Here is a 144179-nt window from a genome sequence, read left to right as displayed (position 1 = left end):
CCCAGCAGTCTACACAACAATGAAATAGCCCCACAGCCTGAGTCCGCTAGCATGGGCCAGCCACGTGTGTCTAGCTGCTCTGTAGACATACCCAAAGTGGGATATGAATTTGTGATGCAGGGTGTTTAATCTTAAAATAGAACAATCCACTCTGAGCAATGTGAGATGGGGAGGATTTCTCAGGGCCCGTCAATTTGGGGTTGAACTGGCAGTAGCATAGTTACCGAAGTGCAATCCCCAGAGCAGGAACTCTGCAGCCCTGTCATGCTGGCTTGCCCTGGTGCAGCTTGCCCTGGTTACCACCTAATTTCACTGCACTGGGAGGTCGCACTGGTGTAGCTACATCAGAATAGAAATCCTGGGTTCCAGCTAAACTGGAACTCTAACCTGGGCACTGCTCTTTGCAGGTTTGGTCCTGACTCTGCCAGCTTCTGTTGCCTGTGCTGGGGTTAAGTGGGTGTCTACTCTATGTACTCCGAGTCATCCTCACTAGTGAGCTGGATACACCAATTGTTTGCACACAGAAAATGCACTAGTAAACCTGGCTGGATGAATGCTTTCTGGCAGCATGAAAAACCTGTTTGCTCTCACTAGCTCTGCAATGGCATTGCTTACAATAAAGATGCATCTATTTCTGAACAGTTTGTACTTTATTAACAGCACAATAGAGCTATGCGCACAGAGGGCAAGACGCTTGCTGCCAGTGCATCACTGTAATGGGGCAGCCACCCTGCTCTGGCTCGGAAAGGGTTAAAAGCCAGCCCTTGGAGAGGCCTGGGGCTGAAAGCAGCTGAGGGAGGCTGATTGGGTTGGCAGCTGCAGGTGTGGCCACACCCAATTAGGGTCCAGCTGGCCCTGATAAAAGGGCTGGGAGCCAGCCAGGGGGGTGTCTTGCTTTCTGGTGGAGTAGGAAGGACCTAGCTGCTGCCTAGAGAAGGGGATCGCAAACAGATCAGAGCTCTGGCCAGGCAAGTCCCCAGGCTGAGGCCAGGATAAAAGGGCCTGTGGAGGTACTGGGGCTGCAGTGGTGTAGCCAGGCTAGGAAAAGGCAGCAGGTCCAAACCCCCTTGCTAATGATGAGCAGCCATTGTAGACTACAGTTAGCCCCAGAGAAAAGGGGCTAGATGAAGACTGGCAGTTGGTCACTGAGGCAAGGTGGGCTTCAGGGAATTGGGGTTCTCTGGGGAGGACCCCTGAGTGTGGGGTACTGCTGGGGGCAGTGCCTGAGCAAAGGGGCCCTGGGGCCCAGGAGGGATGTGGGGCCTGAACTAAAGTGTGGTGGAGAAAAGGAGAAGCAGGCGGCAGCAAGGGAGACATTATCCAGCAGGTGGAAACGCTAATTCCCAGACCCACCAGTGGGAGGTGCTGTGCTGGTGGGTGTGCACTGTGCTACAATCACATATTACAGTGTATGGAATCGGAATAGGTTTGCGGGGAGGGGATTTTTCCCCTCGTGGAGTGGGAACAGATATAAAGGTGTGCTGGTGTCCTGGTCGGTTTTTCATGCTTGGAAGCGAATGGTTTTGCTGTGAAACATCCTGTGTGTGCTTTCTGTTCCACTGTCTTTGGGTCGCAAATGCAGCTCTTGGGGATTAGTTGCCATGTGTCCTGCTCCTCTCAGTCTACCTCCTCTCTTCCAGCAAGAGCCAGACAAAACTTTTCAGCTGAAACTTGTTTAGCTGCAAGTGCAGACTCAGATTGACTGAAACATTAAATTCATGTTGAACTTTCCAAAGCATTTAGACTTTCGAATATTTGGGGGCTTATTCTAACTGAAACATGTCTCAAATTTTCAGTTCAGAGTGACTTTTCATTTAGACACTCACTTCAATGTTTTGTTTTCTTTAATTAAATTTCAAATTAAGGATTTGGGGGCCAAACAAACCCTTTTGTTCAACCTGAAATGGAATTCTTTCGAGCGGGCCAGCGAACCAAAAAATCAGTTATTTGCACCATTCTACATCTAGCAGCAGTTCACGCCATTGCGTCCCTCATAGGTCACTTTGACTTGGTTGCTTCACACAAGGTCAGAGAACACTGTTACCTTTGTTCCTTTCCTTTTTGGCCCTGATAGTGACCAGATGCTCTGCCAGGGTCACTGGTTCTCTCCCCACCATGGTCGCTGAAACAAACGAAGAGCACTTGCTTGGTGTGAGTAAGACTCTTTGTTTCCAGGGAACTTATCAGTGTTTACCCAAAATTTTATAAAGGGGGGGGGGTGGCGGGGAATGGGTAAAAATGGAAAACAAAGGGCAGTGGGGAGAGAGAGGGGTGCCTGGTGCTTGTAATGTAGCAGCTGAGGGAGCCTTCTATTCCCTGTGGGCCTGTTGCCACAGTAATCAGGGTCTTGACTATCTCACTCCCCCCTGCAGAGCACCAGCAACCAGCTGGAAATTACCCTCCTCTGCACAGTTGCCCTGCACCTTCTGGAGGTGACTCTGCACGGGGGGGAAGTGGGGAATGAGCTGCCACCTCTCCTTCCAGAGCAGGAAGCTGGCTCCAGGGAGTTCCACCACTTCCGCAAATGTGGGTGAAAATCTGTAAACACCCCCCCCCCCCCGGCCCCCAGTAAGGGCTTTTTAAAAACCTGGGAAACTTTCAGGGAATTCTTTTTTTTTAAGGGCCATAGGTATTGGGGATGGGTGTAGGGGTTAGATCCTGCAATAGACAAGAGTCTTGTCACTCAGATCTACCCAGATGCTACAGTATAAACGTATAGATGGCCGCATAATTACTCAGGCATCACCAGTCTGGTACCCTTTTCAGAACAGTGGGTACATTTGGATTTTTAACCAGACCAATAAAGGCAGGGGTGTGAACGGGGCTGTTGCACGACACAGAGGAATAATATTTAGTGAAGGATGTTAAATCTGTTTCAGGCAGCCACGATCCCAGAGGATGATTCATCAGAAAGATCCCGACGTGGCAGAGAAGGGAGCTGTTTCTGAGGTCTGGAGGCCAGCTGGGGATGGACGCAGTGACGCTCTTCTCCATGGTGATCTGCTCCAAGCTGCTGGCTGAGTGGTGTAGACATGTGTCAGACCTATGGTGGGCTTGGCAAAGAGAATGCTGCTTCTCTGAAAGGGCACCTCTGGCCGGAAAGCCAGGTGTGTCAGAATGAACAGGGTTCCCTGGTACAAGCCATCACCCCACGAACACCCGCTGGTGCTGTACCCAATGCATTGCCTCATGATTTAGGTTGTTACTGGTTTTGCTGTGTGATCTGTCACACCGTGTGTTTGCAGGGTGGATTTGATTTAAATCACTAGTCAGGAAGATTTCTACATAAAAGTGCATTCTTATTGGTTGGTATAACCTTAATAATATTCTTCACAACTCAGAGATGTAGGCTTTCATTTTTAGAAGGTACACACTATACATTTTTAAAGGGATTTATTTTGAAAACTTTTCAGATTAGTTTTAAAGCTATATCAGAAAATGAATGGTTATTTCATTTACCAAAGGCAATTGAAGCAGATATTTATGGAGTCATTGGGACGTGAACTATCTCCAATTCAACAGGTTAATCATTAATATTTGGAAGATTTTCTAGCCATGCTGTATTAGGAGGAGAACATCACCAGACAGACATTTAAATTGTTTTATTTAACTAAAACAATGTTGCGTATTCTGGATTTTTTTTCTTCAACAGCAAACATAAGATTTTCACAAAACAAGCATATGAATTTTTGAATTTAGTTAAACTGTCAAGTTTTTTAAAATCAGGTTTGTTTTAGTTAAAATTGTTTTCAACTAAAATAGTTAAATGAAATATTTAAAAAAAAAACAACAAAAAAAATACCAAAAATTAAATTGACTATGTCCGCCAGGTCAACATGAGAAACTTAAAATATCGGCTTTAGCAGCTAACTCAGTCATCTTCACCTTCATTTTCCTGTTTGTTCATAATCCGGAAAAGAGAAACAAGTTTTCCTGCTTTTTCAGGTCCAAAACAATTTCTCAAATTGGAATTAATTAGTCCAAAGGAAGAAAATATCGCTACTGCACCGACAGAAGAAGCTACTGCTGTTAAAGTGAGATTATCCTGTCAACAGTCTCTGAATCCAAGTGCTTAGTGACTTCCACCAGTTCACTCGTGTGACTTTCTTTAAAACATCATCAGCAAACATATTTCTTGAAGGGTTCACCCTGAGCTCTGAAGTTTATTATAGTTGGCATTATGGAGGGATGATTGCTGGATGTCCATGTCCTAGCCAACTCCTCTTCTGCAGCCATTAAGGTTTGACCCTGGTACCGAGTCTTGAGACTACTTGCAAGAAAATGAGCTGGAGATAGTGCTTGTCCCATTCGATTGTTTAGTGCTTGTAATTTAACGCTGTCATTGCATATTTCTCTTTTTAAGATCTCACTCATTTCCTTCCAAATTTCAACAGCGTCAGCAATAAAACAGTTTTCAGAGTAGCAGCCGTGTTAGTCTGTATTCGCAAAAAGAAAAGGAGTACTTGTGGCACCTTAGAGACTAACCAATTTATTTGAGCATAAACTTTCGTGAGCTACAGCTGATGAAGTGAGCTGTAGCTCACAAAAGCTTATGCTCAAATAATTTGGTTAGTCTCTAAGGAGCAATGAAACAGCGATTTCCCTGCGTTCTGTTCAAGGCTACGGAAATAGGCTTTAGGCAGCGTGTGTTCAACATTTCTCTTAAGCCTAGTGCTGAGAACGTTGGCTGTGACAGGGTCATCTATTTTTTCCACTGTTTTGTTCACAAACTGTCATCAGATTAGGCCACTTCTTGGTATAGTGCTCAAAACGGTCCACTACTGAGTTCCATCACACATCTTGTGGGGGAGTTCGCTTGGTTCCTCTCTCTTTTTTCAGAGCAGCTGCTGCAAAGTGGTTGTTACAGAAGTATTTTGCAATTTTAACAACATTAGCCTTTATTTCTGGAGCACTCAAGTCTTTGGCTTGGAGGTGCATGAAATGAGCCCTGCAACCGTATGTTGTTAGCTTGAGACTCTCTTCTAAATAATTTCTTCTCATCTTGGATACATTTGCAGCATTGTCTGTGACCAAGCTGCGTACTAGACATTTGAATTTTTTCCCCCACAGTTTGTTATAGCTTTTACTTCTACTTCTTGTAAGATTTCCTGATGTATCAATTGTTTCTGTAAGGAAGACATTCCCTTCTTCTGTTGTCACACAAGCACATGCAACAGGATCATTGTGGATGTTGCTCCACCCATCAAGACTCAGGTTAACAATTTCACCCTCTAGACTTTTTGCACACTACTCAATTTCTCTTTCATGTACTTTATCCAGCAATTTGCCTGCAACATCTGCTCTGTTGGGTGGACTGTATCCTGGTCTTAATGACTGAACCATGTTAATGAAGTGTGGGTTCTCAATCATACGGAAATGAGAGTTTGTTGCATAAAGAAGCCAGGCAACTTTTTCATCAATTACCTTTTTTGTAATCTGCTGGTTCTTATCACACTTATCTAAGGTTGTTTCTGGATGATGGAGATTTTTTTTTTTCCTTTTTGCTGCAGGTGGTATACTGTGGCAATGTGACATACATGATGTGACTGAAACACTATCATTAGCAGATAACTCTGAAACTGTAGAAAATGATGGTGATTTGGAAGGTAGATAGTCTTCAGAATCCTGTATGTTGAGGATGGATTCTCCTAAACAAAATAAGCCAATGCAGTTATTTATTACCATACTGCTCATTTAGTATTACTCATTGCATTCACTGACACTCAGTACTACTTTAAAGGTGAAATTGTAAAAGGCCGATCTGTCTATTTCAGCTCTTTATTTTTTTATCACAACTGCATCTGAAATGATAGTACGATAGAGTAACAACTATATTTTTTTGCTCAAACATGAGAATTCAAGAACAATCCAGAAGGAAGACAGGCAGTCTTCAAGAAAGAAGTATGAAATAAAAAAGTTTACCAACCTGAAGATCCTACATGTTCCTTTCATCATCTTCCACGCAGCTTCCTCCTGAGAAGGAACACTTCTCATGATGTTTCATTCGGTCAACCAGGCCTTGCATTTCTTTGTTGCGCTGTTTGCATTTTGCATGCATGCCTGTCTTACCCACAGGTAGAGGAACTTCATTAAAATATTTCCAAACTGGGTCTCTTTTATGGCCTCCTGCCATTGTAGGTTTTTGCCTTCTAGGAGAGAATGGTATGGTAGATCTCAAATCAATGAAGGTTACACTCCAAAAGACCTCAAGACTTCTGGAATATGCTGCTCAAACAGTTTCACTGCCTGTCCCTCCCTTCTCACATTTATCTCCAGACTTCTGCTCCTTGTCCAAATCTATTCTGCCCCCAACAATCTTCTATTCATTGAACTTTTTGAGACTTTTCTCACTTTTAGAGAGAGGTAAGAGATTGACTCTGTGTATGCAAATTTGCAGAGGGACAATAGGATTGAGGTCTCTTATTTCTCACCTTTATATATTTAAAATATTTTTGCTGTTAACAAGCATGTTATCTCTGGAGACACAAATTCACAGTTTGAGAACTGCAAAATTAAGCATCACTGAAAGCTTCAAGACTGAGCACTGAGTCCCAGTACATAGATAGAAGATTAACCTAAAGCTATACAGTAGCCCCTGCAATCCCATAAGATTGGGTCCCTAATCCATGAACTATTGGAACTCATTTACAAAAGTTTTCTTAAACGTTACATGAATATATTGTCTCATACTTTAGAATTTATAATCTGTGTTCCATGATGAGAGATCTTTGAGCTTTTATGTATCTTAATTAAAACAATCTTTAGGTAGTTGTGTGTTCCTCAAAAAGCATTTGATCAAAAAAATCAGTTTTAAAAAAAAAAAAAGTCTGATTTTTATCCGCCCTGGTAGTTTGATCGTCCTATTTCTCTGTTCTGGGCCTGCTAAATGTGCAGTCAATGCCTGTATTTCGGTCTGGCAGACCATAGCGTTGGCAAACAAGCTCCTTATACATCTGTGGTTCATACTGCGGCACCAAAGTTCATATAATACCCGCTCAGCAGTGTAACGTTCTGCTGCCTTGGGTGCCTGCTGGCACGGGATCCTGCGAAGTCGCCTTCGACCTCATAAGACCATGATTGCATGGAGTTTATTTCATCTGTTAAGGGCTTTAACTCAACCGGTTTAGCAGGTGCTAAAGTACAATTGTTCCTTCTTGACTGGAGTCTTAAGAGACAGTAATTAGGTGGGGCTAGCTGATCCAGCATGCCTTGTCGACACGGGAAATTGCACCATTATAACTTAAGGTGTGAATTTAAACTGATACGGCCAAATGGCACAAACTCTTGTGTTGACACTCTTATTTGGGTTGAAAATGGCTTTTTTTTTTTTTTTTTTTAAGCTTAAGTCGCGTGGGAACAGGGTTAGGTTAAACTGAAATAAGAATACTTGCATTATATCAGTTTCCCATGTAGGCAAGGCCCCAAGTGGGTTAGAGAAAGAAGAAGCTGTGAGGTTATGACTCTAAATCCCCATTGAATGACGCAAAGCCTAAGGGGCTGAGGATGTGGCCACTGAGTACACTGAGACTTTTTGGAATTCTTTGCCAGATCTTTGCTTCCATGTTTCAGCCTGCATTTTCTCCAGGGATGATGATGTTGCGATAATATTAAAGTACTACTTAAGTAATTAGGGTTAGAGCTGGCTGTGAACTAAGTTAATTGTATACTGTAATTTGTTGTCTTCTATTTGCCAGTAGTTTTCTTATTAGTGAATTTGACACGTATATTCTAATGTTAACAGCTTAACCTCCCTGGTTGAACATTTTATGTATTTCAATTTAGGTGCCTTTTGGGGGTTTCATGTCTATCTCTGATTCCGGGCACCTTTTGCCTTGAGTTAGACAAATGATTAGCATAATAACCCCAGCTGCTAATCCACTGGCAATCCCAACAGAACATAGCCTCAAGAGGATAGAAAGGAGAGCTGAAATACAGGGTACATTCCTTTCTGTGAGCCAATTATACTGGACCGGTATGAGATACTAATATTATCTTTGGAAAATTGACCCGTCTGCTCTATTGAAGTTGGAAGGATAATTGCCAGGAGTAAGTGGTCATGCATGGTGCATAATGCTGAACTTCCAGGGACTTACATGCAAGCTCCTGGTGCTCCACACATTCAGGGCCAGATTTTCAAGGGTATTTAGACACCTAAAGATGCAGAGAGAGGTGCCTAATGGGATTTTGAAAAGCACCTAAGTGGGTTAGGCACCCAATTCCCATGGAGTGAACCTACTTAGGCACTTTTTTGAATCCTTCTAGGCAGCTATCTGAATCTTTGTGTACCCAAATACTTGTTCAGATCTGGTCCTTGCTGGGTTGACTTTCCAATGTGGTGAGCACACAGTAGCTCCCATTGCGTGCACTTTTGAAAATCAGCCTACTTTCTTAGGAACCTCATTTTAGGAACCCCCTTTTTAAATCCTAGCCTAATTTTAAGTTCCTATTTTTCTTGATTTGGAGGAATATACGGATCTTCACAGCAAAGACTCAAGGACATCACAGAAGAAAGATGCACTAAAATAATTCTTAGGACATTTATGGAATCTGAGCTACTATTGTAAAGAGGGTTGAATGTAAATGGTTCATTGTCCTGGCAGAAGTTTCAGGGCAACATTTACCTTGTGGGGGCATGTAGCCCTCAAATTTAGCTACAGGTAACATTATACACTGTAACAAGGAGTCCAGTGGCACCGGACTCCTTGTTTTTGTGGATATTCTACACTGTAACATGGAAGGGAATGCCTCATCTCCTTAATCCTTTTTGTACATGTATAGAGCGAGAGACAATCTTGTCCTCACAGTCATGCTTCTAGCCCTTAGTCTGGGTATCTCAGTGGTGAGCAGATCTACACAGAAGCCATAGTGTCTTGTTTTATAGCACATTTCAGGAACATAGGAATTGTCAGACTGGATCAGACCCAGTGTCCATCTAGTTCTGTATCCTGTCTCTGATGTTGACTAGAACCAGATGCTTCAGAAGAAGGTGTAAGAGCCCTGTAGGAGGCAGATGTAGGCTAATCTGCCCCTCACTAAAGGTCTCATCCTGGTCTGAAATAGTTGGAGATCAACTTAAGCCCTGAAGTATAAAGTTTGAAATACCTTCCAAAAGTTTTATTTTCCTTAATTATGATAACTTTGGATGTTTTTGATGTCCATGCAAATCAAATCTTCAATTCTTGACCTCAATGACTTCCTGTGGCTGAGAGTTCCAGAGTCTAATTACATGTTGCATGAAAAAGTATTTCCTTTGATTGGTTTTGAATATTCTGATGTCTCCTTGTTCTTGTGCTATGAATTGGAAAAGGAAGCTGCTGATCAACTTTCTCTGTTGCCTTCATTATCTAATATACTCTTATGTTCCTTCTGATTAGTTTCTTTAAGATAAACAATCCAATCTCTCTTCGTATGAGAGCTTTTCCAGGCTCTTGATCATTCTCATGGCTCATCTCTGAGGGCTTGTCTACATAGGGATGCTCAGGAAAATTAATCTAAATTAACTAAAAGTATTAAAGTGGTTGAAACTGCATTCAATGTCAGTGTGGACACTTTCGTTCAGAATTAGAATAGCTTTAATTCAGTTTAGTTTAATTCACTTCCAAATTAAACTAAACTGATTTAAGGCTACCTTAATTCTGAATGGGTGTGTCCACACAGAGGTTTAAAGCAGTTTAACTAAACCATTTTTAATCTACATTAGCTGAAAGTGTGAATTTACTTTCCTGAGTGTCCCTATGGAGTTATACCCTGAGCTGCCTCTAGTTTCTGCAATGTCCCTTTAGAGATGGGATGACCAGGACTGCACACAGTATTCCGGAAGAAACCGCCCCACTAACTGGTATAAAGGCAATACACTATCCTTTGTCTCATTGACCATGTCATTTGATCCTCTTTTTAGCATTTTTTGACCACAGTTGCATGATGACCAGAGGTTTTCACTCACCTGTCTACAGCAATTCCTAGAACCCTTCCTAGAATATCAGGGTTGGAAGGGACCTCAGGAGGTCATCTAGTCCAACCCCCTGCTCAAAGCAGGACCAAGCCCCAATTTTTGCCCCAGATCCCTAAATGGCCCCCTCAAGGATTGAACTCACAACCCTGGGTTTAGCAGGCCAATGCTCAAACCACTGAGCTATCCCTTCCTAGAGTAGATACACTTAATTTAGGCCCCTGTAAAGTGTAAGAGCAATATGCATTCATTCATATATTATCCATTTCATGGACGTTATTTCAGCCCTGGTGCATGTGGGGATTTCTGCATCAGGGTAATGATGTGGTTTCCAAGTCCATGTCCTGTCCATGTAAAGTGTGTGTGATGCATAGCTAGTGTTGTCTCTCAATGACAGGGGTTTATGTAATGTGGGGAGTAGAGATCTGCACTGCAGCAAAATAAGCTGTAAGACATCATAGGTTTCTAATTCTGGACATATCCAGAGCCGGTGAAGGAAGTCCTCTAAGAGTTAAAGTTAGGATCCATTGCTTTTTGGGAGACAGGAGGCGCTCCATGTTTGTTGGAGAATCCTCACAAAGCTTTCTCTGCTTGACCTCAGTCATGGACATATCTGGTTTCCTTTCTCTTTTTCCCAGCTTAGCTCGGTTTCTACCACCTAGGACTGCCTTACTCTGGCTGTTCTTCTGGCGCCCAGTCCTGCAGTCCTTTCTGCGGAAGAACTCCCATGGAAGCCGGTTGAAACTTTGTTTTGGGGAAGGACTCCTGGGTTTGATGCTCTGTAGCCTGTAGTCTACAGATCTCTGAGTCTTCAATTGCTGCTCAGTGATTTGATTTATTGTTATCTATTTTCTCTCTGAGCTCCTTTGGGCCCTGCCCAGTGCTGGATGGGGTGTGGAGCAGCCTACCTCCTCCCCACACTGCGAGGGGAGCTCCAAGAGGAATTCTGCCTTGGGGAGTCCCTCTTGGAGCCGCCTGGCACACAAAAGGAACATGCCCATGGCTACAGCCCTTTGCGGGGATACAGCTCCCTGCCTCCACACGGCCGGCCCCACGCTGGGGTGGAAGAAGGGTATGTGGAGCCAGGCTGTGCACACCCTGGGGGAATGTAGGCTTCCAGCTCAGCTTAGCTCTGGGGAGCTGCAAATCCAGTGCTTTGCCGGTAGGGTGGGAGTTTTGGTGGGGGGGGGGAGTGAATTTGCATTAATTCCTCCAGCAGCTGCTTCTCCTGCTGTTTGACAATGTACCAATGAAGTGTGTGGGAACTGGCACCACCCCAGCTCTGAGTGCAACAAGTGCCTACTCGCTTTCCACCCACCCATCTGCTGTGCTAACAGCCACCCAATCTGATAGGCAAATACCACTAAGCGTGTAACGGATACTGAACTGGACAACAGCACCAGCTACACTTACTCTGTCAGCACAAGATGGCTCCCTGCCTTACAGGGGTAAAGGGCTGCACAAAGGGTGTGATGTAGGGGTGGAAAGCTGCCCCATCAGAATGGTGGAGTCCTACTCTCGTTCTGCCCTGCAGTCAGACCTCCTGAGGTGCAGGGCAGATGAGAATCAGGATCTATAACCACCTAGCTCGCCAGAGTCTCCCCTCACTTACGCTGGTGTAAATCAGGAGAAACTCCATGGGCGCCATTGGGGTTAATGCTGGTCTAAGTGAGAGGAGATTCGGGTGCAGCACTTGCAGCAGGTCCAAGTTCTCCTGTGGTTTGTCGTGCTTGGTACTGCTTGCTCAGTATTGCCCCAGAAAGAAGAGCACTCCTCAGTATACATGATGAAGTGTTTCATTTGCAGCTCATCCCAGACTGGACCATTCAGTTTGGCTTCATTTTCCTTTGGCCCTATGTGGGAGAACTTGGAACACAAACAACAGCACCCTCAAGGCACCATGTAATTTAATAACATAAGGAGACTTGGTTGGGCCTTGTCCCTGTGTAGATGAATCCTAACCGTCCAAACCCCTAGACAGTTCTAGCTCCAAAAGACCCAGATTACGTGCTTCTCTACAGAGCCCCTAACTTGCAAGCAGGACCAGGAAAACCCCATAGAATTTACAGTGACTGTTTACAATTTTAACAGCTCTTAATATACCACAAAGCTCTCTCTCTTCCCTTTCAAGGTGCTCCAGTCAACTGGTGTTAGAGACATGAATTGTCTTTCAGAAAGGAAAGGCTCCAGAGGCAAATGACAAGATCAAAGAGATGGAATTCAGGCCATATGAACAAAGGCTGGAGGCACTGGGTATATTTAGTTTGGAAAAGAGGAGATTAAGGGGTGACATGATAGTGGTCTTCAACTATTTGAAAGGCTGCCATAAAACAGATGGAGAAAAGTTGCTCTCCCTTGCCACAGAGGGCAGGACAAGGGGCAATGGGTTAAAACTACCACATAGCAGCTTTAGATTAAATCTCAGGAAAAACTTCCTAACTGTAAGAACAGTAGGACAATGGAACAGACACCTAGGGAAGCCATGGAAGCTACTTCACTGGAGTTTTCAAAAGGAGGCTGGTTAGCCATCTGTCATGGATGGATTAGACACAACGAATCCTGGATCCTGGCAGGGGGTTAGACTAGATGACCCTCCCTTCCAAATGGTGCTTAAGTTTTGCCAGGGCTGAGCCCCACTGCACCTCTGGGCTTGGCAGTTCATAGCCCCGGCACCTCTGGGCTTGCTGCATCTGTTATGAATGTAAAAAAAATTACTTGAGTTCTAGCACCTAATCTTTGAGCCCTGGCAACTCTTTCATTACAAATTAAGCACTGTCTCTAACCCCATGATTCTAATGTTTAATTACACAGCCTATCATCCCCAAATTATAACCATGCTTCCTTACTCTCTGTTCTGCAACCTCGAGACCACTGATGTACCTGAGAGGCCCTTGCTTTCCAGGTTAACAATCATGATTTACATATGGCATATCCAGCCACACTCATCCAGAAAAACCTCCCAGCAGTTCACAAACTAATTTACACGTAGCAGACCTGAGTCTCCTCGCAGGAGTAACTCCACTGATGACAAAGGAATAACAAGCAATGTACAAACAATGGAAGCGAGTAGAATCAGACCTTGATATATAACAACAGGAGTCGCTTTATCGTGACTGAAGTGCAGCCTCTGCTGGAGTGGCGTGTGGTGACTATTCAGCAGTGTACAGAAGTTTGGTGTAACATGAAGAACACTGTGTCCAGCTGAAACCACAGGGGGAATTTTTGACTGAATTCAGTTACCCCAAAGTGTGCTTAACATTCCACCAACCAAACATTGTTATTCTGGCAACACAGTGCCTCCTAACAGCACAGTTAGGTACTGATTCTGTATTCACTCAAAGGGAAGAGCTCTTCCTACCCTTCGTTTGTCTAGACTGGGGGTTCTCAACCTGGGGATCACAAGGCAATTGGGATGGGGCAGGTCACAAGGCATTCAAAACTTATTACAGTCTAAAGCAAAGAAAATTTTGCTCCCCTGCTCTGCACACATCTTTACCTCTCAAAGTCAAGTATTCTGTCAGCCTCTCAAAACACACATTTGTTAATTATATAGCTGATCAATATCATTATCATGATCATTATCATGGATACTTTCTTTTATAGAAGAGTAAAACATGTAAAGAGTTAATGAAAATCTTTTGGTTTTGAACAAGAGGTCCCCAACCTGAAAAGGTTGAGAGAAACTGGCTAAGACTCAACTTTGTGCTTTTGTTTTAACTTGACTTAATTGACAGGCAGTTGACTCAACAGAACTAACACCACTATGAATGCGAGTCTAGACACTTTGCAAATGTTTGTTACATCACACAAGTGATTGATTTACTAGAATACATTTTTTCAGGACACCTACATCTGTGGCATTTTTAATCTAGAACTTGCCATCATATTAGTCAAGTTGAGCTAATTGGCAATCAGTTAACTCAAGTTTAAAAGAGGACCACAGACTTCCAGCTATAGAGCGTACAGCAGCACAGCTGTACAGATGCAGCTACGCTGCTGTAAGATCTCTTGTGTGCTGGTGGGAAATAGTTCTCCCATTGACATAATTAAACTACCCCAGCCAGCACTGGTAGCTATGTTGGTAGGAGAAGCTCCCCCACTGACAGCATTGTGCACACTACCACTTATGCTGGCAAAATTTGTCACTAAGGGTGTGTGTTTTCAGACCCCTAAGTGACATAAGTTTTGCCTACATAAGTGGTAGTGTAGACTGGCCTAGTCTAGCAATACCTTTAGAGACAGGCCCTCAGCTAGTGTAAATCAACATAGTTCCACTCAAGTCAATGGGCAGATCCTCACCTGGTGTGAACTGGCATAGCTGTCTATTAGAGTTAATGGGATGACACCGATTTACCGCAGTTAAGGATCTGGCTGTGAATCTTCAACAGTATTTCTGCAGTGCTCTGCAGTTTTTCTGTAGATCTCCTGTCTAGGTACTGCCCATTACTGTCTCCCTTGTCTTTACTTAGCTGGCAGAAGGAGATTAATTTTTCTTCCTTGCAAAACTCTCAAGACTTTTGTGATTGAAGGGTGTTGTAAGGAGTAATTAATTACTTGCAAAAGGCACTGGGATTCCTGGATAAAAGACGGTGCAATAAGTGTACTGTTTTTGTTATGATTACTCCCTTGAAACCACATTACTGGGTAAAGCCTCTGTCACCAAGACTCGTTGGACTTGTTTTCTCTAACTTGCCTGTGACTCCCTTTTTAAAAATCCTAATCCAGCCCATAAAGCCTCACATCTGTGTGGAGGTGCTGCACATCAGATCGTGAAGCTCCGAGTGGCACGTAGCCTAGACAGAACAGAAGGGCTCCTCAGCCAGCACCCAGAGGTACGTGCTGCGTTCCCTGTCTGACTGTTGGTGGCTGGTAGCTCAGGACAGGTGCAGGTACACAGAGCAGCGATCTTCAGCCATGCCGTGATCAAGGGGGCCCTGGCTGGCTAGGTGTTTCCTGAGATTTAACTGGCTTCCACGGTTGAGAACTGGTGGTTTGTGCCAGTTCCTCCTCTCTTGCACATCCCTGAGAAGTGATGTTTGGATGGTGGTAGAGGAGGGGAGACCAGCCATTTTATTATGTTGCTGGATCCAAAGGCCCCTACCTCCCAACCCTCACTGACCTGTCCTCAGCCCCCCGGGGAAGTACCGCATTGGTGCAAATGCGGAGCTTCCTCTTCCTCTTGAGGTGCTTCTATGTATGGTTGGGGGGGCCCTTGGGAGAGGACTCGGTATTGCCCTGCTCTCCTAGTCCCCATCACTGCAGAGGCCAGCCGGGGAACCAGGCAAGAAGGAGAAGGGCGGGGGAAGCCCAGATCAGTGGGCTCTTAAAGAAAGAGTCTTTGGGGAGAAAAATTGGCTACTGGAGAGAACTTCAGCATCACGGCTGCTGGCCCCATCATATCCTGGGATCCCAGAACTTTGTCATCCTGGTCCTGAGAGATGTCCTGGCCAGGCCAGAGAGCAGGACCCAGATGCCAGTTCCTACTCTCCTGGCTTCAGCTGGATCCCAGATACACCCTGAGGTAAAATAGGATGGGACGTTAACAACAGCAACCGCTCCAGTCCAGCTCAACTGACTTCTCTTCTCTCCCAAAGGACAGTTGTTACCATCTTTGACTCCATATAGAGATGGTCAAACAAGGGGGTTTTCCTTCTAAAATGCTCTCCAGCTAAGGGCAAGGGAACAAGAGATGTTGCTAAAATGAAAACCTGACTTACTACTCTACATTTCCAATGCTGTAACTGTTTTCCCTTCTTTTCTTTATCCTGAACAAAAGGTTAAAAGGATGTTTACTGGTGTGTTTGCCATCGTGCCGAGCAGGCTGAGGTCTCTGTATGCCCAGTCCTGGACCTTGTTTAACAGTGTTTAAAGTTGGACAGTGACTGGATTATGTTAACACCTTTATTCCATCTAAATTGATATAACAGCGCTTGAAGCATTGTTAGAGGGGTGGAGCGGGGAAGAGTTGTTAAGGGAAGGCAGGAACGTAAGTAGACAGATGTAAATCTTGTGCTCTTAGTATGGCGTGTGTGAGAGTCAGTTGGGAAGAGGCAAGATAGCATTGCAGCTGGCTTGTCAAGGGAGGAAACCAGAGGACGATGTGAGGTCGTGTCCGTTGCGGCTCGGTGCCTCTTTCCTGTGTGTTGAGTATTTCAGAGCAGAGTGCTGGGGTGTGGTGTCTGTTGTCGTTGCGGGACACAGAAGGTGTGGGGAGACAGGTTGTATCAGAACCGAGAACAGAAGAGTGCACACGCACTGTTTGCTTTGTGTGGCCCTTTAACGAAGTGTGATTGTCTCTTCCATTCTTTAAGAACAGTCCTGTGGCACCTTGAACTCTAATGGAATTATTTCTATGGTCGCTAAGCAACTGCTTCTGAAGCACCTTTTAACTAAGGATTTCCCAGTCACCCAAGCAGTTTTAAGGGTCACACAAGGAGGTTGCTGCAAAGCTAGGAATAGACTTCCCCCCCCTCCCCCACGCCCTGCTGTCTCGCTCTTTGTTTAGCAACCGGACCAGTCTGGGGTTTACCAGACACACCAGTCGGGGTGGCATATCACCCAAGTGTCCTGAGCTGGTACTGTGGGTCTAGCAAAGCCTGAGCAGCACACCAGAGTCTGGGCTTTAAGCGGAGTTGTGGCACAAACAGAACTTATAAGGTGGATGTGATGAAATGGTCAAGGTCTGCTGGCTTTGCTGCACCAGCTTCTAAGCTTACAGAGCCAGTGGTCCGTTGACCTGTACTGATAAACTGCACAGGACGTATACTGCACCACTCCAGGCCAGCAGATTCATATGAGATATGAATGAACACATGCCTTTTGTAGGAACTAACACTGTGTGTACTCTCTGTGTGTGTGCTGTGTGTTTAAACACAGACTGCTACACAGCTCCATAATCAGATTCCCATCCTGCCAGGAGAAGTGCGTTGGCAACTTTCTGCACACAAACAAAACCCCACTGTCTTCCACGAGGATCTCTGCGGCACACCTCTGTCTGCCTGGTTCTCCTTGCAGGACTGAGAGCATAGTGAAGTGTAAGTGTGTGTGTGAATCCATTGTAGGATTACCATAACTGGTCGGGTACATAGCTGTGTGAACGAAGGGGAGGTGCAATGAATGTGCGCTATACCTTTTAAATTTAAGGAGACTCCCTGTGTCTAGGGCTGGTCAAAAAGTTTCCATCAGAACATTTTTTTCCACTGGCAAATACAAATTCGTCAAAATCCACAAGAATGTGTCTGTTTCAATGAAATTTCATTTGAACAAAATTCAACAATTTTCAATAACATTGACCTTATTGGATATTTCTATTTTAGTTGATATTACATTTTTATATTGCAAACCTAAAATACTAAACCCAAAATGAAATAAAAAGAGAAATTAAAACAAAATCTTGTTTTTCTCAAAATGACACATTTTGACTGACCCCAAGTTAATTTTTTTCCAAACTTCGTTTTTGAAATTTGATATTTTGTTCTGAGATTTGGAACAAAAGCAAACTTTGAGAGGGTGGAATTTCCCATGAAATGGAAAATCCAGTTCCTGACTAGCATTCTTGCTGAGGACAGTGTTGAGTTTATTCACAATGATTGTTAGAGTGACACATGTGGCCTGGACTATATGACACCCCACGGGTACTAGCACTGGTCAGGGCAGTTCCACCAGAACCAGCAGTGGAGCAAATGCTAGTGAAGGGGCCAGTGTTTTAATCACCATACTGTCGTGGGGTTAACTTGTTTTCACTGGTGCTGCCACCATTGGGATGGATCTGCTTTGGTTGCAGCAACAATTGGAAATCTTGAATGGCATGTGAGGGGAGGGGAGAGAAGCTGATGTAGATTCTGGAACGGTGTGTGCTCTCTAGCTGAGATTACATTTGTTCTTTGCTTGTTTTCCTTAACTCCAAATAAGTTATCCAGACTGAAGGTATTTGTTTTGCTTGTTGTGCATGGAAAATGCAAGAAAGAAACCTCACGATGAGGATGGGAATTAAAAAAAGTTGATATCAAAGCAGCACTTAGGAAGTGTCCTGGTTTACAAGCTGAAAGAAAAAGATGAAATGACAAAGTGAAATGTCCCCTTATGGAAATGTCCCAGTTCAACAGAAAAGAAGAAGAGTTGTAAATCACTGATAACTGACTCGAGGGCCTGAGCCCGTAAACATGCTTGTGAGTAACTTTACTCACACAAGTAGGCCTCAGTAACCCAAAGTTACTCCGTGCACAAGTGTTTGTAGAATAAGGCCCCAGGACCACTATTAGAATTAGGGCTGGTTGAAAACTTTCCATGGAAACTTTTTTTTTGGACAGCAAGTGACTCTCTTTTCTGGGTAAAATGGAAACTTTCAGTACATTTTTTTTGGTGGGGGGTTGTCAAAAACCTGCAAAAAAATTTCTTGAGAAATAATTTCTCAACCACCTCTAATCACGCCTCACCTTATTTGAGAAGAAGTGCTGGGTTTTTTCTTTTCAAATTAGCCTGTCCAACTTGGTGATTTATTCTTGGTTCATATTGTAGATCAGCAAGCCACTTCATCTCCTTTTTCCTGTCTTTTGAAAGTAGAGCTCTACAATGAATATAATGTCAAAAGTGTTATTGATTTATATTGTGGCTGTTCTGTGATCAGGTCTCTATATACATCTTATTCTTCCTAAACTCTTTCATCTCTGTAATAATTTTTTTGAAAGAATGGGGGCAGGGGTCTCAGTTTCAGATTTTGCCCTGGTCCCCCCACAACTTTTGGGTGGCTGTGACCCAGGGACCCCTTCGATGAAGCATACATCAACCTAAGGTGGCGTCTATACCGTGCAATGTTGACAGGAGGCACTTTCCCACCGACTTACCTTCCGCCTCCCTGAGGGGCGGAGTACTGAAGTCGATGGGAGAGCACTCTGCTATCGATTTATTGTGTCTTCACCAGACCCGCTAAATTGACACCACTGTATCCATTGCAGTGGTTCAGATTTAACATGCCTGTGTAGACAAGCCCTAATTCTTTGTTATACTTATCCTACATTCCTCACCTTAAAACCCTACATAATATGTGGTTTCTACTATATTAAGCATTTCAAACACCTATGATTTTGCAATATCTTGTACAACTAATAAACTTGACAGTACAAAATTAAAATTATCATTACCACAATGACATTGATAACTACCAAAGCTTTGAATGACAATCCGCATCATGCATATTATCCCACTTTGTACACTTATTCCCACCAGGAAGGACTAGTTAACTCCCTAATTTCCTGTGCCTGGCTATTAAGTTTTTAAGACCCAGGCTCAAGGGAAGAACAGGATGCCCAAACGTGGGTATTGCTTTTAATGCGTTCTCTTGTCATCTGAATTCAGCCTGTAATTCAGCTACATTACAAAAAATGGGTGTGGGATGCAAAGTCTTTCCATTTATCACTGCGGTGAACTTTGGTGTGAAGCAAAATATTGGCCAGTCAAAATATCAGTCTTTGGATCCACACCGAAAATGATTATTTCCAGCCATCACACAATATTTACCATTTCCAGCATGAGCAGTTTTTACTTCACTAGCTCCCCAGCATCTCAACCTGCGCAGTTTGGAGATAGCTCCCCCAGAGTGAACCCACATGCCAGCAACTCTGTCTACAAGATATTACACTCACTATGCCCAAATAAATTTGTTGGTCTCTAAGGTGCCACAAGGACTCCTCATTGTTTCTGTTGATACAGACTAACACAGCTACCACTGTGAAACCTGTCAGACATGCGGGTGCCTCCTAGGTGCAAACAGGACGAGTTTAGGGCTTTCCAGACCTTGTCATTATTTTGCAACAGGAGGAGAAACAAACTTTTTTCAAACCTTATGTGTTGCAGTGTCTTCCAGTACTCCTACTGGCTGTACTTTTACCAGGGTTTGAATGACCTGCTGTTTTGCAGTTACTGGGATGAATTGCGTGAGTGGGATAAGGAGGTCTGTATCCTTTTCACAATTAACCCCCTGCTATTGGACCCCGCGAGGTTTTTTTGTTTTACATTAATTAATATGATCTTTGCCATACCAAGTTTTTAATTTCTTTGTGATGATAAAAGAGCAATTTACCTTGTTCTGTATCTGTGAGAGTGACTTTGATTCTGCCTCGTGCATCCTCTCCAGAAACAGAACATGTTACGGCCCGTGCTATTGCCCTACTTTGATTATCTTTATTGGTTTGGTTGACTGTTGCATTCATTTTACGCTGTACTTCCTTCAACAAATGAACTAGATCACGTATCTATTCAAAAGCTGATACATTTCCAAACTCTTAATTAACGAGTGCTTTGCCTTGCTCATTCATTGGGCTTAATACATTGGCAGCCAGTTTGTGTTGGAATGCTCCGTTGTGTTCCCAAAGGGTCTTCATATCTGTTTGTGTTCATACTACTGCCCTGGCTCCAAACTACATCCCTGGCGGATAGACTCCATGAGCTTCGCCTTTGACTTGATTCGGCTGCCTTTACTTCTTTTATTAACAAAGTCTTTCCAATAGTCCTTTATCATTTTGCCGTACAACTGGCTGAGCTCTGGCAGACACAATTCATGTTTTTGCTTGTTCTTAGGCCACTTGCAGAATTGCATGTGATAAGCAGTGGCATTGTTTATTTCACACCACTGACTTGGGCTTCTGGCTGTCACTTCAATGACAGAGGCTTCCTCGTATTCCTAAACTCAGATTATTTCTGCATTTTATTGTGTTTCCTTCTCCATGCACCGCAGCGGTAGACTTGCAAGATTAAACAGCTTCTCGGAACACTGTCCACCAGCCTAAAAAGCAAACGCAATTTCTGGTGCTCCCTGGGTGGGAGCCTTCAAATACTTTTAACTTGATAGCATGTAGCCATTGAGTCTGGCTTTTAGATCCTGCTTCTACTCGGACTGGATAAACTGCAGGGCTGGCTATTTACATTATAAAGTAGGGGCCTCCCCACCTTGGTGCCAGATATGGGGGGTTTTCTGGGGTTAACGGCATCATTACTCTGTTGTTTTCCTTGCTCACTTCCCCACATCTGGAATGAGCTTTTACTTTAACCACATGTACCACTGAGTTACCTAGTTTAGTTTTAGTTTCCATACATGGGGCCAAAGGGCTTGATAGCATAAAGGCTTGTGATCTGCACTGCAAAATAAATTCATACTCCACCGAAGCAGGTCTGTTGTCAAGGCCTCACAGACCCACTGCGAGTTTGAACGTATCACACCAGCCAGTGCTTGTCCATTATTACAGAGTGATAATGCCGCTGCACAGCTGCCAATTCAGTGGACTGGGCTGAGTGTGTACCCAGCCTGTCCCACACAGGTTCAGCCCGAGTTGAGGGAGCCCAAGCTGCAAAATCCAGTGACTGGGGTCCCTCTTTGGTGATAGATGTATACTGTCAGACCCTCGGAATTTAAGTTATATACTGCACTGTAGATAAAAGGGTTAGAGGGACTTTCTCCAAGATACTTGTGTAGAGGACAGTCCTGCTGGCAAAGGTGAGGGTTGTTTAACAGGACAGACTTCAATTTGGTGCTGTCAGGATCCTTTCCCACTCTGAACTCTAGGGTACAGATGTGGGGACCCACATGAAAGACTCCCCTAAGCTTATTCTTACCAGCTTAAGTTAAAAACTTCCCCAAACTTCCAAACTTTGCCTTGGACTTCAACCGTACGCTGCCACCACCAAGCATCTTACACAAAGACCAGGGAAAGAGCTCACTTGGAGACATCTTCCCCCAAAATATCCCCCCAAGCCCTACACACCCACTTTCCTGGGGAGGCTTGAAAATAATATCCTAACCAATTGGTTACAAAATCATCAAAGACCCAAACCCCTGGATCTTGGAACAATGGAAAAAATCAGGTTCTTAAAAGAAGGATTTTAATTAAAGAAAAGGTAAAAGAATCACCTCTGTAAAATCAGGATGGAAAATACTTTACAGGGTATTCAGATTCAAAACACAGAGGATTCCCCTCTGGGCAAAACCTTAAAGTTTACAGAAAACAGGAATAAACCTCCCTCTTAACCCAGGAAAATTCACATAAAACAAAAGATAAACTAATCCGCCTTGCCTGGCTCACCTATACTGGTTGCAATATTGGAGACTTGGATTCGGATGGGTTTAAGAAAATGGATTTCTGTCTGGCCTCTCTCAGTCCCAAGAGAGAACCAACACGTAAACAGAGAGCACAAACAAAAGCTTCCCCATCCCCCGTCCCCGTCCCCCCGCAAGATTTGAAAGTATCTTGTTCCCTTATTGGTCCTTTGGGTCAGGTGCCAGCCAGGTTAAGCTTCTTAACCCTTTACAGGTAACAGGATGTTGCCTCTGGCCAGGAGGGATTTTATAGCACTGTATACAGAAAGGTGGTTACCCTTCCCTTTATATTTATGACAGGTGCTCTTTGGTGTTCTGTGCTAATCTCAGACTAGACCCTGTACCACCTTTATGGTTGTATGCGTTCCACCCCCACCAGAGATCTGAAATGTGTCAGGGCCCACCAAGCAGCCAATACATGGTTTTTTACAGGACTTTTTAACTCCATTCGGTACCCTGGAAGCACAAGCACGGATTTCTCTGTCACGATAGTCCCGAGATACTTACCGCAGCAGGAATGGCCAAGTGTGTCCCTGGTTGCTATAAACAGTCCCAAAGGTTTTGCATCATTTGGAGCGCTAGGGCCTGGCACATGTGCTAAAGCCTTTTTTTAAATTACACACTGCCTGGATATTCCGGGGTGTGTGTGTGGGGGGTCTCTTCCCACTGTACCTTTTTCTGCCACAGCTGGTAGAGCGTGGGGTGTAGCAGTGACTGCAGTCAGGGATGAAATCCCTGTCATGCCCAGCAGCGATCAGTGCTGTTCCTGAAGCAGGGAGGGGCAGCTCCAAAATCACCTTAACCTGTTGTTTGTCTGGAGCTTGCGTGCCGGATTGCAGGGGTTAGACCCAGGAGGACGGAAACCTCCTACTGCACTAGATGGGCCTTTCTTTCAGGTTTAGCTTCAGTCCAGCTTCCAACAAAATCCCAAACAGGGCTTCCCGTACTTTTAAATGGCTTGTCCCTCAGCAGTGTGCACCAGAATATCAGCTACATATTGCACAACGTTTTCTTAATAGATTTAACCCTAAACCATTAGTTGTTGGGGTTTTTTCCCCTTTCAATCTAGGGCGTTTCACTCTCTTACACAGTTTCAGTACAATTATTCCCCTTTGCGCTTACAAAACACCACCCCTGCAGATTTTTTACTCCCTAATAACACTTACTTTACAGCACAATTAATCATAACTTTTGGGTAATATTTTTAATGGATGATCACCCTTGTTGTTGTTCTTTATATACTGATCTTTCTTGGTGCTGTGTTGGTTTCTGCTCCCAAAGCACACAGCAGTCTGAAAAAGAAAACACAGATTGTGGCTCCTCTATGGAGCCTTTATAGGGTGTTAATTAAGTAGCGTGTTTTGTTTAGATTTCATTTACTGCCTATTACATGGGGAAATGCACATTCCTTCCACAGTTGAACTTCCGCTTTTGATTTGCTATAGCATTGTATTAGCTGTATCAATTTTCATATGAAGTGTAACTGTTTGTCTGGCGCTTACAGAGTTTGCCTGTACCCTCATTAAAGTGACAGTCTGATTACTCAGAGCCACCTCAAAGCTCAGTGTTCCTAACATTGCTTCTCTTGTGCACCTCCTCCAAGCGGTTTCCCCAGAGATGCACTGTCTTTTTAATTTTTTCATTCTTCTCCTGCAGCTTATAGCTGCTATTTCATTACTGAAAAAGGATCCGGAGTCTCTCCCCACTTTCCTGGTTCTGGCTGGCCCACCACAGCCACGCCTACATCCTTTGCTGCTTCTTTAACAAGATAGTGAACTTTATAAAAGCACTGAAGTACCTAAAGAGTTCAGTGCTAAATAGCAAAACTTACTGTGTTGGGCAAAAAGTGGCTGTCAGTTTTGCACCTTTGAATGAAAGATTCAAATAGATTTTTAGTGCCATTTGTAAAAAGCCAATTAATTTTAAAATAAGGGTTTTACAAACCAGGACTGTGTTAGTCTTAAAACCTTAAAACCTTACACAATTACACAAACATATTTACATTTTCCAAAAATCATTTTTGCTTAACATCCCTTGCACTGCTCTGATTATTTGTACACAACTGTACCCAGATTACATTCCCTTCTTGTACATTCAGAGGCAGTCAAGTTCCAGTAGAAACCCCTTATTTCCTGTTTGTGATTTTGACTAAATCGTCTATAGTCAAATGATTCAAATCAGATTCTCTCTCTGCCTGCAGCAGTTCTTTATAATTGATTATTTACAGTCCTTTGGGACAAGGGTCCATTTTCCTTCAGAATGGCTGTAAAGGCACCTGGGGACAAAAACAGTGATGGTAGCTATGGTGTTGAAACAATTTTTATAGTGGGGGTGCTGAAAGCCATTGAACAAAACTGTAAACCCTGTACATGATGGAAACCACTTCAAGCCAGGGGTTGCTGCTGCACCCTGAGTTCCAGCACCCCTGGGTGCTGGTAGCCACAACCAGCCCCCGTTGTATAATTTGTTTCACTACCAGGGTTCCACCTGGTGTGACTGTAATGCCGTAATTGGGTTTTATTATCAAACCAAGCATTCTCTTCTTACAACATTTCCATAACCCCCTACTGTTTAATTCCCTCTGAACTCTGCAGTGTTAATGTGCACAAACGCTCCTTTTAACTCTGCACTCTCTGTCCTTCAATCACTTATCTCCCAGAGTAACCCCTTCATCTGCCAGTTTCTCTCGGAGGCACGGAGCTTATTTTTGTGCGTTTTTGCACTCCTCCTTCAAGGTGGTGCACTTTGCCTGGAAAGACTTAACCACCAAATACAATCCCTGTAACGCAGTAAACTTCTGTATTTTCTTTACCTAGGGATTGTTTAAGAAGGCAGTATTGATATTTGTCTCCATGGGCACCCACAGAGCATTTGGTTTTAAAATTTCAGTGGCCGTGTTCTGACAATAATGTATCTGTTTACATCATTCAACAGATCTTTGCTGTGCTCTGCCAGGAATTCATTTATGGTATTCAGTGGATCTCTGCCGCCCTCTACCAACATTCTTTTACATGGGTATCCAAAGTACCTCCTGTGGTCTCCTTAAGTTACTGAATTTCTCTTTAGGAGAGAAAAGGAGGACTTGTGGCACCTTAGAGACTAACTATGTATTTGAGCATAAGCTTTCGTGAGCTGCAGCTCCACTGTATGCATCCGATGAAGTGAGCTGTAGCTTATGAAAGCTTATGCTCAAATACATTTGTTAGTCTCTAAGGTGCCACAAGTCCTCCTGTTCTTTTTGCGAATACAGACTAACACGGCTGCTACTCTGAAACCTATCTTTAGGAGAGAATTCTATGCTGGCCCCAGAGGACAGTCACTCCCCCTTCACCCTGGGGGGGTTTCAGAGCAACTGAAATTAATGTCTGGGGTCCCATGTGGGTTGCCAAAATGTTGGAATTGTTATTATTTGAAATTATTAATATGGGAATCTACCAAATATTAATTTAACCATAAATTCCTTTATTAAATCCAAAGGCCAAATGGTATTTATACAAAAAGAAAAGGAGTACTTGTGGCACCTTAGAGACTAACCAATTTGTTTGGTTTTATTTACTCCTTTTCTTTTTGCGAATACAGACTAACATGGCTGTTACTCTGAAACCGGTATTTATACAGTTACTGTAAAGGTGCCTAAAGCCTAACAAATAAGTAATTTACTCCAGTACACCCTTGTTATAATGAACCTCTCAGAATCCAAGCCATTTGTTCATTATAGCGAGGGGTTTGGTGGGGGGTGGGAGACGTGACAGCTCCTCCTGCCCCCCGCTGCAGCCACAGGTCTGGCAGGGCTTGAGGGGGGATCCAGGGACCTGCTTTGTTATATCTGAAAGTTCATTATTATGAAGGGCGCTATAGTGAGGGTGTACTGTATATCCAAACAGTAATAAAACACTTATAAGCATTTGATCAAGATACTTACAAATGGGCTAAACCCAGGGATGCTCAAACCCCTATTGGTTGGCTCCAACATGGTCAGGCAGGTATTCACAATGAACCCTTTAAGAGTTTACTTTGTGTACCCTATAACAAACCAGTGATGTCCTTGCCAATGACTGGCTTCAGCTAAAAACTAATTGGAGACCGTTCACCCTTACTTCCAGTCTTAGTCCAGATAGGCCTTTCCTACTTATTTGTTCCCCTCCTTCCTGGTGACCAGCAGCTTTTTCGTGGCCCCTAGGTTCACAGAGGAGAAAACATTGGTCTGTGGGGTGGGAAGGGCGATGTTGGGTCCTTTTAAGAGAGATTCTTTTTTGTCTTATTGAACACCATCTGCAATTACCCGTGTCAGTCAGAGGTCTTCTTTTTTTAGAAACTTTCCCTTTAATTATTCTTAGTTATTCTTTGACCCAGATGTCCTCCCTACTTCAGTCCTTTTGGCCTTATAACTCATTATTTTCAAGGCAAGTTTCCCCATGCTAAGGGCAGGTGGTAGCGAGGGGCCTCACAACCCTGGGTGTCTCAGGAAGCAACACATTGGTCCTGCCTGGACATAAGGGAGAGGCTCGTGGAAAGGAACTGACCCTGGAAGGAGCTGGAGGGAGTTGCAGAGGTGGCTTTTGTGTTCAAGCCAACCAAGGAAAATGCTCTTCTCTTGGGGGATGCACTTCTGCCCACTTGCTACATGGTCCAGTCCACAAAAGCAAAGGAGACACCCAGGTCACCTTGGCCCAGAGTGCCTCATCCACCTGAAGGAATCCGAGTTTCCATTGCTTGAGACCATCTCATCCGCTGGAGCAGCATTTCTTCAACAAGCTGGAGTGACAGACCTGGGCAGTACATCCCCTCTCATGCACACAGGGGGGGATGGAGATGTCACTGGTGCACTCAGGTGTGAATCACCAGGCTCTCTATATGACTGCAGAGGAATCTGTCTCAGGAACTGTGCAGCCCCCATGACAAGCACAAGGCTATGCCAGAACAGCATGTAATGCAGAATACATGGTAGTCAATGCTCCGTGTCAGGCTAACAAAAACATGAAGACTCTGAAAATGAGCAGAACTGGATATAGTTGTGGAAATCACTGGAAGAATATAAATTTCCTTTTGTAAAACTGATAAACTGATGTAGCTTTGGAAATCTTAGCCAGGGAGAGAGAAGCAATAGGATGCCTTCCAGTCACTGTAAAGAACAAAGGGACCTCCCTACCATTACAGCTCATTGTGACTGAAGCAAATGAGCCTGAATTTGTTGACAGCTTATTTTGGATCGGAGTACTGTGCCCTGGGTCACCCTTTACCCTGTCCCAAGCAAGTGGGAAGTGCCTATAGAGTCAGACTCCAAACAGTCCTAGCCAGGAGAGCATACCCAATGGGCTTCTTAGACCACAAGCTCTGTAGAGCAGAGATTGTCTTTGTTCTGCTTGTGCAGTCCCAGCACCTTGGAGTCCTGGGTTGCCAAGGTGCTACTGCAATATAAATAATGCTCAGTTATGAAATGTTCCCATTGGGTGTAGCCGGTGTCACAGCAGCATTTCAGAGAGCAATGGAGTAGGCTGTTGTGGGATTAAATTGTTTCCTCTTTGGGTTGCATTCATATCAACACCAACATCATTAACAGGATGACAGTGGAGCAGGGTGGAACCCTCAAAGGATGCAGACACTATGCAAAACATATGGTTTTGGAGCTCAAGAAGGGGAAGACTGTCTCCTCCACAAATCAAGTCGCTTATTTAGGAACGAGCATCCCTGCAGAGGGGATGCGTTCCTTCAAAACATGCAACATTGATCTGCACACTCCCGTCCCCACCCAAATGTTTCAGAACTGAGGTCTTTCTCTGTCGATGTTAAACTATTACAGCTGTACAGCAACTGGAATTTTTGTTGTGAGGCAGATTTGCTATTTCAAAATTTGTTCTGGTTCTGAATTGGAGGAAAGTGCAAAGAACTAACTTCCTACAAAACAACTTTGAAAAAAATTGATTTCGGTTCCATATTGTTTCCATTCTGACTTTTTATATTAAATTATAACTAATGATATAGCACTTCAGAACTTTACATTTTTGTCAAATGGCTTTCACTGCAATTGACGCACTCTTGGAGAATGTGCGGACTGGGACAAATTGGTATTGCCCAACAGAAGTGACGCACTCTTGGAGAATGTGCGGACTGGGACAAATTGGTATTGCCCAACAGAAGAGCATTCCGTTGGGTGACTTTCAACCAAGCCTATGCAAGATTACACAACATTAACTCCAACTCTATCAGTGTCAACTGGCCCATTCTCAAGAAAAATTTGTGAAGTGGGGTGGGCCCAAGGGAGTAAATGAAGCTTTTGAAGATGCAAAAGCAAAACTATAAAGAGCTCCAAGGCATTGGTGTATTTCAGTTTCGACTTTCCACTCCCCTTAGCACGAGGCCTCTCAGGTAGAGGTGGGAAATGCCCAGGCTGTTGGAGAGAAGTTTCTCTCTGAGAGAAGCATAAGGCATTGTTTTATGAGTCCTTTTTCATGAGCGTCTTCCCACTGAGTGACTTCAGGTAGATTGCAGGTTAAAGCTAGGTGGGAAACTGTTTCCCATCCTATGAATTTTCAAGACTGCAAAAGTTTTTCTCCATTCTGGATCAGGACAAAAAGGTGAAACCTTGAAAATCTGTTTGAACCAAAAAAACAAACAAACAAACAAAAAATGCAGTTCAAGTCAATCCAAAATTTTTTGTTTTCAACCACTTAAAAAAATTATTCTAATTTGCTTAAATTTCTAAACTTAGTCACTTTGAACCAGAAGTTCATTCTAAAAATGAGAGAGGCTTTTTCAAAAAGTTGGAGTTGAGAAATTTGGTGAAATTGGCCCTTTCCTGAGGAAAGTTTTTGTTTTGGCAAATCAATCTATTTTGGCAAAAAATCAACTGAAAAATTCCCAACCGACTCTAGTTGCAGGAGGGTAAGTCTTGGGGTTCTCTCACCACACCCTTTACTGTAATGCAGCTGAGATTTTCGATGTGAAAGAGGAGTAGCTGGAAGGAGTATTTCTCACCTCTACTTCTGAATCCCCTTCAATCTCCTTCATTCCCCTACTCTCTCAAGTTTCAGAGAAGCAGCCGTGTAAGTCTGTATTCACAAAAAGAAAAGGAGTACTTGTGGCACCTTAGAGACTAACCAATTTATTTGAGCATAAACTTTCGTGAGCTACAGCTCACTTCATCGGATGCATTCAGTGGAAAATCTCCCTCCCAAGTATCTTTTCCCCCTTGCAAATCTGTTAAACTTGCACTAGGAAGGGAGGAGGAGAGAGCACGGGAGGGGGTGCTATAGCACATGCTTCTCCTGCACTTATTTTGAGCAGCAGATAAAACTTATTACATAATGATGAGTTTGTACAGTATGCAAAATGAGCAGGGATGAGATGTGCTCCAGCACTGCCCATCAGAGCACTAAGTCCAACAGAGAGCTGCGTTCATTTTCCAAGCTTGATTATTCTGAGCAGAGGGGCTGAGAGCTCGAGTTTTCCCAGCTTGGTGTGAGGCTGCATCTCAGTGAAGTGAGCGGACTCTTTCTGGTGGGAAAGGAAGTTTGGCATTTGGAAAGCAAGCAAGAGAGCCCTCTGTCCCCACATCTGCAAATATGTGAAGGGCAAACCTCAGTGTATCTGTAAAACTTGAGAACTGCAGCCTCTGTTGACCCTAGTGGTTTGGTGGTCTTTTATTCGGAACCCGGTCCTTGTTTAAACCTCTCAACCCCACTCAGATGAGACTTTCCGAAAAAATTCTTCTCCTGAAGATAGTGCACCTCTCTTTAAAACTCACAGGTGCATTTGCTCAACAAAAAAGGCATACGCTGTTGTGCACTTCATTTGTGCATGCAGTTACCACGATTGCACGGGCGGATTGGGGAACGGCACATGCAAAAGGCTTGCACAGGCTTTCCAGGATTTTAGTGCTGAGGGCCTGGACCTCCTGAAAGACGTGGGATGGAAGAGAGGTCCATGTGTCCAGAAGGTTGGAGGGAGGTAGCAGGCACCCCACAGAAGACACCCCACAGGATATAAATGGGGTTTGCATGGGGTGAAGGTCCACGTGGCCTTGTGGTGTCCTCAGGTCATGCCCTCAACTAAACCTGTCCAGCCCCATTGCCTTCAAATTATGTACTCATCAGCACCCACGCATTCCCGGCAAGACTAATGGGGTTGAGCCGGTGCTGCTGAGGAAATAATGTGAAAAAAAGGGGTTGTATGCCAGTGTCACTGAGGAAATAATCTAGGTGGCGGAATCTTCATTCCAAGTGATGATGCCAGAGAGGGAAAGACTCAGGTTGATGTTTGGAAGCAGGGCTGGTGCATGGTAAAGACAGCTTATCTGATAGGGTGTTGGTGAGGCTGGGTAAAGCTGGAACTGCCCAGTGAAAGAGGAGAACTGCTGACTCTCAGGCAGAGAATCTGCACTGCCCTTGTCACCAGTAGACATCTATGTTGTGGGGTAACCGCTCCTGCCTGGCAGAAATCCTAGCCCCTCCAGTGCAGTGCCCCCAGGAGCATAATACCTTGGTGTCCCAGGTAGGCTAGCTGCAATATTTTGCCTCCTGTGTGCAGTGATTTGTCCCTTTCATGGGTGGTGATCTTGGTCTGGAGTTATCTCCTCCCGTCTGCCCCCCAGAGTATAGAATCATCAGGGTTGGAAGAGACCTCAGGAGGTCATCTAGTCCAACCCCCTGCTCAAAGCAGGACCAAGCCCCAATTTTTGCCCCAGATCCTTAAGTGGCCCCCTCAAGGATTGAACTCACAACCCTGGGTTTAGCAGGCCCATGCTCAAACCACTGAGCTATCCCCCCCATTATTGATTTGCTTTGCGCCAGCTATGAGCCACTGACCTGGCCGTTCCAGAGGAGAGGGCAGGGATGTCTGCCAGGGACCTACAAAGCTTCAGACAAACCTTCCTATAAAAGGATTAAAATGTGACTCACCTCCAGCTCCTCTCTCGCTTGTCACACACGTACAGGCTGTGTCAAAATCTTGCTGCTTTCTTCTCCATGGCCTTTCTCAGACCTGGCCTTTCCCCGGGCGCTCTTTTGCTCGCGCTCTCTCTCTCTCTCTCTCATCCAACTCCCATCACCTCTCTCACTCTGGGCCTCCAGCACCCACCTTGCCCCTCTCTGGTCCATTCAAACACTGCTGCTAGATTCATCCTCCTTTCTGGCTGTTCTGATGATCACACCCCTCCCATCCTTGAATCCCTCTACTGGCTCTCCCTGTTTGGCCGCCTCCAATTTGAGATGCTTGTCTTCACCTTCACCACTTGGCCCCTCCTTCTGCTTTCATATCGTGCCATGCTGCTAGCCTCGTCCGCCTGTTCGTCAGCTTCTCACATGAATGCCCTCCATGCCGCCTGCCTCGCCGCCCCGCACGCAAGGGACAGCCTGCCGGAATGCATCTGCAAGGTCTGTACCCCTCTATGCTGCTCCTCACGTGGCCCACTTCAGCTGGGGATCTTTTAAGACATCAGCCAGTCTGTGATGGCTGCACTGAGGAGCGCGTGGGGAGAGAGTTAGCACCTACTCTGCTGTGTCTAATGAATGCAAATGTGTGTGTACAGATATAAACTGTGGTGTAGCTATTGGCCTAAGTCCCTCCACCCCGCCACCTTCTGCTGTCCCTCATCTTAGACTGTAAGCATCTTTGGGCAGGGACTTTATTGTCCCCTATGTTTGTACAGTGCCTAGCATGACGGGGCCACGATCTTGTCTGGAGCTCTGTGTGCTATTGTAATAACTTTTTGGCATATCAGTTCCTAGTGAATTTTCAATCCTTGTGATTGCAGGCTGTAAGGCTGTAGGCTGCATTCTAGCTGATGGGCACGAGGGAGCCGTACGGACCCACCACACTCTATTCCAGAACTCCTCCCCTTAGGACAGTGCAGCATGTGACATTCTTTATGGCTGGCCAGCTTGGCGGGCAGGTGCAGTGGGGTATAGCCAATATCCCATCTTCTCATCCCTTCCCAGTCTCTCCCTGACTCCTCGGAGGAGGCCGTAGCCCCTGGGGTTTGTGCCTAAGTGGGAGCTGACCCTGTGCTCCAAGGAGTGCCTGGCTTGTGATCAGCCAGCCCTTGCATGGCGAGACGTAAGTGATGGAGGCTCCTTGTGGATTCTCTCCCTCCACCTCTCCCCCAGGTTCAGTTCCTGGCTCTGCTACAAATCCCTCCGTGGCTTTGGCAAGCCACTACCTCTGTGTCCGTTCTTCCATCTGTGAACAGGGGATGGCAACATTCCTCCCACCCTATATTAGTTTTTCGCTTATTTCGATGGTAAGCTCTTTGGGGCTGGGACTGTCTCTTGCTATGTGGTTACACAGTGCCTACCACAATGGGACCCTGATCGCAGTGGGGGGGGGGGGGGGGGGCTGTGGGTGATACTCTTGTATAGCTGCTGCAGAAAAGAGTCAAGGAGATTGGCTCATGGGTTGGGTGTTTTGCACAGAGCTGAAACAAAGCATGAAAAATTGGATTTAATTATCCACGCTGTGTTACGCTTGCATTCAAATGACTTTATGAAATCTAGCACATTACACATCTTACTGGTACATCTGACTGCACAATACTTACTGCGTAAGAAAATCCAGTGGCAACAGCTGCTTTAATCTGGAACGAAAGAATAAAATCTAAACAGAGAGGATTACTTCATGCATTTATACATTGCCCCTAATCTTGGTAACTGGGCTCCCTTCACCTCACTTCGATCAAGGGAATGCAACACTTTCCCCCCAAGCAGGGAGCATACTCTCCCATCAGTGACAAACTACTTTCCTGGCATGGATCGGAGTCAGGGGATTACCAGCCAGGAGACTAATTGTGCGTGCTTTTTGAATAATCTGATAATTGCCTCTCAGGACATGCACGGTTGTGTTTGAAACTTGCCAGATGAAGATATCCAGACATAATGACTTTGCTTTACATGGGAACAAAGTTTTACTGTAAAATTAGAATAGTAATTGCTGGAGAGATTCCATCCCTTATTTTTTTGCAAAAAGCTGGAGCCAAGACAGGCATTTTGTGCTGTCCCCCAAGAGACTGATGAGTGGGAGCTCTCCTCTTTTAAATCAGACTTCCAAAGCAGACAGGGGCAGTTTAGGATAAGGTAGATTTCTGCAGGGAGGAAAGGCCCTGGATGAGGCCCTGCTGCTGAGAACAGTTGTTGGTATCTCCTGCAAGTTTGTTCCTGGGGACGGAAGGATTCCCACTGAAGGTGGCGGGGAATAGGCCAAGAAGTAGTCTCTGAAATATCTAGGTTCTACCTTAATGAGGACTTTGTATCTCGGAGTTGGCAGCCTGTGAAATTGGCAATGCAACCATTATGTTCTTTGTCACCTACCCTACCCAACAGGCAGGCAGTCACGGGTTGAGTTATCATGAAGTGTTGAGTGACTCAGCAGTATGGAGAAGACCAGCCTTGAGGTGATAAGGACATGGACTACAGCTTTCAAAAGTAAGGGCCTACAGTTATGTTCCTTCACCCATCTCTAGACCTCTAAGCAAGTGACCTCATTTTCACAAGTGCTGGGCACCCGGTCACACATTTACGTACCTAAATGTAGCCGTCAGAGCCCTAGGGGGTAGATTTTCAAAAGCACCTAAGAATTTAGTAGCACAAGCCTTTTGGAAATCTCCCCCAGATGTGACCAAACACAAGGCTGGTCCAGTGGTTTGGGAACTAACATGGGAATCAGGTTTGATTTCTAGTTCTGCGACAGCTTTTTCTGTGTGACCTTAGTCAAGTCACTTAGTCTCTCTGTGCCTCAGTTCCCCATCCATACAATGAGGATAACAGCACTGCCCTGCCTCACAGCGGTGTTGTGAGAATAAATACATTAAAGATTGTGAAAAGGTCAGGTACTACTTTGGTGGGGGCCATGAAGATATTTTTCAGCTCAAGTTTATCCTACTCCAGTGTCCCCCTCCCGCTGCCTGGTGTCCATGGCTATTTCTGGCCTGGTTTCTGATTTGGTGGTAAATTTAAATTTATGCCCATCATATTGTATAGGACATCTGACATACCCCAGATTTTGCTATACTGATCGATTTGTATTACAACATAGATTTCAATGGTTTGGGCTGTGGTATTTCAAGGAACAATTCCTGTTACACGAGAGAGTTTAACTAATTCCTTACCTTGCCCTTTCACACAATTGACTCCTCTTCAGCCTTGTTATTTGGCTTGGGAAAGGTTCATTACTTCAGATTGTTAAAAGAGTACTTGCTCCTGTAATTAAATGGGTGTCTTGGGTTTAAGCTCACTGTCACAGAATGTAAAAGAAAGCACAAGCTAGTCATGATTAAAGGCAGGATATCCCTGTAGCTATCCCTCAGTAAAACCCATCCGAACACTCTTAGGCATACTAAATTGTGCCGGGGCTGAGTGGAGCTGGTCTAGGCCTCCACCTTCAACACAAAGAGCAGAGGAGCAGGTTGTCCAGGTTGTCTCTCCTTACTCAGATGGTGCAAAATAGCTGGAATTTGGTCTTAACTGCTAGCTGTGAATTCCCCTAGCATAGGAGTGCTCTGAGCTGATGTAAGATGGTATAGCTGGCTCTTGAACATTGTGCGAAGGGGGTGGAATGTGCCTGCATTATGCCAGGTCATACCTGGCATATAGTCCCATAGAGTCAGCGCTGGGTTACTTTCTTCATCCCCGTCCCACACCAAGCATATCTGTTTGCAGTACAGAATCTGGACCTATATCTTAATAAATAAGCCAACTTTCAATGATAAGGGAGGTAGAATAATAATAACAAGGGCAATGATATAAGGAGAAGAATTAATCTTCTATAATATTTATTCACCCAGCAATCCTGATCCCAGGTTTTATTTTTAGCAGAGTCCTCTCCCTTCCTTTGCTCATTCAAGAAAATGCAACCTGGTGGGTGGGGATTTTAATTGTAGCCCAGAATCTCATCTACTTCAAATACCCCCACCTAAGAGGCTATGCTAGCATCTGCAGAGGGGTTTGGTTGCAGACCTTTTGCTGATTGATATGTGGAGGTTATTACACACTGAGGAATCCAACTTCACTTCATTTTCTTGGTTCAGTTTCCATGGTTCACTTTCCAAACTAGCTCCTTAGTAGAATATGTCTCATCAACTACCACTAGTAATACTGTAATCTCAGGCCAGACCATTATTAATGTAATAATGGACCAAGCCCCTCTGCAGAGGATGAGAGAAAAGCCAATGATGAGTTATTCTCTGATTCAGCATTCAAAGCATATCCAGAGTATCCGTTTAGATTCTCTGAGGAAATGAATCCCATAAAGGATAGTAATGTAGTTCTCATAGAAGAAAACAGCCACGGAGCTAACCAGTCAGATTCCTGAACCAGCAAAGGGAGTCAGATGTAAAGTTTTTTGAAATAGGGGGGCAAATCAAGGACTTGCAAGTCAGGTTCCTGAAGAATGGCAAAGTAGAGGAAGACCCAAGAGTTAAGATGGTAGCTGGGACTTAGAAGACAAGTTCACTTATCTGCTCTGTCACAAACTTCCTGTGTGACCTTGGCCAAGTCTCTTAGACTCTCTGTCCCTCAGTTCCCCCTCCGTACAACAGAGATAATAGCACTGCCCTACTTCACAGGGTGTTGTGAGGATAATTATATTAAAAAATGTGAGGGGCTCAGAGACTATGGTGATGGAGACCAGATAAGCACTTTTGCTGGATAGATGGCCAGTTCAACATAAGAAGATTATTTCTACTGTTTTCCCCATAAGGTAGGATGAGCTTGATGAGCTCCTGGACTTGATGAGCTTGCAGGGGGATGAAATTTCACAGGCAGTAGTGAATTCTCTAGAGTTTTAACCCTGCAATTGACAGCATGCAGGCATACTGTCACCCACTGTACTATTAAAGTCAAGGGAGCTCCATATGCACACAGCAATTCACCCACATGCTGTTAACTGCAGGGCTGAGGGATGGGTTTATTGTATATTTGCAATATTTTGACACCGGAACCCTCCTATTATTTTCCAATCTGGCCAATATCACCTTCATTTTAAAACCTGATAAGAATTTCAAATACAGTGTGTGGGTCCTATTGTTCCAGATTTTATTTCTTAATCTAGGTGTATAAATACTTTCCAAGGTTGTAGCTTCACGCTTGAAGCCTCTTCTGTCACCTGATCAAACTGAGTTTGACAAGGAAAGGCGTTAAGTAATAAATAATAGATGATTGCTCTGTGCAATGAAAGCCTTTGACAGGGTGGAGTGGGAATCTTTCTTTTTCTTTTTTCTTTCTGAGACCATTGCTTTAATTTATGGCATGATTTTAAATATGTATTCTAGGCAGGGCCATCCCTAGCAATTCTGGGGCCCTACGCAGCCTCTGTGGGGGAGAAAAGGAGGGGCTGGCCCCAGGCCTCTCTGGGGAGGGCAGTGGCTTGGGGGGCAGGAGAGAACCACCCCCCCAGCACTCACCAGCGGCGTGGTTGGGACCAGGTCCCTGCACTTCCCACCGCCGGTGAGTGCAGGCCTGGACCTGCTGTACTCCTCAGGGGAGTGGGGGCAGGGCTGGGGCAGAGCAGGGGTGGGAAGAGGTGGGGCTGGGGGGGGACGGGGCGGGAAGAGCTGGAGCAGGGGCTGGAGCAGCACACAACTGCGCAGGGCACCAGGAAATTTGGTATGGGTACTTTGCGTATGGGTAAGGATGGCCCTGATTCTAGGTCTTGTCTCCATCCCCAAAACTTCAGTGCTTTCTGACAAGGTGTTCCCTAACTATTTCACTCCGGAAGGGGGCAAAAGTCAGGCTGTGGCTTTATCTGCAGCTGTAGAAACCTCTCACTGAATGAGAGTCTAGTTATGTCTCTAGACCTGGGGGATGTGTGAGAAAGTTGCCTTTTACTTAGATTGTAAACTCTTTGGGGGCAGGGATCATATTTGTTCTGTGTTTGTACCGTGCCTAGTACAGTGAGATCCTCATCCATGATTGGGGCTCATAGGCACTACTGCAGTCCAAATATTCAATAATAATATTTGCAGACATATTTTGTTGTTTAACCAAACATCCCTGAGGTGACTGATTTTACTGGATATTTTGGTTCTTTCTCTGGGTTTTCTCAGAATTCCTCCCTCCCGCCCCAGTCACGTTGACTCTTCTCCCACAAGGGAAAAGGGATTTTCCCCTTTTAAGTTGAAAAGGACTATCCAGTACCACAGTGTCAGGATTCCAAATAAAGTTTCTGATCTGTGTGGGAGTAACTTCCCCTTCTCAGGTACAATTGTTAGGGGTGACTTTTCAAGGTGGTTGCAACTCGCTGGCTAATTATTTGAGACGTTTTGTCTCTTTTCAAATGACAGTTGTGTACTGTGAGACAGGTCCTCAGGTGGGCCATAGCATCTTTAGTGAGGAAGGGCGCTAGCCGAGTACTTAGGGGACCTGGGTTCAAACCCTTTCACATCAGACTTCTTGTGTGACCTAGACCAAGTCACTTGGTCTCTCAGTTCCCCAGTATAAACACTTACCTCACAGGGTTATTGTGATTAATACATTAACGAGTGTGAGGCACTCAGATACTACAGGGAAGAGGGGCCAAATAAGAAATATCTAAGACAGGAGTGGGGAGCAGTGCAAAGGTGGCTTCTACTCACCTTTGTGGTTCCGCACTCCTGAGGCTGATAGGTGTAATCACTGCAAAACGGACCAGCCTCAAGGTTGCTCATTTGTACACGACTGCCCTTGCTATCGCACGGCTGCCCTGGGCTGATGCAGGATGAGGGGAGACTCAGGAAGGAACCCTCAGATAGATGGCACGGCTGGCGTCACAGCGGCTTTCAGAGGATTGGATAAAGTGGCCTGCCTGGGGGCCAGGGCATATGTTGCTGGTCATGATATATGGAGCACCACACAGGAGTCTGCCTGGCCTGTCTGACTCAGACAGGGAGGTGGGACTGGCAGAACCTGCCCTTCAACTGTCTCTCTGAGCTGGGCAGTTGGGAATTATCTGGGACTCCTGACAAGAATTATACTCCCGCCTGAGGGCTAAAATGGGCAATAAAATAGCACTGGTGGCACTTTTATCAGCTCTGCCCACAGCTCACGGTCCACCCGCTCGAGATGCCGGAGTGAGACGCCATTCACAGCAGCTTGCGGAGCTGTTCAGAGTGCGGCGACGTGCGCTGTACTCAGACAGGGAGTGCATGTTCATGGCTACACTCCTTTCACTGCAGTGCGAGGAGCACCCTGGGCCATGTCCGCTGATCGGTGGGTGGCCCTGTAGACTTACGCAGCTACCACTCTGACACCTATAGGCTCTGTGTCCCCCTTTAGACTGATTCGCATCCCTGAGGGCACTAGAAGGGAAGGCAGTTTGGTCTGGCCCCTGAGCAAGGGGGTGAGGCTCCTTTTACCTTCCCAATCTCTTGTGTCCCAACTACAATCTGGCCCTTACGTGAGCAGTATTTGTGGCTGGCGCCTCTGTAGAGACTGAGTGTTCAGCATTCTCCATGGATTGTACCCCCAGAGCCTGGATTCCCTCCCAGCCCTAGGGTATAGAAGGCAATTATTTTGCTCTCTGGGCACCTCCTGTAATGTCTAACAGCGAGGCCAGCAAGTTCCCGCTACAAGTTCCCTGCTTTAGCTGAGTTTAGCTGAAAGCATTCTGCTGCATCCAGGACTGCCTGATATTCGTTTCAGCTTGGAGGATGGGGTGTCCACAGCTTTGGATAGGACATAAACAGAGAGTGATCGTAGAACAAGGCGAATGTTACAAAGGCTGGGAAACCATACAAAAGCATATTTTGTTTCGTTTTTAAATTACTAAAATAGAGACTTGGTGTAGGAAATGAGCATTTCCTGTCTGCCCTTTGGGTCCAGAGTAAGCGCCTTACAAAGTGCATGTCAGCTCGAAAGCTCCTGAAAGGAAAGATACAGTATGTGCGCCTGGAGCCTCCTTTATGCCTCCTCTGAGTGCAGAAATGCCCAATGCACCCATGTAGCCATCCTCCTGGCTAAGCACAGTGTTGTTGCTATTCCGTCAGAAGGTGGGGTGTGTGAAGGTAACTGCCCAGATCTCCAGCTCAGGTAAAGCAGCGTAACTCCATTGAAGTCAATGGAGCTGAGCCAATTTACCTGCGCAGACAATCTGGCTCAGGGATCATTATTATAGTTATGACAAAGTCTGATTTTTTTTTCTCCCCCCTTCTTAGGCTGACCCAGCTGGACACAAGAATGAAGCTTCTGGAACCATGGAAGGTAGCCCTTATTGTTCTGGCAGTCGTGTTCTTTCTGGCACTAGTCATCGGTCTGCTTGTCTATTTTTTGCTCTTTGGTAAGTGTGACAGTCTTGGTGAATTGTACGTGCTGGGAGTTTACTCTTGTGATCTTTGTGTGTTGTACAAAGGATGGAATTCACCCCAGGATGTAAGCCCACTTAGGACCTTTTAATCCCATGCTAAGGGTGTAATTAGCACTTTCCTAAAAACACCTCTTAAAAACCAGCCATTTGTCGAAAGTAGGGATTTAAAATCTCTGTCCATTCTATTTCTGTCTCCTCCGCTGGGGTCCAGGTAGAGCGGTTGATGGACAGTTATCACAGTAAGTCCGAGGTCTACTAGCATCCAGCCACTGCAGGATTATGTTCCTATTTTAGTGCTTTATGTAATGATGTCCCTGACTGGGTTGTCTTCAAGGACTGAACCTAGGATGTCTGGATCCAAAAGCAAAAGCCCCTACTGCTTCAGCTAAAGGAGCAACATTTAGTTGAAAGGAGATTGCAAATTCATAAACTTTGCACGTGGCCCATCCTGTCCAGAGTGGCGGATAAAGCTGGCTGGGAAAGCCTCCAGTCACTCTGTAGCTCTGGTTCTGTGATGCACAGTGCCTTCTGCTGTCTTGCTTCAGAGTTGGAAATCAATGTAGGCTCGGATGCAATACCCTGGGTCGAATCCGCTCTGTGGACCAGAGCCTTGCGCAGGGAAGTCCAAGGTGGTGTAGCCAGCTCTATGCTGCCTGTACTGCTCCCTCTTGGGGATAGGGACATCCCAGAGCAGGGCATGGAGCAGAGGGGAAGGGTTGTGCTGGGACGGAACGGGTATGTGGCTTGTGTGTCTTGTATGCTGCCAATCCCTGGCTGACAGAGTGGTCCCTAAGGGCTCTATTGCAGCTGGCCTACCTTCGAGCAGCTTAAAGGCTCCTTCAGGTTAACACTGAAGACAAAAGCGAGTCTCTGGTTGCCCAAGGATTGGAGGAGCTAAAGGTGGCTTAGAGCCCCCTTTGCCCACAGCACTGAGCAAAGCTCAGCTGCAAATCGAGTCCATGTAACTCCACTGATGTGGAATAAGTGAGATTAGAACCAGAAACCCAGAGTCCTGTTCTGCCTGCCTGGGAGCCATGACATCTGCTATCTAGCTCTGCCATGCTACCTATCTCCAAATGGTAACCTAGGCATTGACCGTTGCTTCTCTCTGCCTCTATAGATCAGGATATGTACTTTTACAATGGGACCTTTAAAATCACTAATGTCCAGTACAACCGTGAGTTTGACAAGCACACCTCAAAAGAATACAGAGACCTGAGCACAAGCATCGAGATGCTGGTAAGTCAGAATTGTTCTTTCTCCCACCGAGAATGTCCCTGAGAGTCCTGGGTTACGTGACTGGAATGAGATGCTGTTCTACTCCAGGCCATAGTGTCCAGGCTCCATCCAAAGGGAAGGATAGTCTTGGGGGTAAAGAAGAGGGCTAAGAATCAGGAAATTTGCATTCAGTTCCTGGTTCTGGAATTCATCTGGTGTGTGACCCAAGTCACTCAATTCCTTCATGCCTTAGTTTCCCAGTGGAAGCAATGAGAATGATAATTCCTCCTTCACAGGGTTAATTCATTAAGGCTTATAAAGCAGGCTAAGATAATCCAATAGAAAGGACGGCATTCTGTCTGTCTGAGGCCTTTTTCTGGCCCCATTTCAGGCGTATTTAAGTGCCTCACAATCTTTAATGTGTGTATTCTTACAACAGCTACTACCACTTCGTTTCCAGCAAGCCTGGGACATGCTGGAACAGCGCTTTGGGAACTTAGGGCCTGATCCAAAGCCCGTTGGAATCAGTGTGGCTCTTTCCACTGGCTTCACTGAGTTTTGGCTCAAGCCCAACACTGGTGCTGTGTGAATACTTAGACGGTGCAGTCCCGATCAGTGTCTCACTATTGAATCTCAGTGCCAGAAACCAGGGGGGCATGAAATGCTAGCCAATTGGCCAAATATGTTCTCTGCAGCTGCTGGGGTGAGTACGCGGTTGAGAATATGGGAACAGAAGCAACACGTGGACACTCTCCTGTTGAGCAGAAAGCACATAATTCATAGCTCAGGGCAGCCGTCCCCTAACTCACTAACCAGCCGGGGGGGGGGGGGGGGGGCCCTGATTGATGGGAACACTGCGCTCGCTCTCCCCTGTACTCTGTCATGTGTTCGAACGAGGTTAAGCTGAGTACAGTGAACCTCGTCAGCTCTGTGAATGGGCTGTGGCTGCACCATGCCAGTTGGATGGTTCTTTGAAAGCAAGACTCTTAGGTCGGATGAAGGACATTCATCTATGGCAGAGGTGGGCAAACTACGGCCCGCGGGCCACATCCGGCCCCCGGAACCCTCCTGCCCGGCCCCTGAGCTCCGGGCCCGGGAGGCTCGCCCCCGGCCCCTCTCCCGCTGCTCCCCCTCCCCCACGGCCTCAGCTCACTGCACCACCGGCGCCATGCTCTGGGCTCCATCGGCGGCCTGACCCGGTGCTCTGTGCTGCACCGTGGCGGGGCTGGCTCCAGCCGGGCGGTGCGGCTGCCTGTCCGGGCGCTCCGGGCAGCGCGGTAAGGGGGCAGGGAGCAGGGGGGTTGGATAGAGGGCAGGGGAGTTCGGGGGGGGGTGTGGATAGAGGTCGGGGCGGTCAGAGGGCGGGAAACAGCGGGGTTGAATGTGGGCAGGGGTCCCGGCGGGGCATTCAGGAAGAAGGGGGGGGTTGGATGGGGCAGCAGGGGGCACACAGGGGCAGGGGTTCCGGGGGCAGGCAGGGGACAGGGAAAAGGGGTGGTTGGATGGGACAGAGGTCCCAGGGGGGCAGTCAGGAATGAGAGGAAGGGTTTGATGGGGCGGGGGTCCAGAGGCTGTGACTGCACCGTGCCAGTTGGATGGTTCTTTGAAAGCAAGACTCTTGGGTCAAATGAAGGATATTCAGGGAGCGGGTGGATGGGGCAGGAGTCCCAGGGGGGCCCGTCAGGGGAGAGCGGGGGTTGGATGGGGCAGGAGTTCCACGGGGGCCCGTCAGGGGAGAGTGGGGGTTGGATGGGGCGGGAGTCCTGGGGGGTCTGTCAGGGGGTGAGAAGCAGGGGGATCAGATAGGGATTGGGGGCCAGGCCACGCCTGGCTGTTTGGGGAGGCACAGCCTCCCCTAACCGGCCCTCCATACCATCTCGGAAATCTGATGTGGCCCTCAGGCCAAAAAGTTTGCCCGCCCCTGATCTATGGGCTTTGATAGAGTTAGGAGCCTGAGCACTGTAGTCTTGTATTCTGGATGCTCTCCAAAAAGAATGCCTTAGCTGAGAGTGCGCTGCTGTTACACCCGATTGTATTGTTTCACAAACATTTTCTCTCCTTTTAACAGGTGACCAATACATTTCGAGCCTCCATTTTCAATAAGAAGTACATCAGGTCCCATGTCGTCAACCTGCGGTATGTAAAATGAAATGCCGCTTTCTTCCTCAGCAGGTCTGTTTCCTACTTGAGGTTCACTCGGATGAACCTTTCTCCCAGTCTGGGGTAGCAGGAGGGCAGGGGAAACACATCCTGTTGCCATCAACCAGGACTTTTCAGCAGCAAGATGCCGGCCTGGAGGCTATTCCACGGCTTGCAGTCACTGGGGGTATGGCTGCCCCCTGCCCGTTCTGCTGTCACTTACCCCTGTGCAAAATGGGTGTGAAAGGCTGCCATGCTGAGCTGGTATAAGTGTCTGCACAGGGGACAGGGCAGGGGGAGTCAGAGGAAGGCCCAGTGCCTCTGTCTTTCCCACAACAGTGTCTTTATGGTCACTGACCCCCAAGAAGCCAAGATTGAGCACTTAAGGTATCTGCTTGACCCAAGAGGAGCAGAGAGCTCTAGTGGGACCTGACCCAGTTCAAGGTCTCCAGATTGCTCTGCAAAGTGGCCCAGAGTAACAGGATCTTTCTCTTCTCGATGTCCCAGGAGTGGGTTCAGTGAACCTTATATCAGATGCTCATAAGTGGAGAGGTGCATGCAGGGTGATAGAGCAGGGCAAAAACAAGAAAAGCCCATGCAGGTTTGAATAACTTACCCAGAGGCAGCGTCACGGGAGAGGCAGGCTGCAGACTATGGCTGCTCTATAGCACAGATGACACTGTGTGGTACTGATATGAGCACTGGGGGAATAGCGTGTCCAGGCGCTTCATTACCACACGGGTACTGACAATTGGGAGGGAGTTCAGTGCTGAGCTAGAGAAGTGGTGAAGTTGCTGGAGGGGGGTTGGCTTTCAAGGAAAGTAGGAAAGAGTTAAATACATGGAGCTTCATTCAGTGCCGACTAATGGCTGGGGAGCGTATCCAGGGCATGGTCACTAAGGAAGGAGGGGAACCACAGAGTGCTGTGGAGCAATGGGTGAAACTTGGAAAGGGTGAATTTAGGCTGCAAGGGAAGTGATGGAAGTTCCATCCTTCAGCACACTTAATCCAGATGCCTCAGTCAGAGCTGTCGGGCACAAACCTCTTCTGGTTACTGCTCCGTGGTTCCAATGGCCATATGTCACCCTGTGACCATGATCCACATGGTCGTGTGCTGAGCTCACCCTCACCACCACCCTCAGATGTTGCTCTCCTTAACATCATCCTTTGCCCCTGTCTTTTTCTTTGCTCTTGGCAAGATTCCCACTGACCTCCCCAATCACTCTGACAGGATGAGCTCAGTCAAAATCCCCTGCTAGCTGCTTAGATCCTTCCCATCCCCCTGTCTTCTATTGTGTGTCAGTCCCCAAGTAAGGCCCAGAGGACCTAATGAAAACTAAAGCCATGTAGAAAGAGAGGACAAGTAGCAAACGTGCTCGCTCACCTCGGTCTTTAATGTCATGTCGGTTTGCAGCCCAGACACCAGCGGAGTGGTGGTGGAGCTTGTGCTGATGTTTGAATTCGCCTCAAACGATAACAGAAAGGCCTTCTCGGAAAGAATCAAGAGCATTTTGCTTAGGCGGCTGCAGACAAACACCGAGGGCTTGGAAATTGACCCCTCGACTTTTCAACTCTCAGGCAAGTTTCTTGAGCTTTCCCTTTTCTCCTTGATTTTGCTGCTCGGGCCATCCCTTTCCTCTGTGCAATGTGATTTGTTTTATAGCGCTGATGTGAGTCCCTGCTGTTTCCTTCTTCCCTCTTCCCAAAACAGCCCTGTCACCCTCATCAGCTGACAACCTGGAAGGGTACTATAAAGCTATAACAAGGATACAAACATGGGCCAGATCTCCAGCTGATGCAACTTTACCTTATGCCACTGAAGTCAGTGGGCCAGATTCTAAGTAGACATAAATCAGTGTGACCCAACTGAAGTAAGTGGGTCTACACTGATTTACAGCAGCAAAAACTCTGGCTCCAGGTTCCTTTGTTTTCAGAGCATTTTGCTTCTGCTTTGAAATTTTCTAAACCAATGGTGCAGGAAATTCTGGAAGAGTGTTCCTGTTGGTTCACTTTATGTCTCCTGTTTTGCAGCTTCCTTTCTGGACTTCGCAAAAAGAAAAGGAGTACTTGTGGCACCTTAGAGACTAACCAATTTATTTGAGCATGAGCTTTCGTGAGCTACAGCTCACTTCATCGGATGCATCACGAAAGCTCATGCTCAAATAAATTGGTTAGGCTCTAAGGTGCCAGAAGTACTCCTTTTCTTTTTGCGAAGACAGACTAACACGGCTGTTACTCTGAAACCTTTCTGGACTTATTTTCCCCCACAGTTAGCCCCAGAATCCAACTCCATATTGAATGAAGATTGTTTTTGTGTCCTTCGTCTCCTGCCACAGAAAAAAATGAATTTTGGTGTGGACTCAAATGAATAAAAGGTCACTTCTCCACTCTGTGGTCAGGTGCCCAAATATAAAGCTGTCACACTATTAAAAAGATGCAAAACTGGCAGTATTCCACAAAAGGGCCCCTATTTTTCTGTCCTCACTGTTATCATCTGACAGAACTGGGCAAGAAACTGTTTTCTCATCTAATGAATATTTTTTGAGAGTTCAAAACATTTTCCTATCTTGAATCAGGATGAAGAGTCAAACTCAGATTTTGGTAAACAAACAAAAAGAGTTGGATTTGGGTCAATTGAAATATTTGGTTTCAGTTTTGATTCCCCCCCCCTCTTTTTTTAGTCTAATTAGTTTACTTTTTGAAACACTTATTTTGAACCCGAAAACCAGAATTTTTCGTTTTTAGAAAATGTTGAAGCAAAAGCTTTTGACAATTTTGACCCTTTTTTCCAGAAGTGTTCACAGTGGGAGAGTTGCCAGAACTGACCCTGTCCCACAAAGCTTTGTTTTTGACAAACTGGCATTTTTCATCTAAAAATATTTCATCAAAAAATTTCCTGCCTGCTTTATTGACAGTCCCCTACCAAATGAGTTTTGTAGCCTAGTTCTTGATCTCAGTGGACCATAATATTCCCCATGGGGGTCCGATTGATTGCTTATCAGAAGGCAGCAAATGTTGCAGTTGGACCATTTTGTACTCTCTGAGAAGATTCCTTTATTTTAGGGAAAAGCTGGAAAATAGGATTAATCTGAGAAGCTGGTTTTTTAAATACTTTTCAGAGAATATTCTTAAGGCAGATACATTGTGAAGCAAGATCTTCCATTGGTTTTAGAAGTAATGGTGTTATAATTTTGACAGAACAAATGTTTCAGATCTGTCACTTTAAGGATCTCAATTTCCCACTCTTCTTGCTCCCTCTGTTGTGTTGCTGAAGGCTGAGGACACTTCCAAAAAACACATTAGGCTCTTGTCTTGGCATGTGAATCAGGCTGAGCTTTATTTATTCTTTCTTCCTGTGGGGGAGGAACCGCCCCCTGTTCAGGGTGAATGCCTGGGTGGAAAGAAGACGTAAATACCTGTGCCATTATGAAGTGCCGCCATTCCCCGTACTCCCAGCCAGCCCCATGCTTGGAGCCACCCAATCCCTCCGTCCTGTGATAAAGCAATACACATCTAAGCATGTCTCCTCGGAACAGGAATCAAGGGTTTTAGAAGAATACTTTAATCCCTAATGGGCTAGAGTCACCCACCCCACTTCATCACCACATTATTTTAGACTATCCCTTGCAGATAGGTACAGGCCGTACGGGTATGTGGAAACATCAGGAGTAACCATGACAATGCAGGAGCACTGGGTCAGACTCCGTGCTTGCTGGATCTTGGGGTCTTCCCAGGCCAAGATAACAGCCAGCCACCATTCTGTTGTAATGGATGGAATGCCTCCAAGGAATGGAGTTGGACACAGTTAACGTGGTTTCCTCATGGCCCTCCTGGAAGAGAAGAAGCATTTGCATGCGGAGCAGAGAAGCCAGTGACTCCACTGGGCCAGCATGTGAGATTTGCTCCTCCTTCCCCCCCACCCCTCCCGCAATGAGTTGGAGTGTAGTTCTCCTCCTCACTGGACAGTAACACTCCCATATGGGTGTCTGATTGCTTACAATGAGAATTATGCTCCTTTTATACTGAGAGGTGAGGTGTTGGCAAGGGTGTTTAAATAACTAATTGTGCTGACATGTTGCATGCAACCAGATAAGTTTTTTTAATGATCCAATTACAGGCAATGGTTACTTTTTAAATGGCAACACTGAGACATAATCTGATCAGCTTTATAGCTGTGAAGTACAGTGGCTATCTTTCAATTGCTTTTCTTGGTTATCCTGGCCTCAACATAAACAATGTCAGGATAATTACACTAGTCACATTGTGTAACTTGTAGGACCACAGGAATTGCTGCCCTGGATCAGGTCAGGAATCCATCTAGCCCAGTATCGTGTTTCCAACAGTGGCAAATATCAGATGCTCTAGAGGAAGAATTACTGTAACAAAGCATTATGGAATAATCTGCCTGTATGGGAAATTTCCCCTTATGCCAGGCAGTTAGTGGTTAGTTAATCTCTTGAATCAGAGGAGATTATGTCCCTTATGTATGTTTCCTATCTAATATACCTCTGCATGGTCTCATTATACATATAAATGGCTCTAACCCTCTTTGGAATCCTGCTAAACTCCTGGATTCAGTGGTATCATGTGGCAATGAGTTCCACAGATTAATTGTGCATTATATGTGTGTGTGGTGGGGGAATTCTTGTATCAGTTTTAAATTTGCCACCTTTAATGTAATTGATTGCCCTTTTGTTCTAGTATTATGAGGGAGAGCAAATAGGGGTGTCCATTCATTAGATTAGCATGTAAACTTTCTAGAAGAAAGATCAGTAGCTGATTACAACTTGGATCCAGCAAATGATGATGTCAGTGACTTCCAGCCTTATCTTGTCTAAACTAATCCATTTAGGGTTTTATACCATGCTTATCCTTACAATGTGTTTGCAGTTGGTTGCATTTACAGGGTTACTTTAGACCAGCACTTACAGACACTCCATCCAAGATCGCTCTTCAAGCCAAGTGACTATCTGAGGGCTTGTACTTTGGGGAACCCCACAGTAGCCTAATCAAGTCCCAAATAGACTTACTAACTGTGAAATCCCCACAAATAATAAGGCATGCTCATTGGTCTCCTATTACAATACTCCCGGCAGCGCTCCAAAACAATCATCACTTATGTCCCGCAAGGACTTTAAGGAAATCCACCCTGACCAACTGGGACAGTAAGTGTGAGCTGTTCTGACTGTCTGCTGTGTGTTTCATTTCAGGGATGAAGAAGGAAAATGGAGAACACCTTTTCAACAACTGTAAGTACAAGCCGTTTATTAATGGTCCTTAGAGACATGTCATGGTGGGGTTCCATGCTTTCTGGGTTTCAGTGATTTCTACATGACGTGTGCTCAGTCTACAAGCAGAAAGGCGATTCTTCTGACTGACTGTGCTATAAAATCTGCAGGTCAGCCTGGCACCCGGAAAGGGGATTACACAGCTGAAATTCAGGTAACAATTCTGTTGAGGATGCATGAGGCAGAAGAGAAATCAGCTCACTTTCTTGTAGCTGGGTTGGCACTGTAGGGCTCGTAGGACTAGGTGCTTGGACAGAGGGGTGATGTGGGGGCCATATAAGTACCTAGGCATTGTCTACATGGGGACTTACCTCCATTTCAGCCACAGGGGATGACCTGTGTTGTTTAGGAAGAAGTAGGGACAAGCTTTCCACGGTGACAAGCTTGCATCTCCTGGTGGCTGTGGGCTCCTGAGAGGTCTCCCCTAAGAGAAGGCAGGTGACTTTAGTGCTGATGAAAGAGAGAAAGTGTCCTGCTTCTTGCCTCTTGGACATGTAGAAGAGTCAGGAGGCCTTCTTGGTCCTTGCTGCTCCTCCCAGCTGCCATTGCTGCTCTTTCGCCTGGTCGTTTAGATGTGTTAGGGGGTGGCCTTCATGCCAGAATGTTGGCTAGCTCCTTTCCTCTTCTCCTGGGCCTCAGAGGGGGTCTGGAGAGATGGCCCTTTGCTCCTCCCAACCTCTGACTGTAGGGCTTCCCCAGCATCCACTCAACGGGCCTACCCCCATGCTTAACGTTAAGTGTGAGAGTAAGTCTGTAAGTCTTCCCCTTAATCTCTCTGGACCTAGATTCCCTATAAAATATGTATAATAATAATACTGTTTGTCTCCCAGTCTGTCTACCTCGTCTGTTTAGACCCTAAGGTCTGTGGGGCAGGGACTCTTTCTGTGTTTGTACAGGGCCTGGCACAATGGGGCCCTGATCTCTGCTAAACATAAGCCAAAATTACTCCCTGGCATATATTTTCAGTGCCTCCCAGCCCTAGATCCATTCTTCAGTGTTCCAGTCAAACCGTAGTGTTTAAAAACAGGATCCAAGCACATTCTAGTGTGACAGGATCGGGCCAGATGGCTACAGAAGAGTGATAGAAGGCAGATATATTAGCCCCAGGTTAAGTAGGTCCCTTTTCCCTGGGTAAGGTAACAGGGAAGGTTCCAGAACAATCAGGAACTTTCTGGAAACAATTAAGACAGACAGGCTGATTAGAACACCTGCAGCCAATCAAGAAGCTGCTAGAATCAATTAAAGCAGGCTTACCTAGGGAGGTGGTGGAATCTCCTTCCTTAGAAGTTTTTAAGGTCAGGCTTGACAAAGCCCTGGCTGGGATGATTTAGTTGGGGATTGGTCCTGCTTTGAGCAGGGGGTTTGACTAGATGACCTCCTGAGGTCCCTTCCAACCCTGATATTCTATGATTCTATGATAATCAGGGCACCTGGGTTTAAAAAGGAGCTCACTTCAGTTTGTGGTGTGTGTGTGAGGAGCTGGGAGCAAGAGACACTAGGAGCTGAGAGTGAGAAGGCATACTGCTGGAGGACTGAGGGGTACAAGCATTATCGGACACCAGGAGGAAGGTCCTATAGTGAGGATAAAGAAGGTGTTGGGAGGAGGCCATGGGGAAGTAGCCCAGGGAGTTGTAGCTGTCGCACAGCTGTTCCAGGAGGCACTCTAGACAGCTGCAGTCCACAGGGCCCTGGGCTGGAACCCGGAGTAGAGGGCGGGCCCGGGTTCCCCCCAAATCCTCCCAGCTCCTGGTCAGACACAGGAGGAATTGACCTGGACTGTGGGTTCACGAAAATGGCCAAACTGAGGGCTGCCGTGAATCTCCGAGGTGAGCAAATCCGCCAATAAGCGCAAGACCCACCAAGGTAGAGGAGGAACTTTGTCACACTAGCCATTAATAATCACACGAGGGACAGGGAGATTGATTTTCTTCTGGCGACACATGTAACCGATATTATTTGTACCTGCTGACTCAAGAAGTGAAGGATTTATTTGCAGGAATCCCTAGCTAGGAAATGTACGGTATACATTGCATCAATAGGGCCTGATCTAAAACTCACTGAAGTCAACGGAAAGACTTCCACTGACTTTGCATCAAGCCCATAGCCTTTGGACTTGATTGTCTTTATGCCATATTATTATTCAGCATTGTAGTTAGACTATTGGTGCATCTCTTTGTAGTTAGGTGGGGTGTTGCAATTTCAGTAACTATGGTTGAAGTAGTTCCCAGCTGTTCACAATTCATGGACTTGACAGTGTCATTTTTCGCAGTTCTATACTAGGTTTTATTCTCCATTGTGCATAGTTACTAGCTCGGGGACTCTGCAGTAATGGAAAAGAACGGACGTACCTGCCATACAGGTTTTCAGGACACAGTGCCTGCAGACAGATCCCATTCGCAGCACCGTGTCTCATGTACGTGCTGGGATGCAGGTCCTGGTCCTGAGCTGTTGAGCTAGCTAACAGATATGGTATGTAAGAGCCGTGATGGCTCATAATTCCCCACCCATCCCAGTGACGGTGGGAGAGTCCTTTATTCTGCTGCTTTGATTGCTTGGTTCATCCCTCCTCCCTGCTGCCGCCTGGGGAAACGCTCCTCTGTGCTGGAAGCCTGCCACTCTGCTTGTTTGTTCCTAAAACTTTGTTGGGGGAGGGGGAGGGAAGTATTTTTGTTTTGCTCATACAAATATGTGGAGGTGTAGGCCACCTGCTGGTGAGGTGCCATCATGAACACTCCCCTGAGAGGCATGGACCTACCTGCCTGGAGCTATCTGTCCCCACAGGGATCTATCTTTTGCAGAGGTTAGCCTTTGGAGAACATGCCTCTGTCCGGCGATCTAGCTACCGTACCGTGCTGCTGTGTGTGACCAAGGTGAGAACTTTCAAGGTGGCTATCCTACCACTGCTGGATCCATTGCCGTCCCTGAAGTGGAGTGGAGGCAGCCCCTGTTGCTCCAGCTGCTGGTTCCTCTCTGACTCTGGTCTTGAAGGAGTTCCACTGATTAGCTACAACTGGCTGCAGTAGATGCACGTCCACCTTGCTCCCCACAACAACTCTACCTTGTTTAGTGGTTTGACAATAGGTACCAGCTGGGTCAGTCCACTGGACAGGCATTCCCAGCCCTTGGGACTTGCATGTTCGTGCTGACTGAGGCTGATGACAGCACCACCACAGATGTCCTGAGAATTTTCAGCTCCTCCTTGGAGCCTTTGCTTCCGCCCGGCTTTGTATGGCACTGTACTGCCTGGACAGGTTTTATATTCTGACTTTGAGAGCTGTTCCCCATATTGCTGAGCAAGAAATGATTTTCCCATCCCATGAAAATGGTGTGGGATTTCCTGTTCTGCACTGGAATGAAACCAAGGCTTCTTGAACCTTTTCAGAAACAAATGAGAGGGGCAGCACCCCAGAATAGCCAACAGCCTGGTGGTCCAGGCACTCCCTTGGGATGTGGGTTCAAGACCCTGATCTATATCTGGCAGAGCACAGACTAGAACCCGAGTCACCCACATCCCAGCTGACTGCCCTATTCAGGGGTGCCAGAACTGGGGCAGCCAGGGGGGGTCATGGCCCCATCACTTTTAAAAGTGGGAAGACATAGCCCTCCCACTTTTTACTGTCCATAAGGGTGAGGAATGGGAGAGAGGAGGCAGAAAGGAGTGAGCGGAAGGCGGGATCTTGGGGGAAGGGGTGGGGGCCACAGTTTGGATGCCAGTGCCCCCCAACACACACTTTTAGGGAGTTTCTGCTGCTCCTGGCTCTAAACATCATGCCCCTGGTTATTCTGGGGTGGTGATGGGGTTCGTGTCTCACACCCATAGAAATTCCATCCTGGACCTGAGACAACACCCTGATGAACGTTTTGGTTTTAACAAATCAGGATTTTCCAAAGAAAAAGAAATTTCACTGAAAAATTCCCAGCCAGCTCCAGTTCCAAATGCAGACTGGACTGCGCCTCTCCTGAGCAGATATGGCTGCCTCGAAAAGGACCAGACAGCTCTGAGATTGGTTCACAAATGTCGACATGGTCTCCTCCCTGCAGGGGGAGTTGCCCACAGTTCTGAGTCCCAGGTAGATGCTGATAAGAGCTTCTGGATACTGAGCACTTCTGCAGATCAGAAGGGCCCGAGGCTTTGAAGTCCTGCTTGCCACGGTGCATACCCTGTTGGTGGTTGACACAGCTCCTCCCTGGTTTGTAATTACTGCCAGCAAAGCGCTGAGCATCCCACTTCTCACCCGGTATACAACCAGCCTCCAGGAGCAACTGACTGAAGCCTCCGATTGCCCCAGGCCCATTCCTGCTCCCGGTGGTAGAGGTGCAGCCCCCAAGTGACAGCGGTAGGCCTCGATGTCTTCTTTCAGGCAGAGCACTCTGGTTTCGTGAAGGGCTTTGTGCTCACCCTGGACTGATAATGCGTCTCCCTGATGCTAGTGCCGCATTTGCTCTCGGTTCCGTGAGAACTCTCAGTCAAGCCTTGAGCAGTGACTCCGAGGACAGAGTGACCAACCTTGGCCCCGCCGCCCCAGTTCAGCTTGGGCTGGCAGCTTTTACATAACCGGTGCTGATGCGTGCTCTGGAGATGTCAGCATTCCACCCTGGGCATTGACCCGCAGCATAGCGTACCTGACTGAGGTCTGGGGGACAATGGGAAAGGTGATGTTCAGGGGGCACACTTAGACATAGAGGATGTGGGACCAAATATAGCTTCACTGGGGAGGAAGAGAAAGCCAGGCCTTTACACAGGTCACAGAGAAAAGGCTGAGGTCATAGCTTTTATTTGGGGATCACCCAGACCCCTGTTGCTGCTGTGTATTGCAGCAGGGGCTAAAGGCTCTAGCTGAGATCAGGGCCCCATTGTGTGGGGTGCTGTACAAGCACAGACTAAGAGGCAGGTCTTTGTCTGTGTCGACACAAGGAGAGAGAGGAAACAGAGGTAAAGTGACTTAGGTCATACAATAGGCAAGTGGCAGAGATGGGACTAGAACCCAGGTCACCTGAACGCTTGTCTAGTTCAGTGCCCCATTCTTTGCACCCCGGTGCCTCTCGGCAAGGCAGGCCTATTGTGGTACTTGGAGATGGGGTCTCAGGTCTGAACCACTGGCTGACGGAGCTCTGGCACCATCTTCATACTGTACAGAGACTGTTGCTGAAAGCGTCTCTGCCCAGGGTTACCTCTGGCTACACAATATGGTGCAAGAGCCTTCTGTTGCCTCAGGCATGTGTTTCTACAGGCATAAGTTTAAAGGGACAATGTCTGTGAGCAGTGGTTTATTCTGGGGCCTGACTTCACTCCCGTTGAGCAGTACGTGACTCTGCAGTTGGCACAGAGCTCACTAGTGAATGACTTGCAGAGTTAGCTAGCACTCCAGGAGTACAGAAGGCCAAGTCAGGCACTTAGACGTAATCTTTACATCAGTTACTCAGGACTCCCGATAGGATTTAAACCCAAAGAATATTAAGCATCTAATTTACGTCGCTTTTTGCCTTTTGCTAAGCTTAGGCAATGAAGATAGACTAGTCAGTTTCACTCTTCTTTAGAATTGGGTTCCATTCAATTCCACCATCTGACTATCCTGCAGTATTGAGGTTGCAGACACAGTTTAATAAGAGTTCTATTGCAATTTCCATTTAAAAAAACATAATGAAAACATTCCTGTTCATTTTACAAAGGCGTGCTCTTATAACACCTGAATTTTAAGTTAAACGTGACCTGACTCGAGCTGGGCAAAACATTTTCGACCGATAGTTTTTTTTGTCAAAAAATGCCCTTCCCTCCAGCTTCCCCGCCCTCCGTGCTCCCAAATTATTTGTGAATTTGGGTCAACAAATACTTGTGGCTGGGAAAACAATGGGAAAAAAATTCAAAGAAATGTTTCATTTCAGATTGTTGTTTTGTTCTGACTTTTCATCTTGAAATGGCATTTCAAATTCAAATTTGGGCAATTAAGATAATATGCAAAAAGGGTGAACTCCGTCCACCGGATCTGTGCTGCAGCCAGCTTTTAAATAGCCCTTTGGAGGAAACCTGTCAGTCAGCCAGACGGTTGACCCACAAGGGTTGGCCACATGGCCTCACCACCTCAGAGACTGAGCTTTTGGGCTCATCCCTCCTGCCCCACATCATGAGCTCTGCCTAGCGAGACCAGCTGAGATAGACTCCTGGTCTGAGACTTTCACACTCTTCAGGGACCAGTGCACCTCAGCAAACATTTGCTGTGATCCCAGGCAGCCTTTTCAAAACAGAGTAGGATTTATTAGTCACCTCGAACACAGCACTGGCAAGTCCTTAGGTTAGCACGGAGAAATAGACAGAGTCCATTCTGGCCAAGCCAGCTTTCCACCCAGCAAAGCTGCCAGGGAGTCCTTCTGGCTTGCCATCTCTCTCTGTCAGTCCCAAGTGGAGCTGCCGTCTCTCTCCCAAAAGCCAGCCCTTATCTCAGCCCCATGACACTTCTCTGTCCAGTTCCTGCAGGTCTATGCTGAGTTCCACCTGCCAGGGCCTCCCTTGGATATGTGTCAGTTGCTCAGTTCTTGGGGCTTCTGTTATCTTTGTGAACCTGCCATTGATATGTTTCGGTTTCAGCCAGTCCTTTACCGACCCACTCATTCCACCCCAGACTGTTACATGACATAACACTTTATGTCTCCTGCTTTGCCCCAAGAGCAGCTTTTTAACTCTTGTGTAGCCATTCGGTAGCAATGCAAAGTACAGAGGCAAACTGAGGCGTGCATAGGAATCATAAAAATATTTCAGAAAATTCCCACTTTTGTCAGACCTCTTCCCCCCTCCCAAACCAAAACCAACCCCCCCCCTCCCAAATCCGCTGAATTGAAACAAAAACTAAAAAACAAAGTTTTGAATCGACAAAAACATTTCAGGTCTGTTATTGACTCAAACACATCTTTTGAGTTGATGAAAAAATTTGAAAATATTTTGGTTTTGTTTCTCATCGAAGTGGATATTTAGTTCAGTCCCCAAATCTAAAAATCAATTATGTGCTCAGTTCTAGACCCGACACAATCTGTTGTACAAAATATACTTTAATAGATCTCTACAAAAATCCATATTTATTACATCCTCCAGACAAATGTTGACCTTACAGGAAATGGGCAATAATAGTTGGAGTTTAGCTTATTTTGGTTAAATCCATGTATACAGATTAATCCTACCTGCAATTGTGTTTTACTTCTGGGTTATGATTTAGATATGTATTTAATTTTTAAATGTTTTTACTATTCTTTAAGAGATCTTCTCATTATTTATAATAATAATGGTGTTTTTCTATATGCAGCTAGATGGGAGGATTAATATGTTTATGTAACCCTTCTGCCCGTCAGAGTTGGCAGCAACAAGGGCCGGGTTCAGTATCTAGGGGATCCATTCCAATAACACAATGCAAAACCGGCTCGAGCTCCCTCCCAGTGACCTGCGACAAATATATACCACCCCCGCTGGGCGCCTCCAAGAGGCAATACTTCCCCTCTCGCAAGCACAGAGTCTGAGTGTAGCAGAAAGCCTTTTAATAACAGAGAGAAACAACGTGGCATTATGTTGGGGAAACACCACCAACAGGATTCCTAACACAACCCATGAGCAAAAAACCCACCCCAAGCAAATTGGGGCATGCCCTTTCCCTTTGGTTCTTGAGTCCAGCAACCCAAAATCACCCGAAGTCCCAAAAGTCCAATGACCCAAAAGTCTCTGTCCCTGGTCGGGGGAGCCCCAGAGTTCAAAAGTTTATCTGCAGAGTTTTACCTCCCAACCTGGGTGGAGATGGGGGTGGGGAGGTTAAGGGGCACTTTACGTGGTCGAAAGCTGATGGCCCCACCTCTCCATGGGGCTCCACTCTGCCAGCCACCCCATGAGCTGCTCCAGGCATCCCACAAACTGCTCCGCTCCACCTGCCGCTCCGCTCTGCCAGCCGTCCCACAAACTGCTCCGCAATATATCTTCAGGCTCCCCCACTACTTAACACAACACTCAGTGATTTCAGCTCTTAGTCAGTTCAGCTCTTTTGTGATTTCAGCTTGTAGTAGGGGAGCCTCAGTGCTGGTGCACCATTGGCCCAAAGTGAATTCAGCTCAGCAGGCTGTAACTAGACTCCTAATAGAATCAAAATTAGCTCTGATATTCCACAGTAGAGACAGGAGGAAGTGCAATTAGCATGTAAGGCCCTCACCAGGGGGCCTATGCCACCAAGTATATTAATACCTATCCCCAGCCTCTCTCCATTCACTGGGTTTTGGAACCCATGACCCTTGCCTAGCGAGTGCTGCTTAGTTGATGGTGAGTCCCTCCATCATAACAAAAGGCCAAGTACAGTTCCACTCTCCTTGATTCACATAATCAGGATAATAACAGTTTATTCCTGCCCCACTAACAGAGAAACTGGGGCTCCTACAGGCAGGGGGTGTGTGCCTATGCAAATGAGATCAGCCCCTGAAGTTCTTTTCCACAACCCACCATGACTCGCCACCAGATGTCAGGGTAGAGCTCATCCTGACTCTGCTTACATCTAGATACAAGGGTGGGGTGGTTATTTAAATGGCATAATTATAAATACAATATATTTTGGTTCATTCTTATTTTAAGATTGTTTGTTTGGTTTTTGTTGTCATTATACTTGACTATGTATGTCTTCTGTGTGCCTAATATTGTGTGTGTGTGTGTGTGAAATCTCACCCTGTGTGACTGTGGTTGAATATCAGTGCAGCTGTGGTGTCATATCTGTTTATCTGAATGCTGTTCATTTGATGACAGCTATGTTATAACTAACAAAATGCAAGCAGCCATTTGTATTCAGCATGCTGGGAACATACACCAAACAAAAGCCTGTCTTTCTTTCCTGGGGAGCAGTCCAGCTAAGTCGGTCCTTTCTTTGATAGGTTGTGGGATACGAACAAGTAAATCGCTTTCCTACGCAAACAGAATAACGGGAGGCATCTCTGCCCAGGTTGGCGAGTGGCCATGGCAGGCTAGTCTTCAGCTGAGCGGTATCCACCGCTGCGGTGCAACGCTGATCAGTAACACGTGGCTTATAACTGCAGCTCACTGCTTTAGAGGGTAAGATCCCAGCTTGGAGAGAGGATGCTGTAAAAGACTGTGTGCCCTTACAGACACCAATCTGGAATTCTGTGACATTTGGAACCAAAACAGAACCCCTAGATGTATCCAGGTTCTGATCCTTCAGTTTGACTCTGAGCTGTGCCTGGGAAGAGACCTGAGAGGTGGTGGAAGTCAAAGATGGCTGTATTCTACCTTTCAATTCCGCCCAGCCCTCGGGCTGCTCGGTGTCAATTCAGCCACCAGTGCAAGTTAGAGCAACCTTGGGGCTGTTCTAACTTATACCAGCTGGCAACATCCCTCAGGGGATTGCTGGAGCACAGCAGTGTTCTGGCCAAGCTCTGTGCTTCCCAACACATGTAGCTCTGCATTTGGGTGCCTAACTGGGAGCTGAGCTCTTTGAAAAATTGTCTGTGTATGCCTGTGATCTAATCTTGTATCTCTTTCAGACAACAGAATCCCAGTAGGTGGACGGCTAGCTTTGGAACTGTCATAAGACCTCCGCAAAGCAGAAGATCCATCCGCAACATCATCGTTCATGAAAAATACTCTGATGCCATTCAAAACCACAATTATGACATCGCTGTTGTGCAGCTCTCCTCCCCCGTGGAATTTACAAATGTCATACGCATGGTCTGTCTCCCCGAGGAATTTTACGTCTTCCCACATAACACTACCTGCTTTGTCACGGGATGGGGCGCTTTACGGAATGAAGGTGAGTGTCTCCTCAAAGAGCCCTCCCATGACGTTATGTTTTTAGTTCATTTTCAGTTCATTATGCAAGTGAACGTGATTTCTTATCTGATTAGTCTGGTGGCTAATTAGTCATTGGCACAGCTTACCAAAGGAAGTGGGACATTCATTCTGACAAAAAGGTTTTAAATCGGGATTGGATATCTTTCTAAATGAGACACCCCCGCTCGACCAGCAGCTGTTGGGCTCAAAGAATAATTCTTTCCACTGCAGGAGTCACTGAGTGAAGTTTTACAGGAGGTCAGACCAGGTGATCAGAACGGTCCCGTCCGACCTTCAAATCAATTACCAGGCTGAGCATCTGCGTGTTATATGCAGGTTGGCTCAGTTCATTGTATTCGGCATTTTCTGGGACATGGCAGAGCTGCAAGCCACTAGTGCAAGGATGAGAAAAGAGTCCCCCGTTGCTGTTTATGCCATTAGCAAGGCTAAGCACATTTCATTCATGCATTCAGTCACCAGCTTCCTTTCTGTCCCATTGCCTTTGTTTATACATCTGGCATCGGCTTGGTGTTATCTAGCTTCCAGAACCTTTAAATTTGCCCTAGAAGTTCTCTTCACTTAACCACTGAGCACATGCTTAACTTTAAGACAGATTGACATCAGTGGGACTTAACGCTAAACCTTAAGAGCATTGTTGAATTGGAGCCTATACCTATATTAGACTTTCGCTGTAATTATGGATTGTCCAAAACCATATTCTCATTGGGGCTTTCTGATCTCACAGACATGTATTAACTCCCCACAGTGCACAGCTGGGACCTCGGCACCAGAAATCCCTGTGTCCATTATATTAGAGGGGTGAGGTCAAAAAATGAATGGGGTGGGGGACTTGGATTAAGGCGCCCTGTGGGGATGGATGCTGAAGAGGCAGCTGGGTTTGGGGCAAGTGAGAGGCCGAAGGAGGATAAACTGTTCTCTTCCCAAAGTGTCAACCTGGCCACTTCCTTTAGGCGCTGAAATGGAAGCTGAGCATTTGTTGGTTCCTCCTGCTCCCCCCAGGCCTTGGCTTGTAGAACCCATTTGTAAATTCTAAATCCTTTCTTTCCCATTTTAGGTTCAAGCATTAATAATCTCCGGCAAGCGGAAGTGAAGATCATAGACACGAACATTTGCAATAGAGCAGAAGTGTACAATGGGGCCATCGCACCTGGGATGGTGTGTGCTGGATACTTGGAGGGGGAAATAGATGCTTGCCAGGTAGGTCTAATATCAATGCGGAGAACTGATCAGCGTGAGAACTGCAGACAGATACTTCCCTGTGCCTGGTGGTCTCTGAACATACGCATTTTAACAGACTACACCGGCGTCCAGCTCAGGGTTCTGATTTACAGAGCTCCTGTGGGAGCTGGGGAGGGAAGGGGTAGTCTATTACAATCCACAACTTCAGAGCACATTACTTATATCTGCACCAAAGAGACCCATGATAGCAGATTGCTATTTTTGGAGATTGTAAAAATCCAGGGATGACGCAAAGAAAGAAATAGGAGACTATAAGGGGGTGGGGCAGGGACGTGCTCAAGAGGGGGCAAGCAGCCCCCCCCGCCCCGTAATCATTGGGGGGCACAGAACTTCTCCAGCCCCAGGGCTACAGAGGCAGGGAAGATTGAGCTCTGGCCGGGGCTGGGGCAGGGTGGAGGGAGGGAAGATCGGGCAGCGGGGTGGAAGGGGGAGCGAGCTTCTGTGCCCCCCCATAGGGCTCAGATTTAAATTCCTGTGCATGCCCATGGAGTGGGGGTTTGCAATAGTGAACATGGGGCATGTACCCTGAACAACTGTAATGACAAAACTGTAGGGGCCTGATTTTCGGATGGTGTAAATTAGCATAGTTCCGTTGACTTCAGCAGTCCTAGGCTGATTTACAGCAGATGAGGCTTTGGCCCTGTGTGTATAATTTGTGTGTGTGTGTATATATATATAGATATATATATAAGAGAGAGTATATACATGAGGGTGTGATAGGTATAAAGGTTTCACCAACATATGTTTGAGGTGGACACACAATGACATTGACCATCTTCTCAATAAATGCAGTGAAGGTTGATTTCTACTGAGGCTGTTTAATGCCTTTCTCACAATCGACAGCGGCATCTCCATTGTCCTGTGGGTCTGAGTAACACTGAGGATCATCGTCCCCTGCACATTCCAGTTTGCAGTGCAGTATACTCTGTGATCTGGTAGATGCACCAATGCTGGATTGGCTGCAGCTGTTAGGAGGGCAGCTTAGAACAGGATTTTCAAATGCATTTAGTGCTGGCCTAGCTCTGCACCCCTGGAGTCCATGAGAATATTCCCATTGGCGCCAGCAGGAGCAGAGCTAGGCCAGGGCTGAGTGCATTTGAAAATCCCACCCTCTGTTTTTAGTATTGGGCTGACAGTGGTACCCGGGAGTTCCAGTTAAGATCAGGGCCCCATTTTGCCAGGCGCTAGAGAAACCCATTCAACGATAGGGGCCAAACCGTAGAGAGCTTGCAATCTAAAACACGTATTTTAAGTTTGTAATTACATGAATAAATACTTGCATTCACTTGCGGATCCTGGGGCTAGCCCATTATATAAGATTGGCTGATCTGACCACTGTTATATTGGGAACCAATGAATTAATTCCTGTCCCCCTGGCAGGTGATCAATTTGGAGTGTGGGCGTAATTTACCTTTATCAAAGCATGCATGGAAACAGGTGTTATTGCTGGGCATAGAATTACCCAGTCCTTTGATAATTCCAGCTACAGTAGTTGACCTTCTAAGACCTTCTGCAGCAGTGAATTTCCACAGGCTAGCTGACTGGTTTGAGAGGACTTATTTCATTTATCCTAAATGGATTCACTTTGGCTAGTTATGATAATTACAAAAATATTTACCCTGTTTAATTGTCAAAAGGCTCATAAACATTAATTGAATCTTCACAGTGCTCCTGTAGGCTAGGTCAGTATGAATTCGTACACCTCTTTTACAGATGGGGAAACCAATGAAGAGGGAAAGGGCCATCAGGTCAAGATTTTCAAACCTCAGTGCCTACGTTTAGGTTCCTAAAGCCTTATTTAGACACTTAAGTAGTTGATTTGATGTTCAAAAGTGCTGAGTACCCAACAGCTCCTTCTGAAGTCAAGAGTAGCTGCTGTGTGCTAGGAACATCTGAAAATCACGTCACCTGTTGAACGACTTCAGTAAGGATACAGGAGCTTGAATTTAGGCTGCTATTTTTGAAAATGTTGGCCCTAAATCGGTATTTAGGCATCTACGTAAAAGTAGATGGATTCACAGAGGGCACGAGACCATCCGGTTTGCTACATTAAGGAGCTCTGGCTGCTTAGCACTTCTGAAAAATGGGTCTCTTTCATTTCGGTGCCTAAGGTAGGAGACTAACTCTGTGTTGCTAGGTTTGAAAATGTTGGGCTAAGTGAATGAAGTCGTCCATTTCAAAGCTGGGATTTTAACTGACTCCTAAAAGGCACGTGTTAGTGGCTAGGAATAGGGTAATATCCCTTAAAATAGTTTGTGAGCCTTCCAGTGGTGCTCACTGTATTCCATGATTTAGAAGCCAATAGAACCCGGCCAGAGCAGCCGCGTGTATATGTAGCCAAGGCTTGCACGTTGTGTGTATCCAATCTACGTAATTATCTGGGCCCCGGCGTGCCTGTATGTTTCTTCATTTATTGTTGTGTAAAGATAAAATGACACCATACTATTGGAGTAAGTCTCCCGCCAGAGGATGAAAGAATACATAGCTCCTCTGCTCACCTTGCATATATTGAGAGGGGAAGATATAGCTTCTAGCAGCAAAGTTGGTAGAAAAAGTCCTTCAGGAATACCAGAAATAACTTACCCACCAGCCAGCAGCCTGTGACCTTATTCTCAAGTGTGATGTTACTTATGTAGTAAATGAATTTGAACAATTGGCTTTAAGATTTGCTTTAATATTTAAATAAATCCACCTGATTTGCTCTCAGTTTCTTCCTGCTGAATTCCACCTTTCTCTCCCCTGTAGGGTGACTCTGGTGGCCCTCTGGTCACTGAAGATAGAAGAGGAGTCTGGTTCCTTGTTGGAATAGTGAGCTGGGGAGACGAATGTGCTAAAAAAAATAAACCTGGCGTCTACACACGAGTGACTTACTATCGGGATTGGATCGCTGCAAAAACTGGCCTCTGAAGGAGTCACAAGTGGGTTAAACTGCACAGGCTGGGTACACAAGCCAAGAACTCCACAACACTCTTTACCAGTCTATGCTTCGTTTACTGTCCAAAGCAAGCGCCGGCTTAGCTTGTGGTGACATTCCTACCGCTCAGTGGCTCGTCTCTGAACTGAATTGCTCTGGCCTGTCGAAGGAGAGGAACAGACTCAATCAAACTTGCACAAGGAGCACAAACTGCTGACTGATTTACCACCTAGGAAAGTGTATCTACTGCTTCCAAGAAAGGCAGGTTATTCTGCATCCTCAACCCAGGACTGAGAATAACCCTGCTTTCCACCCTCTATGCTACACACCTCCTGCTGGGATCAGATGACTTGGCCATGGTTTTCCTAGCTGAGCAAAACGCCCCCTTGGTTGGAGCCCATCGGCGCAAATCGTCAGTCACCTGGACAGGTTGTGATTGATCCACAGCATTTCCCTCCAGTTGCCGAGTGCCTGGCCTCCTGCATTACTCCACCACAGGGGTGGAAATCAACCAAAGTTTACTCCATGGCAGCACAGGGCATTAGCAGTAGGCCACAGCACTTGACTTTAAACAGCACCATCCCTACTGGCACCAGAAGCCTGTTCGAACCAAAGGCAGGTAGGGCTGTCTTCTCCTGCCGCGCTACATGGGTCTGTGTCACTGAGCACGTTCTATTGGAGGTACTCAACGGATGGCCAGGGAGGCCACTTGTGAACTCGGTTATGCCACACACAGAAATCCTTGGCCAGTGTGTAATTAACACACAGAGCTTCCCACCAGCAAAAAGGAACACCCACCTCCAATGTGGCTGAACTTCCTGGGGGAGGAGCTTTGACCCAGGAGACCGTACTTATTGATCATGTGCATCACAGTAGTGCCCAAGAGCCAACCAAGAATAGCAGACAGTCCCTGCCCCAAAGCGCTCACAGTCTAAATAACCTCTTAGCTTCTACTTTGCTTCCTGATGGGGTGGAGGGAGGAGAGTCTGTATCCCATTGCTGGGCATGAATTGGGATACAGGCCAGCCCTTGCACTCCTCATCTCAAACAGCCATTTCTCCTGTGCCTTTTAAAACCCCCTAATCCTCTGCTTCTCACTACTGTGGAGCAGTTCCACTACTGCGAGGCTCTATGTGCCGTTGTGTCAAGCACATGTGCTCTGCACTGGGCATCCGGTGAATCCCCATATTTTCCCCAGTGTCTCACCTTAACTCTGCCCCCTGGGGAGCTGAGCAGCCCTTTCACTTGCTAGATAGCCGACAAGTTGCTAGATCAATGACGTCCCACCTCCAGCTGTCAGTAATATACACCAGAGGAGAGAGAAATCAACAGAGGAAATGCTGGGTTGCTGACAGCTGCATCCAGTCCAGTGCTACCAGTCTCAGCTACCTCATACACCAGACAAAAAAAAAAACAACCTTCAGCCTATCCTTGGAAGATCTGGGGTCAATGAAGCCATCACCGCACACAATCTCTCATCACCAATAAACCTCCTATCAGCTCTTACCACTGGCACTTTAATGCATTTCTAAGTTGATGTCTCTCATGCAACACAGTGCTCTTGAGCTCCAGCAAGAGGCTCTACTGTATTTCAGGGCTCTGTTTGATGTAGTATATGAAAACCAGCATCTATGAGGGTGCCTACTCATTTTGTTCAGCCCAGCGAGCAGAATAGTCACTGTAGCAGAACTTAGCTTCACAAACATACTGCATAATACATAGGGCGAGACAAAAAGGGCAAATCTGATTCTTCTGGTGATAAGTCATCTTTCTAGGAAGGTGATCTAATCTGTGAATCTATTTATAGAGAACCCCCTATGCAAGTGATTGTGAACTAGTTGGCAAAGTACTTTGGGCTGAGATTTTCAAGGAGTCTAAAGGATTTGGGCACCCAAATCCCACTGAATTTCAATGGCATACCTAACTCCCTTAGGCTCTCTTCAGCCTTAGTGCTGATTGTGCCAAGAAATCAGGTAACCGGCTGTCTAAATGGGCTAATTTACCTCCATAATTTTGCACCTGCAGTTGATTGTTGGTGCAAAATCAGAGGCTGGGTTGCGACCCTCTGAAAACCAGGCCCTTATATTTCATATTTAATAACCGGTTGAACTGGAAACCATTCTAGAAGGTCATATACAAGGCTGAAAAAGTTAACGCCAACATTTTCAAAAGGTGCCACTAACTTAGGGTGCCCAAGCTGAGACCCCCCTAGGGCCTAATTTTCATTAGTGCTGCATGCCCACAGCTCCAGTTGAAGTCAGTAGGGCCTGCGAAAGTTGAATCCTCTCAAGATGGGCACCAAAAGACTGAAGCACCCCAAATCAGTCGCCTTAATGACCGGTCCCTGTCATATAGCGAGAGCAGTGGGTTTAATCCTACTCCCATGGATGTAATGTTACCGGGATCGGAGTCTATCCGCTCAATCCTGTAAAGACTAACGCAAGCACATGCTTAACGCTGTGCACTGAGGGAAGCCCTGTTGAAGTCAATGGGACTAGTCACAGAGCATAACATTGAGCAAGTGAGTAAGTCTTTGCAGGACCAGGTCCCTTGTATGCAATCCCGTTTTTGGAGGAAAGGTAGCATTTTAGTTCTTATAGAAAATTTCCCTGTGAGACAGTGCAGAAAACCAAAGCAGCCCAAGGAGGCAACGTGTCCATAAAATTCAGGGACTTACTGACTAGCTGGGGTAACAGTTGGACTGTTTGCCTCCTATTTCTCTCTAGCTGATAAGTTCTTCCCTGTTTCTGAAGGCAGGGTCAGTGTCTGTCCTAGAACAGAGTGTGAGAAAAAAGGAATCCATGGCAGAACTAAAGACGGAACAGCAAATATCTTTCAATATGATCCATGGTGGAAAAGAGGAGTGGTGACAAAATCAATGTAAATTTCATGTGTACTGTTATTAAAATGGATTTTTTTAAATGGTCACCCTTTTTTGCTTAGTGTGGGGAAACTTTTGGGAGGGGGGAGCCTATACAGGAAGGATGGGCTCCACCTAAACCAAAGTGGATCCAGACTGCTGGCACTTAACATTAAAAAGGTTGCAGAGCAGTTTTTAAACTTAGAGATGGGGGAAAGCCGATTGCTGCAGAGGCGCACGTGGATCGGACAGAGACTTCTCTTAGAGGAGAGTCTATTGAGAGAGATTCTCTAGGTTTTAGTCAGGAGGAGAGGATGGAAGAGGATAAAGTGTGGGCCAGATCAGATGAGAAACATTCACATAAAGAATTTGACACATCAGAAAAGGGCAGACAAATAAAAAGTGACAAGTTTTTAAAGTGTTTGTACACAAATGCTAGAAGTCTAAATAATAAGATGGGTGAACTAGAGTGCCTTGTGTTAAAGGAGGATATTGACATAATAGGCATCACAGAAACCTGGTGGAATGAGGACAATCAATGGGACACAATCATTCTGGGGTACAAAATATATCAGAAGGACAGAACAGGTCATGCGGGGGGAAAGGGGGGGGTGGAGTGTCACTATATGTGAAAGAAAACGTACAATCAAATGAAATAAAAATCTTAAATGAATCCACATGTTCCATAGAATCTCTCTGGATAGTAATTCCATGCTCTAATAAGAATATAACAGTAGGGATCTATTATCGACCACCTGACCAGGACAGTGATAGTGACGATGCAATGCTAAGGGAGATTAGAGAGGCTATTAAAATAAAAAATTCAATAATAGTGGGGGATTTCAATTATCCCCATATTGACTGGGTACATGTCACCTCAGGACAAAATGCAGAGACAAAATTAAATGACTGCTTCTTGGAGCAGCTGGTACAGGAACCCACAAGAGAGGGGCAACTCTCGATCTAGTCCTGAGTGGAGCGCAGGATCTGGTCCAAGAGGTAACTATAACTGGGCCACTTGGAAATAGTGACCATAATATAATAACATTTAACATTCCTGTGGTGGGAAGAACACTTCAACAGCCCAACACTGTGGCATTTAATTTCAGAAAGGGGAACTATGCAAATATGAGGAGGTTAGTTAAACAGAAATTAAAAGGTACAGAGACTAGAGTAAAATCCCTGCAAGCTGCATGGACACTTTTCAAAGACACCATAAATAGAGGCTCAACTTAACTCTATACCCCAAATTACAAAACACAGTAAAAGAACTAAAAAGGAGCCACCGTGGCTTAACAACCATGTAAAAGAAGCAGTGAGAGATGAAAAGGCATCTTTTAAAAAGTGGAAGTGAAATCCTAGTGACTAAATAGAAAGGAGCATAAACACTGCCAAATTAAATGTAAAAATGTAACAAGAAAAGCCAAAAAGGAGACTGAAAAACAGCTAGCCAAAAACTCGAAATGTTTTTTTAAGTACATCAGAAGCAGGAAGCCTGCTAAACAACCAGTGGGGCCCCTGGACGATCGTGATAGAAAAGGAGCACTTAAAGATAATAACAGGTTTCAGAGTAACAGCCGTGTTAGTCTGTATTTGCAAAAAGAAAAGGAGGACTTGTGGCACCTTAGAGACTAACCAATTTATTTGAGCATAAGCTTTCGTGAGCTACAGCTCACTTCATCGGATGCATTCAGTGTGTGGGGGGGAGGGAGGGGGGTTAAATAAACGATTCAGTGAAACTAACACAAAGTCGTGAAACATTCTGGTGTCTCCAAATCTGCATTTTTTTGTATGCATCCTCCCCCCCGCCTCAAAAAAGAGTTTTCTTTGGAAGATTTTGCCCAGCTCCACGGTTTACACGTCTCCACAGCAGTTAGTTTGGGATAAAAGACCTCACTCTACCTCTGTGAAGCTCTGGGAGTTTGCACCAAACTCTATTTCCCCCGTGCTTATGTGCGGGATGGGCAGCTGACCCCAGGTGATATGGATGGGGTGGGGGATGTGTTGCCTGATCCATAGATTATGTATTAATTATATTGCTTACTTAAGAATTCCTAGTTAACACTCTGAGGTTTGATAGGTCTTGGCCCAAGATCAGGCCCGGTATTATTAAAATTACTGTTCAAGTGGGAAGCCCAAGATGCACGGGTGCAACACACTCACATAGGAAAACCCTGCTGTATGCATAGTCGTTTGTTATTTCAGTTAGCAAAGTCACCAACACTCTAACCCTGCGAGGCAGACAGAGCTAATACAGCGTGTACCTTTGAACAGCCATATACTCACAGCATCCCTGGCAGAACAACCTGAAACGTTCGCCATCACCATCGCCCGTGGCTGTCAAGTACCTCCATCTCTGCCTTTCCCCCAGGCACACAGGCAGGGATACAACATCTGTGATGTGTTATGCTGATGACACCATTAGGTCTAATGACTATTTAGTTGGGGTTTCAGCCCCTTTCCTTATTTGGATTGCCTCACCCTATTAATGTTCGGGTGCACTTACCCCATAGGGTAATATATTCATGAGCTCTGCTTACCATATATGTCAATTCATTGCCATGGCACTCTTGTGGTCAGAAAGCTGTGGATTTTCCTGTCCTAAAATAGCCAAAACCTGGTATCAGTTCAGTATTCTTGTGATACCTGATCTATACTTCCCCCTTCAACACATGTTTCCCAGTTCCCCAAAACTCAGGGTGATTGGCGGGCCATTTAGCTGTGCCAAAATTTATAGGCCTCAAAGCCTTATGCTAACTGCTTAAGCCAATATCTGACAGGATACCCAGACCTGCAGGTTCATTGCGATACTTCCTTCACTTAGGCCTGTGCATTATCTATCGGTACAGCTTTGCTCCAACACCCATGAGGTTTGTGCTCTGTCTGATTCTCTCTTTCCGCAGGGCAGCCCAGCATATGTTGGTGTTCTGGGCCCGCTTCCCCCACAATGTGGGGTCCAAATGCAAGCTGCAGTTTGGGGAGCTGCTGGCACTATGATAGCATTGGAGGAGCAGCTGGGAGGCAGGGTAGTGACTGACCGGCTCTGCACAGAGTTGTCTACGCCCTTGGCAGATCCCTCTCCGATCTGTAGAGTTTGGAGGGTTGAACCCATTGCCACTTGTGCAGGGGAGCAAACCCTGCCGCTCACCTCTGCAGGAGGAAGAATGAATACTGGGTGTCCAGTCTCTTGCGCAAACCAGTCTCACACAGGGAAGAGAGGGCTCTTGTGAATGAAAAGTGCAGGAGCTCATCTGATCTGCTCTGTAGCAGCTAACAGTGGTGGAGAAAAACTGGCCTATTCAAAGGTTTCAGCGTAGCAGCCGTGTTAGTCTGTATCCGCAAAAAGAGAAGGAGGACTTGTGGCACCTTAGAGACGAACCCATTTATTTGAGCATAAGCTTTCGGGAGCTACAGAACATGTATGGTAACACCCATTTTTTCATGTGCTGTGTGTATATAAATCTCCTCACTGTATTTTCCACTGAATGCATCCGATGAAGTGAGCTGTAGCTCACGAAAGCTTATGCTCAGATAAATTGGTTAGTCTCTAAGGTGCCGCAAGTCCTCCTTTTCTTTTGGCCTATTCAAAGAGCATCAGCAGAGATCCAGCAAGAACAATACAGAACGTTTGGTCCAGCCGTATTCTCACTAGAAGTAAAGGTGGGATGTATGAAGACTCCTACGGATCACATGCTAACTAGTCATTTGGAAGCACAGAAGGTGTCTGAGTTTGAAGTGCCAATATCCACTTGAGAAGGGCCCAGAGCATCAGCAGAGAGCAGAGACAAGATCCAGCAAAAACAGTACAGGCTGCACCCGGTTCCCCATCTTGCATTCTTTTCTAGGAATGCCCCCAATTACTGTATGGAGGGGCAAAGTGCACAGAGGGCTTTTCCCAAAGCTCAGTAACTACACACTGACCAGATGCAATGAAGAGCCATAAGTCAGAGACATGGCTGCTTAAGAAACACTTGATTTTATTGTTTTAATGCATCCCTTGTTATGGCTCAGTGAAATGCATCCCTGGTTATGGCTCAGTAATTAGATAACTATATCATGACCTAAAGCCACTGAGGGTGCTCTCCTTATCTTGTGTTTGTAACTTTGTACCTTGCTGGGGCAGCTGTGGGGGTGGAGTTTCTTTTGACTGGTTTGAATTGGAATGCTTGAGCTCGGGAAAGATTCTCTTGCTCCCTTGGATAGTTGAATGTAGCTTTTCCGTAACATGAAATTTTGATGTCTCCCAGCAACTTGCTGACAGACTCAAATATAACTGCCCCGACACAACCATTTGAAAAATACAGTCGGGCAACTCAGTGAATAAAGATTTCAGTGTTATTACTCAATTAATAAGCTGTTTCTACACAGACAAAGAACATCAGCATCTCAGGAGCTGGTTATTCCAAGAATGGGCTGGATCTGCTCTCCTCTGGCTTTCCATACGTGCAGTAACCCGGACTGACAGGCATGGCTCTGACTTTCAAGAAGTTCGACCTTGTCCTATTATGTAATGTATTCCGACTACATCTGTGCTCTTAGCATTCTGGGGATTTGTACTTGGTAATCCAACGGCCAGTGCTGGCCAAGGCCGTAGGTGTTAGCTAAGAACTGAAAAACTCATAGCTGGAAATCAGACCAGCTCACCTGCATGTTAGCTTTGTTCAAAGTAGGTATTAGTCTTTCTTTAGCAGTTAGACTGTATGAAATGCTTGTGAGGTGCTGCCTGCATTAATCTCTCATATAATGTCTGTATTCCAGGCTACACGGTAAAACACAGGTTTGTTTTATAATGGTAAGCGTGCCTGCCCTGACTTGTGAACTCAGACAGGAAGAGTAGCTCCCCCCGCCCTTCCAGAAGGACTATTAAAATTAAGTGGGCCATTGTAGGACAAAAGCTTTGTTGATTGCCCCATCCACCCATGGAGAAATACATGCAGGAGGCCTCGTCCCATTGGTTGGAATGCTGGAGGAGGGAAATAAAAACAGCTGACTGGAAGATTTTTCATCTCTTTGCTGTTTGGGTTCTCACAAGGGCTGAAGCTCATGGTATGTTTACACTTACACCAGTGCCCAGATCCAGGCTAGAATTAACCCAGGCATGAGGCTTGCAAAGCACCAGATCTACCAGGAGATAGTACCAGAAAACAGCTTCAACTTCCCCTTCCCCAGGCAGCCCTGTAGGGACAAAATACCTCCCCTCCCCACCCCCAATGCATGGCAATATGATTCAGCTCACTTTCTCCACTGCTTGGACTGGTCAGGAGTGCTGATTGCAACCAAACTCCTCCTCTTTCCCCCCTCAGTGACAGAAACCCCAACGGAGGGTGATGACAACAACGCCTGCTCTTCCGAGGTGGGGAATCTCACGAGAGAGGCAGAAGCCTGGGGTTACGGAGCAGTATAATTTGCATCATCTTGTACCAACTTCTGCACCTGGCCTGGTCTGTACCGGAGAGCTGGTTGGAAAAATGGGACCAGAAGAATTACCAGAGAAAACTGCAGTCTGGCAAAATTGAAATGTTTTGCAGGAAGGTGTCAATTTGGCCATTTTTGGTGGGAAAAAGGCTAAACGAGTCATTCTAACTTTCTCGGTTCACTTAATCAAAGTGATAAAGTTGAAAAGAAACACTTTTACCTTATCGAATTGACAGGTGTTGATGTTATTTAATTCCATGTAGACTCCAAATATTAATGTTAATATATTTGGATATATACATTAAAATATAATATTTATATGAACATCAAAACAAAATGAATCACCATCACTTTGAAATGGCACTTTCTTACCTTATTAAAGCGACAGTTTTATCTTACTGAAACAAAATATTCTGATGGTCCTGAAGTAAAGTTTTGGGATTTTCCATCTCACGGGAAATTTAGAAACCTCGACCTTTTCATTCCAGTTCAGAACAATTTTTTTTTAAATGTTGGCATCTGCCTTGGAACAGAGATTTTGGTTTCTGACAAGCTCCCATACACTGAGATTGTGCCACCACTCCTGACATGCAGCCACTCCTGGGGTGAAACGTAGGCTAAAGGCCCACAACAATTTAGACCAGGGCAGGGACAGTCTTTGCTCTGTGTTTGTACAGCACCTGGCCCAATGGGATCCTGATCTTGGATGTGCTCCCAGCATACAAATAAATAATAACAGGACACAAGAGTTAAATCTGTTACCCTGGGGGGGAAAAAAAAATGCCATGGACCCTTTCATGTTGTCACATGGTCTCAAGTCTGATTCCAGCATCAGGAACGAGGGTCTGCAGCGAGGCCTGGGCTCAGCTAACTGGCTGCCGCTGAAACCCCCAGCTCGTTGAGTGGTGTTGCCAGGCGCTGCACTGGAGTAGCCATGTGCCTGCCTTATTCCCACCCATGCTCCAGCCCTGTTCCTGCCTTGCTCCAGTCCCCTCTCGCTCTGTTCCCCTGCTTGCTGCCTGACTCGGGCTCTGACCACTAGGCCTGACCATCCCTGCTCTTGTCCATGACACAATGGCAGCCCAGTGTGCACGAGGACCGACTGGCCTGCCAATGACTGAAGCCTCCAGGACGCTCTGGCATGGTTCCCCGCAATGTGCTGCCGAAGACTTACTCTGATTGGCCAGTGAAATGGACAAACTCATGGCTAGAGGGGAACTAGCTTCAGGACAGGTGCTCGGGCTGGAAACAGGCTAGCTCTAGTTTGGTAGTCGGTATCCTCCAGCTGATGCGATGCTTAAGATTTATTCAAGAAGCCTCACCGTAGGTAGGGCCTTGCATGTCCTCCCAGAGCATCTTTCGTGCTGGAGGCCGGGGCACAGCTCCTATCCTTGGTCACAAAGGTTCTTAAGGCAGAAAGTGCCCCCTGAGCCAGCTGCACCAGCTGCTACTGGGGTAGTTTAAGGCTGCCACACACCCCCCCCAACCCCCCAGCAGCAGCGCAGGTCTCAGGCCACCACACGCCCCCCCACCCCCCTCCGTTCCCCAGGAGCAGCGGGGGTCTCGGGCTGCCCTGCCCACTTTAGCAGCAGCAGAGGTCCCAGGCCGCATGCCACCTGCCCCCTCCCAGCAGCAGCGGGGGGTCCCAGGCTGCATGCTGTCCCCACGCAGAGCACCACGGTGCCCCAGGATGCTCCCCCTCGCGCACCCACGGTGTTCCCGGCCCCCACCCCCGCCTCAGAGTACCCGCAGCACCCTCGGTATGATGCTGGCAGGCCAGATGTCAGCTCATGCCCAGGCTGCAGGCATTAGCTAAGAACTTGACACCCTCGTTGCTGGAGACCAGGTCACCTGTATGTGAGTTTTGTTCGAAATAGATATTAGTCTTATCAGAATGTATTCAGTGTTTAGACTCTATGAAACGCTTGTAAGTTGCTGCTTGCATTAATTGCACTTGCTGTGTCTGTATTCCAGGCTACAAGAAAATATGTAAGTTTTGCTTTATAACTTTGAAAATGATATGCCCTGAATTTATGAACTCAGGCACAGGAATCATCCCCACCCATCCAGAAGGACTATCACAATCAGATGGGCCATCAAGGATCACTGCAATACAGAGGAATGGTTAACGGCCCTATCTGCACCTGGGAAATATTACATGCAAGGAAGTTTGTCCTGTGGGCTTGGAAACTGAATGAAGGAAATAAAACAGCCACAGGAAAAATTTCCATCTTTTTGGCTCTTTGAACGTTGAAGGGTCAGAGATTCTAAACTGAAGCCAGAGATCCCCAGGTGCTGTTTCCTGGGTCCACCCTGAAAGACCCTTTGAATTGACAGATCACTACAACTCTGTTACTCTTAGGATGTAGCTGGTGACTCATGGGTGTGTATACGTTTGGTTGCTTTAATCGCTAAATAACTCTCATTTATTTTTCCTAGTTAATAAACCTTTATGGTTTATTGCAGGATTGGCTACAGGCATTGTCTTTGGTGTAAGATCTAGGGTACCAATTGATCTGGGGTCAGTGACTGGTCTCTTGGGACTGGAAACAATCTGAATGTGGTGTGATCTTTGGTGTAAGTGACCATTTATCACTAAGTTCGGTTTGTCTGGGTGGCAAGATAGAGTAAAGAGTCTAAGGGGACTGTCTGTGACTCCACGGTGAGACTGGTTTAGTGATCCAGGAGTTCACATTTCTTACTGGCTTGCCGAAATCTAATTATAGATCACACCACCAGCTTGGGGAGTCTGCCATGTTTCTGACTGTAGAACTGTGTTTAGCCTGCCCTGATTGAGGGGTTCCCCCTAAACTGAAGCTCATTTGCTAAGCAGAGAGAAGGAATGACAAATCCCAGTGAAGAAGCGATTGGGTGAGGCCAGGTGTTTATACATGGTGGGATAGACGCTGCCTAAGGAGCCCTAGATACCATTTGACCTGCCCCTCTGCATCATTTAAAGATAGAGCTGACTGGAGAAACCCCCTAGCCATCGAACCCAGCCCTTGTTGCTGCTGACCTCACCGGACACAAGGGTCACACCGTCGTTATCCTAATCCAGCCCATAAAAGCCTTACCTCTATGCTGAAGATGTCGCACGTCAGGTTGAGAGGTCAGAGCAGAGTGCAGGTTGGACAGAAGGGCTCTTCCATCTCCTCACCAGCTGGCGCCCAGAGGTAAATGCTGTGTGGCCTGTTTTGCTGGACCGGTTGGTAGCTCAGGACAGGGAGCACTGGTGCATAGTGCAGAGAGGTGTGGTGTGGCCATCTGTTTCTGTGCCTGGACTGGGGACGTGCTGGGAATTTCCTGGTAAAGATTCTCACTTAAAAGATTCCTGTGACTTTGGACTTCGTTAATATTCATAGTGGGCATGGTGGCTGCACCATCGTGCTGGTTGAGAAGCGGTTGCTGTTTAGAGAGATTATTCCACATCTTGGAAAGATGAAGTATTTGGAAATTGACCAGGTTTGCACTAACATAGGGAGGGAGGGGGGTGATGGTGGGAGGAGAGAGCAAAGAGGTCTCGCTCCACCAAATGCAAATGTCAAGGAACATTTTCTATTTTATTCTATTTGCTTAGTGTCTTCATTGATGCAATCTGGGTATTTAAAGGATTAAAATGTATACAGAAGTAAAGTGCCAGGACACAGGATTGATTTGGGTACTTTTGGAGAGATTTTTCTGATTGTGAACCATAATTAGGTGTGAATGCAGGATACAATTTGCGGAAGTGCCTCAGTCACTTAGGTAGAGAGACAGAGATACAATTTTCAGCAATGCCTAAGAGATCTGTGCTAGTGTTTATCACAGGATTTGGGCACCTTCCATGTAAAATGGATTGGCAATAATCTCTCTCTTTTAGGTACTTATTACCGTAGGATCTGAGAACCCCTCTCATTGCTGTATTAAATGTGATGCACTACAGCTATGCCACTGGAACATTTCAAGGTTACGTCTACACTACAGATTACTCATAATTTATGGTGCTCAGGGGTGTGAATAATCCACATCTGTGAGCAGCCTAAATTATACCAGCCTCAGTGCTGGTGTAGATAGTTCTATGCTGGTGGGAAAGCTTCTCCTGCCAATATAGCTACCGCCTCTCATGGAGGCAGGAGTTAAGTTGATGCAAACACTCTCCCCCGTCGATTTAGAGCTGCATTGGTGCAGCTGCGCCGCTGTAAATGATCTAGTGTAGACGTAACCTAGGTGTGGACAAAGCCATCGTAAAATGATCCTTGAGACCCCTAGTTTAATTAGTCCATTTTACATTTAAAGTAAAGAGCTGGATTATACGAGAAAATGAGATCAAACCAGCTACGTCACTCAGGGGTGTGAAAGATCCCCACCCCTGAGTGACAGGTAAAATGACCTAAATCTGTGTGTAGACAGCACCATGTTGATGGAAGAATTCTACACTGTGCATCTGGAGCATTTTAAGTGTAGCTAGAGCCCAAGTGAGTGCGCACTTGTGAAGGGTGGCCATTTCTTGTGGTCGAGAGATGTGGAGTTTTTCTTAAAGCGCCAGCTCATGGGATCCTGATATTATGTGGTGGTGTTCGCGTGCTGTGATGTGAGAATCTCAGCTTTCGCTTAAAGAAAAGAAAAGACGTTTCGAGCCCTCGCCTTTGCAGAAAAAAGCTTTAAAATGTAGTTTGTAAAGTTTCCCTTTGACCCCCCCAGTGTTCTTCTGCAGATGGGGAGCCAACCCCTTTGCTTAGGTTTTGTACATCTTGACCTTCGACTTGGAACAGATAAGATGGGTAGGAGCTGCTCCAAACTTGGAATGTCCAACTTGTGTGAAATCTCATTTTGAAATTTCATTTAGCTCTGATTTGGAATGTAGTGGGGCACCTGCCCCACTTCAGCAGAACAGGGGTTAACAGCAGCCGGGGAGAGGGCTGTAGCTGGGATAAAAGGAGTGAGAGCAGCTGAGGGAGTAGCTGACCACAAGTGTGCCCAGCTCAATCAGGGCCCAGCTGGCCCTGATAAGAGGGCTGGGGGGCCAGGAGCTGAAGGAGTCTCATTCTAGCCCTAGAGTGGGAAGGGCTAGCTGCCTGGGAGCAAGGTACCTGAAGCGGAGCAGTGCTGGGGAAGGGCAAAGGGAGCTGGGGAGCTCCAGCCTGGTAAACCCCCAGGCTGCAGACCTTGTTGAAGGCCAAAAGGTACTGGGGCTGCAGAGGGGCAGCCCAGGGATAGGTAAAGGCAGCAGGTCCTACCCCTTGCCAATGATGAGTGGCCATTACAGACTGCAGTCTGCCCCTTGAGAAAGGGGCTAGATGATGACTAGCAGTAGCCATTTAGGCAAGGTGGGCCTAGAAGGTTGGGGGTTCCCCTGGGAGGGGAGACCCAGCATGTGGGGGTACTGCAGTGAGCAGAACCCCAGGGTAAGAGGCACTGGGGTCTGGGAGGGACACAGGGGCCTGAGGCAGGTGAGACACCGGCCACCAGGAGGCACGCCGAGTACTGGACGAGCTAATTCCAAAACGTCCAGCAGGAGGCGCCACGCCAGTGAGTCTTCGCTCTGCTACATGGAACAAAACCAAATATTTTTGAAGTTCCCCACGAAATGGAATTTCTGGAAAATTTCAGTTTGGGGAAAATTTGAAATTTTCTTTAGACCTTTATTTTATGTTGGAGTATTTGTATTTTTACATTATTTCATGACCTGTCAATAGGCGTGATTAATATGACACAGTTTGACCCAACCCTTTGATTACAACCCAAACAGGAAACTCTTTGATCTAGATAAGAAGTACTGATTGAAAATCTTATCGAAGTAGCAGCTGCCTTTTATTTAAACATTTATATAATAAAAGAATATTTCGGCTATTATGGCATGATAGCACATTATAAAATAATGGAAATAATCATACTTATTATTATATAGTTAACAATGTTTCCACTTTTGACCCGAGTGGCTAGTCAAAATTCAGGGCTGTGTTCTGTGGGTGCTCCAGCTGGAGGAGAAATGGGTGATAGCCGAGTAGTTCTTTGATGCAATCTTGTTTATTTACAAGGAATGTACAATACCCTATTTTTTGAACTGGGCAGGCCATTCATCCAGTTATAAGCCAGACAGTCCTGTTTTTGGAAGGGTTGTCTCTGGCTGGTATTGGACAAGGTTTTGTCTGATATTATGCAGGACACTGTTTTGCAGAGTATGTTGCTCTGTCCCCTCCAGCATGACCTAACCGTGGGGTATCACTGGTGGGGATGGACCCATGCTGTTTTGGAAAGTACTGCAATGTCCGGTATTCTGGGGATGTGGCAGTGCCCACCCTATTCTGAATGCAGAAGGGACCAAGAACAAAAAGGAGCATTTCCTTAGCTTACCTGCCCCCAAGTGTCTTTCGCTAAGATCAGACCCAAAAGCTCTCTCTAGCTGGCTCTAGGGTCATACACTGCTCACAGCTGGCTCCTTCTTGGCTTTTTCTTGCCTCTTCTCTGTGCCTCTTTCTCTCTATTCTTGTCTGTGACCTCAGTGTCTGTTGGTTTTCTCTTACTTCCACCCAAAACAATACTCACCCCAAAAACTCTTGGGTGGGCTCACATCCACTTTTTGTCCTAGGTGGTTCTTATGTTTACAGTTGCGTTAATTGAAGGGCAAGTTCACACTGATCAACCTCAATGGGGTTTTAACCCAACTCATAACGTTTTACCCAGCTCATAACAATACCATCGTAAAAAAATATAAACATGAAGAAAATCCATAAAATAAAATAAATGCTGAAACGAAATTCTAAAATGAAAATGTTCTGACACAGATTCCTTCTTCTGTTGGTGGCAGCTGACAGATGATGATGCTGTTGCAAAAAAAGAGAGTGCAATTTTGGGTTGCATTAGCAGAGGCCCGGCATCCAAGTCTCGGGAGGTGTTACTACCACTGCACTCGGCTCTGGTTAGGCCTCAGCTGGAGTAGCGTGTCCAGTTCTGGTCACCAATGGATAGAAAGGATGTGGAGAAACTGGAAATGCTCCAGAGGCAAGCAGCAAAGAAGATCAAAAGGGATGGAATGTTTCGTTTGGAAAAGAGGAGATTGAGGGGGGAACATGATAGTGGTCTTCAAATACTTGACAGGATGACTTAAAAAGATGGAAAAAAAATTTCTCTCTTGACACAGGGGGCGGGACAAGAGGCAATGGGTTCAAACTACCGCAAAGCAGATTTAGATTAAAGCTCAGGAAAACCTTACTAACTGTCAGACCAGCAGGACAATGGAACAGATGCCGAGAGAGGTTGTGGAAGCTCCTTCACTGGAGGTTTTCTATATGAGGCTGGACAGAGCCACCTGTCTTGGACGGTTTAGACACAAGAAATCCTGCCTCTTGGCAGGGGTTAGACTAGATGACACTTGCAGTCCCTTCCAACTCTATGGCTCTGTGATTCTCCCCCAGGGGTTTCCTTCTTGTTCCTGGAGTCCTCCCAGGGAACAACTGCAGACTCCTTCCTCTCAGCCCCCATTTACTTGCAGCTCCCTGGTTTTCTGTGCTGTCCCAGGCAGGCTTTGTTCTCAGTTAACCCTGACCCTCCTCTCTCAGGTGACCTAAATGGCCTCTCAGGCCCTTGTTACCCTTATCAGGGCTGGTGTGGGGTGCATCCCCCATCACAGTAATTGAATTGGCCAAGGCTGTGGAGACAGCCAGTGTCAGACTGTCTTTCCAATCTGTATTTGGGGTGAGGGTTTCAGAAACACCTCTGGGAGTGAGACACCCAAATCCTATTGAAAGTTCCTCTTAGAAAATAAGCATTTTTGAAAATCTCACCCTTAGTCTACTGGACCATGCGGCCCCTAAGAGTGAGGACAAATCACACTAGGTGCTGACAAAGGAGTGGGCTTGACCTCAACCAGATAGCTGGCTGGGGGGGAACATAAAGCAGGCCTAATGCTATCAGCATAACCCTGGGTAGCAGCGCCCTCACCCAGCTGCGAATTGAACCAAAACCAGAGGATGTTACCAGATGTGCCTGTTACTTTGGGGTATGCTCATTTATTAGGGTTACTCTTCGGGAGGGGGGGGGATGTTCTGTAATTCTATTAATGTACTGCTTGTGTCATTTGTGTGTTCATATGGAGCTCCACCCCTTCCTTCTGCAAGTCCCCTCCCAATGGAGCTACCCTGCAGGACCTAGGTTCTCCAGGACTGGGTTCCTCCAGCCCGAGGACTAGATGAACAAACACACACACACAGAGCAAGTCTGAGCAGACCGGGTCAATCAGCACTCTCCATCTGATCCCCTCATATGTCCCTGTACTCAATGGGCTTTGTTAAGCGGCACCTTCAAGCTGTCACCTTTATGTGCCCCTGGTCTCGACGCTGGGCCAAGCAGCACTTTCAGCTGCCCCCCCATAGAATCATAGAATTTCAGGGTTGGAAGAGAACCTCAGCAGGTCATCTAGTCCCACCCCCTGCTCAAAGCAGGACCAATCCCCAATTTTTGCCCCCAGATCCCTAAATGGGCCCCTCAAGGATTGAGCTTGCAACCCTGGGTTTAGCAGGCCAATGCTCAAACCACTAAGCTATCCCTCCCCCCGCTTAATATACCACAGGTTTAACCCATCCCTATCCCACCTTCACATCACAATTGTACTGGTAGTAACCCACTTGATGAGCAAACCCTACAGTATTTTTGGGTGCTACAAGGATCTTTAGCTTAGGTAAGAGAAGTGTTGCTGCAGAGTAAATGGGGGAAGCTAAAAACACAAAAGAGTAAAGTTCAGAGAGAGAGAGAGAGAAGCAACCAGCTTAACCATAAAAGTTAGTTATTGAATAATAGTGATAACTACACAAGGAGAGCCTAAACCAACATAACATACATTATTAAAGGTTAATACCTGAGGTAGAAAGGAGAACAGAGAGAGAAAGAAGGGGATCTCACTGCTCCCTGAAGCTTGAACTGGTCAGGGTTCCCAGGTGATGGTGGTAGCTCAGGGTCCTGAGGGCAGGAGACAGGCAGAGCCCCCAGCACGATCAGTCAGGAGATGGAGTCCCAGTGGAACTGATGCAGAGTTTGAGTCGATGCATCAGAACACTTACTTGGACATAGGTAGGGGTTTTTGTAGAGAAAATTCAATGGTTCAAGGGAGAACACTAGATTTGTTTATGGGTAAACTGATGACTTAAGGGTTTTCTTTAGGCTAGACAATAGGACCTGATCACTCTTGGCTATGGGTGGTGGTTTCTTCCAGGGAGCTTACAATGCAATTAGGCTGCTTCAGTATCTTGGATATCAATCAAGGATTCATTACTAGAATTGGTCTGATAATTGCTGAGCTGGGTGTGTGCAGGCGTGGGTTCATTAGCATCTGGAGCGGAGATTCCCATGATGCAGTGCGTCCCTGCTTTTCTGGTCCCAGAGTTCAGTGCGGTTCTCTGTTTTTCGTTCTTTATGCTAAATTCCCTGTCCCATCTTTCGTGCAGATGAGGCTAGGGGAGTTGTCTCTGGTCTTCATTCTGTATGCTAATGGAGATGTCTTAATCTTGTCACCCTTGTCAGAAGGGGTCTAGGTGTGTCTCCCAACGCCTTTCACTGCTCTTTGCAAGCCTTTTCTCTGATCGGTTTTGGTTCAAGCAGAGACTGGTGGTGGTGGTGGGGCGGTGTCTTTCATGAGTCAGACAGGCTAGATACTACGCCCTGGTTCCCCAAAAACACAGAGCTGGCTGGTATCAAGGGACCCACTGCTGTGATTTCCAAAGACCTCAAAAGTCTGTCTTGTGGAAGTGCGAATTAGCTGAATTTTAGGAAAAATCAGTGGCAAGCTTTCAACCCCAGCAGTCAACTGCTGTCTGCTTCTCTCGGGCTCAAGGTTGTCTTTGCAAGGGAGAGGGATGGACACTCCCTCTAAATGAAAGACAGAACTCTTCGGTACACCTTCTCGGTTGCCCCACGTCACATGTGAGGGCTGCAGCCCTGAGCTACGCAGGCCCAAAGGCAGGGATTATGCTAATCACAAGGTACCTAACATGTAATTACCTGGCCAGATGCATACGTAGCTGTGATCTCTGATGCCAAGCGAGTCTGGGAGGAGTGAGCAGCTGGGGAGAGTTGGACAGGCAGAAGCCATTTGTTTTTGTATTCATTTATTTGCTCTCTCTCTCATCGTCGTGTAGGAGGGGTGCTGTAGGAAAGCCAATGATGCAGGCTCAGGAACAGGGATTTGACCAGGAGTTCAAACTAGAGGGTGCTAGCATTTAGGTCACAGCCCAGTGACACCAGCTTGCCAAAAAGGGAGTATACTGGCAGGAAATGTGAAGAGCTTCCTGTTATGAATCCTGTCTGGTGAAGAACAAGTCTTCTCACCTAGTGGGTGTGGCCGCTCTGCCATGTGAGCCTGTCAATGTCAAACACAACTGAGTGCTGATTGGCAGCTTGTAGTCTCCTTGTTGTCTCTGTGCTCACATCTGCTTGGGGTTTTACTTGCATGCCGGTTCCTGCATTTTGCATTAAACCCACACGCTGCTGAGTTTTCCACCACAAGCAGCTCAATGAAGCCTCTTCGCTTACCACCCTATTCTCCCTGCAACACCCAGCCGTGCGATGACTGTATGTACCAGCAGCATTCACGGTGCTTTCGAGACTTCAGTCGATCTCAAAGAGGCTACCAGACCTACCGGGGCGTGCCATGGGACCTTCAAAGGTAGGTGACGTGTTTAATCCTCCTGAGCAGGACTTGAGGGAGCAATGGTAGCAAGGGATGCTGTTTGTGGAGATTTTTTTGTTTACATTAAGATGCGTCTGAAGGACCTGGAGTGAGGCCATCAGTCATCTCCTCTCTTCCCCCGGTCCAAAAGCCAGTGGCTTAACCTCACTCCATCTCTCCCTGTGAGGATGCTTAGACAGAATGCTGCTCATGATTAGGGTGACCAGATAGCAAGTGTGAAAAATTGGGAGGAGAGTGGAGGGTGATGGGTGCCTATATCAGACAAAGCCCCAAATATCAGGACTGTGCCTACAATATTCGGACATCCAGTCACCCTACTCATGATGGACCATTCTGAAATGTACAGATCCTCAGAGGAGAAGGGATTCACTGCAGGGGCAGCAGGAGGAGGCGTGGAAACTAACTGGAGGGTCACAGATTGAAAGTGCAAGATGGTGGAATAGTCTGGCTCAGTGGTTCTCAACCAGGGGTATGCAGAGTTCTTCCAGAGGATACATCAACTCACGCAGATATTTGCCTAGATTTACAATGGACAACATAAAAAGCACTAGCGAAGTCAGTACAAACTAAAATTTCATACACGCAATGACTTTATACTGCTCTGCATACTATACACTGAAATGTAAATACAATATTTATATTTATGTGGTAAAAATGAGAAAGTAAGCAATTTGTCAGTATTAGTGTGCTGTGACACTTTTGTGTTTTTATGTCTGAGTTTGTAAGCAAGTAGTTTTTAAATGTGGTGAAACTTAGGGGTACACAAGACAAATCGGACTCCTGAAAGGGGTACAGTCGTCTGGAAAGGTTGAGAGCCACTGGTCGGGATAAAAGGGGGGGGGTCATGGTTTGGGGGGGTTCACGGGCTGGATGTGAGGGGAACCTGGAGTTTGATGTGTGGGTGGGGCTCATGGGCGGGATGACTGGGAGAGTTGGGGTTTGATGGGGCAGTTGGATCGTGGGCTGGAAAAGCAAATTCAAGTGGAAATCCTTAGCCAGACTTACCTAGACCTGAAAGCTTTGGATTTCATTTAGAAATGTATGGTGGCTGAGGCTGTTCCCTTATATTTCCCCTAACTTAGTTGGCCGCTCTTGCCCCCAAACTGAACAGCTTAAGGTGCCTTTTTTTAAGGGTAAAGCTTCTGTGGCATGAGTCCTGTATTTTTGCCTGTGTGACTCTAATTGCTCAGGGACGGACTGTGATACCCTTTCCCTGAATAGCACTGTACTCCACAAGTGGTCCCACTGAAATTGTCAATGAAACTATTATCTCCAGGGAGTAGTTTATTATGGAGTTAAAAGAATAAGGCCCTGATCCTGCAATGTCATTGCATTGCAACTTGGAGGGGTCTAATTTAGTAAGACATTTTACTGTTGGTGAACTTTAACATTATTTTAAATTTACTGCTGATTATAATCTGTCCCTGGAAACTTGAAACAAAAAAAATCTTGGTTCTGGATTGGTGAAATTTATTCTTTAAATGCACTGAAACTTTTTTTAAGATTGTACAAAATATGGCATTGTCTTTGCAAACCAATACAAAGGAAAAGAACTAGTTCACCCTATGTCCTTCCCAACCGTAGCAGCACCCTTTCCAGCTTTTTATCTGTAACAGAATATGCATATATTCAGCTACTTCGCTTTGCATTTCAATGTGGAAACGGAGCACCAGTGCGATCTTGCACAGTTTGTCTCTGCACGAGCTGCTGTAGTATATTTAAAGCAGTACAGCCCTCCTATTGTCAATGCAGTTATACTGGTATAAAGGTGCTTATATTGATATAGCTTATTCCTTTAAGAGACAGGAAATATATAATACTGGTATTAGGGGCTTTTTATATTGATAAAACTACATCCATGCTAGGGGTCGTAACAATGTAACTATTTCAGTATAAGAAAAAAATATCATACCCCTAACCAAAATAGTCATGCCAGTACAAAAACTGCATAGACCAGGCACGAGTAAAGTGTGTAGCCTCCTTCTGACTGGAAAGGAAGCTTGCTATTTGGAGAACATGTAAAAGAATTGCATCACTTATCCCGCAAATACGGGGCAAATCTCTGAATTAAATCGTTGTAGATCTTGGAAGCAAGGGAGTACACTAGCTTGACTTCTCAGAAGGCTCATCTCACGAAAGAAATTTCTAAGTGCCCTGCACAGAACCCCATCCTGGCTGATGCTCACTGTACGGCAATGACTTCAGAGTGGCTGCATGGCTCTAACTGATCACAGAGTTTGGCCCACTGTGCATACTTTTCAACAACCTCAGTCCTTGCAAGGATCCCTTGGGAATTCAAACTTGTTTTGGAACTAAAACAGCCATGAGCTGTTGGAGCTGCAGCACCTGCCTGATCTCAGTAATACAGCAATCCCATTATTCCTTACTGAAAACACATTGCGGCAAACCTGGGCAGGAAATAGAAATCAAAACCTTCAGGGTGTTGGTGATGCTGAAAACAACAGCTAATGACTCTGTTGTTCATTCGAAAGCAGCATAGAAGCATTTCAATGATGGCTGAATCAGCATTGGCTCTTGTTTCTACATGAGCAGTTGGGTTTGTTTGTATTTTTTATAAAGCAGGGTCTGAACCAGACACTGCCAGCTTTAGGGAAGTTGGATCCCTATTCAAATTTAGCAGCTGTTGCCTTTCTCTATGATTGATCCAAGGTCCCAGTTCAATCCATTTCCCCCTAAATTTTTGGGAAAGTTCAAATCTAGGTCCCTGATCCAGCAAAGGACACTTAGATACATACTTAATCTGAAGTCTTTGAGTACTGTAATGTGTTTTTAGATGGGCATATTGCAATTTGGAGACGATTGCATTACAAGTAACATATTTTGGTTTCATGTTGTCAAAGTGTTGCCATAACCAACAGCGAGTTTAAAAGACGTGACAGCACACACAAAAATTCAGTGGGACCACTTGAAAACCTGGATTTGTGCTGGAAATGGCCTAACCTGATGCTCACTTTAGATAAGCTATTACCAGCAGGACAGTGGGGTGGGAGGAGGTATTGTTTCATATTCTCTGTGTATATATAAAGTCTGCTGCAGTTTCCACGGTATGCATCTGATGAAGTGAGCTGTAGCTCACGAAAGCTCATGCTCAAATAAATTGGTTAGTCTCTAAGGTGCCACAAGGACTCCTTTTCTTTTTTTTTTTTAAAGTTAAGGAAGTGAGCTGTAGCTCACGAAAGCTTATGCTCAAATAAATTGGTTAGTCTCTAAGGTGCCACAAGTACTCCTTTTCTTTTTGCGAATACAGACTAACACGGCTGTTGCTCTGAAACCTATGTACTGAAGGTTTTTTCCCCTGGATTGGGGCTCTGTAGGTGAATCTGAGCTTTGCAGGTTTTTGGGCACAGCTATAATTGTAATGCTGAAGCTACATAGTGTTCAATCACTGTCATTATCCTGTTCAGTGATGCATCTTTTTAGAAGATTTCAAAGCTAATCTGGGAGCAAGCACTTGGAAAGACTGTGCAGGGAGCAAGCCTGCAACAGAAAAGGACCCCTGTTGGTCTTGTTCATGTTTGATCCCTTTGTGGTCTGTAATCCGAATGCAGCCTGGAGTGAATGGAGGCATCCATAGCTCCCATGGGAGACTGGTCCAAATGCCATGGTGATGTAAACAGCAGGGTTAGTTACACCCGTTGCACTGAAAAATGGGTGTAGGTGGTGAAGTACTGTAACACATTCATTTGGCATTCAGCAGGTGAGCAAAATGAGTGTAAATTGCAGGCCGATGGGGGCGGAAGGGGGGCGTGTGTAGCAGGAAAAGCAGCTAACGTCAGGCTGCAGAATATAACGTGCCTCCACACCCTGCTTTAACTTACCCCACCCCTTCCCAAAACACTCCTGAGGCCAGCGCCGGCCCTGGTGTCCGTGCGTACAAGTCTCATTGACTCTAATCAGACTTGAAACTGGTTATTAAAGGGGCTAAACAATGGTCCCCAAGCAACACCAAGCCAGATCCTGATCCCACTGAAATTCAGGTAAAACCCCTTGTGATTTCAATGGGACCATGATTTGATTCTTGCAGAGTTAGTGAAAGTTATGTTCTTTTGCCACTTTCACCCATTTTCTGACCAGTTTATGCTTGAGATATCACCCAGACCGTCAAGTAGGCTGATGCAGCGTGAGGGTCGGTATCTCCAGATCTTCAGAGGATGCAGTATCTTGAACTCTGCATTGCTTATGGGGAAACTTAAGGAGGAACTCTTCAGTGAGAGGTGACTTCATCTCTAGTCCTAATGCAGATTGTTTTAACAACTAGAAATGTGGCCAAGAGGGGCCCCCCACTATAGAATCTTAGAGATGTAGGGCTCGAAGGGACCTCAAGAGGTCATCAAGTCCAGCCTGCTGAGGCAGGACCAAGTCAACCTTGACCATCCCTGACAGGTGTTTGTCCAACCTGTTCTTAATCTTCCAATGATGGGGATTCCACAACTTCCCTTGGAAGCCTGTCCAGAATTTAACTACCCTTATAGTTAGAAAGTATTTCCTAATATCTAACCTAAGTCTTCTTTGGTGCAGATTAAGCCCATTACTTTTTGGCCGAACTGCAGAGGACATAGAGAACAAATATACACTGTCCTCTTCATAATAGCCTTAATAGATTTGAAAGCTATAAGGTCTCCCCACACTCTTCTTTACTCAAGACTAAACATGCTCGGGTTTTTTTAACTTTTTCTCATAGGTCAGGTTTTCTACCTTTAATCATTTTGTTACTCTTTTCTGGACTTTCTCCAATTTGTCCACCTCTCTCCTAAATTGTGGTGCCCAGAACTGGGCACAGTACTCCAGTTGAGGCCTCACCAGTGTCAAGTAGACCAGGACAATTACCTCCCGTGTCTTACATACAACACTTCTTCTAATACACCCCGGAATGATATTAGCTTTTTGTTGCAACTGCATCACACTGTTGACTCGTATTCAATTTGTGATCCACTATAACCCTCAGATTCTTTTCAGGACTGCTGCCAGTTGTACTCTCCACTCAATTACCTAAGTCATTAATAAAAATATTGGCTAGGACCAGACCCAGGACTGACCCCATGGGGCGCCACTAGATATATCCTTTCATTTTGATAGCACTCAAAGGACCAATGGTTTACTACCTGTCAACCAGGTTTGCATTCACCTTCTAATAATTTTATCTAGACCACATTTCACTAGTTTGCTTATGATAATGCCATGTAAGACTGTGTCAAAAGCCTTACTAAAATCAAGATCTGTCATGTCAACTGCTTTCCTCCTATTCACTAAGCCAGTAACCCTGTCAAAGAAGGAAATTAGGTTGGCGTCATTTGTTCTTGACAATTCCATGCTAACTATTCCTTATAACCCTATGATCCTCGAGGTGCTTACAAACTGATGGTTTAATAATTTGTTCCAGTATCTTTCCAGTGTTGAATTTAGGTTGATTGGTCTATAATACCTGGGGTCCTCTTTGTTCCCATTTTTAAAGATAGGTATTATGTTTGCCCTATCTCACTGCCAACTCTTGCGATTTTATTGCAAGTCTCATGATATCTGGTGTCTTTGTTAGAGCTCCTGCTCCTGGAGTTATGTGAGCCTCTTGGCTTTCATTTAAAAGAGGTAGTAGGTTTCTAGAACTCTGGACCGTGAAGAGAAACTTGAAAATGTGACCCAGGCGAGCCCTAAAGGCTTAATACCCAGCAAGCAAATGGAAAGAACTCATTTCTGTTTTTCCTAAACTCTCCTGATTTTTAAGGCCTGACTCAGGCTTTTTGGCTGTTTGGGGTGGCAGCACGGCCCTGGAGCATTTTGTCTGGGACGGGGAGGTCGCTGGGGAAATTACAGGTTGGGATTCTTGGTACATTTACTGATAGGCGGGGGGTGTTTTTCCCCCTTTGCTTTTCAGAGTTCACCAGTTGGCCACCAAACCGAAATTTTTCGAGCCCTGGAAGAGCGCTCTAATCGCCGTGGCTGCAGCGATGGCGTTGGCCATCACCATCGGCCTCCTGGTGTATTTTTTGGCCTATGGTAAGTATTGCGTGTATTTTCACTGTTTGGGCATGTAGTATGGTGCAGCTCCCTCGGGTTCAGGTGCTTTGCATGTTACTGGGAGCCAGTGTTTCCATCAACAGAATTAAAACTCCTCTAGGGGGAGTTACCACCACCGTCTGCATCTCCTGCTTCTTTCCCCCTTCAGCAATCGCTGCTCAATGCTGCCTCCTGCTACAGGGGCTAGCAAGTGTCGCTGTCGCTCTTGTCTCTTGCTCATGTCTTGTACTCTTTTCAGATCCTTCTGCTAAACCCACCTCTGCTGTGATGCCTGCACATCACTGCCATGTGGCGTTGGTTTGCCAAGTGACCAGCTGAGCTTTCTGAGAAACTATCCATTCTATTCTGACTCTCCCACCCGGCCTGTCTGTCTGGTTCATCTGTTGTGTCCTGTCTCATTCAGACTGTGAGCTCTTCTTTTGCTATGTGCCTGTACAGCGCCTGGCTCAATGGGACCCTGATCCTTGAGTGGGGTTCCTAAGCACCACTGTAACACACGCAATTTTGGGCAAGCCCTGGAGGGAGGGCAGGGTGCCAGAACGATATTTCTTGCCCATGCTCTGGCGCTGTGGGGGGCTGAATATGAACGGCTGCTTGTTGCCGGAGAGGTTGATGGGGATATCCTTCTGGGGAATTGGATGATCTTCCCCCCTTTGTTACAGCTCTGCTCGACCCAAATGGCAGGGTCAATCCCCATTCCTGTTCTGTTCAACAGGAAACTTTTATCCACCACTGCCAGCTCTTGGACTGCTGCTGTCTGAATGGCATTCATGCAGATGGAGACCTGCCCACTCTTGGGCCATGAAATGTTTTTGCAGGAGACCCCAGAGTGGTCTGAGCCAGCCCTGGATGGGCTGTAAGGCAAGTATTACCCATTCCTTTTCTTTCCTTTCAGATCAGAAGCTATTCTATTACAATGGCAACTTTAAAGTCACCAGTATCCAGTACAGCGATGGCCTGGCCAGTCAATCCTCAGGAGAGTTTAGAGACCAGAGTGGAAGGATCGAGAGACTGGTATGTCAGGATTTCTCTCTCCTTCCCTGCCTTTATAAACTGATCATTGAACATGCAGGGGGTGATTAACGTGAAATCAGAATGATGTGCTGTTATGCCACAAACCTCTGACTCCTGTCCCCTGAGCTCCAGGGCTGGCCTGTGTCAGGGTTTGCTTATCTCTGACAACCGCCAAGTTGGCCAACACGCTGTGGATTCAACCAGGCACGTCCAGAGCTAGAAGCATGAGCTGCCACAGCTTGAGCTAAAGCTTGTGGGTGGAGCGGGAACAGACTCAGAACCTTGACAGACTTGGCAGGTAGACCTAGCTTCTGCCACTGACCTGCTGTGTGACTGGACATGACACTAAACTGGGAGGAGAGGTAGATATGCTGGAGGGTAGGGGTAGGATACAGAGGGCCCTAGACAAATCAGAGGATTGGGCCAAAAGAAATCTGATGAGGTTCAACAAGGATGAGTGCAGAGTTCTGCACTTAGGATGGAAGAATCCCATGCACCGCTACAGACTAGGGATCGAATGGCTCGGCAGCAGTTCTGCAGAAAAGGACCTAGGGGTTACAGTGGACGAGAAGCTGGATATGAGTCAACAGTGTGCCCTTGTTGCCAAGAAGGCCAATGGTATTTTGGGATGTATATGTAGGGGCATTGCCAGCAGATCAAGGGATGTGATCGTTCCCCTCTATTCGACATTGGTGAGGCCTCATCTGGAGTACTGTGTCCGGTTTTGGGCCCCACACTACAAGAAGGATGTGGGAAACACTGAAAAATGTCCAGTGGAGGGCAACAAAAATGATTAGGGGACTGGAACACATGACTTATGGGGAGAGGCTGAGGGAACTGGGATTGCTTAGTCTGCAGAAGAGAAGAATGAGGGGGGATTTGATAGCTGCTTTCAACTACGTGAAAGGGGGTTCCAAAGAGGATGGATCTAGACTGTTCTCAGTGGTAGCAGATGACAGAACGAGGAGTAATGGTCTCAAGTTGCAGTGGGGGAGGTTTAGGTTGGATATTAGGAAAAACTTTTTCACTTGGAGGGTGGTGAAGCACTGGAATGGGTTAGCTAGGGAGGTGGTGGAATCTCCTTCCTTAGAAGTTTTTAAGGTCAGGCTTGACAAAGCCCTGGCTGGGATGATTTCGTTGGGGATTGGTCCTGCTTTGAGGAGGGGGTTGGACTAGATGACCTCCTAAGGTCTCTTCCAACCCTGATATTCTATGACATAAGCCACTTCCCTTGCCACTCTGACTCTCTCTCGTCGATTTAGATGAGATCGTTGGGACTGGACCTCTACTGCAATCAGAATGAAAATACACTTGAGTTTCAGTCTCCTTCCTGCTCCCTTTAGTAATTCAACAAGTCCCCTGGATGGGTCAGCAAGCCACCTAATCTTGATCCCATTTGCTGTTTATGATTCTCTCCGTAGGGGAAAAAATTGTATTACAGTGTCTGGGCCTGCAAGGTGCCGAGAGCCCTAGCTGTCAATGACGGCTTTGCTGGGAGCTGAGGGCACCCAGCCCCCGGCAGCATTAAGCCCTTTTTCAGTCCCTTTGGTATGCTGCACTGGGTAACAACTCTATTGATAGCACGGGATAGGCATGAGTTGACTGGCTATCCCTCATAGAGGAGCTATGGAAATAGATACGTACTGCACCTGGAAGAGAAAATAAGAAAGGAAATTACACTTCTCTGCTGGTGATAATTGCAGAGTTCAATCCTTTGCAGCAATAAGCAAGCAATTGTGCTCATGTCTTTTATTCCTCACGACATGATGCTTGTCTCTCTCACTTTCTGTTCAGTGACCTTGCCTAGCTGTTCACACCAGGGCAATCAGCACTTCCCACTCTCCCAGCACTACTCAGTCATTTACTGAGGGCTGTGCAACATAGTCACTTCACTTCAACACGTAAACTATGGAAAGCATCCTGCCTTGGGAGACAGAGTCCTGGCTTGGGAGTCCTGGGTTGTATTCCTGGCTCTGCCAATGACCAGCTCAGCTGTATGACCTTGTCTGAGTCACTGCTCTTCTCCATGCGTCTATTTTCCGCTTCCACCCTCTGTCTGTCTTGAGACCTGAGATTGCAAGTGTTTCAATGTGAGAACTGTCTCTTACTCTGTGTTTGTACAGCACCTTGCACAACCGGCCTTGAATTTAGTTGGGGCTTCAGATGCTACCGTAAACTCCTACAAATGTGTGGGGATTTCAAATGTGTGAGAATCAGAGAATTTGGTGGAGGGGGAAAAATCCTCCACAAATTGAAAGAATAATGTTGTTTCCTGGATTAATTTTATTTGATAAGCAATGTGTTCATAGTTAGATGTATTATCGAATGAACAGTATTTGTGCTGCTCTAATAAAGATCCCGAGGAGTACACCGGCTTTCCTGGAGCCACTCGTACAATCTTCTCTCCCAAGAGCTGTCCTTGCCCCATAGGTGAACTTCTCTGCAGGTGGCTTGAGCTCCCCATCTCCCTTGGACCTGACTCGCTCCATGGTGCACTCTTGTCCATTGCCACAGAAACGTTACCTGTTGTAAAACATCGATCACCTTGCTTTCTAGCTCTCACCAACAAAAAAAATTGTACCGTTTCTTCTTCCCCTCCTCCTCTTTCTCTTAACCTCAGCTGGCCTATCCAAAAAGGATGAATGGAATGTATTCAGACTACCTTTTTAAAATTGCCCTTGGCAATTTAGAAAACAACCTAGTATATAAATGAATAATGATAGACTCTTAGTGGATCTAATCCTGCCCCTTCATGAAACCAGTGGCAAAACTCCAGCTGACGTAACTGAGAGAAAGATCAAGGCTGACTGTGGTATTTGAAGGAGTTCCTCTACTCTGGGGCAGTTCTAGGAAAAACATTTCCACTACTCATGAGATTCCTCCTAATTCAGCCCAATCTGCTCCAGACAATTCAAAGCATTCTTATTAATTGGCAGTTTTCTCAACTTGCCACCATTTCAATCCAAAGGATTTTCACCTGTTTGTTAAAACCCAGCTTCCTGTCCCTTTGTGGTTGTTCCTGCTTCCTAATTCATCTGGATTTACTCGAATCCCTCTGGGTTCAATGTTTTAACAGCCCTAAGCCTCCCCATTGCCATTAATCACAGGGATGCTCTGTAGATAAATGCAGTACGTTTCATAACGATAAACATGGTTACCAAAAGTGAATCATCCCTAACAATCTGATACACTCAAACCACCTGTTGTGCAACTCCTGGCAGTCTCTCCCTGCTCCGATCCTTGTCTGAATAGGCTTCCTTTGTCCATACTCAGAACAGGTCAGAGACGAGTTGTGTTTAGAGAGCTGGTAGAATATTTTGGACCCCCACTCCAATACCTTCCCTGGGAGCAGTTGCGTACACATTTGTACTCAGTGCAGCTTCAGCATGGGACACTGACACTGCAAGTATGAATAACGCTTCCTGCTTCCTTATCTCCTTGAAGACCGACGGGAAGGTTGGAAATCATGCTGGAGCACTGATAAGCTTGGTGCACTGATCAGCACCCAACAACTGACTGGAATGTCTGGCAAACATATTCCCGGGATGATGCTGGGAGCTGGAGGAAATGGGGAAGGAGATAATGAAAGGTTTCTGCTTCCCGGCTTGCTTACCCCGAGTGGACCTTAGAGTTCCCTTAGACCTCTCTGAGAGAGCAAGATGTTAGCCTGGGGTCCTGATCCAATCTCTGCTCAGGTTGCGCTGTTCTGGCTAGCTTGAAAAGTTATCTTCCCTTCCCACCCTAAAATACACTCAATCAGATCTTCTCCTCCTGTATGTGGTATCTAGGGAGCCCAGGTGCATGGACAGGGGGTTCATGATTTCCGGATGCCCCCCACTCCCAAGCTTATTTTATAGTGGGTCCCCTTACAACCCAGCTGATCTCCTCTTAGACTCCTCAGAGAACATTTCCTCTCTGCTGGCTTTTCTGCCTCCACTCCCTGGAAACCAACAGTTCCTACCTTTCCCCATGACAGATTTTTAGTTCGGTTTCCGCTGCCCCCACCAAATCAATCTGTTTTCCCTTAGTCCTCCCAGAGGCCAGCTTCCCGTCCCGCTCAATAATAACCTCAGTGGGGGTGCACAGCCATAGCGCCAGCCCCATCTGTACCCTGATCCAGCCACCGAAGGGCTGCACATCTGTAGTGATTACTGTGGCTCACCCTGGTAGGGATCCCTCAGCTCTCCACGCGGTGGCTTAGCTGGGTGACCTCCACCTCTAGCGGGGCCACTGCAGAGCCCCAAGTATGATGAGGACTGCACGGGTGGGGCTTTCCTTTTGAGATGGCTTGAAAATCCCCACTTTCAGATTCCTCCTCCTCTGCCACGGGCCTGGCCAGGTCCGTCCCTTCATGGCCTCCTGCATTAAATTTAAACCCCTCCTCCAGCCTTGTCCCGTCCCTTATCTCCCACAACTCTCCTGCCAGGGTGTGGTGTTTAGCCAGCTCCTGGCTGGGTGGGCTGCGGTGGTGGAGGTGGCAGTGTGGCTCCAGAGCAAACTGTGCGGCCAAAGGAGAAGTGTGGAGAGGCCAGACCTCTGCACAAATGCCCCAAGAGCTGTGGGGTGGAACTGGATTTCCCCAAGAAATCTCCGTCTCTGTAGGTTTGCAGGTCTGCCCCTTCTTCCTTCATGATAATCTGAAAACCACCCCCATTTCCCATCCCGGCACTGACTGAGTGTCAGCAGAGGGGTATATGAATCAGTGCATCATGTATAAAACTTGTAGGTCTCCTTTCAGATGGAAGGTGCTAGATGCATAGATATGAAGGCCAGAAGGGACTATGATGATCATCTAGTCTGACCTCCTGTAAAACACAGGCCATGGGATTTCAGCCAGTTACTCTTGAACCTAGCCCATATCTTGAGGTTGATCAAGAACATCTTCTTTACAAAGACATCTAATCTTGAATTAGACTTCAAGTGGTGGAGAATCCACCACTTCGTTAAGTATAGAAGTTTAGGATAGGCTTACTTCAATGAATATCACTCTTGAAATATAATACTTGAGTATGTCTGAGGACAAATAATGTGGGTTTGCAGATAATACCTTGTCAGAGCATCAAATCCAGTTACTTCTCTACCAAATATTGTAAAGGCATTTAAAAACAATAATTTTCCATTGTTTTTAAAAATTTAGAAAGGCAATAAGAAAAGTATTGTAGAGCATGCTATACAAATAACTTTTATTGTCAATGGGAAATTATTACAAAATGGATTGTGGGGAAAATGGTCAGTTTTGAAATGAACTACACTGAAGTGGCTGTTTTGGAACTGGTTATATCCAAGGATTTCCGGATTAGATTACCAGGATGATGTGGGACAGATTCTGTCCTCATTTACACCCATGCTACTTGATTAGAGGGACATGTTTAACTGTGACAAGGTAGGTGAGATAATATCTTGTATTGGACCAACTTCTGTTCGTGAAAGAGACAAGGTTTTGAGCTACACAGAGTTCTTCCAGTCCAGAAAAGATACTCCAAGCAGCACAGTTAAATACAAGGTGGAACAGATTGTTTAGCATAGGTAGTTAATACAATACTAAGGGTTCATTCAAGGTGGAGTGACCCATTGACGCCTCTGCAGTCATATGGGAGGGAAAAAAGGGGGTGGTGGTTAATGGATTACTGATTGTTGTAATAAGTCATACATCTGGTGTCTCTGTTCAGTCTGTGATTTTTAGTGTCTAGCAGAATTATGAATTTAAGTGCCCTGGCTCGTCTTTTGAAAGTGTTGTGGAGGTTTCCTTTGAAGATGAGGACTGAGAGGTCAGATAGAGAGTGGTTGCGGCGTGAAAAGTGTCCACCCACAGGTGACAGGGTGTTTTTGTCATTTTTATCATTTTCCTGTGTGAGTTCATTCGAGAGTGTAGTGATTGTCTGGTTTCAACCACATAGTTGTTGTTGTTAAGGCATTGAGTGCACTGGATGAGGTACACCATGTGTTGTGATAGGCATGTATAGGACTCATGGATCTTGAAAGCTGTGTTGTGGGGGGTGTTGATCATTGTAGTAGTGGAAATATGTCTGCAGGTTTTGCATCTGTTGTTCTGGCAGGGTCTAGTGCTGCTTTGAGTTGTCATGGTCTGGTTTGTGTGGAGCTTGCTTCTGATAATGAGCTTGGAGAGGCTGGGAGGTTGGTTGAAGGCCAGAAGAGGGAGTTCAGGAAAGATTTCGTTCAGGATGGGGTCCCCACTTTACATGGGTTGTAGCTGTTTGATACCCTGTATGGATTCTAGTGTGAGGTGGTAGGTGACAAGTAGGGGTGTGCAGTCGGAGGGAGGGGGGTTATTTCTGTATTTAGCAGGTTCTCTTGGGGTATTTGGGTGGCCTGTTCCTTGAATCGATTTACTTCTCGGGTGGAGTGTTCTTGTTTGGGGAAGGCAGTTTTTTGCCAGCCAACCAGGATGAGGGTGGTCTAGCCTAGTGTCCAGAGCAGGCAGCAGGCCAAGTGGCTGGAGCCAGAGCTGTAGTCAGAGCTGGAGCCAGAGCCAGGGTCAAGACCAGAAGTCAGGAACTGGATATAAGAGTCAGGGGTCGAGCCAGAGTCAATCGTCAGGAGCCAGAGTCCATAGTCAGGAGCCAGAAGCAAGGTTCAAAACCAGAGGTCAGGAACTTGAGCAAGCAGGGTAGCAGGCAAGGATGGGTTCAAGGCAGGGACGGGACAGAGGCAAGGCTGGGTGCAAGGCAGGATCAGATAGGAATAAGGTAGAGCAGGAGCAAGCATGCTGGTGGGCATGAGTGTTGAGAAGCTAGCGAGCTGCTGCTGTAGCTGGCTTAAGAACCAGCCTGCTGGCCTCGGAAGCCAATGAGGTTCTGGGGTTATCAGGCAGCTGTTGCAGGCCAGCTGTACTGATGAGGCTGCTTGGAAACTAGCTCTGCTGCAGGCCCCAATTCCTGATAGTTTTGAGTGTGCTATGGTGTGTATCCTGGACTCTCTCCTTGGAGCATGTTCTGTGGTGTCTGAGTGCCTGGCCGTAGGTAACAGATTTCTCGGTGTGTTTGGGGTGGTTCCTGGATCTATGAAGGTAGGTGTGGTGATCCGTGGGTTTCTGTGTATAGTTGTCTGTAGGGTTCCATTGTTGAAGCTGATCGTGGTGTCCAGGAAGTTGATGCTAGCGTGGGAGCGTTCCAGAGAGAGTTTAATGGATGGGTGGCGGTTTCTGAAGTTATGGCAATCTGAGGGAGTTTGTCATCCATCCAGAGGATGAAAATATCATCAACTTATCTAAAGTATATCATCGGTTTTGTGGTGTGTTTGTCCAGCCATTCTTCTTCAAGGCAGCCCATGAAGAGGTTGGCATACTGGGGAGGTGTCCTAGCACCCATGGTTGTTCCCATGGCTTGGACAAAGTGTTCGTTGTTGAATGTAAAATTGTTGTGGGTGAAGATTGAAATGGATGAATCTGGCAATGTGTTTGGGATGGCTCTCAGAGGGTTGTCCATTGTCTTGTAAATATTACAGTCAGGCAGCTATGCTGTCACTGTGAGGGATGTTGGTGTATAGAGAAGTGACATCCATGGTGGCAAGGACGGTTTTCTGAGGGAGGTGGTTAATGTTGCAGAGTTTATGGAGGAAGTCAGTTGTGTCCTGGAGGAACCTGGCCCTTTGTGTGGTGAGTGGTTTGAGGATGGTTCCTATGCGTCCTGATATTCCTTTAGTAAGAGTGCTATGGCCAGATATGATGGTTCTGCCCGGGTTCCCTTGTTTATGTATCTTGTGAAGTATATAGAAGGTCTTTAGGGTGCATTCATGGAGGATGAGATTGTAAAGTTTCTATTGGAGTTGTTTGGGGAAATATTTGATGATATCCTCAACTTTTTGGGTAAACTCTGGTGTGGGGTCTTCTTTGAGTTCTTTATACTGTAGTAGCTGGAGTCAGAGAATTGTTGGTTGGTCTTAACAGTTGAGGACTATGATGGCACCCCCTTTGTCTGCTGGTTTGATTGCTCTCTGGTGGTGAGATTTCAGGGACTGTATGGCTGTCCTCTTGGTGGTGAAGAGATTTTGGTGGATGTGAGTTTAAAGATTTTTACAGTCAGGTTTTTTCCTGAAGCAATCAATATAATGATCAAGCGTGTGGTTTCATCTGCTCTACGGTATCCAGTCAGATTATTCTTTTTCTTATGATAGTTAGTGGGGACCTGGTAATTGTGAGTGGTGTCATTTTTGTGAAAGAATTCTTTGAGGCGGAGTCTGTGGAAGAATTCTTAAGAACATAAGAACGGCCATACTGGGTCAGACCAACAGTCGATCCAGCCCAGTATCCTGTCTTCTGACAGTGGCTAATGCCAGGTGCTCCAGAGGGAATGAAAAGAAAGGTAATCATCAAATAATCCATCTCCTCCTGTTGCCCATTCCCAGCTTCTGGCAAACAGAGGCTAGGGACATCATACCAGCCCATCATGGCTAATAGCCATTGATGGACCTACCCTCCATGAACGTATCTAGTTCTTCTTTGAACCCTGGTATAGTCTTGGCCTTCACAACATCCCCTGGCAAGGAGTTCCACAGGTTGACTGTGTGTTGTGTGAAGAAATACTTCTTTTTATTTGTTTTAAACCTGCTGCCTATTAATTTTATTTGGTGACCTCTAGTGCTTGTGTTATGTAAAGGAGTAAATAACACTTCCTTATTTACTTTCTCCATAACAATCATGATTTTATACACCTCTATCATGTCTCCCCTTAGTTGACTCTTTTCCAAGCTAAAAAGTCCTACTTTTATTAATCTTTCCTCATATGGAAGCTGTTCCATATCCCTAATCATTTTTGTTACCCTTTTCCAATTCCAATATATCTTTTTTGAGATGGGGTGAGCACATCTGCGCACAGTATTCAAAATGGATTCATATAGAAGCAATATGATATTTTGTCTTACTATCTATCCTTTTCCTAATGATTCCCAACATTCTGTTCACTTTTTTTGACTGCCACTGCATATTGAGACGATGTTTTCAGAGAGCTATCCACAGTGACACCAAAATCTCTTTCTTGAGTGGTAACAGCTAATTTAGACCCCATCATTTTATATGTATCATTGGGATTATGTTTTCCAATGTGTATTACTTTGCACGTATCAACATTGAATTTCATCTGCCATTTTGTTACCCAGTCACCCCGTTTTGTGAGATCTTTGTAACTCTTCTCAGTCTGCTTTGCGCTTAACTATCTTGAGTAGTTTTGCATCCTCTGCAAATTTTGACCCCTCACTGTTTACTCCTTTTTCCAGATCATTTATGAATATGTTGAATAGGACTGGTCCCAGTACAGACCCCTAGGGGACACCACTATTTATCTCTCTCCAATCTGAAGACTGACCATTTATTCCTACCCTTTGTTTCCTATCTTTTAACCAGTTACCGATCCATGAGAGGCCTTTCTCTCTTATCCCATGACTGCTTATTTGTTTAAGAGCCTTTGGTGAGGGACCTGGTCAAAGATTTTCTGAAAGTTCAAGTACACTATATCCACTGGATCCCCTTTGTCCACATGCTTGTTGATCCTCTCAAAGAATTCTAATAGATTTATGAGGCGTGAATTCCTTTTACAAAAGCAATGTTGACTCTTCCGCAACAAATCCTGTTCCTCCATGTATCTGATACTATAATTTAACCAGTTTACCCGGTACTGAAGTCAGGCTTATCAGCCTGTAATTAGCAGAATCACCTCTGGAGCCTTTTTAAAAAATTAGTGTCACATTAGCTATCCTCCAGTCATCTGTTACAGTAGCTTATTTAAATGATAGATTACATACCACAGTTAGTAGTCCTGCAATTTCATATTTGAGTTCCTTCAATACTTTTGGGTGCCACCTGGTCCTGGTGACTTATTCCTGTTTAATTGATCAATTTGTTCCCAAACCTCCTCCACTGACACCTCAATATAGGACAGTTCCTTAGATTTGTCATCTAAAAAGAATGCCTCAGGTGTGAAGACTGATGCAAAGAATTCATTCAGCTTCTCCATAATGACCTTATCTTCCTTGAGTGCTCCTTTAGCTCTCGAACATCAAGAGGCCTCTCTGGCTGTTTGGCTGACTTCCTGCTTCTGATGTAATTTAAAAAAAATGTTGCTGTTAGTTTTTAAGTCTTTGGCTAATTGCTCTTCAGATTCTTTTTTGGCCTGCCTGATTATATTTTTACACTTGAGTTAATGCAATGACTAAACAGCTAGTTCTGTTTATTAGATCCATTTATAAGGCACCCATCAATCTGGTATCAGGGTTCACTTTACATAGCATGGATTATGAGCCATTAACAATCCCAAATTTAGGGCCATATGGTCGCATGGTTGTTAATTTTTTTATGCAGTCCTTACTCTGGCAAAGTCTAATTCAACTGAATGACCATGAGGACTAAGTAAAATAAACAAACTGTGGTGTTTAGATGCTGCATGTAATTATTAGAACTGGGAGCACTGGCTGCTGGGACTCTGAAAGGACAGGAAATAGGAAGGATGGGGGGAAGTTGAGGAGGCGGAGTGAGAGCTACCGAGGGTGCAGCAGCAGCTTGGTAAAGAGGTTTCCACTCTAAAAATAAAGTCCTGTTGAAGTTTGTTAGTACCTTGCCCGGTTGCTACAACATTTTGGCGATGAGGATGGATCTTCTGCCTCTGAACCCACCTGCACCCTTTCAGCAAACCCCAGGTGAGCCTCCAATTGCTTTTACTGTCTGAATCCATATGTTTGAAACTTACCTGCTTGCAATCACTGCTACAGAGATTTCTGAAGTAAGAAAGTGTGCTCTGCTAATCCACTGCCTTGGAGCAGAAGGGCAGCGTATATTTTACACTTTTCCCCTTGCAGATGATAAATATGAGACTGCACTCACTGCATTAAAGAACTTTTTTGTGCCCAAAGTGAATGTAGTAGCTAATCGCTACAGATTTCGCCAGCGTGAGCAGAAAACGGGGGAGACTATAATGCAGTATAGTGCTTCCCTGAGGAGTCTGTAACTGGTGACTTTGGGAATATGGCAGATGAGGAGATTAGAAACCAGCTCATTGAGAAAACAACCGTGCTTAGTGTAAGAGAACGCTTACTTCTAGAACCACAATTTACACTAGAAAAAGCAATAACCATTGCTACTCATATTGAGTCAGCTACAGCTAAAGCCAAAATAATGAGCATGGATCCAGGAGGCACAGTCCAGGCTGTGACTCCGTTGCAGAAAAGTTCACTATCGCTGCAGACAAATGATTACAAGAGGAAAACTAATGGAAAACCACTGAATCAGCAAATTCAAAATACAGTAAAAGCATGCTTTCACTGTGGATCCCCACAACACCTTGCAAGCTACACAGGATGTCCGGCAAAAGTAGCTCAGTGCAATCATTGCAAAAAGATTGGGCATTTTGCTAAAGTATGTCACAGCAGCCAGTTCAATCAACAGGTGCATGCAGTTACAGTACCAGATGTTACTGTACTGAGCGTGGACAAAATCATTACTGCACATATTCCAGAACAAATAAAGTGCACTGTAAATGTTTCCGCCATACCTTCAGGCAAATCATACTCTATTCAGCTAATGTTGGACACTGGCTCAGCAGTATCTATACTACCTGATTCCATCTATTTGCATTACTTTAAAGATGTGCCTCTTACTGAACCCAAACTTCACTTGGTGTGCTATTTGAAAAACCATATTCCAGTACATGGCTGCCTGCCAGCAATAGTTACTTTTGGTGATCGCTGTGTAACTGCAGAGTTCTACATTGTCCACAAAGGCACTCCTATCTTTGGCTGAGATTTACTGGCTGCTTTAAATCTCAGGGTAGTTAATGGACGAATTGATCTTCCTCAGCAAAGCATTCTTGCGGTACACACACCAGTTTCAGCTGGGACCCAACACCAGGTTGAGGAGAAACTCGGCTGTGCTTATGGGTTTCTGCATAAAGTTAAAATGCGAAATAATGTGATGCCTGTATGACAGAAGTTACGGTGCTTACCATTTTCAGTCAGGGAAGCTGTTTCAGAGGAACTTAAAACATATTCAAAAGGACATTACTGAAGAGAGAGACTCCTCGGAATGGGTTTCACCTATAGTAGTGACGCAGAAGAAGGTTGGAGGCATTCGCCTTTGTGTGGACTTAAGGGAGACGAATAAAGCTATTGTGATTAACAGCCATCCTTTTCCTCACATAGAAGTATTTGCAGAACTCCATGGAGCAATGATGTTTTCTACTCTTGATTTGCAGACCTGATACTACCAGGTTATGTTGCATGAAGATAGCAGAGACCTCACAGCATTTATTACACGAGGGACTATTTAGTTTTAAATGTGTTCCATATGGTCTCGCATCTGCCCCAAGCGCCTTCCAAAAAATGTAATTGATTCTGAAGAATCAACATGGAGTTCAGTGCTATCTAGATGATATTATCGTGTTTGGAAATACTTCTGAGGAGCATGACAATAACCTGCAGTCTTTACTAAACTGCATCAGCAAAGGAGGCCTCAAGCTCAATAGGTCCAAATGCAAATTTAACAAACTGAACTCTTCTTTCTGGGGCATACAATTTCACAGGCTGGACTAAAACCTGATCCAGATCATATCCTGGCAATTTCAAATGCTCCTCCTCCAACAGATTTGCAAACCTTATGTTCCTTCTTGGGTCTTACCTCCTGGTATGCAAAATTCATTCCCAATTATGCTTCTGTCATTGAACTGTTACGAGAATTACGATGGAAAAGTTCAACCTTAGCGTGGACAACAGATGCACAAGCTAGTTTCGAAACGGTGAAAAACTTGATTGTACATAGTCCAGTACTTGCACTATTCACTCCTGCATTACCCACAATTGTAACTACCATTGCTTCTGATTATGGACTTGGGGCTGTCCTCACACAACTTCATGAGGACAACTACAGAGAGGACTGTTGCATTTGCTTCAAGGACACTAAGTAATGCTGAGAGGAAATATTCTACAGTCGAAAAAGAAGCACTTGCTTGTGTCTGGGCTACTGAAAAATGGAGAACTTACCTGTGGGGCTGCACGTTCAAGTTGCGCACAGACCACAGCCCTTTGACGATGTTGCTTACCACAAAAGGACTGGGAAGAGCAGGATATCATATTGCTAGATTGTCTGCAAGACTACTCTCTTTCAATTATGAACTGGAATATAAGCCTGGAAACCAAAATGTGGTAGCTGATGGCCTTTCTCTCCTGCCTTTGCCTTCACCAGATGGTCCACTGGAGGATGAGGACGTAGTAGTTGCACTTATTACAAGCGCTCTCACTGCAGTTACAAAAGAACAATTTCAAGCCGCTTGTTCAGCATGCCCAATTCAACAAAAACTATGGGAATTTCTGACAGGATGGCCTAGTAACCCTAAAAACCTTGACCCAGTTTTGTTGCCTTATTTTAGAGTTCGGGGTGAACTTTCTTTGCTCAATGGCTGTGTGCTACAAGGTACACACACTTGTGCCAGAAGAATTACAGTCAAAACTCCTACACCTGGCACACGATACTCATCAAGGAATTGTCAGAACCAAATAGTGACTATGGGATCTGTATTGGTGGCCAGGGATGGACTCTCAAACTGAAGCACTCATAAAATCCTGTGTCACTTGCCAAATGCATGATAAGACAGCAGTGACATGTACCCCTCCATTACAGCCTGTTCCTCTTCCTGAATCTGCATGGGAAAAAGTGACGATTGACATTGTAGGACTCTTTGATACTGCTCCAAGTGACTGCCGTTATGCATCCGATGAAGTGAGCTGTAGCTCATGAAAGCTCATGCTCAAATAAATTGGTTAGTCTCTAAGGTGCCACAAGTACTCCTTTTCTTTTTGCGATTACAGACTAACACGGCTGTTACTCTGAAACCTGCCGTTATACCATCACTTTAATAGACTATTTCAGTAAATGGCCTGAGGAAGCATTTACATCGCAAATCTCTTCTGCTACAGTAATTAAGTTCCTCTCTTCAGTTTTTAGCAGGGAAGATAACCCCAAAGAAGTGGTTTCAGATAATGGTAGTCAATTTACTTCCCTGGAGTTTGAAACTTTTCTCGCAGAGAGGGACATTTTACACAGAAGGTCATCCTTATATTACCCTCAAGCCAATGGGGAAATCGAACAGTTTAACAGAAGTTTGAAAGAGAGTTTGCAAACGGCTAAACTGGAAGGGCGATTGTGGATACCCTTCACTACTGATTTCTTGCAAGCATACCGGGCTACACGACATGCCACAATGCAAAGATCACCCGCAGAGTCACTGCATGGGAAACAGATAAATACTAAACTGAACATTGCTGGATTGTTAAAGGCACGACCTGATGCCCCAACCGATGTGAGGAAAAACAGTTGAACAGAACCAAGCAAAGTCTAAGGCTTTCACAGACAAGTGGCGGGGTGCTAAGGATGCAAAGTTTGAGTGTGGTTCCTTCGTTAGAATACGGAAACCTGGAATTTTATGCAAAGGGGACCATAAATTCACAGCTCCTCTTAAAATCATAGAGAAGAAGGGACCTTACACCTATCGACTTTGTGATGGGCGGGTATGGAATGCTTCTTATCTTGCACCTGCCGATGCATCAAGAGGAGATTATGCCAACTCCCAGTCTGCATTGGATGACTTCACTGTAGTATCAACACAACAAGACATTGCACTGGAATTGGGGCTTCAAAGACAGCCTGTCAGACCCAGACGACCACCTGTCTGGACTAGAGATTATGTTATATAGTATCTATAGTGTTTTCAGTGTAATATTTCTGCCAACAGTATAGTGTCTTGTTTCATATTTGTTCCTGTGGTTAGAACAACAATGTTTATTTTAATTAGAGTTTCTTAAGAGAGGAGGGAATGTGGTGTTTAGATGCTGCTTGTAATTATTAGAACTGGGAGCACTGGCTGTTGGGAGTCTGAAAGGACAGGAAACAGGAAGGGGGGGGGGGAAGTTGAGGAGGCGGAGTGAGAGCTACCGAGGGTGCAGCAGCAGCTTGGTAAAGAGGTTTCCACTCTAATTTAAAGTCCTGTTGAAGTTTGTTAGTACCTTGCCTGGTTGCTACAACACAAACAAAAAGGAATCCGTTGCTTTATGGAACTCATCCTTTTTAGGACCTTATGAATTAAAATCATCACCTACATATTCCCATGGTTTTAAAGAACAGAAGGTAGGAAAAAACTTGACTGCATGGAATTCCAGGGCCAACAGCTAACTGAAAAGCCAGTACGAACAGGTGTATCTTGTAAGGGACTTTAAGGACCTGGATCCAGCAAAGCACTTAAGAACGTGAGTTGTTCTTTTTGTCAGTGGAACCACTTGCAGGCTTAAACCGAAGAATGTGCTTTGCTGGATCTGTGCCTTACTGTGCCCAGGTTTTGGCTTAGGCATACATACAGCAGGAGTAGATCTTCTTGGAGCACCAGCTTCCAGGAGCTTTCCCTTTGGGACAGGGTGATGGAGTACACCCAGTGTCTGTAATTGTGGTGGTGGATAAGAGGAGAAGAGGGAGGTGATGTACAGGATGGTGGGAATTACATATTCTGAAGAGTGTAGTTGTAGCTGTGTCAGTCCCAGGATATTAGAGAGACAAGGTGGGTGAGGTCGTATCTTTTAGTGGACCAACTTCTGTTGGTGAGAGAGACAAACTTTCAAGCCACACAGAGCTCTCCTCCAGGTCTGGGAAAGGCACTCAGAGCTGAAGAAGAGCTCTCTGTAGCTCAAAAGTTTGTCCCTCTCATCAGCAGAAGTTGATCCAGTAAAAGATACGACCTCACCCACCCTGTCTCTCTAGTATTGGGAGGAGGGTATATGAGAGTCCAAAGGTGTCTGAACTAGAATAATTTACAGAGGAAGGAGGTCTAAGGAAGAGTGGAGTAAAGCAGAGCCTATTTTACCATATGCCTGTTTGTACCCTCCTGCTACTGCTTGTTCTGATACAGCTCTTGCTTCCATCCCCTTAGTGGGTGAGTTACACCTGTGAGACCCAAACTGAGTTGGCCAAATTGTAAAACCAGCTACTGTGTGAGAGGGAGTAAATTACACATTGTGAAGTGGGTGTGAGTCTCAGCAAGCCTGGCTTGGTTTAATTTACATGTTGAAAGGGCTGGAAAAAGGTGTGAATTAGACGTGGTCTCTCCCGACCTAAACTCCCCTCTGAACATGACCCACTTTGCTAAAACTTGGGCTTAAGTCATTTCGGCCATTCTAGTTGGTGGCCAACATTTTGAACTTTACCTGGAAATGGATTTGCAGTGAGGGCAGGGTATGAGCCACTGGGGAAATATGCTTCCTCCATCTGCCTCACTCAGAAGGCAAGTATTGTAGCTACATTCTGCACTAGCCAAAGCTTTCAAAGGGCCATCAAGGCTAGTCCTCGGCAGGGGGTCTTGCAATATCAAGTCCCCAGCAATGTGGTGGTCCTATTTTTATCAAGTTTCATAAAGCAATGGGACAATATTTTTAAATATAGTTCCCTAAAGTTAGGTTCCTACGTCCTTATTTAGACAGGTGCTGGGTGCTCAGGTTACTTAGATACCTAAATGAGGACTTAGAAATGGACTCAGTCAAAATGGTTTATTCAAAGATTTTTTTTCCTACTAACATGGTCTTTTTTTGTTTTGCTGAAGATTTGGGCTTTAAAAATATGTGCATATCCTGAAAAACTGAAAACTTTCTAGCTTTATAAATAAAGGTTCTTTATTTTCTTTTAATTTAGGATTTTTTCCTTCTCCAGCCTTTCTTCCCTTTTGCCTCTTTTCCCTTTTACAATTGGAAAAACACTGCACGTGTTAGTTTATATTTTTTCATTACACAAATAGAAGTTCTACTTCTTTCTTGGTGCCTAAATTTCAACAACAGCAAACATTTTTGTGGAGGGGAGGGGATTTCCCCCCTGAAATACACATACCATTTTTCGACAAGCTCTACTTAGGCACCCTAACGTTAACTAACTGAATAGTTCTTGTTTCTCTAAAAACATGGCTACTAATCTGTTCTGTCACAATGAGGGCTCGCTGTAGAAGTGAAAATGCTATTCTGCATGTTTCAGAGTAGCAGCCATGTTAGTCTGTATCTGCAAAAAGAACAGGAGTACTTGCGGCACCTTAGAGACTAACAAATTTATTTGAGCATAAGCTTTCGTAGCATGTGTTACTCAAATGTGACAAAAGAGTATCCTGTTGACCCCTGCACACAGCATGGAGCTAGACTGGAATTATAACCCCAAACAGCAAAACCAAATGCCTCCCTGCAGCTCAGCCACCCGGGGAAATGTGGCTGAACAATGGAGGAAGTTGGCATGATGATGACTGATTTATTTAGCTGTTGAGTTGGAGGTTTATAATACACTCAACTTTCAGTATAAAGCTGTAGGATATAACCGAGTTGTGGTTTTACAGAGACTTGATGCACACTGTACCCTAAGAAAGACAGTAACATGCAAAAGGCATCATTTCTTTATTTGTGTCTTAAGTTCATTCAGTATTTGGGAAAGTACTTGAATATATGCTTAAAGTTAAGCACATGCTTAAGTGTCATTGAAGTCCATGGAACATACACATCTGTTTAAAGTTAAGCATATGTTAAGGTGCTTTTCTCAGATGAGATGCTGTACCGAATCAGGGCCTTAGTCAGTTACCTGTGTTTATATAGGTCTCTCACTTAGCAACAGGGGAGAGAAAAATAGTCACAAAAACCAGGGAAATGTAATTTAGGTCCCAGAGTTAGCAGATCCAGTGTGGTATCTGAAACTACTTATTAATCAATTTTTTTTGTAGTTGCCATGATTTCAAGTTGACAGTGTTCCTTTAACTAAAGCAATACATATCTCCAGAACTGCAAATATACACCCAATAGTTGCCTTAGTTTACAGTTCTTTTCAATTTCTTCTTCTTTTTTTTTTTTAATGGAAAGTACTTTTCCTGATGACATCCATACCAGCTGCTTTTTCATTTTCCTCTTGGGTTATCAGGGTGCAAGATGTAATAAACATTCCCTTGCATACAAGAGAGCCTGGGGAAAAGGTACCAGGAAGGATCTTTTTGCAAAAAAGGGCAAAAGCAGGTCATTTGCCTGCAGGTCTAATGGATGCCCCAAGTGCAGCCATTGGACTGTTCACTGGAGCAGGGTCCCAAGTCAGTAGTGAGAAGAGGAAAGACTAGAAAGAAACTTTTTGGAACTGACCTGAGGCTCTGTTCCAGACAAATTTGTTACAGGAGCCCCTGCCAATGTATGGCTAGAAAAGATGCACAAGAAACCCAGGTATAAGTGGAGACAGAAAATGTAAAATAAGCTAAATGGCATGAAGAGCAATTACCAATAAATTGGGATATCAGATCTGGAGTGTATGATTGAAATGGAATCTTATCTTGGTTACACAGCTGTAAATCCAGAGTCATTCCACTGACTTAAAGAAAATTAAATCAGTGGAATGACTCTGGATTTACACGGGTATAACTGAGATCAGAATCTGGCCCTCAGAAAAGCCTTAAGCGGTCCATAGTTGATATCCCAAGAGGCAGTTGTTTAAAACATGCCATCAACTGGCGGGAGGGAAGAATCAAACAAAAAACTGTGCATGTGTGAATTATGATTTTTCAAACCCTCACAACTAGACTACATCAAAATGAATCTTCCCAGGGATACTGAAAACCGCTCTTCTCCAGTGGGCTATTTCCCTCCCAAATTTCAGCTTCTCACCTGCACCTGCTCTGGAGCTTCGGCTGTTCAAAAAACAAAATGCAAAATGTTTTTATAAAGGGGAAAGTGCAGTTAAAAAAAAAACAAACCCTCTCCTTGTTCCCCAAAGTGTCTGACCCATTTCTCTCGGAATTTGTGAAAACATGCATTGGCCCAGAAAACTTCAGCTGCAGGGTGAAAGTTTTAGAAAGTCAGTTTTGAACAACTGAAAGCAGGGAATAGGAATGGAAACACTTAGGTGACCTTAACAGTGGCTGCCACTAATCGTACTGCTGTCATGAAGCTATAATGCAATGAAGCATCTGTCAAATTGGTTGCATTAGGGATAAAGATCGTGGTTGTTTAAATCCTGAAGTAAAATTCCCTCTTCAGGAACTAACATACTTGATTAGTGTTTTGTCCTCAATGGCTGACACACCAAGGAAGCATCCAGATGAACTCTCTACAGCAGTGCACAATCGGATTATACCTGATTATATTTCTTTGGGAGTCTCTTCCATTTGATTTCTGACGTGCTTGTGATCTCCTTTGTGCATAGTCTGAGTGAGGACTACTCTTTCCTGCCCTTTCAATTAGGAGAGGTGCAGGCCCCAGGTGGACCATCCTACACTAGTTGTGTTTATCTGAGTTCTGCTGAGGATGTTCTCTATTTCTGGGCTGCCTGAAGCCCACAAATTGTTGCTGTCACCCTCTTTCCCTCCATTTTGTTTGCTTAAGGCAAATGGTGTTGCTGTGGAGTCATTACTGGCTGGCATTAGCAGTGTCTCAATTAGTAAAGGGGGTGTATCTGCTTCCAGAAAGCATGCAGAGGTCCCTCCTCGCTCAGGGATCCATCAGCTGATGCCAAAATGCTTTCCCATTACCACCCAGCCTCCATCTTCTCAAAGAGAAAGTGATTGAGGAGGCCACCAGCTCAGTCCTGGCTTAAGACGTTGCTTTGGAGTGGAGAACTCACTTGTCAAACTTCCAGATGATCTGCTCCTGGCTACAGCTCTTGAGCAGTTCCGCACTGAGACCTCTCAGCTGATTTTGATGCATCCGCCATGGTATGATGCCTTGGCAAATAAGAGGCCTTGCTGAGATGTCTGGAGCTGTTCTCTGAGATGGAAGCTAATCAGTGGGGTTGGCCAACCATGTGTCAGCAATAAGGTATTTAAGATGGGATGTTCCTGAAGAACAGGTTTCTGTAGACATGCAACCTCTTGGGGCACGTCTACAGGGCAGTTGGGAAGCATGCTCCCAGCTGCAGTGTAGATACACTCTTGGGGAGATCATTTCTAAACAGAGGATAGATTGTCATCAGTACGATGATGGTGCCCAGCTACACTGTAGATCTCTGCCCTGTCCATAGCCCATGGTGACTGTACAACATCAACACACACCCTTCTCACTATGGGAGCCTTTATTCCCTTCTCTTGTGATCCATTTTGTCCCCTTTATAAACTGGATCCATTTGTTTGTAAGTGTTTGTAAAATGTCACCCTCTTAAACTTTTTATTAAATTATGTTACATGGGTATATTCTCTTGTATGTAGTACACAGGGAAATGGAAGCTATCATGTGTAATTAATAACACTCATAATTGGTAATTAATATTTTAGTATTACTTTCAATTTAAAAGCTATAAAGAAAGCAATTGAACCAAATGATTAGTTACATTTTATAGTGATAGTAGGAAAAAAAGACTCAGAACAAGCTCTAGATCCAAAGGAACCAATAGGGTACAAAAGAAGAGCAGTTTCCGAACCCGAATGTGGAATAAATATATCTGACACTGGTTGGAGATATAGGACCAATGTTTGCAAGTCAATAGGACTTGTGCTCCTGAGTCATTTGGGTGCTTTTGAAAATCTCACCCACATAGTTAAGTGGGTTTTGGCAAACTTCCCAAAGGGAAGTTCCTAGCCTTTTGCCACATCCTTTGGTAGATCCTGCATCCTTAGGAATTTCCTTTAACACCTTTGTAGTGTTCCATTAGACATTAACAGAGTTATTAGAAGAAAGAACTAGTACTGATGTCTTGATGTAATTCTTAAAGGAGGAAAATTAGTGATAACATTCAATGTGTGGGGGAAAATGCCCTTTCACATTCAAGTGTGGAATTACACAAATGAGAGACAGAAATCCAGTACTGGCCTTACTTGCTTACACTGATTGCTCAGGTTTGAAATGTTCAGTGTCTGTCATAATTGGGAAAGGAACTAGGACATCCTGGGTATGTCTGGCTGGATCACCTGATCTCTTTTAGTCTGAAAACAAAGACTTTTTTCCAATGGTTGACTCATATTCAGGCTAGTTTGACTCTTCTGTATGATGCAAAACAATGATTCATCCTCTGTCTATATTGGCAAGTCACAGATTTCCTGATCGGTATTTTCAGATACTGCTCCAGAATGGGGTGTATGTGGGGAGGGTGGAGCTGAGCATGTTATGAGTCCAAATTACCTAAAACCAAATGAGTTGTTCAAGCTGTCAGAAACAGAGGCAAGAAAACAAAGGATAATAAGGAGGCGCCATATCTGGTGGTATCAACATGTAGAAGTGCTCTGAAAGGCTGATGAGGCTTTCCCAGTACAGTTAGCAGTGATTCTGCCAGCTGGGAGTTGATGGCTTTTAAATAGATGGACAAAAGCTGAGAGAAAATATCTATACATCTATAGTTCTAGACATTTACACTGATGTGGGTGGGGATGTGTGTAAAGTCTTTGAACCCGATCCTCATCTGGCGTGAATCAGCACAGCTTCTTTGTCTTCAGTGGAGCAGTATTGATTTACACCAGCTGAGGATCTGGACCTAACTTCTGCAGCAAGGCTCCCAGGTGTCTGTGCAGCACATCAGTGCCGAATTCTGCGTCCGCCTCAGACCAACTCAGGATGGAGGGGTTTATGGAATCTGATATGAAGGAAAGTAATCCAATGCGTGCAATTTCCCCTGCACCATTTATTGTGTCAAATTTGAGATATTCTGTGCTGACCCCGGGTTTTCAGTTGACAGCAGATGGCAGTTTTTGCTAACGACTGTGCAGAAATTCATGGTAGAAGGGGTCTAGGTGGAAACCTGGAGGTCTGGATAGCTACACAGGAGATAGTCATGGTACTGGGGCACTTGGAAGGAGTGGGGATGATTTAGGATTTGGACAGCCCAGAGGAGATTGAGGGCTCTGGCAGCAGGGAGGAGATGTTTTTCTCTTTTCTCATTGGCAGAAGAGATGATCTGACATATTTTGGAGGGATTAAATTCCTAGCTCCCTACCCCAGCAACACTTGACAGCATCCAGCCAACCCATTGCTATTAGTCACTGTATTATTGGTATTGCGTAGGCACCAAGAGATTGCACCCAAGACTGAAGCTCCATGGTGCAGGGCACTGTACAAACACTTAGCAAGAGAGGCCCTGCCCTACAGAGCTTCAAAGCGTAGGATCCGCCATTACACGCAACAAAGCTGGCTCAGCACCTCAGCTCCCTGTTTCTACTAACACGATCAGCAATGAAGCAGTTAACATGTTAAAGGTTTTCTTTCCAACCATAAGGGCAAGAAACATAATTAGTCAAAAGTGAAGGTTTAGTTTATAGGGCCCAATTCTGCAGCAGTGGGATGGCTCTGTGGAAAAAAAAATCTCTGGCTGCAGAATTGCAGGAAATGCAGCCCCTTGCTATATATATGCAAATCCATCCTCCATTTAAACTGTGGTGATAAGCAGGTAATGAACTGCAGAGCTATGTGATAAAGTGCGTTTAGCATACACCTTCAATTGCCTCACCTGTGTGTACTAATCCATCTCCTGCTGAACTACTGCTAACATTCCAAACCCCTGAGCAACTTCCAACAGCTGCCACTAAAAAAATAAAACCACTAAAAAACCTGCCAGAAAGTGTTCCTCGTCTTTCCCCCAAATGTGCAGTTTTCACCGCAAAATTATGCTGGCTGAGTACAGGCAATATTCAGGCCTGCACCAATGTCAGATTTAGTGTCTGATAGCTCATGACAATTCAGCTAGGAACAGGAGCTTTATATCCCTGAGTAGGAAAGATCCCCAGCTTTCCAGTGGGGCACATAGCACTTGTTTCTTGACCTGAACGGTTCCAAGATATCAGACCTTTAAATGTTCTTTTTGTTCGTTGTTCTTTTTCTCTCCTTTGGCAGGCTGTACAGTTAGACATGGTTCCAAGCTAAGACATGGTTTAGCTTGGAAGGCTAAAAGATATGAAAAATCTTTAATAATACACAGTCTTAAAACTCCGTGAAGCATTTGTAAAGCAGTTTTTCTGTAATACATGTGGAGAATCCATAGTGGTATGAACGCTTTATTGGTACTCGTGTGATGACCTGCATAGGTGAGTCGAGATGCGGATTTATGGCTTATATTTATGGATTTATGGCTTATACAACCATCTATAACCCACTAACAACGCCCCCCAGCCAAGCTGTCTATCCCTCCTCCCTTCCTTTCCCCCCATGACGTGAGGGGTATTAACAGACCACTTCACCTAAATGAGCCCTTGAAATATGTGTTAACTGCATATGCTAACCAATCTGTTCCACCTTGCATTTTGCTGTGATGCTGGGAGTATCTTTCCCAGACCTGAAGGAGAGCTCTGTATGACTCGAAAGCTTGTTTCTCTCACCAACCGAAGTTGGTTCAATAAAAAATATTACCTCCCCCACTTTGTGTCTCTGATATCCTGGGACCAACACGGCTACGACAGCACTTCACAGCTGACTGATGGCTTTGCAACTTCTGAGTAATGCAGTGATCCTGAACTCATGCTGATCAGACTTTGTATCAGGCCACATTGTAATATATGTGCTTGCACTCTCTCGGGCCGGTCTTACGCTACTGCCCTTTTCAACCGGACAGGGCCCAAATGTAGGATGCAATGTGTGACAAACACCAGCAAACATCACATTTTGTGGGATTGTTTCCTTTAGTGTAAATAAACCTCTGATGTAAATAGTTTTTGACAATAAAAATGAAGGGGCAGCAGGTTGGTGTGGAAGGCAGGGACGTTGTGTGTGGGGAGGGCGTCTGACTGAAATCAATGGGACTTTGGCCACTGCCTTCAGTGGGAGCTGGAGAGGCTATTCTTTCAGGACAGTCACTTGTGTGTGTGGTCCTGTTGGGATCCAGGAAGCCTGCCCACTACTAAAGGACCTCCCCCAGCCTAAGGGGAGGATCCACAGGTCCAGGATTCCAAATAATTGCGGGGGACAACTAATGAGATAACAGGAACAGGAGTGAGGTCACAGGGCTAAACGAAGGGAACTGGACGGGGACACTGAACAGAGAACCCTGGACAGTGCCCACTGCTCCTCGAAGGTGTCAAGGGAGCCAGCGGACGCCGCCCAGAGGAACTCCGCCCGGATGCATGAACGGACCGAGGAGCGGAAATAGGCCCCACAGTCACAGGAAACCCCATCGGCCAGCCTTCTCTCCCTGGTTTTGTAGATGGCCATTTTGGCCAGGGCTAGGAGGAGGTTGACAAGGAGGTCCCTAGAATGCTGGAGGCCCTTTTCCCTCTGAGCTGAGAAGGGGTTACCTCAGGTCAACTAGGGACACCTGAGTCCAATTAAGGGCTGCCTGTGACCTTTACATCTGTCTTCTGGTGAGAGAGGAGGAGAGGTGGGGGACAAGGTGCAGCAGGGAGAAGAGGCTTCTCCTGAAGGGGAAGGCTGCTCTCCTCCCTTTAGAGGAAACAGTGGAACTAGGGACTGGCACCCAGAGGGCAGCATAATGGGATGACACCCCCAAAAAGGGGCAGGGAAAGATATTCCCTTGTTGTGTTCCAAGTTTGTTTCTTTGTTTGGCTGAAGAGTACAGCTTGGGCTTACCCTGAGGCCCCCCGGTACACACTGGAAAATAAAACCCGAGTGAGGAATAAAAACTCGCTGCAGTGGGACTGATTTATTCCAGGACCCCCACCCCCATGGCCAGAGCGGGAGCGTTGAGCCCAGCGAAGTAAAGGAGGGGCCTTGCCACACGTGCATGTTAAGGGTCAGGTAAGCACAGTTCAGTCCTTGTAAAGGCACTCTGTAGGGCAAACTGATCTTAGGAGGCAAGGCTTGCGTGGATTGCAGCACTGTGTGTGATGTAGGAGAGACTTGCATGTATCTAAGAGCCAGGGGATAGCAGTGGGATGGTACTGCAATTACTGGAAATTTTTAAATCAAGATCGGATGTTTTTCTAGAAGATCTGCTCTAGTCCAATCAGGAATTGGTTCCAGGAAGTCCTGTGGCCTGTGTTCTATGGAAAGGCAGATGAGATGATCGGAATTCTTGCTTCTGGTTTTTTATCTATGAATTTGTGAATTGTTACATGAGGAGGCAGCAGGCCTACAGCTGGATACTGTTATAACAGAGTGCCTTGTAAACACACACGCTCCGTTTACACTGAGTATTTTTAACTGGTTTTTTTCCTCCCCTTTCTTTCAACAGATAGACAAGACATTTCAGAATTCTGTTTTAAGAAAAAAATATATCCGGTCACGTGTTATCAGACTGAGGTATGTAAAATTACAGCCAGGAAATCCAGGAGAAGATGTAATGGGGTGTTCATCTTGCCCCAACATCCTGTTCCAGCTCAGACTATCCTGCTGAATAGCCAGTTGTGGTGCCCCCCAAACCTACGGTGATTGCTGTTGCCTGCTAACCCTTGCTCCAGTGGGGCTCCTTGCTGGTGCAGGGGTCTGGCCACACAGAGCTCATTGCAGGACTGTGGCCGTAGGAAGTATGGAAAACAGTCTGTCTAGCTGATAGTCCACCATTACTATGCCTGGAGTTTCCAAGCGTACGATCTGAGTTGCTGGAGGAATTGGAGGGATACACGCTTACATCTCTGGAAGTCGATCCTGAAAGCGCAGTTCATGATGGTCTTTTGACCTTCGGTTAAACAAGGCAGGAATGTAATCTGCTAACCACTAAACCTCATTTGAATTGGTTGGTTGTGGCCTGTAGATGACAGAGAAGATTGGTGAAATTTATGTACACCAAAACTAGGTGCATTGTTTTGCTGGGATCTGCAGTAGGCACTAGCTCATACTGCAAGCACGCCACTGAGCTGTCCAAAACTGAAAGGGAGAGAGTCAAGCCTTTATTCCTTCATTATAATGTAGAATTTTATTTTTCATTTTCAGTTCTCTCCTTAAAGTGTACTATAAGGACTAGGTGCCTGGGCAGTCACAATATTACACTCACTCACATGTACTAAACCCTCAAGACAAACCAAAGCTACTTCATGATCGTATTGGTGTGGGTGGGTCCCTCCTTATATCTCCAGTCTTTGTTATTATCCTGCCTCAGGCCTCGATCCAGGAGACCGCATCAGCAGTTTGAACTCTAGTACTCGTTTATGTGTTTAGCCTGGAGGTTCTTTGGGACAGGGCAGTCATTTGTAATTTGGCCAGGAAGTGCCATGCCTCTCTGTGGTGCACTATAAATCATACCAATGCTCATCACTTACTGAGACAGGCAACACGTCCCCTGTCTCAAAGTGTTTGGCTCTGGATCTTTTAATGTACATTTCCTGGAGTGTGAGGTGGAGCTGATAAGAACATAACATAAGAATGGCCATACTGTGTCAGACCAAAGGTCCATCCAGCCCAGTATCCTGTCTACCGACAGTGGCCAATGCCAGGTGCCCCAGAGGGGGTGAACTTAACAGGTAATGATCAAGTGATCTCTCTCCTGCCATCCATCTCCACTCTCTGACAAACAGAGACTAGGGACACCATTCCTTACCCGTCCTGGCTAATAGCCATTAATGGACTTAACCTCCATGAATTTATCCAGTTCTCTTTTAAATCCTGTTATAGTCCTAGCCTTCACAACCTCCTCAGGCAAGGAGTTCCACAGGTTGACTGTGCACTGTGTAAAGAAGAACTTCCTTTTATTTGTTTTAAACCTGCTACCCATTAATTTAATTTGGTGGCCCCTAGTTCTTATATTATGGGAACAAGTAAATAACTTTTCCTTATTCACTTTCTCCACACATGATTTATATACCTCTATCATATCCGCCCTTAGTCTCCTCTTTTCCAAGCTAAAAAATCCTAGCCTCTTTAATCTCTCCTCATATGGGACCGGTTAATGCCAGTATATCTTTTTTGAGATGAGGGGACCACATCTGTATGCAGTATTCAAGATGTGGGCATACAATGGATTTATATAAGGGCAATAAGATATTCTACGTCTTATTCTCTATCCCTTTTCTAATGATTCCTAACATCCTGTTTGCTTTTTTGACTGCTGCTGCACACTGCGTGGATGTCTTCAGAGAACTATCCACAATGACTCCAAGATCTTTCTCCTGATTAGTTGTGGCTAAATTAGCCCCCATCATATTGTATGTATAGTTGGGGTTATTTTTTCCAATGTGCATTACTTTACATTTATCCACATTAAATTTCATATGCCATTTTGTTGCCCAATCACTTAGTTTTATGAGATCTTTTTGAAGTTCTTCACAGTCTACTTTGGTCTTAACTATCTTGAGCAGTTTAGTATCGTCTGCAACCTTTGCCACCTCACTGTTTACCCCTTTCTCCAGATTATTTATGAATAAGTTGAATAGGACTGGTCCTAGGACTGACCCTTGGGGAACACCACTAGTTACCCCTCTCCATTCTGAAAATTTACCATTTATTCCTACCCTTTGTTCCCTGTCTTTTAACCAGTTCTCAATCCATGAAAGGATCTTCCCTCTTATCCTATGACAACTTAATTTACGAAAGAGCCTTTGATGAGGGACCTTGTCAAAGGCTTTCTGGAAATCTAAGTACACTATATCCACTGGATCCACCCTTGCCCACATGTTTGTTGACCCCCTCAAAGAACTCCAATAGATTAGTAAGACATGATCTCCCTTTTCAGAAACCATGTTGACTTTTGCGCAACAATTTATGTTGTTCTATGTGTCTGACAATTTTATTCTTTACTATTGTTTCAACTAATTTGCCCAGTACTGACGTTAATTGCCAGGATCACCTCTAGAGACTAATGGTACCCATCTCAGTGATTGGAGAGGTATGCCTGCAAGAATTTACCATAATTTCTGTGTGGTTCAGCACAGGAAGTAGGGGTGGGGAAGGAAGAGGAAAAACGCAGTGTGACACGTGTGATAAGATAATCACTTGATGATAATAATAACCTTGATGCTGATGCTAAACAAAACAGCTTGCTGGAAAGGACATTTATAGCTACGGGGTCTAGATTGTGGCAGGGACCATGTGACTGTAAAATGCCTGGTGCCTTTTGAGTGGTTACTTTAGTATAAAGTAATGGGGCTCTCCATTGCCCAGCACCAGCAGATAACAGGAAAACCCAATTCTGGTTTTGAGAAGTGTTCTACTGGCTGCAGATTGTCATTGTGAGGCTGATTCAGTGAATTCTGTATAAGCCGTTTGAATCATGTTTTTTTTTAATGTATTTCCCTTTTCTGTCTATTATTTATTTATATTAAAGTAGCACCTCGAAGCCCTAGTTTTGGACCAGGACCCCATTGTGCTGGGCACTGTGATGGCCAAGATGTTACAGAATTATCAGAAGCTCTCTGTTTCCAATCAGCTTCTCCTTGCAGTCTGAGTTATCCAGTGATACTAAAACACAAAGCTTGTGTATCACAATTCATGCACAGAATCCAGTGTGAAGTAACTGATGTCACCAACTGTAGGTTGCGTCATCACTTAATGAATTGGGAAGGAAGAAGAGGCTGAGTGGAAAGGAGAGAGTCTCTTGACACACCCTCTCTTTTTAATTGGTCAGCAGTCATGGGAAAGTATATACACAAAGAGATTGGTCAGCAGTCATGGGAAAGTATATACACAAAGAGCATGTAGGAATATAAGAGTTACCATACTGGATTAGACCTATGAGTTAGGTAGTTCAATACTCTGCCTCTAGCTATGGCTAGTAACTGATGCTGCTGAGAAAGTAATAAATAAATAATGATAATGAACAAATTCAGTCCTTGTATAACTTTCCTACTTTCAATGGAGTCTATACCTGGGATCCTTTGCTGTCAATTTAGCCTTCACCGTCATTCATATGTGGAGGAGTTTTTTTCCTAATCCTCTCAAGTGATGAGTTTATACCCTGGGGAATAAGTTTTGAGTACCTTACTCAGTGAGCTAGTTTCCACACTAACAAAGATCATGTACATATCAGTTCAAAATTATCCTATTCATTCTAAAATCTAGCCACAGTATTAGTCTGGCAGAACACTGATGTTATTAAAGTTACATTACATGTCTAAATGTTGGCTGGATTAAACCTGTGGTTCTTTAGCATTAACTCATTACTCTTGCCTTTTCCCAGTCTTAAAAAGACCACTGCAATAGTCATTGCAAGTTACAGAGGTGTCTGTATGTGGAACCAGTTATCCACCCGTTCTTCTTAATGATACTGTTATGTTGTTAAAAGCCCCTTATGGGGAGTTGGGGGGAACTTTTCAGTTGTAACTAAAGTGGACCCTTGATTTGTTGGAGAGTTTCAGTGATTACTATGTGGTTTCTGCAGTCCTACACTGCTCCAGGGTTCCCAGGCAGAGACACTGAACTCAGCCTTATCTCCATCCAAGTCTGGGGTGGCAGAATGGTTTTAGTCAGCCCCTCCCCTTCTGCACAGGTTTCTCCTTTGCTAAGGCCTGTAGATTCCTTTATTTGTGAGTTACTGTGGCCCGGACTTTCAAAGCTGGGTGCCTAAAATTAGCCCCCTAATACCATATATAGGCTGCTGGCACCTATACTAATTGTCTGATGTTTTCAGAATTGCTGAGTCTCCACGCATTAAAATCAAGGGGAGCTGCAGGTGACCAGGTTATTTGGGTGCCCAATACAGAATGACTGACCCGTCTCTAGGCACCCAGGGTTGGGAATTTTGGCCTGGCTGCCCATTCATAAGAAGGGCTGCTTCTCCCTGGGTGTAGCTTTCTTGCATAAATCTGTTTAGTCACAATGTCCTGGCACCTGCTCAGATTTTTCAGCACTTCCCTCTCTCTTTACACAACCTATGGCAATCCACATAATCCCTTAAATTAATTTGAAATCACTGTAGGATCTAATGAAAAAACAGGATGTGTAGGAAGAGAGAAGCAGGTAAGTCACTTACCTGTGTCTTGTTGGTTTGCAGCCCTGACATTGGCGGAGTGATGGCACAGGTTGTGCTCACGTTCCTTTTCTCCGCCACTGATAACAAAGCAGCATTCCTGGGAAAAGTCGATAGTGTCCTACAGAAGAAACTGAATAAATATTCTGGGCCTGTGCGAATAGATCTTGCATCTTCTACAATCTCAGGTGAGTGTCTCATGGCTCTGTTTTGCTCTTGGTTTGTTCTTTGTGCTTTGCCTCTCTTTGTATAATGCACATTATTTTGCGTTGTAAATGTGAGTTGTTTCCTTTGTATATCTTTTCTCAGAGGAACTCTGGGTGAAAGTCATCCCTGTGCCTAGGGCTAGAATAAAGCTTGTGTTCCCTTAAGCCTTCTTATTAGTGCGTAAGGGGGCCTTCAGTGGGCCATATGCTTTGTGCTGGCCTTTTCTGCACAGGGAGGATGAATTTCACCCCTAGGGCAATGCTGGTAGCTGTGGGAATGGACAGCCCTAGTTGGTACTGCTGAACTGCAGCCGGCAGCAAAACAAATAAGCACGCTCCTTGGCTTCCAGGGCACTTTGCTTCTTCCCTTAACCTTAGAAACGTGACACGGTGAGAGCATCTGAAAACACATTCCAGCTGTGTCGCCATGCATGGGTCAGGCTCTAAAACATCCTTCCTGACCTCCTTTCTGGGGTTGGTTTTTTTTTTGTTTTTTGGTGAGTTTCCCATCATTCCCCCATCAAACCCAGTGAATGTTTCCACTTATTTTAAAAGTTTCAGCACTGTCATTTTGGTACGGTAAAAGTTACAGAACTGTTGCTTTAAGGATCAGTTCCCCCTGTGTGCTGCTGCCCAGTTAGGAAACTTTCATGTAGATTTACGGCCTTTGTTTTGCATATGAATAGGCGAGCTTCACTTAGTCTCTCTTCCTTTGGAGGAGGGAGTTGGTTTAGACTATCCAAGGGTAAATAGCTGGACAGAAAGAAGTAAACACCTGCACCTTCCAGCACTGCAAGCTTTCTTCTTGCGCCACTTCTAAGTCATGCAATCCTCCCTGAGATGATATAATATGCTCCTGGGCGTTGTACTGCCCTGTTTTCCCGTAACAGTGCATTTAGACTATCTGTTGCAGATAAGTGCAGGCCAGACGGATATGTTGAAATTTCAAGATCAGTGCTGACAGTGCAGGAGCATTTGGTCAGACTCCATGTTTGCTGGATCCAGGGTTTCTCCCAGTCACAGATGACAGCAAGCTGCCTCTCCTTCCTTCTCTCAGTTCTTGTAATGGATGGGCTGCCTTGCAGGAATGGAGTAAGACCTAAATGTGAGCTGGCTCATGCCAAGTGTTTCCTCAGGAACGAGCCATTTGTAACCTGTGATGTGGAGAAGTGGAAGACTCCACTGGTTTAAAAATCAGACCGATCACCCCTCTGCCAGTGAGCTTTGTAGCAAAAGTTCTGCTTGTATTATTATTTATTATTATTCATATTCCAGCAATGCCTACAGATCCCATTCAATGATCAGGGCTCCATTGTGCTAGAACGTGTATAAACAAAAAAACTAAGGTCCCTGACCCAGAAAACTCACCATTTGGGATTTCAACCATATGCAGCAGGTGAACAATACGACAGATGGTGGTGGAAGGGGATGAGGGCGGACTAGGTAACAGAGAGAGAGATTTGCATAAATTAGAAGTCTCAGTGGTCTCTGCAGTTGTGGGAGGCTGCCAGCCTATCTGACAGCAGGGAGGAGTCATTTGCAGGTTTAAGGCAGAGGTAGGTTCTAAGGAGGGATTTTAGACGAGCAAAAGGTGCTGGCTTTGTGAGTTTTGTTAGCGAGTTCTCACACTTCAGGAGCTGCAGAGGGGAAAGCACAGTGGTTGCCTAATCAGCTGCGTATAATCAGAATCTAGTAAATGATGGGAATTAGATAAAATGATGCAGAAGCTTTGTTTTTCTAATCGACAGATGCATCATGGCCAGGACTGTTAGGATACTATAATTGCTTGCAGTAACTCACTAGTTAAATGGAATCAGATTGTTCATTAAATACTCTATTACAGTAAGATGATGTCTCAGAATAGGTTTTATCAAGTTATCTGATTACTTATAGGATGAGAAGTACTGCGGCTAATCTTTGTGTTGCTTTTTCTTGTCTACCCTGATCTGAATGTGAAACAATGATGACAGCATAGTTCTAGTACTCCATACAATGTGCAGTTTACATATGTGATGCAAAGACAATGTAAACATAAAACAATGCCCTGCTCTTTCTGGGAAAGAATAATAAGAGTTTCCATTTGGGATCCACGCCTCGGCAAATAAATAGATTTTAAGCAGTTCTAACAATCCTTTAGAGTGACAGATGGACTTATCCGAGCCTTCCAGACCTGAGTATCCCTGTGCTTTGGAGGGAGCTAGGTGATCTGGAATGTTTGCACCCAGATCCAAATGTTTTATGTTTCGGCATTATCCCTGCAACAGGCAGAAGTGAAATCCTTCAACTGAACTTTGGGGTGTCTGGGAGTCCCGAGGAAGATCTCAGGTTTGCAGTTTAGGCCTAACTATTTCAAACAACATGTAACACAAAGTGCCCTATCCAGCATCAACCTTTAGAACAAAAAGGACAAGTAAATTCTGAGGGCACCAAGCTTTTGCCCCGGTTATGAGGTATCCTTACTAACTTCTGCCTCATTCCATCTTATTTCTTGTGGCCCTTACAAAACATAAGGGTATTCGTACGCATATTCTTAATGGCTTCTTAAAGCCATCATAGACCCTTTCACTGTATGTCATTTACCAAAAGCCTGTGGGTTTGTGCCATAATATGTAAAAAAGCATCACTAACTGGCTGAACCCTTATTGAAAATCCAGGTCAGGTACTCATTTGCATGGCACACTAGGAGGTTCCAATAGGGAGAATGAGTAAACCTTCCTCCTAGTATCTAATCAACTTGTTGTTCAACACTATGTCTCAACTTGTACTTGGTTCAAAACTAGTGATGCTGGGGAGCAGCTGGAACAAAGTGCCCGTGAGTCTGGTGCCCCATCGGTGATCCTGCAGCCGTGATCAAGGGCAGCTTTGCAAAGCTGGGGTGAAAATTCACCAGCTCGGGCACAACATTTGGTTTGCCCTCCCATACCAGAGTGGTGGAGACAGATCTGTTGGGAAGACTGACAGTATTGTGCTAGTCTGTTGACAACAAAAACACCTTGCACCAAGTCAGCCAGGAAATAGGAATTTTGCAAAGCTGAAAAAAGGGACAAATACAGCAGGTGTCTATGTTTTTTCTCATCATTACACACTGGAAAGGAAATAGTATTGACAGAGAGATCTGCAGAAACAGATTAGATTTGGTAGATAATATACTGAAGATACTACAGTTATACTTAATAATTTGTAATTGTATTTAATATTTCTGCAGCAGAAAGATAATGGTGTCTTTGTACACCAAACACAGTAGAAAATACAGAGATGTCTGGAATCTCTCATCTGCTTCTGTGAGCTCCTGGGAGATATTCCAAAGCTTCCTGTCTCTTCTCAATATTATGCCTGCTTCTGCAGGTGCAGCTGGAAGCCAGTCAAGCCCGTATTCTTTTGTGGGCTCCAGGTAGGCTGCAGTAGCTCATAGTACAAGTTCTCCTAGAAGAGAAAGTAGGTCCCATTTTCACCAGAAAAGTCCCATTTTCACCAGATAACAATAAGGCAGCAGGAGGGGAAGATAGCAATGATAGGTGCCTTAGAAACACCTGAGGTAATAGATTCATTCTCCTACTGACAATTGGTGTGGAGAGGGATGTGAATCATGGCCCAGTTTCTTCTTCCTTTGCAGAACTGGTACCAGAGGAGAAGGCGTACATGGCCTAATTTCTTTCCTTTCCTCCCACCCTTTCTCAGTCAGCAGGATTAGAAGGGGAAGCAATTCACAGCCTGATCCCTTCCCCACTCCAGCAAGGGGACCAAAAAAGGAAGGCAATAACCAACCCATTTTCCCCTCTCTGCCAGGTCGCAGGCCTTGCCAAGTGCAAAGCTGCCTATTTGCCTCTGTCTGAAAAAAAAAAACTAGTTGGAAGATCATTGGTGCCACACCAAAGTAAGCAGAACGTATTCTCATCTGTCCCAGAGCCAGAGGTTTTGACCATGAACAACATGGGTCACAAATTGGTTTCATATAAGAAGACATCTATTATTATTTTTATTTATTTATCTACCACCCAAAACTTGCTAGATGCTTTACAAGCACAGAGACCAGCATCTAGGAGGTAGATGGTCTCACTTGTCCTGATTGGACCCTCCTTTGTTACCATGCAGATGAGTATCTGACCTGGATTTTTCCTGAATACTTAATTGGGTTATGTCTCAAATAGTGTATTTGGCAGCCTGCATATTTCCACTTGGATACAAGTGACAACAACCTGGAGGAGAAAAGTAGATCATACATCCCCACTCTGAAAAAGCACATGGCGCTATCAAGACCTGCTGCTCACATGCCCTTGATCTGGCATTGCTGATATGTTTCAGTATTGACCCCTGCACTGTTTAGAAAGGCTGGGTGGGCTGGAGTGTAGGAGACTGAACAGAGGCAAATTTCTTTTAACATTTTATTCTGTAAGGATTTGCTGCACGGTTAAGGTGCTGCGCTGGAATTCAGGAAATCAATTGGGCAAGTCACTCAGGCACATTGACACTGCAATACAAGACCTGCGGCACAGCCGTGGCTAGCCTAGCTCAGCTGGTTCAAGCTTGCGTTGCTTGGGCGATGGGGCTAAAAGTCACTGTGTAGATGTGTGGGCTCAGTCTGAAGCCCAGGTGATGGGGATGGGTCTCAGAGCCCAGGCTCCAGCCCTAGCCCAAATGCCTAGACTGCTATTTTTAGCGCCCCGCAGCCCAAGGCGATTGACCCAGGCTCTGAGACTTGGTGCCACAGGGTGTTTTTACTGCAGTGCAGACATACCCTGAAGCTCTCTGTGTGCTTCCTGTCTCTGCCCTTTGTCTGTCTTGACTATTTACTTTGTAAGCTGGTTGGGATTACATGTTTGTGCAGTGCCTGGCACAATGGGGTCTTTAGATGCTTCTGTAATAATAATAATTGCAATTGTTGGTTGCAGTCAGTAGTGGTCATAGAGCCTAAACTGGTGGTTAGTTTACCACATTGAATACCTATGCTCAAGTGGCCAGTCTCCCAGAGCAGTCTGAGTCAACACCAGAGTCTAGTGAAGTACAGGGCTCTGCTTGACACTCTGCTTTCTCCCTGTACCCTCCCTTCATAAACATGACGGACTGCTCTGGAAGTGTGTTGTTGTAGTAGCCAGGCAAGGTACGAACAAACTTCAACAGGACTTTATTTTTTAAAGTGGAAACCTCTTTTCCAAGCTGCTGCTGCACCCTCAGCAGCTCTCCCATAGCCTCTTCAACTCCTCCCCCCTCCTTCCTGTTTCCTGTCCTTTCAGACTCCCAACAGCCAGTGCTCCCAATTCTAATAATTACAAGCAACATCTAAACACCACACGTGTCTCATTTACTGATACTTTCACTTTGTCAATCAGACACGATGCCAGGAGATTCCATGTCTTAAATTACAGATTCACTGAGCGGAAAACACAATAGCTTGTATGACATGGATGGCAAATAGTACTTATGACCCAAATGGGAGACCAACGCTTAGGTCCTAAAGTGATAGGTGTTTTAGACACACAGACAGATAGACGTATAAGAAAAACATGGGACAAAAATTGCACAAAGGATAAGTCAACTTTGAAATAATTCAAGGAACTTTTATTTAACCATAATTAAAGTTTCTACAGCCTCAATTTCAGATATACTTGACAAGAGTATATCTGATGTACACTATTTTCATTAATAGCCAGTGAAATAACACCCCATACTGGGTCAGGCAAATGGTCCATCTAGCCCACTATTCTGGCTTCTGACAGTGCCAATGCCAGACGCTTCAAAAGGAATGAATATTACAGGGCAATCATCAAGCGATCCATCCCCCTGTCATCCCATCCCAGCATCTGGCAGTCAGAGGCTTAGGGACACCCAGAACATGGGGTCGCATCCCTGACCATCTGTGCTAATAGGTATTGATGGACCTATCCTCCAGGAACTTATCTAAATACTTTTTTTGAACCCAGTTATAATTTTGGCCTTCACAATATCTCCTGGCAATGAGTTCCACAGGTTGACTGTGCGTTGTGTAAAGAAGTACTTCCTTTTGTTTGTTTTAAACCTGCTGTCTATTAATTTCATTGCATGCCTCTGCTTCTTGTGTTACATGAAGTGGTAAATAACACTCCCCTATTCACTTTCTCCACACCATTCATGATTTTATAGACTTCTATCATATCTCCCCTTACTCATCTCTTTTCCAACCTGAACAGTTCCAGTCTTTTTAATCTCTCCTTATATGGAAGCGGTTCCATACCCCTCATCATTTTTGTTGCCCTTCTCTGTACCTTTCCATTTCTAATATATTTTCTGAGAGGAGGCAAACAACTGCACGCAGTCTTCAAGGTGTGGGTGTACCATGAATTTATATAGTGGCATTATGCTATTTACTGTCTTATTATCTATCCCTTTCCTAATGGTTCCTCACATTTATATTAGCTTTTTTTGACTGCTGCTGTGCATTGAGCCAATGTTTTCAGAGAACTATCCACAGTGACTCTGAGATCTCTTTCTTGAGTGGTAACAGCCAATTTATGTCCCATCATTTTGTACGTATAGTTGGGATTATGTTTTACAATGTGCATTACTTTCCATTAGTAACATTGAGTTCCAGCTGCCATTTTGTTTCCCAGTCACCCAGTTTTGTGTGATCCCTTTGTAGCTCTTCGCAGTCTGCCTGGGACTTAACTATCTTGAGTAGTTTTGTATCATCTGCAAATTTTGCACCCTCACTTTTTCTAGATCATTTATGATTATGTTGAACAGCACTGGTCCCAGTACAGATCCTTGGGGGACCCTGCTATTTACCTCTCTCCATTGTGCAAACTGAACATTTACTCCTACCCTTTGTTTCTTGTCTTTTAACCAATTACTGATCCATGAGAGTACCTTCCCTCTTATCCCATGACTGCTTACTTTGCTTAATATTCTTTGGTGAGGGACCATGCGAAAGGCTTTCTGAAAGTCCAAGTACATTATATTCACTGGATCATTCTTGTCCACATGCTTGTTGACCCCCTCAAAGAATTCTAATAGATTGGTGAGGCATGATTTCCCTTTACAAAAGGGACTTTTGCTGACTCTTCCCCAGCAAATCGTGTTCATTTATGTGTCTGATAATTCTGTTCTTTACTATAGTTTCAACCAATTTGCCTGGTACTGAAGTTAGACTTACCAGCCTGTAACTGCCAGGATTGCTTCTGGAGTTGTTGTTTTTTTTAAATTGATGTCACTTTAGCTATCCTCCAGTCATCTGGTACAGAATTTGAGTTCCTTCAGAACTCTTGGATGAATACCATCTAGTCCTGGTGATGTATCACTATTTAATTTATCAACTTGTTCCAAACACATCCCAGTCTGGAACAGATGCAATTATAAACTACTTATTATGGGTGGTTTAATGATTAATAGATATTTCCAGTAAATGGTTAATTCATTGTTATAGAGTCTATCAGGTCAATAGATTGCTTATAACTATAACACCTTTTGATGTGCTTCTAACAATCTGTAACACGTGATACTCATGTAACATGCTTGTGAAATCTAGAAATCATTTAGTAACCCTTTATAAACCTTTCACACATGGAAGCTTAATATAAATTGTGACCGACAAATCTGAGTTAAAATAGGGACAGCCTTCCTAAATAAAAGTTGAGAGGGACAGGATTACAATTTTGTTGACAGAAAAAATCATAGGTCTGTGTGCAACTCCCACTGACATCGGTAGGGGAGTGAACGGGGCACCCAGAGAAGAAAAGCAGTGATATTTTGTCTTAACTTTCACACCATCCTCTGCCTGCCTCAGCCCTGCTCAGTGCAAGTGGGGCATGTGCTGAGAATTATATCATCTGCAGATAAATTCCCTCAGGCAATTGTCACAAAATTGCTCAACTTTCAGGAGGAAATTAAAATTCAAACATAGTCAGCAGAATCAGAAGTGTGTTTTCAGGAGAGAGTTTACTGTGTTTATTCCATAAGTATGCAGTGGGATGAATTTATCCCAGCTTTGTCCAGAGTCCCTGCCCACCCCCAGGAAGCTGGTCTCTGTGTTTTCTGGTACACTCCTAGAACACCACAGTAATGAGAGACCCCAACTTTCACGATACTTCCATGTACCTTTATTAATGTAGCTCCTGAGCAAGTCTCAATCTTTACTGTATTCATTCTCACAACCACCTGTGAGGCAGGGCAGTTCTGTTATCCCCATTGGGCAGATGGGGAACTGGGGCACAGAGAGACTAACAGGGGAACTTGCCCAAGTCCGTAGTGGAGCAAGGACTGGAACCCTAGTCTTCTGAGTGCCATGTCTACACTACCACTTATGCTGGTAAAATGTATGTCACTCAGGGGTGTGAAAATGTTGACGGGAGAGCTCTCTCCCATTGGCATAGAGAGGCTACACAAGCGATCTTACAGTGGCACACCTGCATCAGTACAGCTGTGTTGCTGTAAGTTCACTCGTTTAGACATGGCCCCAGGCTAGCACCCTCACTCCTGGCCCATCCTTCCTCCCTACTGATCTGCTGAGAAGAAAACAAGAGATGAGACTGATTTCTGAAGCATTGGTGAGAGGTTGTTGCACCTCAACATGTCCCTGGATGGAACTGGAGTACAAAATCAGTGCACCTGCAGAAAGAAACAACCAGACGCTATTCAACGCGTATGCAAAAGCTGGCTGGAAGATACATTAATAGACTGAATAATATTTAACTGTGTGATGGGGTGCACTCACACCGCACTGGACGGGGAAGGGTTAACTCCTCACTGTGGGCAGAGGAAGCCACACCCCCACATCCCTACTGGGCATGCTCCAGCTGTAGCAGCAGTATAAGAGGGAGCAGCCTGGCTGGGCTGACTGCCAGAAGCTCCTTGCCAGCTCCTGTCCAGGAACCACTGGGGCCCTGGACCACAGAAGCCAGAGGTGCTGAGACGCACACAGATGCCCAGCTACCTATGGACACCCCAGGGAGGTCAGAACTACAGGGACAGAACTGCACCGGCCGAAGAACCATTGTCCTGAGTGTTGCGGATGGATCCCCGCTGACCCAGTGACAGACACACTCGCCACTGCCAAGGCCCTGGGCTGGGACTCAGTGGAGCAGGGATGGCCCAGGTCCCCCTACTTGGCCACCATGCCCCTGCTTGACCATACAGCCCCGCTCAGAGGGCAACTTTAGTGACTCCGGTCGCTGGGCCGTACAACCCCGCCCAGAGAGTGACTTTATTGACTCTGGCCACTAGGCTATATAGCTGCGCCCAGAAGGTGGCTCCGGCTGTTAGGCTATACAGCCCTGCCCGGAGGGCAACTTTATTGACTCTAGCCAGTAGGCCATGCAGCCATGCCCGGAGGGGTATCTCCGTCGACTCTGGCCATTAGACCTGGCTGCTGGTGAATCCAGAGTATCATTAATGACTCTGGCTGCTAGGCCTTACTGCCCTGTAGACCCAGGGTATCTCTGTTGACTTTGGCCATTGGGCCTTACTGCCTTGCAAACCCCGAGATACCCCTATGGACTCTGGCAGCTAGGCCTTACTGCCCGGCAGAGAAGGGCTGCCCCCCCCGGATGTGGGTCACGTGACCCTATTGCCCTTTGGAGCAAGGCGATTCCATAGATTCCAGCCATTGGGCCTTAAAACCCTATGGATCAAAGCATCTCTACGGACTCCTGCCCTTAGGTCTCATGTCCTGGAGACAGAGGGCAGCTTGAAGGACAGGGTGAACTCACCCCGCGCTGGATGGGGTCTCCCTATCCCGTCACAAACTGTTATTAAAGACTGCAAGTTCTGGTCCCCTTAAGGCAAGGCTTAATGTTGCAAGGTATAGTTTGTGGTCCCCTTTTGAGGAGTTTATTTTGGAAATGGTTGGAAATCAGAGGTGTGCTGTTTGTTAGAAAGGGTAATGTATAATGGGCCAGACCTTCCCCTATCCCCCCTGTATAGAGGCCGTGTTGTACAGAGGATCTAAGAAGTATTGTAGAGCAGGAATCTTTCCACCTAAGCCAGTGGCTTGGCATGGACTGGTTGTGCAGTTACAACAGCGCATGCTGCGTTCTTCATGGCCTGTTTTCCTTGTGCAGCAAAACCACGTACTCCTGCTACAGGTATGACATTTGCTTCCCTGCTTCTGCAGCCATGGCTAGACCCTGAGCTTGTTCTTCAGAAACACTCCTTCTCCTCACACTATAGTGACAGATTGGGCTTGGACTCGACTTTTCCTACGCAACACAAAGGTGAATAAATCTCTAGGTGAAGCCTGAGAGTTTGCCTAACTTTTTGTCTTTCTATTTTTAACTGATCACGAAAGGCAAAGATGAAGCTTTATTTCATTTCAGAGTAACAGCCGTGTTAGTCTGTATTCGCAAAAAGAAAAGGAGGACTTCTGGCACCTTAGAGACTAACCAATTTATCTGAGCATAAATAAATAAATTGGTTAGTCTCTAAGGTGCCACAAGTCCTCCTTTTCTTTATTTCATTGGGTGTCTGGGGCTTGCTCAGCATGCCCAGACCCCAGTAGTGGTGATCAATTGTCTATTGCTTAGTGACAGGAGAAATTCTAAAAAGGGCAAGAGGGTTGGCTCAGTTAAGCACCTACAACACTGGATTTCTTATCACACCCTTTTAGAACTGTCCAAACTGTTTAAGGCCCTAATCCTGCAATGGGACTACTCACATACTTAAAGTTACCCAAGCGCTATAAAAGTTTGCAGGATTGGGGTATACGCCTGTAAAACTGCATAGTCTGTCATGAGATTTCCAGTACTCTTTATTGTCCATCTGGATCATCCTGTTCATGTTTTCTTCTCATCTGCCTGGAACCTTGAAGTACAGAGATGCCCAAAATCAATATTGGGGGTTAATTACTAAATTTCAGGACCCCCCCCCCAAGAGCTGTAGTGTGGGGTCAGTTTGAATACTTGGCAAAGATTCGGAGATTTGTTGTTTTACCCCCACTAGCTAGCCTATCCCTAGTGCCAATTTCACTTGCCAACAGAAATATGTGGTCTTTGTACAAATGTTTAACTGCATCTGTGCATCTTAAACAGTGAAGAATTTGCCACTTAAAGAAGGGCTGTTTCGATTGGAATTAATACCAATTTCACTTTTACAGTGCCAGAAAACTTAGCTTTTGAGGGGCTTACTTTTATTTCAGATAAAGAAGCACAAATATCTTTGATTCAGTCATATGCCCCAGATGGCTTAGTGATGGTTTGGGTGTCCATATTTTTCTTTCTTAATATTTTTCATTTTAATCGTCACTACCCTGCACGTTTGGGTGCAGTACCTGGAAACACTTTCAAATATACAGGAGCAAGCTATATTATTAGATTGCCTTTAAAAGCACCAGTTCTGTTCATATTTATGCAAAAATTGCATGCAGAAACTACTGGGGAAAATAAAAGTTCCTAGTGGAACTGAAATGGGAAATTCGTGTGCCTAGAAGATAATGCAGTTACCTGTGCAAAACTGTTGACATGCATGAGTCTTCCTAGTTATGCATACATTTGCACTGTGTAAACTACCTGAGTGAAATCTAGGCTCCGTTTATGTTAATGGGGATCTTACACTTTATTTTTTCCTTCCTTCATACAAACAATGGTCCCTGCAACCAAAAAGAAAATCAGTAAGAGGTAAAAGACTAGCTTTTCTGATACTGACACTGAAATGTTGTTTAGCAACATGAAAATATGAATATATTTTTCTCTATATATCCTCTCTGGACATTCCTAGTGAGGAGCAAATCACATTCATTATGCAGCGTTAGTTTATGAAACTTTAAATCTCTGAAACATTCATACCTCTGAAATTTTAAAAAGGTAGGCTGGAATGTACAAATACCCAAAAGAAGGTGGGTACCCAACTACCTTCAGCTCCTTGGAAAATTCCACCCTTCGTTGTTGGTCTGTAATACCCTATTAACAATCTAAACATATTCTTTCACTTTCGATATCTGCTTAAGTACAAATACTTGCAATTAAAAATGAAATTTATACCTCAGTTATCTGATTTAAAGGAGACTGAAACTAATAATTCACAAAGTGGCTTTCAAGATTTCTTAATTGGTTACATGTGAGGGCAACTGTATTACTTAAAGGTCTTTACACATTTAGGAAACTATTCCCAGTTCAGAAAGACTGAATGATATAAACAGTGTTGTTGTAGCCATGTCGGTCCCAGGATATTAGGAGATAGTGGTTTGGTCTTGGCCCAAGAAGACAGGACAGAACAGCACAGTTGGCCCTAATTGCTAGCCTGATCAGCAAGGTTATGGAATAAATAAGCACCCTTTGGAGACAGGGCTGAGGCATGTTGGCAGGGAACCATGCGGAAGTCCAGCTGTTGACGATGCTGTGGATTCATCTTGTGAGGCTATCCATCCAGTTCCTTTTAGGGCCCTAACTTCACTCAAAATACATTAAAAAAACACAGAGAAGGGGGAAAAACTAAGGCCAAACTTTTCAAATTATGCATGAAGCCAAGACACCTAAATCCATATGGAAGCACAACAATAAGGGCCGAGTACCCAGCAGCTCCCATTGTTTTGTTTTTTTGTTTTTTTTTTAAATGGGTGCTGCTCATGCTCATCACTTGTGAAAATCATGCCACGTATTTAAGGCTTCTGAATCCTCACAGATGCTCTAATTTTAGGCCCCTGGTTTTGGCCTTTGTCACTTAACTTTATAAACCCATGTTTGAAATTTTTGACCTGAGCTCCAATTCTCTACAATGCAAAGCCTGCTTTGTGACACGCTAGTGGCTCAAAGCAGTCCTGACGCCAGTGATCTGATCACATGAGGGGTCCCTTTCCCAGTCCTAGAGGGACCTTTGGTAGGGATGAGCTCCTGCAGTGTTTCTTATGCCACTTCACTCCCAGCCTTCAGTGTAGGGGACATGGGCCAGGCCACTGTGCAGCTGTCCCCCCCTCCAAAAAAAGTAACACTCCTACCTTAGGACATACGCTCATGTACTTTGCAGGCACCTCCCATCATGCTGCCCGCCCCAGTGGAGGGTTAACTTGACTTTGCATGATCTGCACAGACCTAGATTATATGGAATATCATAAAACATGCTAAAAATGAATCTGTACAGACAGAGGGAACATACATTAGTTTCCTTGTAGACCTTTACACCTTCCCAAAAAGGCAAAAAGTAAGTGGCCAAATTCTCCTTTCAGTTACATCCATGCAACCCCCCTGAAGGCAACAAGTATAAGTCACAGCTGAATTTGGCCCAGTATAAGGTATGTGCCACTTCCAACATAAATAACCTAGGCAACTATCAGGTGCTAGAAGGGGAAGTAGAGAGAGAGAGAGACAGCTGCTTAGCAGTACAGATGCGAGACTCACAGCAAAACTCAGATCAGTGAAAACATACCAACTGAATTGCTTCTGGCACTGGCTGGAACAGGCTGGCTGATTCGTTTGTCTCCCCGATTGGTTTTGCAACCTAATGTAAGTGATGGTAATTAATTGCAGGCTTTATACTTAAGCTTTTAATAGTTACATGTCTCTCCATCCCAAGAGTGGCAAAAAGAAAAAGGAGACCGTTGTCAATATTTGAGATTAACAAAGAGGGAATGCTGAAAGCTTCTTATATCTTGCAGCTGTAGAGAAGAGGTGCGGGCACGTCTTTGCTGTTAATTGCATCTGGCTGGAAATTAGTAACAAATGAATACTCCCATTCTTCTCATTGCGTAACCCATGAAACAACATTTTCAGTGGGAGCTGCTGAGGGCTGAGCACTTGTGAAGATCTGGCTGTTAGTGTTTTAAATCAGTAAATTTTGAATGACTATATTTTGGAAATAAACATCAATGTTATCCCTCAAAATCCATAACGTTAAAATCAAACCCTTCCGAGCCTAGTTATGGATTTATCCTTTGCAGTGGAGTGTGTACAGGAGTGCACTCTTATACTGTGTTTGGAGCCCACAAGTGGCCACTTGATCACTGATCAAAATCATCTACCTTGATTATGCCAATAATCTTCCACTACAAAGAAGAACAGTGAATCATTGTTTAAATTCAGTCATAAATAATTTCCCCCATTCCTACAAAGTAACACAGCAGCTGCACAATGACAGCAGTCTATTTCTTTAACATTATCCTTCCCTCTGCTAATGCTCGCAGAAGTTAAGACGTGTGTGTGGACAGGTGGGTTTTGGTTTTTGTATCATAACATACCTTTTTTTAACTTAATGTAAAGAAATTAATTAGCCTAGATGCAGTAGTTGCTGACTGCAAACAAACTGAATTCACTGAACATATAGAAAGGAGTGTCAAGCCTAGAAGCAGAATGCCACTGATTATTAACACAACAGACAAGGTGTGTGATCCAAAGCCCATTGAATTCAGTGGAAAGATCCCCACTGATTGGTGTTGGTTTTCGGTCAGAACCCAGATAGAGTAAGGTAAAGAGAAGGCAGAGGAGAGGGACGTGGATGAGGATAGGCATCGGGTGATACTAGGTGACGGTAGAGAAGGCAGAGGAGAGGGACGTGGATGAGGATCGGTATCGGGTAATACTAGGTGTTGGTTGCTGTTCAAGAGTCTCTGGACAACTTCAAAATGTTATTGAACAGGTGCGTTTTTCCACTGGCCTGCAAGTAACCAGGAATGGGGCTCTGGTTAGAAAGGGGGTGTTGTAGCCAGGGGACTATATTGATGTTTGTGGGCCCGACCCTGTGCCCATTAACATCACTGACAACCTTTACACAGACTTCAGCGAGTGCTGAATCACACCATAGATATGATGTAATGAATTGGGGGAGGAAAGTATTTCAACAGTGCCATCAATGCCCCACAATTACACACCAAATTATTCGTATTAATTTTATTTATTGATTTCCGCCTCCAAAATTGTGCCAGGCACCTCCCAGTCCAAATAAGAAGCTGTGGGAGCAGATCCTCAGGTGGGGGAAGTTGTCTTAGCTCCATTGAAGTCAGAGCCAACGCTGACGAACTACACCCACTGGGGAGCTGCGCCATGGTATCTGCCCTGAAGAGCTCACAGTCTCAGGGCCAGATTGTGTCTGACCCTTACGCTGCTGCAGAGTGTGGTGGGGGGAGCATACGGAGCCTTCTGCAGTGCCCGGGCAGAATTTCAGACCCTGTGCTCTGGTCCATAGGAGATGGCTGGCTGTTTCGAGAGAGACCAAGTTGTACCCCATCAGGGGATATAGTAGTGGATGCACAGCGGGAAATATTCCACCTCCAAATGATTCCTCTGTAGCAGTTCAGCTCCACCCCACCCTTTACTGTGGGCTGGGACTAATTTAAGCTGCATTAATAGGTTAAAAAGCCCTGGCTGTGCTGAACTCACTCTGTTTGTTTGTTTATTTCAGATCTGAGGAGAGAGAGAGCTGAAACCCTCTTCAATGACTGTAAGTGAAAGCACTGCATGGTTGGCAATTCCCTGACTATTTTAAAAAATAGTCTCTGAGCATTTTTCTGGCCCTTTAAAAGCTTCCTCTTTTTCTCTTGAATGATTTGACCTTACACTTGACACAGAGCCGCAGTGAACTTAGGAGCCTTGCACAGTCATGGGGGATACATCTTCCCAATTCCTTCTGGTTTTACTAGGGTGACCGTATTTCCCAAAGGGAAAACGGGACACCACATGGGGCTCACCTGAGCCTCCCACCCTGCGTGAGGCTTGCCCGAATGAGGCGTCCACATTCTCCAGAGTCTGGCAGATCTGAGCTGATGTGACTCCATTACACTGTTTTCTGCTGTGCCATTGATGAAGTTGGATGCCTTTAGAATTGCAGAGGGAGTCTTCTCACCTGTTCCAGGTACTCAGCCTTATGGCACAGAGCGTCAGCCTTCCCATTTCTGACTCCTGGGCAATAGGGAATTATGATGTCAAGCTGGATGAAGAAGAGGGACCAGTGGATCTGTTGTTGGTTGAAGTATCTGGCTGCTTGAAGATATTCCAGGTTCTTGTGGGCTGTGAGCACTTGGACAAGAAACCTGGCCACTTCCAGTAGAAACACCATTCCCCTCTCTCTACTACATGGGTTTCCAAGGACTAGGAGAACCAGACTCCTTTTCACAGAAGAGTGGTCAGAGGAGCAACTAGGGTGGAAGATCCCTCAATAAACCACCAGTAGAAGTTAGAAAAACCTAGGAATCATTGGACCCCACTGGTGTCCTTTGGTGCAGCACAGTCGGAGGTGACTACCACCTTGCATGCGTCCCTGGTTATTCCCTCAGAGGAGATAAGTAACCAAGGAATTCTATTGTATCCAGGTCAAAAAATTTGCATTTTTTGGGCTTTGCATATAGATGGCATTGGCAAAGTCTAGGATGCCATGGACATGCTGATCATGAGAAGCCTGATCGTCAGAAAAGATGAGTATGTCATCCAGATAAATGACTACATGGCAGTCTAACACATCTCCGAAGATATTGTTTATGAAGTACTGAAATGTTGCTGGGGCATTGCACAGGCTGAATGGCATGACCAGGCGCTCAGTGTCTGTACCACATATGGAAGGAGGTCTTCCACTCATCTCCCTCTCTATTCGGGACAAAGTTATAGGCCCCGTGAAGGTCCAGCTTAGTAAAAACCATTGCAGAGCGGAGTCTTTTGTAAAAGCACGTTAATGAGAGGGAGAGGACATTGATTTAGAATTGTGACTTTGTTTAACACCTGATAGTCAACACACAATGCCTTATTGATTCATCTTTTTTCGTCTCAAAGAAAATTGGAGCCCCAGCTGGAGACATGGAAGGACGGATAAACCACTTTTGTAGATATTCCTGGAGGTAGTCGTGGAGAGCCTGAAGTTCTGGCTCCGAAAGGAAGCAGATGTGGACAAAGAGGATTGGAGTGAGCTGAAAGATGATGGGACAGTTATAGCTGTAATGGAGTGGCAAAACATCTGCATTCTGTTTCTCGAACACATCGGGAAAATCTTTACATTTAAGTGGTACATGGAGGCAGTGTAGTGGACTGCAGTGGGTAATAAGACTCCCTGGGGATTAACTTGCTCAGACTCGGAATCTCAAGGAAGGCTCCCAGTCTACGATCCCCATATTTGGATTCCAGGGACAGAATTGTTGGCAATGTGGGGAGCCAAACTGTATTGTGCCTGCTCGCCAGTGAATGCGTGGATCATGAGTAGTGAGCCAGGGCATGCTGAGAACAACTGGAAAGTGTGGTGCTCAGATAAGTCCAAACTGAAGGGTTTCTTGGTGACCCTGGAGAGTCATTACATTCAGGGGTGTGGTCTGGGGGGTAACTGGGCCTGATGAAATGAGCGAGCCATCAATAGATTCTACCAAGTCTGGAGTGTCCTTGCGTTGGGTGGGGATCTGATAGACTCATACAAAGTCCTGATCCATGAAGTTGCCAGAGGCATCAGAATCCACCAGTGCCTCCAGGTGGACCTTGGAGATGGAGGGGTGTGGGCTTGCAGAGGGAGTTGGAGATGTCAGTACACACCTAGTCATTCCCAATATATCAGCAGACAGGTATGGAGGCTGGGTACCAATAAGAGGCAGGTACCCTCTGGGGGCTGCAGCTTGGCATTCCCTGAGCAGGGTGCAGAGTGGACCTTCACAGGGCAGTCCAATGCGAAGTGCCCTGGTCTTCCACAGTACAGGTATAGTCCCGATGCTCGATGCTGCATTTTCTCTGTTGAGCTGCATGGGTTTGGGCTGTGGGGAAAGCACTGAAGGTTGGTGGGCTGGAGACAGGAGGACTGGCAGGAGCTGGGAAGCTGAACTACTTTCCTGGCTGCGTTCCATCAGGCAGTTGTCAATCTTTATACTGAGGTCAATAAGTAGGCGGGGAGTCCACTTGTGTGAGCTCATCTTTGATGTCATCATTTAGGCTGAAGCAGAAATGATAATACTGCGTGGCCTCATTCCATTCAATCTCTGCTACCAAGCAGCGGAGCTCTGGCATACTTAGCAACATGCTGAGGTCGCTGCCGTGATGCCCGAAGGGTGCTCTCGGCTCTACCCTCGAAGATCATGGCCATGGTTTGAATGAGGTCTTCAAGCTGGCCCAGGAGTGGGCTTGCTTTCTTTAGGAATGGGAATGCCCAGGCCACAACTTCCCTAGTCAGCCGGCTAATAACGAGCCCCACTCTGCATTGGTCAGTGGGGAACAACTGTGGGCACAGCAGAAATAGGAGCAGGGAAAGATCGGCCAGGAGGGATCTGTACTAGCCACTGATCTGGAACCTTGTCAGCCTAGTTCCCCTGTTTTAGAATTTGGGCTGCTCGAACTGTCAGGAGACCAGGTCACAGGCAGTCAGGCCTAGCGGTTGGAGGCTGAATTCCAGAGCCTGGGGTCGAGACAGGGTCGGAGTCAGGAGCCAGAGCCGAGGATTGGAACCAGATTACCCCGAGTCAGGGAACGCAGGAGCGGGGCTGGGACAGGATGGGAATAAGGCTGGTCAGGATCTGGGCTGGAGCTGTGGCAGAGCAGAGCAGGAGCAGGGCTCGGAGAGATGAGCACAAAAAGGCAGAGAGTCCGTGGACATGTGTGTTGAGCAGCCAGCAAGCTACTGCCGCTGCTAGGTTTAAGAACTGGCCTTCTGGCTTTCTCAGCCAATCAGGCAGGGCAGCCCATCAGGCAGCCTAGCTGGCTCATTAAGGTATCAGGAGTACTGAGTAGGTGCAGCTGAAGGCCTTACACCTGACAGACTGTCAGCTACTCCTGGATTTCCAGGTAGTAGCAGAAACCAAGAATCTTGTCTTTGTCTCCTCTTGGCAAAGATCTTGTCATCTTTCTTGCCAGATGCACACCTCACTATGGTTATCCATGCCTTTGTCACTTCTGGCTTGGATTAGTGAAACGTGCTCTATTTGAGGCTACACTCAAGGACCGTTTGGAAACTTCAGTTGGTGCAAATTGCAGCTGCCAGCTTCTATACTAGTGTTACACTGAGAGAGCGTTGCATGCACGCTCCATATGTTGCACTGCCTTCCACGTCCTGTCTGGCTGAAACTTAAGGTGCTGCTTTTTCTGTAAAATACTACATGGTATGGGTCCCGCCTATCTTAGAGAGATGCTTTATCCCAGCAACTGAGACCAGCTGCGACATTCAAACTGACAATCCCTGGGGGTGGGGTACAGGGTGAAGGGCTCCTGACTCTAGAATTTGCTCCCCTTAGTCATGCAATTGAGCCTGAGTTGGTTGATCTTCACGGCTCTCCACAAGACTCATCTGTTTTCTCAGACTTTTACTTGAAGGGGTGGGTGTGGACAGCCTCCATTTCAGGGAGCGTTTAGAGTTTGACATGTCATTACAGGGTCTAATTGCATTTTCTCTTATGGTACATTTTGTACATGTGCCTAGAGGCATCAACAAGCACAATTAGTACATTGAGAAATGACTTATTTTCTCTCTCCCCATTTTGACAGTCTGCGGGTTACAACAGAATAGATCAGCAAAATCAAAATCATCCTCAACATCAAAAAGAATAGTCGGAGGGGTGGCATCTGCAGAGCTTGGGGACTGGCCATGGCAAGCGAGTTTACAGCAGAACAACATCCACCGTTGTGGTGCAACACTGATCAGCAACACGTGGCTTCTGTCCGCAGCTCACTGCTTTAGAAAGTAAGTTCCCAGCTCTGAAAGAGGCTGCAGTAAGATGTGGTATGTACCGACCTTCACATCAAATGGTGCTCCATTCAGAACCAATGCCAAGCCCCGGAAGGGCTGTATTAAAGTTTCAGGGTTTTAGGTAGAGAGCGGTGACCAATCTTTCTGAAGCTGGAGAAAATAGTCCCTGAGGAAAAGGCTCTGAAAGATGCTCCAAAGGAAGCTGCTCTGCCTAAGGTCAGGTAGAGCAAGAGGAATGTCTTCATGCTATCACAGCTTGGCCCAAATATACATGTTTTTTTGAGCCATTAGGCCACCTTATCCCTTTCCTTCTATGGACAGTGGTGTGAGTTGTTCCCTGGAGCAGAGGTTAGAATTTGATGGTTCCATCACTCCTTTTTTGAATAGCCAAGGAGATAGTGAAGACTGATTGCTTCTGAAGGGTGTGGCAATATAAAGACTGGAATAGATTAAGAGTCAGCAAACGACAAGGCAAACACCTCTGGTTACCTGCTGTAGTGTGCTGTATGCACTTTGTGTATTGGGAAGCTACCTGGCCACATTTATTATTTGGCTAATGAGTAATACAGATGGGATGGTGTAGGTCCAATTCCCCATTCCACCAAGATCTTCCAAGGATTCTGTGGGGAAGTATGGGTGAGGTTTTGAGCTACCTACACTGGACCAAGTTTAGAGACCTTTATCTCCATGGCTTAAATATATCTACAAAGTTCTTTCATCTTTTCCAGAGCAAATAACCCACGTGTATGGACCGTTACCTTTGGAACTCTTTTAAGACCTTCAAGAATGAAACACTTTGTCAAGGCTATTATTGTCCATGAAAAGTACCGTTATCCAGCACACAACTATGATATAGCGGTCGTGAAACTCTCAAAAAGAGTTGATTTTACAAATATCGTACATCGCGTCTGTCTGCCAGATCCATCTCAGATTTTCCCATATAATTCTGACGCTGTCATCACAGGCTGGGGAGCACTGAGCAACGATGGTGAGTGTGTCCATCTGCAAAAAACCCAAACATCTGACGTTTTACATTAATGATGAGTCCAACTAACTGTTTAATTGAGAGCAGCTGTGTGGTCACATCTTGTTTAATACTTGCAAAAAATGAATAGATTTGTGTAACTATTAGAAACACATTCCGCATTTACTTGCTCTCTAATGTTGGGTTGGAAAAAGACAAAGCTGCCAGCCACTGAAACAGAAACTAGGGAGGAGTCTGACATTCTGTTTCTGTCCATAACATTTTAGATTGCAAGCTCTTTTTTCCAGGCACTGTTTAGCAATGTGTTTGTACAGTGAATATGACAACAGGGTGCTGACCTTGACTGGGGTTTCCCAAAACCTTTGTGAGATATGTATTATAACCTATGTAGCAGAGGTGCAAACTGAGCTGGAGATAGGTGCTTACTCAGGTTCATGCAGTCAGAACAAAACTAGCCATAGAACTAGCCATCTTGGCTCCAGGTAACCTGCTGAAATTATTAGCCTGTGCTCCATTGTATGGTACTGTACTTAGAAGTAAATAGACTGGTAGGTCTCCTCTCGCACCTCAGTGATACTACCCTTACGTCCTCATATGAGAGTGTGTCATCTTCTCATAGCTCTTTACTGTGGAACCCTTCAAGCCCTTCCTATAAAATAATGTTGATTAGAATGTATGTACAACTCCTCCCATTTATTACTTCCATCTATGAAAAGTGGTACAAGCTGGAGCAGCTCTTAACCCAGCTCAGCACTCTCACCCATGAACAGATGCTACATGCTTCTTCCACATCTTAGCTAGTGCAAAGGATTTATATTTGTAGAGTCATTTTTTCCCTTCAGGCTCGAGTTCTAATGTTCTCCGGGAAGCAACAGTGAAACTCATAGACTCAAACACTTGCAATAGGAGAGAAGTGTACGACGGGGTCATCACACCTGGGATGTTGTGTGCTGGATACTTGGAAGGAGGAGTAGATGCCTGTCAGGTAGGTCAAAGCTCAATACTGAGAATTAGTAGGGAAAATGACTTCAAATGATTAAATATAGTGATCCCCAAATCTTAACTAATACTGTGTATGCTCCTTCCCTGGGTTTTTTGTTTATATAGGTTCTGATTCAACCAAGACTCTCTGGCTAATAGGTTTGTAAAATAAAACATTTATTACATGCAGTTTAGCACATAAAACTCATATTAACAGAACTAGGATAGTACTTGTAAAATTCCAAAAGTGCAAGATTGAACTGGAGCCCGGTAATTCAAAGTTGGCTTGTGCCTGATCTTTATCTCCCATCAATGGCCTGCACAATTTGTCACTCCCCATCAGCTCCCACAAGTATTGCCATCTCCTGGCTTCCCCGTGTTGGTGCTTCAGCCTTCCTCCATCCCTGCCATGCAGCTAGTGACTTCTTGTTGTCAAGTGATCTATTTTCTGCTAGAACGTGGGCCTGATTCTCATTTACACTCAGGCTCTGCTCTATAAAGGGGCCTTAATGTGAGAGTAAATTGTTATGCCAGAGCTAGTCATGACAGCATAGTTAAGATTAATTATAATTATGCCTATTTTAAGGCCCGTTTACACCGCTGGAGTGGCATAAAGTGGCCTTAGTATAAATGAGAATCTGTCCCATAAGGAATAAATTACTTTGTACTGTCTCTGCTAGATTTGACTCTGAGTGATACCTGGACCTGCTTTTTTTCAGGTGATAAAAATGGGGCATCCTCTGACACCGAAGTGTCAAACATTAAAAAATTCAGCAGCAGCAGGCAGCCAGGACCAGACAGTAACCATTCAAGAATTCTGAAGGAGTTTAGGGATGAAGTGGCTGAGCAATCGCTCATTAAAATGCAATCACTCATTAAAATCAATTTCTGGTCTGGAGAGCAGCAAACGTACCTATCTTTTTTAAAAGGTGCTAGGGCTGATCTTTGGCATTATGGAGCAGTAAGACAGCTTCAGGACCAGGAAAACTGGTTGAAACAATAATTAAAGATTGTTATAAAGCAACAAGATGTACATGGGATGCTGCAATGTTTGACATGCAATGACTGCCAGGAACATATACAGACAAAAACTGTCTCCATGGCACTATTTTTAAAATTTCTATTGAGGTTCTGAATAGTTTGTCTAAATGTTGGGTCTAACTACTTAACAACTCTCCACTATGGCCCCAATCCTGCAAAGAGTTTTGCATGTGCTTAACTTTATGCATGTGAGTATTCCCATTCAATTCAATGTGCACAAAATTATTATATGCAAAAGTCTTTGCAGGATTGGGGCCTAAATATCTTCAGTCCAGTTAACCTAGTTCCTGTGTTCCCATTCTGCTCCACATAGAAAAGGGCTGAAGGGCTGTCATTTATATTTTTCGGTAAAGTTGGGGAGGGGACGGGAATATATTCCCTGTTATACCAGCACTAACTTGCCTGAAATTCTGTAAGCTTCCCAGACCAATCTGATTTATGTGTGATGCTATTTACACAGTGTCTGAATTTAAAATCTGAGAGGGGCTAATGTGTTTAACATTTAAAGAAATGTCATCAACTTAAAAACTACAGTTCTGACTGAAAACTTAGTTTTAACCTACTATAGTTACAAGTAACACCTAGATTATTTAGAAGGAAAAGGATGGCAGGAAAAATATTGTTCTTGTTCCATTTGCTGTAAGCGTTTGACAGCACTTTGTGTACAGCTGTTTTACTGTTTCCCCTGAAAGACTCCCTCTGATTTCAGTGGGCTTGAGATCAAGCCCTTAGTCAGGTTCCCCTGTTCAGAGAGAGATTTAAACAATTATAATTGGGAAATGGGATTGTAAAACCACAGAAACTGGCAGGGGGACTCCATGGCTGGCAAAGAACCACAAACAGCTTATCATGTAGGGCAGTGGCTCTCAACCTTTCCAGACTACTGTACCCCTTTCAAGAGTCTGATTTGTCTTGTGCAACCCCAAGTTTCACCTCACTTCAAAACTACTTGCTTACAAAATCAGACATAAAAATGCAAGTGTCACAGCACACTATTACTGACAAATTGCTGACTTTCTCATTTTTACCATAGAATTATAAAATAAACCAATTGGAATATAAATATTGTACTTACATGCCAGTAAAAAGAACAGGAGGACTTGTGGCACCTTAGAGACTAACAAATTTATCTGAGCATGAGCTTTCGTGAGCTACAGCTCACTTCATCCTCCCCACTGTATTTTCCACTTTATGCATCCGATGAAGTGAGCTGTAGCTCACGAAAGCTTATGCTCAAATAAATTTGTTAGTCTCTAAGGTGCCACAAGTCCTCCTGTTCTTTTTGCGGATACAAACTAACATGGCTGCTACTCTGAAACCTGTTACATGTCAGTGTATCTTATATAGAGCAGGTTAAACAAGTCCTTGTCTGTAATAAATTTTAGTTTGTACTGACTTTGCTAGTGCTTTTTATGTAGCCTGCTGTAAAACTAGGCAAATATCTAATGAGTTGATGTACCCCCTGGAAGACCTCTGAGTACCCCCAGGGGTATGCGTACCTCTGGTTGAGAACCACTGCTGTAGGGCATATCTGCACTGCAAATGAAGGTGTGAGTGTAGCATAGGTAGACATGCCCATGGTAGCTTTAGTCTAGAATCATAGAATATTGGGGTGGGAAGGGACCTCAGGAGGTCATCTAGTCCAACCCCCAGCTCAAAGCAGGGCCAATCCCCAATTTTTGCCCCAGATCCCTAAATGCCCCCCTGAAGGATTGAACTCACAACCCTGGGTTTAGCAGACTAATGCTCAAACCACTGAACTATCCTTCCCCCCACCCAAGATGTGGTGGCATGGGCTTTGGCACAGGCTAGCCATCTCAGTGCAAGCCCACCAGGGTCTCTGGATACCTACTCTGGTTGCTGGCACACAGTGAAATTGGTGTCACCACATCTTCACTACTGTTGTTACCCATGCTAGCTAGATTAAAACTCACATGGGTATGCCTACCTGTGCTTCAATCACACCTTCGTTTGCGGTATAGCTGTACCCTTGGTTTTTGGAAAGTGACTAAATTCCAGGTTGATGGTGTTCCTTTAAATCATGCTCTCTTCCCATCTTTCATCAAAGGAAGCTGTCCCTTTCCATACTCTATTGCCTGTGAAAATAGCTATATTTTCCTTTCTGGTACACTAAATTTCTTTTTTCCTCCTCTCGTAGGGTGACTCTGGTGGCCCCCTGGTTAGTCCAGATTTGAGAGGAATGTGGTACCTCGCAGGAATAGTGAGCTGGGGAGATGAATGTGCTAAACCCAATAAGCCAGGAGTCTACACACGAGTGACGTACTATCGCGACTGGATCACCTCAAAAACTGGCCTCTAATGCAGCAGAAGTCACAACCAGACTAAGCTACACAGGCTGTATGCAGGTCATACTCGTCTGTAACTCTACAAGGTGTCATTTAATCCCTATATCCCTGTCCAAAGCAAGCACTAGCTTCACTGCTGCAGATGCCATAACCCCTTATGAATTTACACTGAATGTGTGAGATCACCTGCCTCCTCTCCGAATCACTCTAGCCTATTAGAGGAGAGGAAAGCACCCCATCAAAATGCAAAAAGCTGCTGATTTATTTATTTTACTAGTTAAAAAGTGTATGTACTTTTCCCAGGAAGAGGGAGTTACCTGTCCCAAGGTCTGATGATTCCCCCAGCCTTGCTACCCTCCTCCTCCTCCATTGGGGCCCAAAGTCTTAGCTACTTTTATTCTAGCCAAGCAAGCCTGGACAGCTCCCCCTTTCAGAGCCTATCAGCACAGTTCATCAATCACAGGACACTGGCTGCAATTAAGACTTAGGGCATTTCCCTCCAGTTGCTGAGAGCCTGGCCTCCCTCTCTGCTCCAGAACATGGAATGAGGAGGACTGGAAATAAACCAGAGTACACAGCATGTAAGTGCAGGGTCCTGGTGCTAGGCCACCAGACTTAATCTTAAACTGCAACATCATTGCTGACCTCAGAACTCTGTTGGACTCAAAGGCAGGTAGCACTGTCTTCTCCTGCAACAGTAAGTAGCGCTGTGCCAGTGAGTACATAACTTTGATGTGACGCCACCTTCAGCTCTCTTGAGGAAGCCAGGGGCTACGGTGAGGGGTCATGGCTGCTGTGAAGAAACTTCAGAGGGAGTTTTGGAGCTCACAAGAGAATCTAACGGCCCCAGAGGCCACAGTCAGAGGTCCGAAGAGGTAGTCAGAGTCTGGGGAAGTCACAAGAATCAGGGCTAAGGGCGGAGCCTAGCTAAGATGAGGGAGGATTTCAGTGACTCCAAAAGTAGGTTCCTGGGGGAAAAAATCTGTCCTGCGGCTATGAAGTATATTTTTAATAGCCACTCAATGGATTCAGTGAAGCACAGATTATCTTTAATTTTAAAAAAATCTTTATTACAGTTGTATGCTGCTTCTTCATTAATGTACCTCTAGACTGACTTCTCTCTGTCCGCACAATGTACTTGAATTGCCTCAAACACACAATGTATCCTATCTTGGTGTTTAATGTGCAATAGCAATGCAGTTTTTGTTGTTGTTGTTGTTTTAACAGAACAGGAAGGAAAATTGGATAGCAGAAAAGAACCCACACCTTTTTGTTCAGGCTCTCATCTAGCTGTTTGTGAAAGGCGAACAAATGCTCACCATAAATTAGTGCTTTAAGTAAAGATATCATGGACATTTCTGAGCCTCCAGCTCACTGAAAAGAAAGACCTGGGTGGTTTGCTTCCTACTGCACTGGAGGATTTATCCCTGCCAAGGATGACCGTTATCCTGACTCACAAGGCTACAACTAAAGGGT

General features: G+C 45.3%; 2 protein-coding genes and 1 long non-coding RNA gene across 3 annotated transcripts; all 3 read left to right on the top strand.

The window, feature by feature from the left end:
- Positions 1–900: 900 nt before the first annotated feature.
- LOC144263832 (uncharacterized) lies at positions 901–3340 on the top strand. Its single transcript, XR_013345851.1, has 3 exons — positions 901–968; positions 2075–2151; positions 2880–3340. It is a non-coding gene; the product is annotated as an uncharacterized LOC144263832 (long non-coding RNA).
- A 34722-nt stretch (positions 3341–38062) lies between these two features.
- Positions 38063–61913, top strand: LOC144263762 (transmembrane protease serine 11A-like). The gene is made up of 10 exons (XM_077814740.1): positions 38063–38070; positions 39154–39275; positions 40423–40541; positions 42589–42656; positions 44074–44237; positions 47870–47908; positions 56834–57011; positions 57461–57726; positions 58822–58964; positions 61752–61913. The coding sequence occupies exons 1-10, from the start codon at positions 38063–38065 to the stop codon at positions 61911–61913; spliced, it is 1269 nt and encodes a 422-aa protein (XP_077670866.1).
- Positions 61914–80679: 18766 nt separating this feature from the next.
- Positions 80680–142717, top strand: LOC144263448 (transmembrane protease serine 11C-like). The gene is made up of 10 exons (XM_077814321.1): positions 80680–80831; positions 86746–86867; positions 87784–87902; positions 112990–113057; positions 117679–117842; positions 133152–133190; positions 137189–137384; positions 138119–138378; positions 139218–139360; positions 142556–142717. The coding sequence occupies exons 1-10, from the start codon at positions 80680–80682 to the stop codon at positions 142715–142717; spliced, it is 1425 nt and encodes a 474-aa protein (XP_077670447.1).
- Positions 142718–144179: the final 1462 nt, after the last annotated feature.

The sequence above is a fragment of the Eretmochelys imbricata genome, chromosome 4 (genome assembly GCF_965152235.1).
Source record: "Eretmochelys imbricata isolate rEreImb1 chromosome 4, rEreImb1.hap1, whole genome shotgun sequence".
Classification (NCBI taxonomy): Eukaryota; Metazoa; Chordata; order Testudines; family Cheloniidae; genus Eretmochelys; species Eretmochelys imbricata.
This window is presented reverse-complemented; position numbering and strand designations above follow the sequence as displayed.

What these genes read in the sequence shown, in the direction of transcription:
- LOC144263762 (XM_077814740.1), top strand. An exon ending in GCAGCTCACTGCTTTAGAGG is followed by an intron (nt 57,012 to 57,460) that starts GTAAGATCCCAG and finishes TATCTCTTTCAG; the next exon opens with ACAACAGAATCCCAGTAGGT. An exon ending in GGGAAATAGATGCTTGCCAG is followed by an intron (nt 58,965 to 61,751) that starts GTAGGTCTAATA and finishes TCTCCCCTGTAG; the next exon opens with GGTGACTCTGGTGGCCCTCT.
- LOC144263448 (XM_077814321.1), top strand. Translation starts at nt 80,680, where the DNA reads ATGAAGCCTCTTCGCTTACCACCCTATTCTCCCTGCAACACCCAGCCG. An exon ending in GGTGTATTTTTTGGCCTATG is followed by an intron (nt 86,868 to 87,783) that starts GTAAGTATTGCG and finishes CTTTCCTTTCAG; the next exon opens with ATCAGAAGCTATTCTATTAC. An exon ending in TCACGTGTTATCAGACTGAG is followed by an intron (nt 113,058 to 117,678) that starts GTATGTAAAATT and finishes GTTGGTTTGCAG; the next exon opens with CCCTGACATTGGCGGAGTGA.